Source organism: Centropristis striata, chromosome 2, assembly GCF_030273125.1.
Source record: "Centropristis striata isolate RG_2023a ecotype Rhode Island chromosome 2, C.striata_1.0, whole genome shotgun sequence".
Taxonomy (NCBI): domain Eukaryota; kingdom Metazoa; phylum Chordata; class Actinopteri; order Perciformes; family Serranidae; genus Centropristis; species Centropristis striata.
The window spans coordinates 11,660,199-11,804,377 of record NC_081518.1 but is presented as its reverse complement, the minus strand read 5'-3'; the positions used below and the strand labels follow the sequence as shown (position 1 = coordinate 11,804,377).

General features: G+C 41.0%; 1 protein-coding gene across 1 annotated transcript; it reads right to left on the bottom strand.

Moving 5' to 3' along the window:
• Positions 1–60,914: 60,914 nt before the first annotated feature.
• mafa (MAF bZIP transcription factor a) lies at positions 60,915–134,224 on the bottom strand. The gene is made up of 3 exons (XM_059354676.1): positions 132,919–134,224; positions 125,052–125,117; positions 60,915–62,383 (listed from the first exon to the last, which is right to left on the bottom strand). Exons 1-2 carry the CDS (start codon positions 133,884–133,886, stop codon positions 125,090–125,092), a joined length of 996 nt encoding a protein of 331 aa, XP_059210659.1. The 5' UTR covers positions 133,887–134,224; the 3' UTR covers positions 60,915–62,383; positions 125,052–125,089.
• Between the last annotated feature and the right edge of the window lie 9,955 nt (positions 134,225–144,179).

Sequence of the window (144,179 nt, the reverse complement as noted above, 5' to 3'; positions counted from 1 at the left end):
TGGTTATTTTTGCTTTTAGGCAGTCTCTGTAATCTCCATCTTTCCTTCTTCCTCTGTCGCCTTCATAGCCACCAACAATCACTGAGATCCCCTTTTTCTTCTTTCTGATGAGCTCTTAATGCCGAATAAGTAGTTTATCTTTAAGGAGGGATTTGTCACTGGCTGTGATTCTCTGGACACTTTAAGAAAACATATAATTATCATGAATGTGAACGGCCCTTTTACAGTCCGTTTTACTGTCTGAGCCGGTAGCAGTGGTCAGTCAGAGAGACGGGAGGCCGTAAAAAGCCACAAAGATCACTGCAGCAATTTGATGAGACTATACATGATGAACACAATATGATCTTTGTGTGAAATGATGTGTGGAAATACTCTGAAACACACTGATGAATTCCTTCTATTAATAATCTTTATCCGTAATCACTGTAGGGTTTTTTTCTCAGTAACTAACCCCTTTTTTATGTCTCAGGAAGGATTGGCAAAGCCTGCTTTCTCCACACAGCCAGCCCCACCTGGCCTATCTAAAGGCCACTAATAAAGCAGAGTTTAAGAGGCTCAGAAGTATCCTGCTGTAATACCATTAATTATTATTGGCATTTAAGAGGATGAGCGGGGCTGGTAAGGTACACAGGGACATGCTTTTTACTGTACTGTGCACTCAAAGGTTTACAATGAGGCTCTCTGCTGCCCTGCTGGTGACTCACAATGATGAGTGTGGTGGAAACAATCAGAAGAGGCATAACCTGTAGATATTCTTTGGTGAGCCAATATACACATCTTTGCAGAGAAGGTTTCACAGTCAATAAATGAGTGGTGTGAAAGTCTCTACTTTTGAATTTTCAGCCATATTTACAGAGTGGTAGCATGAAAAAGTTGGATGTTAATAAAAGCACAGTCATTAGGTTAGATTTAATTAAAAAAGGCAGTGGTGTTGCTTCATATTCCCCCTTCTCTCTGTGTTTCCCAGGAAATGATAAAGATTTAATCCAATTAGCTCGGCACTGTTTCACCAGACTGCAGAGGGGAATAGACTCTAATTGGGCTGAAGACAATTAGCTGAATTAATTCCAACAGAAGTCGGAGAATATTGTCAGATTTAAACAATATTCCCTCCGCCTGCCTCGCCAGACGTTCCCTCATTTCATTTTATTCAAATAAGACAATGCAAGCTATGTTAAGCAGCAATGTAACTGTGGCTCATATCTTTGTAGAGCAACTGCTTAGAACATATTTATTCATGTTGGTGCGCGTTTCATTTGTACTGTAAATAATTATCTATGCAAACTAGTCAGTTCTCATAAAGCATATTCTTCAAGACCTATCACGAGTGATAGATCTCACTTCTTAAACTCCCCTTTTATTTCAGTCACAATTTAAGTTTTTGAAAATGGATTACTTCATTTTTCTAATTGATTTATTTTGTTCCTAATTGATTTCCAGCACAGTGGCACACTTTAGATGATGAAGCTGGAGAGTTGCTTAATGCTTAGCCTTAGAGAGAAGTTAAAACAGAGAGAGAGTAGGAATTAAATATTAAATTATTAAAGGCAGAGTGAGTGGGAATCAGGCGTTTGTCCTGGATGCCAGTGCTTATTCGTCGTTACAGGCTCAACCGTTGAAGCATAGTGTCACAGCTTCTTTGTACAGCAGAGGAAAGTAGATGGTGAAGGAAGAACACAGGACAAGGAGGAGAAAGGGGCATGGAAGGCCCTGGGTTGGATCAAAGATCAATAGAGATGGTGAAACGACGAGGTTCCCTGAGCGGTCAGGTTTACCTTCCCCCCCTTTTTCTCTTCTAAACAAATGCATTTCAAACAGGCTCAGGGAGCACCCCTGCTAACAATGACAAACGACAGCACATGGAGTTTTCTCTCTCTATTAACATAAAGTAATATAAACCGAAGGACACTAGTCTATAGAGAGAGTTAGGGGCTAATGTTCCATATCAGATGTGGACAATGTCAGGACTGAATACAGATTAGGCTGTGTCCTTCTCTCCCGGGGGGAATTAAGGGGTTGACACCATTCTAGCTGCCAAGTGTATTATTATAACATGCCGGTGCCAGGCCTGTCTTCCCTGGACTATTAACCCCACTGTCCCCAAAACACTTCCCTACTGTCCCTCAAAACCATAACACCAGATAGCCCTTTGCCAGCTCGAGCTCACTGCACTTTAGCCACTCTGTCCCGTTGTAAACATCACGATAAAACTCTCCGCGGGCCTCTGCACAATTATTGTATTATACTGGTCCATGTAACCTGTTTATTTAATATCTCTCACTATGATTAAACACCACAATGCCATCAGTGTATGAAGGGGTCAGAGTTTGATGGGTGTAAAGCAGAGTGACTGAACCTGTGCACTTTCAGAGCTCAGTAGGAGTGCAAAGCTGTCAGCTTGATCTGTTTGCTGATGATAGATTGTCCATTCTCACTATTGCTAAGGCTCATTGCTCATGAGGTATCAGGTGGGTGGAAGGATTATCGGAATAGCGACGCTTTGTAGAAAGCGGAAGTTCAACGTGTCCTGTCGCGGTTCCGTGGGTGTTTTTCTTATGCGATGTTGGTAGAAGTTGCTGGAAAACTTTTCTGCATGCTCATTTGTTTTGATCAAGGTGAACTATTTGACATCAGGCCTATACATAGTTCTGATTTTATGGAAATACATGGAGCATGTTCCATGAACTGTCTTAGAGGGATAATGAAAATGCTGTAAAACTGTCCCAATAATCATACAGAAAGTCAGGAAGAAGCAGAGAGAAAGAAGAAAGTTAGATGAGTGGAAAAACACTGGTTTCCTTATAGGAGCTTTTTCTTGAGCACTGATGGTCCAGAACTACAGCTACAATATAATGGGCAGGCAGGCAGGCCAGTTGAAGCAGAAAGGCACATGTGGATTCAGAAGCAAGTACTCTGACTGAAACAGCTCTAACTTAATTAAATACCAGATTCGCTGCTTTGGTATTATTTGAATTTATTTCAGTGTTTTGTTATTTTAATAGAGATAATTTACTTCGAAACTATGTGCTTCCGCATTTTTTTTTTATATTACGAACAGCAGGAAGATTTACTGTATTTATGTTATATTATTAACAGTGCTTTCTATCGATCTCCCGTCTCCATCAGTGTGTTATTATTAGGCAGTGTAGCTCTTCATGGGCGGTGTCTGCCCTGCGCTGTTGTTTTCACCGGAGTGGAGAGACACGGTGGCCTCTGCACACAGGAGCCAGTGTGGCTTCTGTTCCCACTTCTGTGTTTGGGCACTTTAATTGCCACCACACATGGAAACATATTACGCCGGGTGATGAGATGCTGGTACTGGAAAATTCCACGCAATAATGCCTGTGGGTGTCGGTGCCATGTGAGCGATAATGTGTGGGCAGAGGCTTATTTTCTCTTTAATACGGGCATGCCCACACTGGCACCCACAGAGCCCCCGTTTGAGCTCCATAATGAAAGAAACAAGCCGTCATGGAGGCTGGGGTTTGAGGTGTTGTTAAAGTCTTTGAGGTTTTCTCCCTGTGGGCCTCTGTCTGCTGCCCCGAATAAGAGGGGCTTTGTTAGATCAGCGACAGAGGCTTTGGTGAAGCTTGTTGGACAGGCCTTTCTCTGCTGGATTCTAGGCGGGCTCAATCCTGCCTATAACTAGCCCATTTCACCTCACATCTCCCACTGTCAGACACAGACACAGAAAGATCGCACACAGACACAGGCGTAGACACCCACTCACTTTTTGAGATACTATCTGATACAATTTAGCATCTCGCAACGTTGCTTTGATTAGCAGCGGTGATGTCACAGCCCATGATGGAACCCCACAAAATTTGAATGTTTTTTTTTTCCACTAACCTCTTTTTAATCTGTGTAGTGACCAAAAAAGCGAAGGTTGTTTAAAACACTCATAATCCTTGGTGAGATATTAGACAAAATGTTACTCTGTGTGGGTGTATTTTCTTGATCATGAAAACCGAAAGAGAAGAGGTGTCATTGAGTATTTTTTCAGCACACAAAAACACAGCTTTTCCCCTTTTAAATCATTTTGTTTCTTCTCTTCTTAACCCCCCTTCTTCCTTCCCTTACTCCATCAGAGTTTCTTTCTCTCTCATTTAAACCTTCACCTTAGACCTGACATTGACTGGACTCCATGCTGACCCCTCCACATTCCTCCTGTCCAATCAAAGCATGGCTTACTGACCCATCTGTATCCCCTCTTGACCAATCAAAAGCGCCTGCGAGCAGCCAACAGGAAGATGTCAGCATTCCTCTCCTCTCCTGGCAGGAAGTCAGTCTCCTTAAAGGCCTGCTGGGAAACGTTTTCCTTCTTCCCATCTTTTCCTTTTTCCCTCCCCCTGACAAACAGTGATAAACTGGTCATTAATATGGCTGCCACTCTGCCAAACAGAGCCTTCTTTGTCAACTCTGAGTCCCATGTGAGTGAGAGATCTTCCAGGGCATGTCATTCTTCATGTCCCCTCTGTCTGAATCTCCCCACCCTTGACCGCTCAGCGGTGCAACCCCGCACAGCAGGAGCATGTCAGCCATATGTCTCATTTTTTACTTTCTCTCATTTTTCTCTTGGCTGTCTGCAGTGCCCTCTGAGCTCTCGGGATAATCAGGATTTACCTTGCTTGTGTTAAAATCATCTATGCTGCTGAAAAGACAGAGGACAAGCATGTTTCCATGTAGCCTACATGAATAGTCTGGAGAGCAGCACTACTTGGCAGATTAATCTGAAACATGAACCACAGAGTGGTCCCTTCACACTCAGCCTAAGGATCTGCTCATTCAATTTTCTTTTCCCCTTTTACGTGAGACGTTTACTTTTTGTGGGGAGAGATTGGTTTGGGTTGGATAGCAGTTATCGCTGCATGGAATCAAAAATAATCTCGGCGTCTCCACTGTCAAAGTAGTCTGCCAATAGATGTCATCATCTGTGAATGGAGAGTACGAAGTGAGGTTGTTTATTACAGTATGACAGTGCTCCGTTCTGACTCTGGCCTATCAGAGTAAAGTTACAGTGTTACTCAGCTTTTTATAAACAGTGAATAGTGCTGTGTCAAACACAATGCTTTATGAGGAGCAATGGGGATCTCTCAGTGTTGCATCTGATGGTCAGCTATAAATGTTGAGAGGGTGTCTCTAGCCAATGGTGGGGGTTTGTGTGTGTGAGTGTGTGAGTGCTTAGCGGGCAGTAGAGGGGCTTGGGGCAGTGCCATGCCCCCTACAGTAGTTTATCTTGGGCTTGTACATGCCCCCCTTGGCGGGGTCGATCCTCAGGGCGCCCTGCCCCAGCACAGCTCCATTAGCGGGTGTGCTAACCTTGCAACAATGCTGTGACACCCTCGTTTTTCATCCGACCCTGCCTTCAGCCTTCTTTCTTCCCTCAGCCCAACCCCAGGGCTTCCCAGATGAGGCAGAGGTGAGAGGGGCTCTCTTGTCTGGCTGTGAGAGACAGTCCACTAAAAGACCCCTAGCTGAGGAAGTTAGAAAGGAAGCCTGGCATAGTTTGTTTATAAAAGAAGAGAGAAGGAATATACCTAACATATTTATTAGAGATTCTGTAATACGGGCTCTAACATGCAATGATAAATCCTCCCATTATGCTTATCTTTTACCAGATCATATACACACTCCATATTTGCCAAGATTTTCAAGAGATTCAAGTAAAACAACAACAACAACAACAACAACAACAACAACAACAAAAAAAGGCTGCATCGGTTTTGGATTTACATGCCTCTTATCTATATTCATGAGCAGTGAGTGTCATTGAATCTGGATGAAAGAGCGGTTCAACCTCCCCATGTATATTGGAAAAACTGACTGCTCCCTATGTCTTCATCCTCTCATGAAAGAAACATAAAAGGAGCTGTGCTCCCCTTTATCGAAAGTGTCTTTTCAAGTGTTACAAAATTGCCCCCTGCTTGCTTCCTCTTCCTTGTTCTGCTCTCTTTCTTCATCTTTAGCTACTGAGTCCTTCAAAATCCCAACTTAAGACAGGGAGCAGGTCGGTTGAAACTAGAGGATAAAAAACCCATTGCTGCTGAAGGCTCGACGTGTCATACAGCTCTCTTTGAATTAAGGACAAGAGACATGTTTACATTTTAGTACTGAGAGCAGCTACTCGTTCTGTAAATGAAATGCAGATGACATGTCCTGTAAAATCGATTTAAGACAAGATCTCTAATCATCATCAATCACATCATCACTGCGGAGACGGCAGCAGCAGCGCTGTCTCACGGCTCTTTTTTCCCCCCATTCATGCAGATCACACTTCATGAATACATTTATCCAGGATGACCTTAATGGCCCAGTTTCATGTGGGTGTAAAAGGCTGTGAGTATTTTAACTCCGAGGTTAAATAAGGCCTAGGGCATCGAGACGGAGACGTGCTCGGAAATGATGATGAGATTTTAAAGCCAGTGAACACCTTATCAGTTTTCCATGTTTTTGGTATTCTCTCCTAATGACCTGCTTCCTTTTACAGGATAGTAATTCAGGATCCTCTCACTCACAGCTGTGAAAACTGTGATATCCTCTGACATCTCACCTCAATTCTCTGATGAACTTTCGCCTTTGAAGGATTAACAAACTGTCACTGTGTCGAGGTTTTCCTGTCAACATTCCACAAGTGGCAAACAGATAGGAGAAAACAAATTTGGACTGCAGTGGTGCATTTTGCGTCGCTGTGCTTGGGAGCTAGATTTCCATCAGTACTCTTCATACTCACAGCTATTTATCTGGGTAGCTAAGCAGTCATCCATTCTTTCCTTTTCTCACTGTCTTCTTGCATGCTTTTTTGTGTATCAGTGAAAAAGCTTACTGCCTCCTCCTCTTGGCAGGTGTTTTGCAGCTATGCTCTCTGCTTCTCCGTACATAATCAATCTACGCAAAGCTTTTGAAGGCGGCAGGAATAGAGAAAGCAAGGCCCGCCTGCCTTCCTAACACGCGCCGATGATTAAATGGATGTAATGTATATTCCTGCCCGTTTTGGCTTCCCTGTATTTTTTGTTGCATGTCTATTCATCCCAGACACCACCATGATCCATCATATGAACTGCTGATGGATATCCATGCCCTTCCTAAGCTGCCCTGGACACATACTTATTGTATCCTTTTACTGAGGCGGAGTGATGAACTCATGTGGCCCTGGTACTACAGTGGCAGATACTCAATAGGTGAATGAGCGAGGGGGTTATAAAAAGCTGAATTACAGCACACGATACCCACCGCACTGTGGAGCCGAGTGCAGGAAGAAAGAAGGATGAAAAGACATGAATAACATGACAAATCAAAGTGCTCTGAAACGGCAAAATCTCAGAGGAATTACATGGTTGTTACAGTTCTTTACTTGAGCAGGATGAATGAATTAGTTTCTTTTTTTCCGCCACTCAGGATTGTCTGTGATAAAACATTCAATCAGAAGTAGCCCTGGGTGATACTATTTTAGTGCTGGGTGCAGTGTCCTCCTGCATTCTTCTTTCTAGGGAATTTAGCCTGATTTATGGTGAAGCCTGGGCTACATAGATGAGGGTTCTCCTGCTGCTATGATATATCCATGTATGGCTGTAATGAAATTCTCCAGCACACAATTCAAAATTTGTCATTGGAATGATAAAAGAACTAATTAGAGTTAGACACATATGGAGTTTTGTGATTTGTAAAAATGCACCTCCATCCATTAGTCTTCATCATACACATTAATCTTTTATCATTCTTTTTTTTTATTCGCTGCTGTAGTAAAAACTTAAAATAAATATGACCTGTGCTGAGAGGAAGGATTTGTACAAGGGAAATGAATCGGGGCTAAGCCTTTTATCTGAGGTCCTGCCACCCACTAGCTGTTATCAATAAAATAATCAGATTTAGATGAAACACTCAGTTATCTGTGCCTTTCACACACAAAAAAACCCTTTCAATCCTTCAGGCGCTGGATTTAGCACATATATCTGACTTTATATCATCCGCAACTATTGCAAATAGTGGAGAAGTGAGGGCCAAATCTAATATTAGTGTGCTGTCTCCATCTGGTTCGCACTGTTAAAATTTAAAAGAGGAGAAGCACCTTCATCTGCTGCAAATGTAGATGTAAGCCCTCTAATAAGGAGGCTTAGGGAGCGACGAGAAAGGGCCACACAATGAATTAGCTCCTGATTATTTGCTATCATGGCAGTATAATCTTTTATAAGCTGCCTTTTTGCCTAACCCTGGGCCGAATCTCGCTTTTACCCATACTGATGGGGCGACCTGACTCAATGCTCTCCTGCCTGCCTCGGGGCATTAGCTGAACTGATAAGGGGGATAGTATGGAAAGGTTGAGAGGGAATACTACTACTGTAAATGCAGAGGAATTAGAAATAGTCGAAAATCCCTTTCCTCTCACACTGACTTTGTGGGAAGAATGGTCTTTACATCGAGTGCCCTTAGCAGACTGGCCCATCATGCATGTTTCCTGTACAGTATGTTGCTCCATCTGGGGGGTTTCCACAAGGACCTATATGAGGGTGAGCGTATGAGGAGAAGGACAGGTGTGCCTGGCAAAGTACCCAGGTGACCTCGGCGTGCCCTGGAGAGTGTGGTGCCTATGTGGGCACAGGTGTGGTTGGCACCGAGCTGCTGTGTAACAGCGTGTCCCATGCAGTCTCACCAGCCGGTGTGCTCTGGCAAGGAGCCGCGTCCTTCCCCTCTTCTGCCCTCATGGCCACAGACATATATAGTGTGATGACTTAATTCTTGCAAGCTGTGTGTAATTAAATATGCACTGATAGTGGTATTGATCAAGATCGTACAAATTTGTCTTGTAATTGTCTACATAAGTAAAGGACGTATTGCATAGTGTTTAAAGTGGCGTATGACGTCCAAAAGTCCAAAAACATAAGTTATAAACTTTTATGACGTACATGACAAGGAAAAGCTGGAAACAGAGGATGTGTAGCATATATTCACTGAGGAGAGACACTGCCAAAATAAATTGATAAATAAATAAATAAATGTCTCAATAAATAAATGTTCTATCAAATGTGCCAAAATTAATATTATGAAAAATGTTGGCATTCATGAAACGATTAAATGTGATGACAAATTATATTATGTTTTTTTTTTTTTCACTTTTGTATTAATTCCTCAATTAAAATACATTTGGGAAAATAACAATAAATAAAGTGCAAAAATAAACAAATAAATACAAAAACAAACAGGATAAAATAAATTAACATTCACACATGAAATTCCTTTTTTTTCGTTTTGGCATCTTCAGTCCCCCATAAAATTCTTATTATTATCAAATTATTTTGTGATTGTTTTTCCATTTATTGATTAAGTGACTAATCATTTAGGCTCTAGCTTACATTTGAGTTAACAGCGACGACCACAGTTCTTGTTTCATGGACACTACTGCAACGTTTCTGCAGCACTGTGAGAGTCCAGCTCCCCTGCCAAACATCTTGTGCCCCACAGCTTTCCAGCAGTGTTAGTGTTTTCCATTTCCTGGACATGGGGATAACATTAATTATGACACAACAATTAATGACTTTTACGGGGACATGTGTGTGTTTTCTCTGTGTGAAAGACATTATCAAAGTGGGCCAGTCATTATACAATAGCAGTTCAAGTTTTGCACATCAGAGATTTAAAATGTCCACAGGGGATCGGCTCTTTGCTAAAGACACTCCTCACATCTAAAACTTCAAGGACACCCTTTAATTTAAAGATCTGCTATAAATGATTAATTTAATATTGATGAATATTTAACATTTCTTAATAAATTATTATGTATGCTATTAAGCACTACATGTATCTGCATAAGCACGATTGTGAGCTTCTCTGGATGGCTGACTCTTCTGAGCATGTGTATCTGCCGTTGTGTGTGTGTGTGTGTGTGTGTCCGTGTGTGTGTGTGTGTGTCCGTGTGTGTGTGTGTGTGTGTGTGTGTGTGTGTGTGTGTGTGTGTCCATGTGTATGTGTGTGTGTGTGTCCATGTGTGCACCACGGGAATTGTCTTGCTCCGGTTGTATTTTGACATTTGATTTATGTTAGTGTGAAACCATTTTCATGCAAGCCATTATGCAATCTATAAAAGCGAGCGTGTGGTTTTCACTGAGCATGGGGACCTGCTGCCGCATCGCTGGCATACCAAGTGGCTCTTCTTCGTAAATTTCATTATACTATAGACACCGCCGCAGCTCGGACCATAAGCTAAAGGTGCCATTGGCTAATGAAGGAGGAGGCTGCGGCTAAGTGTAGATGGATGCTGGCATCACTGTTGCGCGGTGTTATAAATATGTGTGCATATTTCTGAGAGATATTAGAGTAGACTGACACCATTGCTTTGTCCAAGATCCGACTGCACTTTACTGACTTGTAAATAAAACAATATCCATCTGCATACATAAAAAGGGTCAGGAGGAAAACCAGTGAGTGAAAGATGGAATAATCGTATGGATGGCGTGTCCAGTGGACCAAAAATAAAAATCCCAAGTGGACTCATCACGATTATGAATTTCAAAAAGTATTTACCGTAAACGGAAAGTGCTCTGGCTTTGTGAAGAGCTATACAATTTGACCTATCAATGTTATCAAGAAAATTAGGATATCATGAAATATTTAATTAATCTAGATGGCCTAACAAAGTCATCATGTTGAAATTAGCTTAAGGAATGTTCTTCTTTTCATATTTAATCATGGAGAGGGTTTAATATGTACCATGCTGAATAAGATTAAACTGCTCAGAAAAGAGATAAAGAGAGTGGCCAATCACCCGCTGCATTTAGAAACAGACAAAGAGAAGCTCAGCTGTAAAACAGCCCAAGGATAGGTAGAAAGAACAGAGACACAAAGAGAGAGAGAGAATCTCTTTCCCCAAATGACCTTGAATCATGACCTGAGATTAATTTAGATACTTTGGATGTTCTCTTTGTCTCTCACCTTCTCAGTCTTTCTTCCTTTGACTTTTTTTTCCTTTCACTACTCTGCTTTTTTACATGATACGTTATTTATCTACGTCACATAAGTAAAAGTTACTTTACAAGATTACTTGTCTATAATATACTGCTTTGTTGAATTCTCTATTCTGGATCAAATCTAATTGTGGCCAGATTTACAACCTTACTAGCCCGTAGGCTGATTTTGTTGAACTGGAAACAGGCAATCCCACCATCTTATACAATGTGGAGGAGGGATGTTTTACAACACCTTGCTTCAGAAAAGCTCAGATTTACCCTTCGAGGCTCGGAAGAGAGTTTCCACAAAACTTGGCGATCCTTTACAGAGTTAGTGGCTCGTTAGTCTTCACTCCCCTGGTCTTTTTTCTCTTTTTTTTCCCATTTCTTTTTCACCATGTAAACTGTATGGCCTTATCTGTACAAATGACTGACAGTAAATGAAAGATGTATATAAGTATGTAACACAGTGGTAATTTACTTTGTTTCATTTTATTTTAGTATTTTATTTTTTTATTTTATTTATTTATGGTGTATTCCTTGTCTATTTGTTTATTTTTCCCCTTTTCTGTGGTTTGTCATGTGAGTGCTTTATGTGGGAAATAAAATAAAAGTATAAATAAATAAATGAATAAATGAATCGTAAAACACACACACACACACACACACACACACACACACACACACACACAAAAGAATTCTCTATTCTGATTGATGAATCACAACATTCAACGGCCAATTTCTGAAGAGCAGATCTGTTGCTATCAATAAAGTTCAGTCACTCTGGAGGACCAGGATCAATCAATCTGTACATTTTAACGTCAGCTGTGACAGAAAATAGCTTAGGCAATCAGAAAATTTCATGGAAGCTTTTTTCTGATAACATTAAATATATACTGAATAACTTTAGATCCATGGCTAATTGCTGAACCTTCTGCAGTAAAGAAAAAGAAACAAAAAATCTCAAGAGAGTTTGACAGTAAGCCTTCAGGGGCAGAACACCTTAATCAGCTGCTGTGATCGTTTTATGCATCCGTTCAAAATGAGAAGGTATGTTGCTTTGGTTGCAGTTTGTTACAATGTGTTTTTATAAAACTCTGCTCTTTCTACTCACAGGTTTACAGCCTCTGTCTTTCACCATAAATAGATATTGCCTTATTAGGAAAGTGTAAGGTAAGCAGACTCTCTGTCTCAAGCTTAAATGCATATTCCTGTCATACCTGAGAAACCTCATGTGAGAAACTGACACATGTAAGCACAACCTACAATGAAACTACTCATTCATTCTGGTGCATGTGAGGTGAATCTGCAGCGATCTGTCCATAGCATTTAACTCTGTAACTCTGTACCATGTAGCTCCTGCCGTAACAGTAAAATGCATATGAGGACAACTCTCCGTTTGCATCAAACTACAAAAACAAAACACCTCATATCACAATTCCAACCATATAATCAAACAAACTATTAAAATGAAGCTCACTTTTAAAATCAATATTTTGTGTCAAATTATTGAATTATTTTCTAATAGCAGTGCAATAAGTGAGATTACTTTATCTCTATAAGATATATAAAGATAAAATAATCAGTGTGATTAAAAATCATATCAGTGCACCACTTTGTTAGGGTTCTTTTCGCAGTAATAACCCGCTCGCTGTACATTATGCCTAACTTAGTTTTCGCATTTTCTAATAGATACATTTTTGATTCAGACCTCTTCTCTTAAGCATATTCTTGGCATTGTGTCAATTTGTGTAACGATGCCGTCAAATTGTGATGAGATGGAGATGTTGGGCCTTGATTACTCTGGTGCATCGTTCCTACAGCGCCCTATTGTGAAGCCTGAATAACACCACTACTCCAAAGTGCATCTTAATACTATACGAGACTCCTTTAAATCAGTTTAAAGTCGCATACACAAGCCTCAGACCTATTCATCTACACTCCAATCCCTCCATGATACTGAAAAGAGATGCCTTTTACATTGGAAGGCAATACAATGACAATTAGATTATGGTGGCTGCACTTTGGTCATCCATGCGGCTGCTCTGACCCCAATGATTGGTTAAGCTCTGGCTGCGTGGCTCAGCTGGGAGACAGAGGTGGTGCTCATGGCAGCTCCATTGTTCAATGGAGAACTTCTTTATGTGCAGCTGGTGTTGCCTCTGATGTGATTTGGCCTTTCTCTCCTCCTCAATTTGGATGATAAAAAGCTTTCCTTTAGGGGCAGACTGGAGTGGCTCATAGGCCTGTTGAGAGATGAGAATTAGAGGAAAGACTGCAGTTGGAAAGGTTGGACGGATGGTTTCCTCCTGATGCTCTCCGTGAAGTCTGACTTCACTTGCTTTGTTGTTTTACCGACCATGAGTCATTTTTCCTACTGATTAATCTGGTCCGCGATTACTGAATGAAAAACTTATTAGGTTGTTGGAACTTTTTTTTAAACAGTTGGCACTCCTTTCTGAAAGCAGATGAAGATGCTGTGGTGTTAAGTAGGTTTTTTGTTTTGTGTCTTCTGTGAGTCAGTCCTTATCTACAGTCGTCGCTGCATCTCTAGCAAATATATCTGATGCCGAGAAATAAGGCCTCCTCTCCAATGCTCTACATTTGCATGCTCCTTCTTACACATACCTGCACTCCAGCAATACCACAAGATAGAGATAAGAGAGTGTTCTCCTAACCACCCCCTTCGGTTAGGTCACCATTTCCCCATTACTTACTCGGTGTCATATCACTGTGGTTGAGAAATGAAAAAAGCCCCGTAAACAGGCTCGAATAAACCACATATAACTGACTGTCCCTCTTCAGTTGTAGAATATTGTTTCTTACTCAACCCATGAGGCTTTCTTCAGATTGGCTAAGCATCCGCCTGTGGTGCTATTTTGTATCTGGTGCAGGCTGTTCTTCCTCTCCTGTCAGACATACAGCAGAACACATAGACCTGCTGTCAGAGAGTATTTTCCAGCAGCCAAAAGGTTTTAAGAAAGAGAGACAGAAGCCTCCCAGCATTCAGCCTGTTTTGCTCCACACCTCTCAGAGCTCCGCTGTACGTGGGAGAGAAGCTGTCTGACAAGACCACCTCTCCTGCCAGACTCGAAGAGAAGGTGGGGGAGGATGAAAGAAGAGGGGAGAGAGAGAGATGGAGAGAGGGAGAGAGAGGAGCCTAGAGACTGTTTCCCTAATCTTTATGTATTAACAAAAACAACATATTCACTCAAGCTTGCCAAAGCTTTCACAATCTCCTGAAGGAGGAGAGTCTTGGACAGGATTTGTTTACCTATCCGATAGAGATTGTGCATGTGTGTGTATCTCTGTGTGTGTGTGTCTGTGTGTGATGGAGAAAGAGTCTTTTTATTGGTTTGAGTGCGTCTAAGTGTACGTCTATCAACATGCATGTGTTTTGTCCAGACAGTTGAGTTTTAGACTGTAATTGGTTCATGTTTTTGAACTCTGTGCTCTCTGAATGGCGTCTAGGTAACAACGGCATATGAATTTTTCATCGCAGGGAGCAGCCGCGGCTCCTCGCTCCTCTCTGGGCAGGTCTGTGTTTGTCTAAACTAAACTTAGGGTGACATGGCATCTGCATCTGGGTGTCAGCAGGAGTGTGAGAGTGTGGGAATTCATTACCACCCCGATCCTTCAGCCTCAGCGTGTCAGCTTTGGGATACTTGATGCAGCTCATCCTTGTGTGTACAGCAGCTAGCACATTGAATTGCAGCTCCAAATCACTCATTCTTTCCCTAATGGGCAGGATAGTTTTACTAGCCACTGTATTCAAAATAGGTTGATTTTATATCCAATAAAAATATGTATTTGATTTATTCTGACACTCTCCTCCACATCTCTTGCTTTGATTTTTTTATCTCCGGTTCGGTCTGCCCAATTGCATTTATTTTTTTCTCTCTAACCTTTTTCTCCTGCGGTGCTGATTCTCTGGGGCTCCTCATGTTATCCAGTCAGTTGATAGTGTATGCCTCCATGCATCACAGCTCCTAAGCTGTGATTGAAACATCAGACAAGGAGGACGGGGCCCTAGAGATGCTCCCGGCCTGACACCAGCTCTCAGCGCCAAGTTTTATCATACTCTGTGCCTGGCTCCCACACACATCAGGTATGCTCCACGGCACCAATGTATATTAATCAATGACAATATGATTACCTCTGAATGGGCCGTATACATTATTTAAAGCAGTGTCCCTTGGCTTACAGTGCGTCTGACTTTCAAATTAAACTCAGAGTCAATAATTAATGTTGAGATTAACTGGGAGCACCTTCAGAGGGCAGGTGTTGAGAGCACATGTATGTTGTGTGTGTGCGTGAGAGAGTGGGAGAAAGACGGAAGGAAAGAGAGAGAGAGAAATTCAGTGTGTGTGTGCACCAGCGTGTGTGTACTATTGACATGGAACCAGTCATGTGGAGGAGTGATCATGATCTTGGCTGTGTTCCCTGAGGGATCATCTCTAACAGCCCCAGGCAGAGGCTGTAAACTCTCCTCACTTCTGTTTGGAGAGACAATCTTCTCCGCGTCTCTCAGACATGTGGATGACACTAACAGAAGCCGGGGAGATGGTGAGGTTTTGTTTTTCTCACGGTGACGTGGGCTGCAGAGTTATCTCCATCTCTCTGAGGCAGGGGTCATATTGTCTGAGTGGGAGCCTGGGCTTTCTCACACGTGGATGGACTCTCTGCACGGTTCAAGGCCCCTGAAATCTGTCTGGGTGATAAGCTGCCAGCGCAGGGGGTGGGGGGGGAACAACAGCAGATAGGGCTTTTAAAGCAGTTCAGCTGGACTGGAGGGCTTCTGTCTGCCTGCCAGCAGCCTGATTACTCAATCCAGTTTTTCTGTTGCTCACAATCTGCCCAAAGAGCTCTCGGGGGCTGGGCCTCTCGGCTACCTGTCAATACCTGGTACTGGCATAAATAGTGCTGCTCCACAAAGACGGTGCACGGAAGGTTACAGGAAGTGTAATCTCATGTAACAACACCGTCGGCTCTCAACAACCTCAAACCCAGCAGCTATATAGAAAAGTCATGAGGTCGAATGCTGTCTGCAGACAAACCAGTAAACTTAGTGTTGGCACTCAAAACTTACTGTTGTAGAATTAACAGGATAGTCAGTAACTTTATAGAGTAACTTTCACCAATTGCAGGCAAAAAATACTTAATAGACTAATAATAGATAGATGCCAGTCCAAAAAGAATGCATGCAAGATTCAAGCTTCAAGCTCAAACTTCCGCTAAAGAAAGTCTCTCTCTGCTTTGCTTAGTGATGAAACTTTCTCTGGATCTGTGTGGCTTTGAACAGAGGCGTGATTTCAGTGATTATGGTAAGTGCAACATCAAACTCACATCAGATGTACAGAAAAATGTGCCATTCTTGTATTTTTCTTGAACTGAAACAATATCCTCTGATGTAAGGTTATTTTGAAATACTTTATACTTTTCTTTTTTTTTAAGTGTATTGATTATTTTGAAACTTTTGTCTTAATTTTACCCTAAGCTCATTTGCAAGTGCATCTCCATAAACTGAGCAATATTTATGAAATGAAATCATTTAGCATGTCTAATTTCAATAATATCCAAACAACTGGATAACAGTTTATCCTCAGGCACGATCCAGCAAACCAACCTGTAATAAAAGGCTGAGCGTCTCAGTCAGAGGCGGCTGGTTAGATAGCAGCAGTCAGTCAAACATGAAACACATAAATCTTCTGAGAAAACATCTATCACGATTCACAGTTGTTCCATTACCTGCACAATTACAGTGCTCAGCGCAGTAATTTAAGTAAATCAATTTCAGCTCTCGGAAATATAGACTGGGTTTAACAAACAAGTACTCTCGACATGTGAATTACATAATTTTCCCACAAAACAGTTTGAGGCTCAAGGCCAAACCTCGGTTTGGGGTTTTGGTGGTTTAGATGCTTAGAAAAACCTTATGTATTTTACTTTCCACAATGTGGAAGGAAAAAAAATATCTTCACAAACATCCCCTCCCTGCTGCAACCACCTCCCAACTCCTCACACACCCAAATCCCACACACATACCGGACCAAACCACACCACACGCACACTTACTTGTGATCATCTCTCTGATGACCTCTGCTTTCAGTGTATGATGGATCATCCACAGTTCCAGGGCATCTATTTTCCTGCCCAGGAAAAGAGACACCAACTTTGAGCTAGGACAGTTAGGGCCAGATGTACGACTTTGTTTGGACTCAGAATCTTCTTGGATTTCACACTAAAGAACTGAGGAACACTTTTGCATATTAATGTCTTCAATTCAACCCATTCAGAATATTAAACAAAAGAAGCTAATGTTAGGGATCAAATGTAGACAACAATGTGTGAAGTTAAATTTAAGTAAGCCCTTAAAGAATAACTTGAAAGGAGGAAGATATCACCTCAAAAAATGTCAAAACAGTCATTATGCACCATTATGTATCATTACACACTGAACATAATGATTCATAATGAAAGTGATTTTAGTATTTCCACACAATCGTTTTATGTGTTTCTTTCTCTGATAGGCTGATTTATAGTTTGGATTTTAAACCAAACCAATCCGATAAGTAGCTTAACCCACAGCATTAAAAAAAAAACTCCTTTTATGTGGTCAAGTGAAGGGGCGAAGCGTCAGCCCACTCACGGTTCTAAAAACGTGCTGAGAAAAAAGTGTTGAACTTAATAAGATGAAAGAAGAGAAATCTTCCTTTACTCACCAGAAAGGTGACATAGAATGAGTTAAAGGGAAAACACCAGGCTCCTTTGAACATACAGTATTGAAGGGTAACATCCTCCCCTCCCATTAAAAAAAAATGTAAAGATGAATAATTACTATACCACGCTACTACTCATGCAGTACCATATCCCACACATGACTGACTTCAAAGTGTGCATGCACGCAATATGTAATGTGATTCAAAAGTCATGTTGTTATGAAGTTATGTGTCAGATCCCATGTACTATAAGAAAGTTATAGTTCACGTATCAGTTTCAAATGTGTGTTTAAAGTTGAACACCAGGCTGATTTCTAAATTGACTTGTTTGTAATATAACTAACTCTCTATGTCCATGCTGTAAAAGCACAAAACTCCTTATTTTACAGGTCTGAAAGGGAAAAAAAGGTAAATCTTGAATTGTGTACCAGATAAAACCATAAAAGAAGTGATTGCTTATGCCTACTATGATTTTGATTGATTTTCAAAAGAAATTAACCCAATGTTACATTTTTAAAAGGACTATAATTCTGTTTTCAGACATTTGATGTGATGTAAAGCACATTTTTAACCCAATTCTTGGTGACCTCTATAGTCAATCAGTGGAAATATGTTCTCCGCTTTTCTTCTGTGCAGCGAGCGTTGACGAGGCCAGGCGGAAGTCTGTAGTGGTTTGCAACAGTGTATAAAGCCACTCTACACAACATGCACAATTTTCCAGGTTTCTTCCCCGCCCTGCTAACCTATTTTTTCGATCGCAAAGGTATGCTTGTGGTAGCACAACAGACAAACGGCACATCTATTTTTGACTAATAGGACAACAATTGTCCCATTTATTTGTGGTGGCAGAATTTTCTGTGAAGGCTAGCATTTCTCAGCTGAGATCTTAGACAGTGTGGGGCCCTTATAATTGCATAACATGGTACACAGAGACTTGGAAGTGATGCCTCTTGGTAATTTTTAAATCTTTTATCTTCATCCTTTTCTACCTTTTTATTGTATTTGTCCTCAATTTGAATGCTTTGAAATCTGTACAATTAAGAGGTTTTATCTTCTCGCCTTGTTAATCTTCCAAGATATAAACAACTTGAGGCCCAGTTATTAAGTCATCTCTATGGCATAGACAGCATGTGCTGTTATTTTATTGCTGTGTATCAACATTGGGACTGGGCTGATCCCTAAGCACTTCAGACCCTTTCCCTGTAATTACCTGCCTCTCACATTGTTCTGGAAGAGTTGAGGTGAGCTTCCTCCTGCTCCTCCTGCACACTTTGGGGCATTATCATAAATACGGCACATTAACACTTGTTCCTGGCTTGTCAGGATATAAATTAAGTCTGCAGGTGTCCCACCGAGGTTTACCCCTGATACTAATTAAGGCATGATAATTAGGTTTGTTAAATTCGGTCCTTTCAGCCCTGATACCCCCCTTGGAATACAACAATCGCAGATTGCAGACAAGAGAAGGGCTTAGAGGATCCTCCCCTAGCTAACACACAAGAACAGACCAATGGGTGCCTGATAAAGTCGTTCCCCGGTGCTGGAGGGAATATGTGGGCTTGTAATTATGATTTTGCGCGTGACAATTCTCATTCATCTGACTTGAATGTGGTTTCGTTTTGTGAAGGGAAGAGACAACATTTTGATGAGGTTCTTCCTCTTCATCTAGAGAGAGATATAACTATTCATTTACACCAGAGAAATACCCCCAACCCCCCTTCTCCTCCTCTCTCCTGTCTCCATGACCTTGGCGGCTGGCATGCCTTATCAAGCAAGAGACAAGAACAAAGAACTAGAAGAATAACAGAAGGTTATGGCAGCTCTTTAAAGCATTGCAGAGGCTCAAGCATAAGTTCTGCCTCTCATAAGAGTGAAAACAAAGTCAGTGTAGCCAGTGATGCTGAGCTCATTAGGTGAAGCCAAGATGTAGACTGAGAACTGTGCACCTTTACAAAGAGGTCAATAAAGGACAAAGATCTGAATATCATTAATCACTTCTTTGCCTCCACAAAGAGCATCCAAGCTATGATATAGCACTATCGGAAGCTCATGTTTTAATATAAAAAGAGAGAAGTACTACTTATATTTACTTTATTACACCCCAAATAAGAAAAACATTAAATGTTATATTTCTGAGCAGGGTGGGTGGTATTTTTCATTCATGAAATTAACACAGTGTGACACCCAGCACTGATTAATGACCTGAAGGTTGTTGTGATGTGTCACCGTTCATCGTGACTCTCCTCTGAAGCTGCAGAGCGTCCCTCAGCTCCCTCACTCAGTGGCCCTGCCAGACGGAAATCAGGGAGTTGAACTGAGGAGATGCGAGGCAAAAAAAAAAAAAGAAGGTAGAAAGTGAGGAAAGGATGAAGGGAACAAGGGGACAGTCCCGCTGCTAAAGAGTCAGCTGGCTCAGTTGTAGAGCTGTTCATCATCCTTTCCCAAGTGACTGCGACCTGTGGTCCCTTCCATGGAAGGAGAGAGAGAAGAGAGGACAGAGGGAGGAGAGAGAGGGAGTTACAAACAGAGACAGAGATAGATGGAGCCAGATAGACAGAGAGGCAGTAAGATTTAAAAAAAAAAGAAGAAAAATCAGAATGGGAATGATCCCTCCCTCCTGTGTAGTCCAGATGTCAGACTGTGTGCAGGCCTCCCAGTGCAGGCCTTTGGGACAGGCCCAGCCTGGTGAAGCCCACTGACAGCACGGGGAGAACAGCTGTGCACAGGTCCTCAGCTCTGCCGCGCGCAGCTCAGATGTGGGACAAACAGATACCGCTCTTTGTTTACACATGGTCGTTGTGTACGTATTGTGCCTGTTTACTTGCTTTCTGTGTACGTGTTGTTTTTTCATGGTCTCCCATGACAGCCATTGTTCTGCATGGTCATCATTTTTTTAAGTTTTAGCGTCTGGCAGCTGATGGCTCTCCTGAGGTGTTGTGGGTGCACGCCACAATGAGCATTTTTAAGAGACTGTTACATTTTAGGCCTCTTATTGAGCAAGACTGCACCTGATGTCTGGGGCCTGTAATGATTGTACCTACTGCCATTATGTACAAATTAATTTGTTTTCTCTTCTGTTTTCTATTTTATTGTCTTATTTAGTTGCATTCAGTATTACAGCCAAACATGTAAGCTATAGTTAAAGTCAGAGGGCGACTATAACCTTAATTTGTTCATTACTTTTCTCTTATTTATTATCATAATATCAGAAGTGATTGTTGCTTCTTTTTTTTACTTTTTTTTTTTTTTTTTAACTTAATCTGCCCTCATAATCAACACATCAACAATGAGATTTAGTGTGTGTAAGTGACTACCACTGTCTCTGAGATCCATGGCTGGATTTTCAGTCATTGATAGACTCTTGGTGACAGCAACCGAAAGAGCTATCCATTATGAATGAAGCAGCAAGAAAGAAGACTGAATTGAGTGAAACTGAAGAAGGCCAGGCAGAGTGCCTCACATCAGGGCACACTTGACTGAGACCAGAGACAGGATTGCTTTAGTGATGTCGTACAAAGAACAATGAATGTCTACACTTTCCCCTTATGTCGTGGATCGCGATGGGGTCAGATGGTACTGGTTCCTGTTGCACTGCTGACTCCTGGGAGTCCTTTTCATGTTTTAATGATACAAGTGTGATTTGAGTATTAACCCTTAATAGGGCACTCATTGAAATACTTGCAAATTCCAAATTTCAACCCTAGATAATATTGGAGGATATTACATACTGCCAGAATGTGTAAAAAAAACATACGGACCCGGGGGAGGGGGGTAATATTTTGAGAAAAAAGTTTGAGATTAAAGTGGTAAATCTATGAGAAAAAATGCGCAGATTTATGAGATTTAAAGTGGTGAATCTGTGAGAAAAAAGTTGTCCCTACTCCCCTCCCCTTTTATCTTACTTGCGACTTATTGTACGCAGATTTGCCACTTTAAATCTCTCTTTTCTCGAAATATTACCCCCCCGTTTGTATTTTTTATTTTTATTCATACTTGGCCATAATATGCCGTCATAGTCAAGTTCTCCTGGTACAAGTCACTGAAGAATAACACAACTGTTTCTTGCAGATTTTTTTTCTAAATTTTTCATTTTTACATTGGAGGTCAAGGTCAATAAAGTTAATATTATTATATTATTATCATACTGATTGGTCAGATGTCATGGTGTCACCGTCTGTGATGAATCCTGATCTTTGCTGATTAGCTGGAAGAAATCCATGTGGTTCTACGACCTCACAGAGAGACATGGGGACCCCATTTTGATATCCACTGAAGTTACCAAATATAGTTCTTCGCCCGATAAAGGGTTAAAACCCAAATGCTTTTATGTAATTTTCGCTTCATGTGATAGTTTACAATAGAAAAAAGCCAATGTAACAATGCTAGTTTGGAGCAGGAAAAAGCTGATAGCCTTTTGGCCAATACCACTTGTCAGCCTTGCGGTAAAATCAGTTAATCAGCTGTCCGTTGTGCATTTATGCCAGTAAAACTGCCATTTTGTGGGATCTTTTTAGGCGTTAATCACTTGCACTTGGATATTTTCAACAAAAGTGGCCCAAAGATGATCAGATATTGCCCATAGTTGTGTTAGGCTTGAACCTACTGCAAATTATAGTAACCATGCTTACAAGCTAAATGGGGACAGTGTGTTTTGGTGGAGCAGCGCTTATTTTAGTGTGGTGAATTTATAATGCTGTAATATAACCTTATCAATAACAATAATAAAACTGTATTGTGCCTTATCTTAGGTGCACATCACTTTGACTTTGTGTATGGAGCCTCTGTGCAAAGTGCTGTCCCTGTACAACTGATGATAGAGCACTATCGGAGCCCAGTTCTACCAATAACAATAGTTTGCAAAACTTCCTACTGGTGCGGATTAATTGGTGTACCTTTACCTCCAACAAACACCCCTGTATGAACTTGAACAGATGTCAAAGTTAAATTTTTTTTGCACCAAAACAGTTGACGACACCTTGACAATTGGACAGGACTTACCTTTTATATTGGCATTTTTTGCAGTACTAGTATTTTTGATTCACTGAATAGTTGTGTCCCAGTTCTGTTTTTTTCCAATTTGATATGTGCACATATTGTCTGCATGTGTGTTTGTGTGCAAGTATTGTTGCATGTTGCACTGTTTATTAGGAGCTGTGTGTATATATCATGGCACACTTTACACAGTGCCCAAGCACGTACAGTTTGCAGCCACATAATAAGTGGCTGGAGGAGAGAGACCAAGAAGTGCATTGTTGCAGCTAAATACCCTCACTAACCATATTATCAGTGTGTGTGCAGGAACCCAGTGGTTCCTGGCTTTCTCCTCTTCAAATGGTGATAACCTGTCCCAACCCCCCTCTCGTGATAACTCCAAGGTCCAAGGGGGTCTGCCAGCACTGCATCCCCGCAAAAAGGAGGGGGAGCTGGGCCAGGCATCCTGAAGACTGTCTTTATGGAGGGGAAACACAAGCGAACAAACAAAGGGGTCTGTAGCCAGGAAGCCTTAATCACTGCCACTACCATTAGAGTAATGAGGCCTGATGGACGCACAGTCTAGTGAGAGACGAGGGAAGGGGGGAGCTTTCCTCACAGATGAGGGCTGATAACCCCCCTCTCATTCTTCTGCTACTGCCACCGTACTCTCAGGGGCATATTAATGAAACAACAGTGCCCCTCTCTCTTTCTTTCAAGGGTTTCGTTTTCTTCCCGAGATTAGCAGGGTATTGTTTGAAGGAGTGCTGTGTTGTTTTAAAGTAGACCCTAGTGAGATGTGTCAGTGTGGAGTTTGAGAGAGATGTATATATGAGAGAAAAGGGAGCACCTGTAACTTCCATCAGAAAAGTCAAGATGATCATAGCTGTGAAAGATGTCACGATTAAAGACTTAAACTTGAAAAAAGGCAGCAGTTCCCTTGATAAATTTACATTAGATAGAATGTCAACCCATAACTGTCAGAAGTGTACAGATATGTTAAAGACACTATTGATTTTAACAGTGAGCTTGAGAAATGATGCTTGCTGGTGGTTATATGTGACCATAGTGCTTTGTGAGCTGTGTTGTGACCATCACTATCCAGGGATTGCCTGTTGTGTACTCTCCTGTTTATGGATCTCATAGCTCTTTACAACACACTTCAAAAATTAATCACCCCAGAGTCCCATACAAGTCTCTAGCATGCATCTGCTGAACTGCTCTGGCCAAGCTTGCTCACACTGGAAACAGCCTCCAGCGAACAAACTGCTGCAACACTGCAGATCACTTCATCAGATAAAAAGGAAAGAATATAAATGTGGCTGTTTTTATACGAACATTGTAATAAGGTCGCCCTGGAGAAGAATTAATAAGTCAGTGGCGTGTGTCTGGTGTAACGTCACAAAGCAGAGCTGACACTGATGGCTTGTCACAACACCGCTGTGCTAATGCTGCATGCTGCCGGACCTCCTGTCTGCCTGTGTTGGCTAATATTTCCAGCAGGTTTCAGTTTTAAAGCTCTCAGGTGGGCCTTTAAACGGTTGCTCAGACGACGGTGAAGGCCTCCCTCCGATTTTCCATCTCTCTCTCCTCCTGTCCACTGTCCTTTTCAATGGCTGATTTATGGCCCACATAAGTGTGCAAGAGACGCTGAGATTTCAGAGGAAGTCATAAATAGAACAAAACCAAGGAAGAGAGGAGGGAAGAGGAAACAGACTGAAGAGGTGACAGGGACATGCAGAGTGAAAGCGAGAGCGTGAGAGAGACAGAGACAGAGAGAGATAAGTTGACTGATTATTTCAGTCACATTTACTGTAGAGAGAAGGCCTTCTCCACTGCTGCATTTACTGTACTTGCTGTCTGTCTCGCTGCCTTTTTTTCTTTCCTTCCTGTCAGCTGACCTTTGAACTCCTGATGGCGGGTATGCCTCCCTGTGGTTTGTTCTCCTAATTGGAGTCAGGATGCAGATGCTCTGGCAGCTTGAGAGCAGTATATATACGCACCTTCTTTCTGAGACTGAACCAACACAGAGGAGGGAGGATGAACTGAGGGAAGTCAGTGTAGGAGGGAAGGTAAAGGAAGATGTGAAGTGTGGGGTCTGTTGTTTTTTCTTTTTTTTTTTTTTTTTACATTTTTTCTCCTGCATTAAACAAAGGTAAATGCACTTGGCTTTCCAAGAAAGGGTGCTAAAGATCCTTTCTCATAAAAATATATAATAGCCAGTGGCACAATGAAATCTCTTGCAAATCAGTTAAGTAAATGTGAGTTCAGATTTTTCATGTGGGTTCAAGAGGAAACCGGTTCACCTTGAACAACCCTTCAAAACGGGCTGAGCTCAGTAATGATCCCCTGTCTCCGGGCTTACATCTCATAGAGACAGTTGGCTCCTTAACACCACACTGAAAAGGGGGTTTCACCATCAGATAACCTCTTTATCATAATGATGAGGAGGCTACTGCCCCTATGTGTCCAATAAAGCCATAACTAGCCTACCTATCATCTGTCCCACTCAGGCCCTAATCCAGGCTGCTCTTTAACAGAATGGCTGGTAATCACACACACAAACTCAATTTAGGTGCATGTTTTTGCAGATTTCTGGAGCTAATGGTTTGTCCAACCAAACACATGCAGGTCTGTGCTAAAATTAATAATGTTCTGCATATCCTATACATAAGCAATTATTACAAACTAAATTTTACATATAGTATTTCAGCCATTTCTAGATGCCCTATATGTGCAAAATTAAGGAATGGGATGTTCATTAGTGTAATCTTGTAATTTCCAGTGCAGTAAAAACCTCACCCCCTTTTTTAATACAAACTTTTTTGTGCTTTGAAAGCAAGACAGAGGGATACCTCTGGCACAACAGCACCTTGCTTATGAATGCGGAAGCCTGTAGGTCACAGTGACCTTTTAATGACCTTTTTGGAATACACAGCCCTATTCTGCACAAGTGAAAACAGCTTTTTCTCTCTTCTTGTCTTGTTCATTTGCAAGTATATTTGTTAAGCCTGTAGCTTGGTCAAAACTGGTGCAGAGATCTGCTCCTGTTTCTCTCATGTATGAGATTCTCACTTGTATTATACAGTGAACTGCTTGCCGAATATGTGCATGGATTTGTATGTGCATTGCGTGAATGTCTGTAGCATTTAGATTTATTGTTTCACACTCCAATCAACTGAATTCCCTGCAGATAACTTTTTCAATGGGAAATATAAGTTACACAAGCAATGATATTGTCACAGCGATTATTGTGAGATTAAGCAAAAATTCATGGACAGCACCATCTAATATCTTTTACAGTATCAAACATCAGGTAATGTATTTCATTTATATTGGTAATTATATGGGGGTAGAGGAAAACTTCTTCTCTAGGTTGTTCTGCAAGGTACTTTTTCTTTGTTGTTTGTGTGTTTCTGTTTTTGTGTGTGTGTGTGTGTGTATGTGTATGTGTATGTGTGTGTGTGTGTGTGTTTGTGGTGCACAGACGGCCCATACATCACATCCTCTTTACAGTGTTTCCCTGTGAGTCATTTGCATGTCATTACAGCTTTGTTTTATAAGTGAGTGGCTATTAAGGAAGCTGCTCCATAAAACGCCTGTTAAAATGGAGGAAGGCAGCAATACGGATCTTAAAAAACCAAGAGCATTCTCCATTCTCTCACCTTACGTAGTTGATGAAAAGTGTATGCGCGTGTGTGTCTGTGTGTGTGAGAGAGGAGGAGAGGGAGAAAGAGAGAGAGAGAACCAGATGTCTTTCCTTTGGGACTTGCACATCTGTTGGGTTTTTTTAATGACAGCCAAATTCATGCAATCCCATTTCTCTTCCCACTTTCTCTACCCCTCCTGCTGCAGTCCCTCTGTTCTTCCTCTTTTCTCACATCTGGGCTTAGCTGTGTGAGCCCTGGTGTGGTCCCCATCTGTGAAGGACGACACAACTGTTGGCAGGACTCTTACTAGCTGGGCCCAGGATTGGACAGGGCATCCAGGGAGTCTGTGCAATTGAACGGTTCCTCCTTGACAATTTATTTGCATGTCTGCATCAATCTGCTCGTCTCTCCACCCTGTATTGAGTATTTCGAAATTCTTTGTGAAAGAAACTGGAAAATAAACAAAATAAACCTAACATATTCGTTTTCATCCTTTTTTTAAAAATCGTTTTAAGGATAAAAGTTTTATGTACAGTATCATTATTCTGCAGTCTACACAATACTTGCAATGTTGTCGTGCAAGGACTGGGTCTCGTCTTAAATCATTCAAAAACCCAAGCCAATTTCAGTAGCAAAGTGAGTCAAGTAACAAACCAAAAGTCAGAAAAAGCAGAATTACTACATATTTACATGTTTGTTTTCTTGTAAAAGGTGAAACCCTTTTGCTAATGAAACACCACAGACTGAGTGTGAGACCTGACTCCAATTGTTAAAGGTTCGGTGGTTTTGGGGTGTAGTAGGTAAGCCTCAACTTGGGATTGGAAGCATGTGGCTCACATCTGGATCTGCTTAGTGTCAAGGAGGGCGCTTTCGTGACAGCCAGGCACGTGGCAACAAAATAAACCCTTCGCAGAGAAAATGTCCCTGTAACTCATTCGTGAAAGAAATGTTAGTGTGGCAAGCAATTCTGACAAGCTTAGCATTGTATTTATAACAGACAGAGGAGGAGAGGTTGTGCAAAGTTAAACAACTTCTGGCATTAGAAGGAGCTCTCCACTGCCAATATAAAGGTTTGAGGTGTCATTTTCTACACTTTTTCCACTGAGCACACTAATTAAAACAGTCTTATTCCACAACTCCATATAAACCTTTGGGTATATCTTTTGAAATTAATTGCAGCAGTGATGTTGTGTAACAAAATTACATTGCACGTCTATTAATAATTATGTGCAACTAGTTGCCTGCTGCTCCTTTATACGTGTTGTAAATGCATAACTACAAATCTTGTGAGCTATAGTTTCCATGTTAATACATAAATTAGTGAGTGTAAATTGGTGTCTTGAATGTCACACAGTTGTTTTTGCAATAATGGACCAGTAGACTTTCCTAATTCCTGTCTTGTCAAACAGTTAGTAGGAGAGCTGTGGTTAGAACAACTGGTTCTCATTTGTAGAACAAAGACTGGTCTGTTTGCAAGCCGTGTATTTGCAAGATTACATTCCTTTCCATCGTTACATGCATGTGGCGTATTAAAAGAGCGATTTAAAAAAAAAAAAAGTGAGTACCCCCACAGTCCTTTTTCCTTCTTTATCATATGTGAATAATCTTTTTTGGTATACCGCTGTATGTTCTGTACACTATTCATACATCTAGTTTACACTTTGTCCTTTCATGACTGTTCTTCACCAGCACTTTCTCTTTCTCCTTCCTTTCCTTCTAACTCCTCTGTCCTTCTCTCAGTCCACTCTCTCCGAACAGTGTTTCTCACAGCTATTTCTCTCCCTCCCCCTCTGCCCCACTCGCTCTCATGGACATGACAGTGCGGGGGGATAAGGGAAGAGTAATTATGGTTCAGTGAGGCTGCCAGGTGTGATAAATGACTAATAAGGGGAGCGGAGCCCTGGGTCCTCTAAGGAGGACTATTACAGTCTTATCAGCACAGGGCTGCAGCTCACAGCCTGGCCTGGGACAGAGGCCCTTGTAGCTGTGCTCGCTCCTCTCCTAACCCCTTCACCTCAGTCATCCTCCACAGCCAGCATCAGACCGGCCCACCCCAGAGACAAGCTCCAGCTTTAACACCTTAGCTGCTGGTTCTGAAAGTGCACATTTGTTCTTTGTCAATTAATTTTCTTTCCATATACATTTAGCACATTTAAAACCCCCAAGAAAAGGCCGTTAGATCATGTCAACAAAAAAAGGCCAGATTATAGTCAGCAATAAAATGTAAGGCCAACTATTTGTTTCTCAACTGTCAGAAGAATTAGGCTGTATATGGTGTTAAAAAAAGAAAAAGATAACCTTCAAGCATTTCAAGCTGTGTGTGAGTGCATGTCTGATTGTGGTAGTAGTCATAGTTTTTCCAGAAAACTGTGATAGTAGTTCTGATAAATAGTGAGACCACCCTCTGTGACATAAGCACCTCCAACGAAGCATCACTAATATTTTTATTGGCCTTTTTAAAGCTCAGTTTCCTTGCAAATATATAAAATGTAATCTGCAGTACCAATGACTGTTGCTTATAAGTGACCTATTTTTTTCCACTGGGTGGTTATCATGCATCTCTGGCAATTACTACACGGAATAGCATTCATTTTCCCTCACTTTGGTAAATTAAATTACATCTCTATTTATAGCTGTTGAGCGCTTTGCAACTTCTTATAGCCCTTAAAGGGGATTCATAGGACTCTGTAGCATAACAATTGAGTAGACAACACAACCAACTGAGGCTATGGAAAATATCCTCACAATGACCATGCAGCCAATGCATGGAATACCTTCACATTCGGCCAAATTGCATAAGCTGATACATTTAAATCACACTTTTCCTGTTCATGCCAGTCAAATTTTAATCTCATTTTATGGTAAACAGCAGGAAGGAATTTTGTTTTCTCTTATACCTCTGATACAACTAAGCCACACAAGTTCCCTATGCAAAATGTTCATGAAGGAACGACTTCTCAGGGCACACAATGTGGACATTCTTAGGCAGCTGAATGATATCACGTCTGGTTTAAATTGCCTTGCAGTCAGTTTTATCTGATGGTAGTATGGCTTTCACTATGCATTACAATAAATATATGGTGTTAAAACATGATAAGGCCTCACTAAAAAAAACTTCAATGTGACCAATTCTGCTCATCTATTCCTTTACAATAGGGAAATTCAGATTTTGATCAGTATGTTCTATTACCAACCAAAAACAGCAGAAGCATTCTTTAATGGTGCAACCTAATATTGTCATTAGCCTTGTACAACCCCCCCAAAAATTGTGTTATTATACTGCATCCCAAGGCTCTACTCTATACATCTTCGTACAGCCTAAATGTCCTCGAGTGGAGTTGTTGCATCAAGATGCAAACCCTACACTCAAGACCTGAAGATTCTTCTACTTCTTCACTTGAGGTAGCAACTCACTCCAAACCAACAAAGGAAATCCACTGCTCTTTAGAGTAGTACAGAGTATGGCTTCAGATTAGAAGTGCTGCCCCTCATCCTAACAATTCGAAACATGGCTACAAACTGCCTCACTGCAAAGTTAAAAGCTTGATAAAGAGCAAGACCACATCATCAGTAAAGAAAAAAGATTCAATCCAAAGGCTACCATAGTGGACATTTCCTTACTTAAACTTGACCTACAAACAAAAAACTGAATCCGAACAAAGCACAGCCTTTGCAATACCCAAGACCCACTAAGAACAAGTCTGAATTATTGTTGAGAATGTGGGTTCAAGTACAAGCAGCATACCTCACAGGACACAGACAAGGACACGGTGTCTTCCACCAAATCCACAAATACAGGTCAACTGGATGGGAAACATTACATGATGCCTCCAGTTTAAAAAAAAAATGGTTGTAAAATCTCAGTGGGCAGCTGTATCTGGTCTTGTCCTAAAATTCAAGCATATTGGATGGATGTTCTGTAAGACCTGGAAAATAAAATCAGTGTTGTGTTGCACATGGACCCTCTTTCTTTAATCCTGGGCTACCCCAGTGAAGATACTATCGTGGATGCTCACTACGAGATTGTATAATATCCGGATAGCAAGGAAAAACATCTTTTTGTCTTGGATAAGTGACAAACCTCCCACTAAATCAAACTGGCATAATATAATCATTGAATGTTTTCCCCTTGAGTACCTGACCTGTCTGTTCACTCTTCAGAGGGACAGTTTATGAACATTTGGACTCCATATCTTCACTTTTCCAACTCTACAGTGGCTTCAGTGCTCTCAGGTGTTATCCTTGGCTAGCCGTTGGCTCTTTACTTGTGTCATGTAGTCATTGCACTGATACGGTGCATGTGAGATGTAAATGTGTATTGACTGTCTAGACCAATGTTGCACTAAGTGTTGTTGTTGTCTTATTGTTGTTGTTATATTAATACATAAAAAGCTCAATGAAGGAGCTGGTCCATCAAGAACAACCTCTGCTTTTCTGGACCCTGTGAATTCCCCATCAGCCAGAGTCTTCTTTCCAGCACCGTGGCTCGAGCTTTCCAAAGGGAATGAGCAGTGTTTCATAACAACACACCTTTCCATTCACTTCTTTTGAAATGGGAGCTACCACCACTGCCTGACATTGCATGCAGAAGCACATTTCATGCCAAGACACCAGGCATTCAGGTGTTGTGCCCCCTTTTCTGGGCAAGGGTCTTAAAACTGTTCATTTTCTGAACCCCTGCTTAGAATCAATTTACCGCAGGGGATCCTACCAGGAGCAGATGCACTTAACATCACAGCTTCCAAGGTGATGTCATTCGGAAGAGAAAAGGATGTATTACAAAATAAAGTCACCAATATCGACTCTAGAAGAGAGGATGCAAGGAATTCCCTCAGCCATGTGGTCTCTTGAAGCTCCTGGCCAAAGAAAAGACAGAAAGAAGCTAAACATGTTCACACATGAAGAGAATAATGTTTAAAGGTGCAATATGTACTGTAAGATGTGGCCATGTTTTTAGTTTTAAACATGGGCAGTCTCACTGTCTGTCTCTTCCTCATATTTTTGTCTGTCCATAAGTGACCTTATTACTCATTCATGTGTTTTACATGTGTCTTGGCCTTGTTTTTTGTGAGCTCCTGACATCAAAACCATTGACACTTTAACCTTTTGATTTTTGACCAAACAATCATTATTTCTGTGGGGTAGAGGCATGAATTATCCTATCACACTTTATTTTTATGAGTCACACATGACAGTGGTTTTGGTGGTAGAAAGAGGGATTATTTGATTTGGTGTTGGTGTACAGAGTGGTTACAATCATGATAGTGGTGGTAAGTAAAGAGTTTGATAAAGCTGGTGGTGTGGCCCAGCCAGTGTAAGACTGTTGTTGATTTAAACTCTATGCATAAACATTATTTTTCTTTTTAAATGAGATCTAGCACAGATTGAAGAACATTTAGCTGTGCACCAGATGTGGGTTAGTGCTGACTTTAGCGAAGAGCACTATTGGTTGTTTTTGGAGCAAGTGGATGATTGCGGCTCTAGTGGAGGCCATCATTTTATGAACAAACCAAATTACCTTAACATTTACCAAAAGAAACAGTGTGCATTCTAATCTGTGTAAACGGTGCATAAACACCCTGGGGAAGTGTACAATGAATTTTAGACGAGAGTAAATGGTGTTTATGTGCATTTCTCTGGTTTTAAGTGCCATCAAGTGCCAATGCATACTTCTTCAACCATAGGTTGGAGAGCATAAAGTTGCTTATAGCATCCTCTTTGGACTGGTGTTTTCAGACGCAATGGACAACAAATGAGTTAAACATGCACCCAATCCTTTAACCCCCCTCCCCATCTAAAACTCACGGCTAATTCATAGCCCCGTTGATTACCCAGGGGAATTCTTTTATCTCCCCCATTTCAATCCTGAAGCGCTCGGCGGACATTTTAATGGCTGCACTTTCATCGTCTGTCAGATATTTAAATGGAGAAGTGCGTGCGTGTGGTGAGGAGCGAGGCAGCGTGGGGGCCTTCTCAGATTCTGCATGTCAATCTTTAATGCCTAGAGATATGGGCGAGCTCTGACCTCTCACTTTGTCATTCCGCCTCTCCCTTGCATAAATTGACCTCCTGATAATCATTTCCTGCTCCTATCTGCTGTAACGAGTGTTCCAGAGCACTTGGCGGTCACATGACCCAAAGAGAGCCATTAGGGTTGAGAGATTGACCCCTTCTGCAATGGCTGGGCCATAGAGCCTCACTCTGACATATGGACTACAGTAAGACTGTTATGGCAAGTGAATTTCACTCCGCCTGTTATGACCATGAACATCACAGAACGACACATAATAGAAGCTGGAACCATTGGTATAATGGAACTGCCAGAGCGAGTCATTCGCCATTACTGCTATCTGTTAGTAGTTAGAACTGAAGGAATGTGTGAGAGGAAGGATGAAGGGTAAATGTCTGCGTAGGTCAATAAATGTTAAGTTCTTTGTCAAAATTGAGGACATATTGCTTGTATTGGGTTGCCCCTGGTATTATTCAATATTTTGGCTTGAAACTGTCCCCTGATGGTGCTGCCTTTTTAGCACTGCTGCTTACCTGCTTTAACACCAGTTTAATGAGGCCCCAGTTTCCTGTCTTTCTCCCTCCCAGGCCACACTTCTGCAGCCGTGTGCATATGGTTACACACCTGCTCCACAGCAGTGGCTGTTCACAGATGACCACACACTTCCAACAAGGGCTACAGCCAATAGAGCTGCTATTAACATTGTTTTTTTTCCCCCAAACTTTCTAATCAGAGTATTTTCTTTATAGTGATGCCCCTTATTTCTTGCATATCCTCATCATAAGGGTTTCTATGTGCTGTTTGTTTTCAGGTTCCAGCAATGATCCTTTATTTTCATCTGATTCGGATGTCATATACCCATCATCTGTCTCACTACATGGGACCACAGTTTAAAAGAAGACAATTTTACTCCATTTAAATGGTTTAAAAAAAGAAAACTCTGACCTTCTGGATCCCTCCAATTCTCTAAATGTATACACCTAATTAGCTCCAGATGCAAATTCTTCTTAATTAGTTTACTTAATCCTTTCAAGAGTAATGGCCACACGCCAGTGGCCCTCAAATGAACATTTAATCCTTTTGGGGACACCTCTAATCTTTTCATATTAAAAGCTAAATAGTCAAATGTGAGTATCGATCTAATTACACATGGATTGCTCTGGAGAGTGCTGAAAATGAAATGTGTTCGCCACGTAGCACCCAGCCCATGTTTATATGTCAAGCTGTCGTGTAGTGTGTGTGTAGTAATGTGTACTTCTGAGCCACACCGCATGCTTAGTATTTATTTAGATTTTGATGCTGTTTGTTGCTTATGAGTTAAAATATAACTACAGTTTAAATCATATTAGAGTTGCCAGATTGTAACCGGCTTATTCCCGAGCTTCATATACCTTGTACCTACATTTTTAAAATGGTACGTGCAGTACTGGTACAGTTAGTAGGAAATAAAATGACACCGTAAATTGGGAAGAATTACATTGTATGTTGCAGCCTGTGATAAAAACGTAACCTTTTCATTCTAGTTCCTTAGATCTGATTTGGCATGCAGTATGCAGCAACAGCCTACAATAAGTGTTTCCCTTTTGACAATAAACATGACAAATTAAAGGCTGATTTTGTTTTTTTTCCAGATAGCGCCTGCCAAGCAATCTGATTGCATGCATTCCAACAATGGCTAGTTAAGTATCTTATCAATGTACCATGGTACTGGGTGTCAGTGTGCCAGTGATTTGCTTTTGTTTTTTTCCTTTTAATTTTTTAATGTGGGAACCTTTCAGTCGGTTCAGGCCCTGCTTTATTTTTCTTGTTTATTGACTCAATATGATAGGATTAGAGGCCACACTTTAAAATGGTGTTGTATGTATATATTTATATTTATATATATATATATATATATATATATATATATAATACTGAATGGCTGCTGATGGTTTGCCCATCTTATTTACATACACAAAATATAATAATAATAAAATATTAGAAAAATCCCCAAATCATGAACTACATTAAAAAAATTTAATTCAAAAGTTGCATTTCCACAACAAATTTCAGAGTGGTTTTTATTTATTTTTCTAGTATATATGTGTGTGAATGTATAGTTCCTGTCCTAGAGTTCATAGTCAAAGTGATGTCATTGGATCAGTGGCAAATCTTCTGTCAAATGCTTCTCTTTTTGTAAAATGTGTTCATATAGGCATGAACACCTGGATTGTAATGTCCAAGGACATACAAATAACATGGGGGATTTTTTTTTGTCCTGTAAAACATTTCGTGCATTGCTAAAGGACATTTTTTGTGCCCTTGGTAGTAGGCGGTGCACTGGACTGGAAATGTAATTGGTTTTGTTTATTTTGTTAGGAAATGCAGTTTTGTGCTTATGTAAGTGAATAATTTTTAGACAAATATGTACCCCAACTTGGCTGGCTCATAGGAATACCACAGCTGTGGTGTTGAAAAATAGATGGTTGATATAATCGCTGAGCAAGAATAATGCGTAGAGGCAAAGCTCAAAATCTTTTTAAACAGCACTGTTTGTTCTGAGCAAGAAGACCAAACATATCTATAGATCTAGTGAATGATGGCAGTATTCTGAAGAACAGTTAGGTTTCTAATTCAGTTTCAGACGATGTTGATAGGTGTTTCTTGTTATGTGATCATGCGTGGATATGTTTTTACCAGTGATTATCTCAGTGGTGAAATTATATGCTACCTAGACTCACTGTACATACACTTCACAATCTACAGTCATGGAAAAAATATTAGACCATTGTTTCCTTTAATTTCTAGTTAATTTTAATGCCTGGTAAAACTAAAGGTACATTTGTTTGTACAAATATAATGATAACAACAAAAATAGCTGATAAAGTTTAATTTATGAGCTGATATCTAGCCATTTTCCATGGTTTTCTTGATAATTACCTAAATCATTATCAAGAAAACCATGGAAAAATCTGTGACTGTATATCATGAAGGAAGAACCTAAGGCTGAGGCAGATGAGAAAAGCTCTCCACAAAGGTACAACCCAGTTTACAAAAAGTTGTCTAAAATGTAAATAAAACAGAATGTGATAATTCTCTATTATTTTGTGACATATATTCAATCAAAAACTCTACAAAGACAATGCATTTAACCTCTTGAAACCCACCTATTCACCAGCCAATAGGGGTAGACCAAAAAAAAGTAATTACTGGTTGCCAAATGCTAAATAAGCACAACTGAGACTAGATATTTCCTTTTAAATAAAGCCCCATACATGCATTTTGGCTTGATATTTCTTTTTGTTATATTTTTTGGGTCTACCCTTAAACCTACCCTGTCAGGTGGGTTTTAAGAGGCTAATGTTCAAACTACTAAACTTTTGGTTTGTAAATATAAACCCTGAATACACAGCGCATCAACTACTTTGGAATCGAGGTTCATATAAAATGACTGAAAAAGTAAAAAAAAAAGTAAAGATTATGTTTTTATTCAAAGCAATAAATATCATTCTTACCACTTGAATCAAGCCATGCTGAACTGATTATATATCCCTACTATATGTCACTGAACTACTCTATATCACTCATCGCCCTAATGAAAGTAAAGCAAAGCCTGTGTTCATCACCAACAGGTCTATAGTAAAATAAGATATCTTTTTTCTTTTTTCCGCTGCAGATTGATTTAAAAAATCAACAAAAAGTAAAACAGTATTGATGTTTCATGTGATGAAATACACAACTCAAGAAATCCTGGTAATTATTTTTCATACAATACGGAAATGTATGATGACCAGTAGTCACTTGGAATGGTATACAAAATACATTCACATTTAGAAAACACACAGAATGGTTTCCAAAAGGATTTTCTGTGAAGTAGAGTCTATAGGAAATGTAGTAAATGGGCAAAGACATGAAACCACTGGTATGGTCCTTTTAAAGAGAGCGACTGTGGGATGCTGATGAGGTCTGATGGGAGTTCTGAGAAGTCTGGAGCACTAAACTGTTGATTCCTCCAGTCTATGAGAGCTCCCAGACTGTCAGTGTTATCTCCTTCTCCCTGGTGGGAGGAGACATGCTCCATGGGAAGGGCTATCACCATGGGCTGGTGTGGAATCAGATTCTCCTATCAAAGCCCCTGACCTCACTGTTATATGATAGAAAGTGAAAGTTAACCTGGATCAGTGCCTGGGGACAGTGTCTGCCTTTGTCGAGGGAATATGATGTTTCACCGCATTCTAAGACTTTCTCTGCTTTCTCTCTCTCACACACACACACACACACACACACACACACACACACACACACACACACACACACACACACAGGAGAGTAGGTTTCTGAGCCGTTGCAAGCCACATACACTTTTCTGTGCACTTTTGTTTGTTTGCCATGTCATATTTCTTCTTTCATCTTCTTCCGTTTTTACTCACTAAAGGACATACTTCTTTCACAAAATGCTTTTTGCACAACGGTTTTATGAGAGATAAAAAGGAAGGGTAGTGACCACTCATCCCTATTAATAATTATTTCCTTACACTGGTGATTCATATTTGATGCTCTGAACTAGGGCTGGGCGATATATCAATATAAAAAATATCATGATATATTTTTAAATGTGATATGGAATTAGACCATATTGCATGTATCGATATAGTTCTTTTTTTTTGTTTTTTTATATAAAAATTCTGCCCTTACTAGGGTTTGTCATATTTAGTTATTTTGTAATGTTCCTTATTCTTTTCTCATATGAATATATTATTTCCGAAAAAGATTGGACTATTTTATTTCATAGGCTATTTTTATTTAAGATATGTTTTATTTAAATGTGCACTCTATGGAGCTTTGATTTAAAAAAATGGGTACTCCTGTTGTTATACAGTATTTATGTTCGCTTCAATAAACGGTTTCAATAGAACTACTTGTTACATATATTCCTAAATATATCAGGATATGACTTTTTGGTCCATGTCGCCCAGCCCTACTATGAACACAGAGTACACAGTAAGAGAGGCACCTCTTTATTAGGAGCAAATCTCTCCTCTACAAATGAAGACACTAAATGGTGATGCAGCTCATCTTACTTAGTACTGTTGGCTTCAGCTTTTGTTTAGCAGTTGCAGTCTTTGCTGACTATCGCTATTTATGTTGGGCAAGTGCCAGCACTGAATGCAGAACACTAAAGCAATGAAGGTTATCACCAAAGCTGCTCCTAAATTCGAGGCAAAAAACAAGAATTTTCCATTGTATCTCTTTAAACTTTTCCACAGTACAGCTGTAACTTTCACTAGATGTGTGGGAGGACTCGCTGCGTATAATTGGCTGGGGAGGATCTGTACATGCACTGTTCTGTATAAAGGTTAATGAAATTACGCAGAGGGCTGGTACCACAGCTGCAGGTGTGCGCTCTCACACACAGGCACACTTAACAGAGACGGTTGAAAACAGGACAAGCTGAGTTCTTTGGTTGCTAAATAAATTGCATACAACTGCATTGGCAGATTAGCAAAATCTGCACATCTAATGGTTTATACTCGCAGCACAGGTCCAGACCAGATTTAGAGATGTTAAAACGCAGAACCGGTTTCACTGGACTTGATGATTTGATCTTGGAACATTCTCATAATTAGGGATGTGCACTATTAGTCAACTAATCAATTACTCACGTGAGGTGGGACCAGAAATATTAGTCTGTTAAATGTATTATTTAAATTATATTGTTTTAATAATTAAACTTGCAAGCAGAACATTGTATTGAGAACAGCAAAGTAGCTATTTTACGATGCAGGCCATATGTTTCATGACAAGTTTCTTAATGTTTTGCTTTGCTGCAGCAGGTCAAAGGCCACATAGTGATGCCTATATCTGCACCCTAGTGGGCAAGAGTGAACTAAGGATTAGAAGGAGCCAAAATACGAAAATGACAGCAGGACAAAGATATTAAGTTTCACTGTCTTCAGTCTGTTCTCTATTCTTAAAGCTGTTTACAACTATGTCTGATCCCAGGGAACAGATGGTAGTCTCCCCCTTACTGTTTTTTTATTCTTCACTGTGTATCACCATTTACTCATGCATGTTCAAACCTTCATATGTGCCTGTGTTTTGAGTTATATTTGAAATCGACATCGTATTCCGCTGCCTTTTATAGCTTTACTTCTGTTAAGCAACAGACTTTTGAGCTATTTAATGCTATTCTTATTATCAGCCACTTTAGAAAACATTATTTTTGGTGTTGTTGGTTTAGAGTTAATTCCATGTATAGTTTATTAGAAGAACAAACCAACCAGCTTTTTGCTTCCCTGTAGACAGTTTACTGTGTCCACTCTTAGCAGGTGAAGAAAATATAGAGAGAACGGTAAGGTGACGTCCTCTTAGAGAAAACAAGGTTCTGACAGCAAAGGATGGCATAGCCAATGATGAAATGACGGACGAAACTGATCGTCATGGCATCACATGAAAAAGACATTGCAGAAAGCAAAAAAAAAAAAGGACTAGATGGAAGGGGAGGGTAGTGATACTGAAAACAAATGAGATAGAGTTGTATAGAGAGATCGAGTTAGAGACAGGGAGGGCTAGAGGGATACAGGCAGTGTTCTAATGACTTCACACCCCATTAGCCACTTAGTCTGATGCGTCACACCTCATTATGCTGCTGGAGCAGCAGTGCATGAACGCGTGAAACCGTCCACTCAGCCAGACCTGTCCACCCGCTCCAAACGCTCACTCACTTACAGCAATTAGAGTGTGTGTTTGTGTTTTTGTGTTGCTTGCATGCGTGCATGTGTGCGTAAAGGTAAAATCCAACCGGCCTGCCTGCTTCTGAAAACAAATGGTTAAAATCGATTGTTTAAAGCCCAATGAAGACCTTCTCAACAGAGATATAGCGGCTCCCACTATGTGGCATTTCAACACAAGTTCACCATGGCTACCCCGCAGCTCAAGCTGGAAATGCTGTGAACAGGCCAGAGCAGCGCTTTCTTTGTCAGCCTACATAGGGGAGGAGGACCGAGTAGCGTGCTCCAGAAGACTCTCCTTAATCACTCTCCCTTAAACACGCGAGTACACATGCACACACTCTCGCACCACAATGAACATGCACGCACACACACACAAGGATAAGGAGATGGGAGAAAAGAGAGGTCTCCCCATGCCATTCCCTGCACGGGCAGCCCCAGTTGGCAGAGTGTGAAGTGTTCCTCTCCAGGACAAGGCCTGCTAACTCAAATCCCTGGCCAGCAGCCACACTCCTCTCCATTACAAACACTGGGCCCATTTATCCCAGTGCCCCCCTCCCCTTCCCTCTCCTCTCCAGTCACACTGCCACCCCAGGGGGAATGCCACATAATGGCTCTGTAGCCACTGTAACTGACATCTCTATTCAGCTAATGTTTATTGTTTTGCTCTGCTTGGTTTGTTGATATTCAACAAAAAAATGAACAGCACACAAGAAAAACCAAAATGAGTAGATAATTGTTTCATTGCGCCAAGCTTTGTATAATTCATGGATCCCAGACAAATATTTCATATTTAATCTGAGTACTCTTCTGTCTTCAGCCAACTTAGACTGTGTTAATACCAAGGAGATAAAGGAGCTACTTTATTATGCAATTTACGTCTGACTGGCATTTCACTATGAGGTTGAACACTTGGATTATTTTTTTTTTATCTCTGCAGCTGACCTTAAATGATCTGTTCTTACTGCTTTTCATAATCCACACCGGAGATTTTTTATGCCGCATGTCAAATCTGAACTGTGCTCTCACATGTTTTACTCTTTGTATTTCAATCATGTGCCAATTTGATCATATTTAAGCATTGTTTGCCCAATCTCAGCAGCCTCTGCTTGCATAGAACATGCTGGGTACTGAATCTTTCTCTGTGAGGCTCCTCCCAAGGTCACTTTCATTTTTTTTTGCAGATGAGGTTTTTTGTGAGTCTTTGCCTCATTCAGTCCTTTGTTCTAATTGAAGGTTCAGATGTTTAGGTGTTTTATGCCATTTCCATATGTACAGCTACACTTTGCTTGATGCATGTTGTCATCAATTGCCCTAAAGAGCAGGCTGGAATGCAGTTCACTTCATCACAATAGAAGGAAACATATACAGTATAAATTCACTTCTGCCACGTAAGCTGGAACAGTATATTATCCTTGTGAAGTGCACGTTAGTCGAGAAAACATAATAGCCGGCTAATTTTGGCAAATGCGATTAGCCTAAAAGATTCATGTTGTGTCCGAAGAGTGACACCACATTAAGTCAACTTTCTTTATAAAGTGCACATTAAGCTTAGCATATAGCAGCAATAGCACTTACCCTCTGCAGTGCATCAGTACACGTGGTAGCAGACTAAATGATTTCTAAGTGCAAATGTCACATATTGATCATCATCCTTAAAAGCTTCCGTCTGTGTCCGAAACCACTAAATGTAACATTTGTACACAAGATGGTTTTGCTGTGTATGTCAATCAAAACTAAAAGGACTTTTTTATCATTTTAAGTCTGCCTTTTGCTACCGCTGTCTCACAAGTGTTTGGTTTTGCTCTCTAGCTGGGGCTCTCCCCTGACCTTCAGCAGCACACCAAGAGATAATGTAATCATGGTCAGGGAGTCGCTGCTGTCAAACACGTCTCCTCCCTGTGATGAACGCATGCTGTGTGAGCATGTCAAACATCACACACCTGAACACCTGTCTGTTTCTGTCTCCAACCCCAGCTCGCCCCCATCATACAGGACAAGCGGGGGAAAGGACAAAAACCGGGGGAGGGGTTGTTCAAAATTACAATGAAAATGGAGGAAATCCTCAAACATTTAGAGTCAAAAGTATCTTGTCACACGGAAGATAACAACTAACAATAATTGCTTTGTTAATTTGCTGAAATGGAGGTTTAATTACAGAGTCTTTATCAGTGTGTGGTTCACATGGCGGGGTACATAAGTAACATAATTTGTCAGTTATCAAACCTGGCTGACTGGCAGCTGTGACAGTGGGCACAGCTTGCAGTGTGTTGGCCCCTGTGGTGTCCTGTTACTGGGTCACTGAGGCCTTGCTGCGACGCTGTGCGCTGCAGACAGGGGGTGGCCTTTAGTGTCACATTCTTCTGTGACCTCCCTCTTGCATCCTCCCCTCTCCTCACCCTCCTCATCTTTGCCTCCTGTCCTCCGGGATAAAACGGGGGTAACTCGCATCAGCTGGAAGACCTGGCATGCAAAACATGTCTCACATTTCATGCTGGGATAAGAGTTTAGAGGGAGTGGATTGATTGCATAGCACGCGCATGGATGCATGTCTATTGTTGTGCATGTGTGTGTGTGTTGTATTGTGTGTGTGTAAAAGGATAACAGGGTGAATAAGTGGAATCGCGCTCTGTCATCTTCAAAAATTCTTTACATGAGCAGGCTGTGACTGCTCGACCTTTGACCTTAACCCTCGCTGCTGGGAGGAACCCGCGTAAACAGACATGTGATGCCCTTGCCCCATCCAGATGTACAAAGAATAAATATTACACTTTATTTTGAAGGCACAGACGCATGGGGGAGGGGTGATAAAATGTACTATGGTCAAATATTCTCATTATCCCTCTCAGTTCATTATTCCCTCCACTGCCTCCATTCGCCGACCCCAAGCCAGCTCTCTCTCTCTCTCTCTCTCCCCACCTCCCCTCCTCTCTCTCTCATTCACTCTCTCTTACTCTTTCTCTCTCACACTCCCTCTTCTGTTTTGGACAGAGGTATGGGTGAGATCATAATTATGTTTTGACACATGGCGTTAGCCCCTAGAGCGCTCGGATTTTAACTCAAAGTGGGAGTTGTCAGTGCGACAGCCCTTACTGCTCTTAATTGGAGGGGAGGACCAGGAGGCCCGCCCACAGACCACGGTGGCAGTTTTAATGAGGTTATGTTTGTACAGGAAGTCAGAGTTGTGACAGGAGGAAACTGTCATTGGCCTGTTAAAGAGAGCGGCTGACATCTCAAAGCCTACTGTGTTCGTCAGTGAGAGGGGAAAACCTCTCCACTCCTCTCTCTACAGGTGGAAGCAGGCAATTAAAACAGAAATGAGTAAGTAAAAACACCCAGGGCAGCCACACCAACTTGAGTACATCACCAATAAACCCCAATCAGGAGAGGAAAAGCTGCTGATAGAATAATAATTGCTAAATGAAATACTTATTAACCCCCTTGGCCTCACTTCTACAGGACTCTGTTGAAAAGGAGCAATGATTACCCCAAACTAAATGGCAATTAACACAAATCAGCAAGAAACTGTGTGTGTTTTTGTTTTTACCTGCTTGTGCACAGTTATATATATATATTGTTGCATGCGCTTGCATCCTGTATTTTATTGCATGTCTATATGTTTATACATTTTGTGTGCAGTTTAGTGACTTCATGGTAATGTTTTGCAGCCTTTGCTTCAGTCTCAGAAAAAGGGGGAGCGAAGGTGTTGAAAGCAAAGCTACAGACTTCTCTAGCCAAAACACTGGCCCCAGTTTTCTCCAGGTGCACCCTGTTGAGAAAGGGTACTGTTGCCAAAGTTATGTGGCTGTTGGTAGTCTGCCCTAACAAACAGGCAGTGCATAACCTTTGATCTGCACCACCCTCAAAGTGAGAATCCCCTGAGCTCCCACTTCTACGAAAAGTCCATTTACAAAATGTTTTCCATTCTTTCTGTAGGTTACAACCAAAGCCAAAATATTGGTCCAACATTTCATTTCAAACAGACATTTATTTGGAATGGGAGCTGAGTTTATTTTCCTAAGTAGTTTTTGAACAGGTTTGAGTTTCACCGATGCTTTTAAGCACACACACGATGTGTGCCGGCGTCCAACCCAAATCATCACAGAGATCATAGCCATTTCCTCTCTGCATGTCCCTCCACAGACCTCTGCATGTTTTATACACACCCGTTTGTTTTGAAGACAAGACTAACTTTGCAGGCCAGGAATTTTGTGGGATGTTGAAAAGGGTTTTTACAAGAAAGAGAAAGAAAAAAAATAGATTATCCAAGTTTCACACTGTTGGTGTTTTGTTGGGCGTAGCTCAATCTGTGAGTCTTTTAAGAGAGAGATGGTTTCCTTCATGCTTCCTTCTAAGCCCTATAAGAAAACAATTGTGGTATTGGTGGAGAAATTTGACGACACTGTTTATGTTACATTAATTTATGTGATAGAGAAGTGACGCACACCATGGGTTGTAGTGAGACTTCTTACTGGTAGTGAGTTTCCTGACTTGAAAGTGGGGAGAAATACAAAATCTGTTGCACATTGTGGCTCCATTTGCTTTTCGAATTTTTTTCGTGACATTTCAGGCCTTAGCCCTTCTTCAGATTAACCATCATAGTAAAACACAGGCACTGCTATCTATAAGCCACACCTTTTTATGTTTCTCTACCATGGATGTATTATAGATCTGGATACATCACCACTAATGTGCCTTGTTGCCGATTTTCCCCCAGTGGCCACTCACAATATTGCAGCAAAGAAATCCCCTTGTGGATCAAACAGCATTTTCCTCACAGACCACAATAGTAAAAGAGATGTCTGTAAAACTATTGACAGGACAGCAAAAAAGTCTCAGTTGTGACTCTTTCGATTATGTATTTTTGATCCATGAAGGGCCAGCAGCAGAAACTCTACTGCAGTATCCAGTTCATAATACTTATTACTTACTTACTGGGTTTAAAGATAAAGTTGATTATTATCTAACTTGTATATACATAAATAATATATACTATAAATATATGAGAGTTGTATTTGTTGTGTGTGTTTCTTTTACATTAAAACCTGTTAGAAAAAAACAGCATAACCAAAACGTTGTAAACTGTAAATCTCAACACATGGCATGAGGAATAGTGGCTCTTGTCTTGCTTTACTTTTGTTTTTTAAATGCTTTGATTGGCTGAAGCTCACCGTCTCTCAAGCCTCTTGTTTTTTCTCACCAAAATGGTGTGACAAAATTATCTAATCACCATCAGATGTGTGACTCGGGCGTGGCCCATGTATAACAGTGCTTGTGTCCTACTTTGATGGTTGAAATGTCTTTTAAAAAAGGAAAGAGAAATGTATTTGTAGCCAGAGTGCTCAAAACTTTTTTCAACATAAATGCGTGTGGCACGTGTGTCTAAGGCGCACACACACACTCACACTCACACGCGCACACACACACACACACAAACACACACACACACACACACACTCAATCTCGGACCGTTGATGGCTGCTGGCTTGATTTTGACACATGTCACAGTCTTTGGGTTTGCTTCACCTGGACCTTATATCATGAACTTAATAGACTCTTTTTGTCCACCATGACAATATGTGGCTTCACACAATTAGAGAGCACTCCTTCCTGCCATACGAGAGATAAGCATCACCTGCTGGCTCTATAGATTGGAACAGGCCCCTTCAAGGTTGTCTGGAGGTCTCTCTGTGTTTAGCTCTGCATTCACACAAACACCACAGAGCTAGCTTCTCTGAGGAGACAGAAGGGAACGTGGGAGTATCTGTCATGACCTCGTGTGGCATGGGTCATGAGGAGTAAGATGGGGATGAGGTATAGAGCGAAGTCCTAAGCAGAGCGGGACAAGGTCACTGTGATTTTCAATGGGCAGAAGGAGGCTGTTTAGTTAGTTGACATGGACCCCAGCAAATGGGCTTATCAGTAGATGTAGACACCAAGGTGAGAGGGGGCAAAGTCCCATTTAAATCCAATCTGAATTTAATGCTATGGTGAACATGATTCTTTCTCATGTTGCACATCAAAGCGTTCTGTGAGTGTTTTCTTGTGATCCGATCTGAAAAAACAAGAGAGCAAGGTGCCTTTTAATAGCTACTCCGTCAGGATGCAGGATTTCTAAGATCTAACAAATATATTGAGTGGCTGCTCCCCTCAGGCACGCAGGCTCCAGTAATATCGTTTGGTTTCAGCTTGTGACCATTGTTCTGCTGTCGGCCCAGTCTGTGAGAACTGAGAAATGTGGAGATGTGACTTTTGAGGTGAAACTGCAACAGGAGCAAGAGACGTGCGATACTTGAGCTGGATTCTTCGTGTGTGTATAAAATAAATGTATGTGTGCATTTGGCTCAGAGCTGAAGTCATCCCACCTACAAGGTATCTGTGATCAGGTCTGACTGTTATCTCACCACAACTCTGCTCACTAAAGCTCGCACTCACTCCCCGGAACGTTGTCATGAGTTTCAGAGGAGAGCACTATTACCCAACTGAGAGAAAATACTAATGCTCTTTGTGAGAGCTGCTAGATCGTGAGAACTGACATGCTAATGCCGTTACAGAGTACTTCCGTGGTTTGTCAACGGTGGAAAATAATGTGCTAGAAAATGAACACGCACATATGGCTGTAAATTGTAAAGTCCTGAGCATATCTTTTTTAAAATAGGCTTTTTCTCATGTATTTTAATGTTGTTTGACATGATCAGGAAACCGTTAACAAGGTCATAACTCAGAAAGAAATAAGACATCATCAAATTGAACTAAATGTCAAGGTTTTTCTTTCTTTTTCTTCTCACCGGGACTTAAGGATGAATTATTGCAGATTCATTAGTCCAAAGGTTTCCACTAAATCCTTCTGTCACACTGTTGTCGAATCATGTTGTACGGTGTAGACTTTGTGAGTCTCTACAGTGATCACCTCTGGTTAAACCAAGAATCCGTAATGCTCTAAGGTCCACTTAGCCCGGCTTCACTAACATTAATAATGCAGAACATTTTCCTAATGAAGGAACATATTTTTCCTTTTCCATTTTTCTTTCAACATGTTGGATAACTGTGTTAATCAAGGCTTTACTTTCAGATTTCCTCTCTAATGGCATATCCAGCGGAGGGAAAAGGTCATGGTGGTAATAGACTGATGTGTAGTCCTCAGGGAGATTCTCTCTCTCTCTCTCTCTCTCTCTCTCTCTCTCTTTTTCTCTCTCTCCTTCTGCTCAACCCCAGACAGACAGTCTCAGTCCCAGACATCCTCATCTGCCTCCCACTGCGCTCAGCCCAGCTCGCCAGGATTTCAATCACAGGGCCAAATGAAATTATTAAGAGGTGTTAAACTTATTAATCATTAAATTAGCTAAATGATCCTCCAGGTACGGCCCAGATGAATGACATGTCATTCTCTAATGCAATTTGCCTCTCTGGCAGGTGAAGGTCAGGAGAGGGCCCAGTGCATGGCAGTTGATGGCTTCCTTTTCTTTTTTTAATTCTCATTTCAAGTCTTTCTCTCTTTGTGTCCACTCCTACGTTTTCTCTGAGCTGTGAAAGAAGAATATTAACACTACACACACATGCTTTGAAAATACAATACATGCAGTGACCGATACAAAAACCGCCAAAAATGTACTTCATTTTATGTGTACCTGACACTTCCTGCCGTCATTTCCGTTTTGATAAAAGGCACGTACCAAACCAGCTTTCAAGTTTCGCTTCCTTCTTATCTTGATTTGGTAGGTAGGAAAATAGGCAAGCAAATGTGAAACACTCCTCCTACACAAAACCTATGTCCTCTGTGTTTGGTATGCGGTGACACTCTGGTGATATCATAACATCCCATGAGAACTAGAATACAGAAACTTCTGAGTTATGTCTGCTACCCTCCGGGTTGCTGAATCACCTTTCAGGAACTCCAAGTGCCACCGTGCACTTTTGGTGACAGAGCAGCAATAGAATGACTCTGATTTGAATCATGCAAAATGTTAACCCTTGCCTGCCAATATTTATTTTTGCTCTTATTTTGATAGCATCTCCGTGTTCAGCACTTATTTGGCATCTTGTCATTTAGTCATTTTTCCACAGGGATATTATGAGGCCATTTCTACTCTAACCTTCCTGATTTATCTTCAGTGTAACATCAGCAGAGCCATTCAAAATACGACAGTGCCAGGCAATCAGTGAAGTTATTACAGAATTTACAGAAGGCTAACAAAGCGTACCTCCGGTCCACCAATCACAGCTGCAGTTAAGGTCGGTGCTGTGGATGAGCAGGCTGAGTGGATGAAGGGGGGTTTGAGGAGGGAAGCACAAGGTCAAATCAGCTAACATAAAAGGCTTTACACTGAAAAAGCTCCTCACAATTAAACATTTTAATTTCAGTTCAAAGTGTGATTTTCTCACTTTGTCTCTCACAATAATATGGAGATGTGGTCAGAAGTCAGGTAGCTCTTAAGATGTCCTTGTGCATACAGGTCACATAAATGTTTCTGCTTACCTGCAAATTATACATCTTGCCACCGCCACCCAGTCCTATGCAATGTTTGTGAGTGTGTGTGTGTGTGTGTGTGTGTGTGTGTGTGTGTGTGTGTGTGACATACACGCCAGTAGTGCAGATTACAGTCCTGAGGGATTTAAATATCATTTTAATTAATCTGCTCACCTGAATTTAATGAGACATGTCCAAGGGGCTGTATGCATGTGTGAATATCTGTGTGTGTGTGTGTGTGTGTGTGTGTGTGTCCATATATGAGCGAAGGTGTGTATGCTGCATGTGCATCTATGTTCAAGTGTGCATGCCTGTGACTAATGAAGTTCATTGCCGGACTTCAAATTGCCTCCTTCATTTGGTCTTTTCAAAATTTGCATACATCACCTGCACGTTAGCCAGAGAGATGAAAGCGGGGATCAATGACAAGACTTCCTGTGTGTTTACACATGAATCAAAGCCCCTCCACAACTGCAGTTCTTTTATATACCAAATGAGTATCTAAAAATCAATCTCATCTGATATTATTACTGGTATGATTATATAATTAGTCCGTGATCAATATGACATCGATTCCAATGCAAACAAGGGATTAGAGCTCTCTGTGTTCTCTGGACAGTTCAGCAGACATGATCTGGACATGTTCGACAGGCTGACCAGCTGGCCCGCACAACCTTGACCAAGTTTACATCAATACATGATTGAACAGAACACAGAGGTTATGGGAAAATATAGAGTTAGAAGTTACCAACGGGAAACGTCTTTTAACATCGTGTCAATACACATTCTGAGTTTGGGATAATTCTGCGATTTTTACTGATTGGATGGTTCACAATAGCACAAACTAACTGAAATTGTGAAGTTAGGAAGGAATACATCACCTCTACATTTTTTATATAAATGACTCACCCTGTGTTACCTTGAATTCTCGAAGAAACGTTTTCCCCTAATGCCTCCACTGTGAACGGATAATTCAAAAATGTAGAAAATCCATAATGCATGAAAGTAAATGGGGGCTACGCTTAACAACATCAAAACATCAGTTTACAAACTGATTTGTACAACTTGTACAGTATAATCTAAGTCTCATTTATCCAGTTGTAGGCTTACTACTTCCTAAACACGTACATTTTTTGTTAAAACTTAAACAGTGACGAAACATCAGACAGCTGATGCATGTATTGTTTTGCTGTTGTTAATTGTTGCCCCCAACTCAATTCATCTCTGTTTTTGGATTCTTCGTTCACCAGGGAGAAAAGCATTTCCTCTACAAAATTCAAGGTAAAATGCATTGAGTAACTGATATACAAATGATCATTTTGGGGTTGAAATATTATTTACAGAGCAAAAGTCACAATAGAGATTATTGTCCTGCACTGTCACTTGATTTCAGCCTCCATGGGCTACTTTATAGTCAAGTCAGGTCAAGTCAAACTTTATTTATAGAGCACATTTAAAACAACTGGGGTTGACCAAAGTGCTGTACAGATATCACAGTTGCAGGAAATATGATAAAAACTAAGATACTAAAATACATAAACACAGTGCAACCATAGAATAAAATAAATTAAAAATATAATAAAATAAATAAAAAATTTAAATACAATTTTGTTTTTGCAAGATGTCCACTTAAACTTGATTAAAATCCAGGGAGAAAAAGTGTGTTTTTAAGGAGGATTTAAAAACTTCAAAAGATCCTGCAGATCGGATGTGCCAAAGCAGATTATTCCAGAGCCTTGGGGCCGCTGCCACAAAGGCACGGTCCCCTTTGGTTTTGAGTCTGGTTTTAGGGGCGGCCAGTAGCAGCTGACTGGAGGATCTCAATGTTCTGGCAGGGGCGTGGATTTTAAGGAGCTCGGTCAAATATTGAGGGGCTAGGCCATTAAGAGCTTTAAAAACAAACAATAAAATTTTAAAATCTATTCTAAAAGCAACCGGGAGCCAGTGTAGCGAAGCAAGGACGGGTGTAATGTGGTCACGTTTGCGTATAGCACTTTACAAAAGTATTTTTACCATATCAACAAATCAGCTGTATTCTAGTAATAACTTTATTTGATACTCCCACAATAAACTTTATTTTTGCATTCATGCTGACCACTTTTTAGATGTTTATTTTGCTTAAGCACTCTTGAACAAAAAGGAAGGAAGGAAGGAAGTGAGGGAGAAAAGAAAGATTTTGAAAAACTAGTAAAAGATGAGTAATGATAATTTAAAATATGCATTCAGTATGAAAATATAATACGGGTTATGCATGGATATGACTTTTACCTTCAGACATTTTTGCACTGTGTGTGTATTTATCCGTATTTGTTTGTGTATATTGTGTAGAATTTCCAGTCTCATTGTGTGTGTGTGTGTGTGTGTGTGTGTGTGTGTGTGTGTGTTGCCGTTCGTGTCGAGTGTGACTGTTTACAGAACGTGTGGTTGTCAGTGTGAAAGACGACAACAAACATGCGAACACATTGCCAGATATTACACAATAGGCGTGCACAAAACCCTCCCTCCCTCTGTCACAATTGCTGTTTCTCTCTGTTGTGCCTTTGTTTTGTCCAGCCTCATTTGTGATGGTATTTATCTCAGTAAAGGATACAAAACCCTCGCTCTTGTCTGAAAGAAGAGTCATTTACAATCATTTACATTAACAAAAACTGTATTTTACCATTACAATAACCTCAGACAATGGCATATATCCGCCTCGTTCATTTTGAGCAACAAATGAACAGAGGTACACACGCTCCCATTGTTCTGGGTAAAATGTGCCACAAACGTAATCATCTCCCCCTGCACTCCGCGTATTAGATAATGAGAAGATGCTGATAAATTCCTCAATACAATCTGCTCCCCGTTGGCTAATCCACATCATTCAGTATTGTGAGGATCACAATGATGGTTTATTATTGCTCATTCAGAGCTCAACAATGATTTAAACATTCGCGATATAGGAACAAACACACTGTCTCAGATCACTCATCCATTTAAGAGGATGCCAGTTCTGCTTAGCAGCAGCTGTGTGCAGCTTGGAGGGTGTAGATCATTGTTAGTCTCAAAGCTCCATAGCAGATACCTACCTTTGAAAGGCTGCATGATGGACCGAGAGAATGTTTTGAAAAAAAAGAAGAAAATACGCCGAGGATGCCCGTGGCTGTGAAATGAGATGCAAGTGAGCTTAATTATACACTTGAATACATATAGGTTTACAGTGAAACGCAGAAAATGAATCGAGAATGGAACTTGGACATGATGTGGCCGCAGTAAATGTTCCCATTTCCCCAGGATCTTATAAAGAGAGAACATCTTCTGTTTAGCTCATCTATCCCTCCTCTGTCTGGCACCTGGGGTATTGAATTTCACTGACACTCAGGCCCTTAATGAGAAGCAGAACGACACCTTCATATTATAGCTTGTGCCCTACCTCTCTCCATTTCTATGACTTGCTTTAATAAATTACTGTCCAATAAGAACTTTTATGATCTTGGCATATGTTGCCTTTTATAGGTGAAAATAATTGCGTTCCCAGATCACCCTGCCCATTCTGAACATGAGAATGAGACTAGCGGAGCCTACAAAATGAGATAGTTTCACAGTGTCTGCACAAGTCCTTCTCATTTGGGTCGTTACGCCTCCCCCTCCTTCTTTCTCAGTTTCCTGGTATACCTTCACAAGCACCATCCCCCCCTCTTTGCCACTCTCGACTCCACTCATGCCTAGAGAGGCCTGTGCTTGCATGCCAACAGGCACTCTTAAACCCACAAAACCATCCCCCAATCGACTTCACATGCACATGCACACACACACACACACACACACACGGTCTTGTTTTTGAGTTCCCACTGAAGTGTGACAGAAGCCACTTGACAGGTGACACACACACTTGATGTTATCGGGTCAGGGCCAGAGATTCAGCCTCTTGAGTGATGAGAGACTGTCACTCGCATTGTTTATCTATGCTACAGGAGGGGAGAGAGGCGAATGACTGAGAGAAAGCGAGTGCTTCTCTCTTTCCTTCTTTCTTTCTTTGCCATATATCACTCAAGGGGAAGGGTGGGGAGAGTTACAGAACCTCACTCCCCCTTTCAAACAGACTACATGTGGAATTTCTTGGCTATGACCAGTCACTAAAGCAACTTTTGAACACTGAAGGCAGAAAAGATTTTCATGGTTTGCATGCTTATACAGTTCACAGGGTCTCTAAAAAAGTCTTAAAAGTTTAAAACATGCTTTAGTTTTTTCCATTTTCTTTAGAAAGTTTGAAACATGCTTTAGTTATTTTTGATTATCTTAAGAAAGTTAGATATATGCTTGGGTTTTAACATACCCTCTGAGAAATGCTTAGTTATTCTCTTTGGGGTTTTTTTTTTTCGTTTTTTTTTTTTACGCTTTTATCCAAAGCGACTTACAGGGAGAAGAAAAGAAAACAATCAAGGTATAGTGCAATAAGAGCTATTAGTGCACCAATAAGTGCTAGTGAGAATTCTTTACTTATGCCACAAATGTACTTACTTTGTTGTTTCCGGGCAAGCTAAGCTAGGTAAAAGCTAGAAAAGTCCTTTGTTGTACTATGTCGAAATTTGCTACAGTTAAAAAATCATCAAAACTACCTGGTTGGCTCCATGAATTGCTTTGGGTACAAATGTATTTACTTCATGGTGAAGTCAGATGTAAGATGTGGCTTTCAGAGTCTCACAATTTTTAGTCTATTTACCATGAAAGTGCTTAAAAAGTGCTTGAATTTGACACTTAAAAACTGCTTTCTGCTGAAATGCCAGAGCAGACCAGAACTCTTGAGGGCCGAAAATAGAAGTGCTCTTCAATCATTTAGAGAAATGTGCTGGAGTCGGCTCACAAATTGATGTGGCTTTGTTATCGGCATTGTCAATTGATTACACCTAGGGCGATAATGAAATAACTAATTGAATGTGTCCTCTTGTAAACAATTTGTTGAAACGTACAAAACACAAACGGCCCCGTCTTGCCTCCCTCTGTACGTGTGTGAGCTCCTTTTAATTAATTGAAGACTGAGTCTGATAACCTTCACAAAACTCTTTTTTTTTCTTGCAGATAATCCTTCCACAAATATCACAGAAATTGCTATTGTTGTCAGATAATTTAGTGTGTAATCTAGTGTGGTGGTATATTTGATGGATGACAGTTTGTTTTGCCAAGGCCAAGGTGAAAGGAAACCTAAACTCTCTGCTCCATATTTCACAGCTGGGAGCCAGGGGTCAAAGGTCATTGTTTCTGAGACTGTGGTTTCTTTGTATTTCATCATGGATATAATGAGTGAGAAGACACTTAAATTCCCCTATAGAAGAGAGCACTTTAGCAGGACACAATTGCCCCTGAAGGCTCTTTATAACTCTTTCATTCTCTTCAGTTTTCTCTTTGTCTCTCTTCATTAATTTTATCCTTCACATCTGTAGAATAGCATCATGGGAAATATACACAAGTTATAGGAGGAAATAGTTCAGAGCACAACACATGTTTTCTTGTTACAATAATTATTTATTAAATTTAAAATATCTTTAGCACAGGTTAAAAATTAGACACTTCCATCTACCATGAGCGCCTTGGGATTTAACATGGTTCTTACATGGTTGAAAATAAACACTCTTAGAAACCAAAAAGATTTCTCCCCACTTTCTTCATCACTGTCTTCATAAAATGCCACATTAGAGTTGCTAGGGCAGAGGCAAATTTGGCATATAGATAACCATTATTTTCACTTGACATAGTATTAGAAACAAGAAAAAAACAACTGTCAAAGTTTTCAAAATGTCTTTCCCTTGAAAATCATCTTTTGGAGAATTTGGAATGAGTCAAAATTGCTTGTTGTACCAGCTTTCTAGTTTGTTTATTGGTTTTGCATTCTTTTATCAGAAACAAATGTGTGCCATTTTTAAAATAACAGCACACTTTAAAGCTGGTGATACGTCTTTTTGGTGAGATTAAATGGCAGCCCATTCTCTACTGCTTTTAAGCAACGGTTTTGCCATGGCATTTTATTGGCTGTGTTAGACACTAAGGATATGGAATTAATTATTAAGTGTATGCATGTGAACGTGCAGTGGCAATGAAAAAACTACAAAGAGTATGGTCAGACTGCCATCCTTCTCCTCACCTTCTTATTCCACAAACCAGTGATTTATGGTCCTTTTTGCCTCAGCCCTACCTTATGAAACATAAAAAAGATAACAAGTAACATGAGCAGAGCACTGTAGTAAATGGCAGGCCAATGCATTAGTTATCAGTAAGAAAACATTAACAGCAAAGACATATATTTTCCACTTTTGAAGTTGTTTACAAACCATATTCGTGTTCACAATTTATTATGTTTTTCCTTGTTTGATTTTTTTTTTTTTTTTCGTTATTACATGCCATATGAGAAGTCTGGATTACAAAAGTACCTGAACAAATTGCTTGTATATTAGCATGCATAGCTGTTTGGTATTTACATCCTATTTACAGACTTGAACTAAGAACAGAAGGATCTACAATACATTTTCTTTCATGTGTTTCATTTACATTTCTAGGATGGAGAACAAAAAGCAGCCTCATACCGATTTGCAGAGTACACAGGACATGCACATAAAATAGAATGTTTGCTTGACTGAACAAAGTGTGTTGTTTTTATTCCCTATCACTGAAAAAGGAATAGCTCAATTCTGTAACAGACTATGTCTCTGACCAGTGCTACTGCATTGCATAACACAGATCTATTTTTTTCCTTTGTCTGTATTGCGCACCAGTCTCTGAGCACAGGGGGCTTGGAAAGGTTAATTTACGATGTTAACCGTGCCGTGAAGGGAAAAGCAAATAGGAAAGAGCATGCACAGCACCAGAGAAGGACATTAAGCTGCGGCTACATCTTTCTCTTTCTCGCTCCCTCTATCTGTCCAGTGACAACAGTAGGGCCCCCTGATGTGTACAAAGACACAGGGCTATCACCATCCATCATTGCAGTCGCACTGAAAGGATCTTTCAGCAGTGATCAGGCTGTAAGCAGGCGCACACTACTGACACCTCAGTGTTTTTAATTCAGTTTTTGATCCCAGCGTCGTTCATATAGCCGCAGGACAATGTCCATCTCGACGTAACACATGTGCAAGAAACAAAACAAACAAGACATCCATTGGACAACTTGGTTAACAGGATCGGTGTAACACAACGAGGAAGACAGTATTTCTGTAACCTACAGTATACAGTAGAGCTAACAGGATAAATAACTCCAAAATACAATGCTACATCATATCTATATGCACATTTTATGTCTCGTATTTTCTGGTAGTGTCAGCTTTCGTAGAAAGAATGGAAGACATGGATATATTTAGACTGCAGACAGTATTTGTAATCCAGCTCATGGGGTGTTGCAGTCATTAAAGATATTGCTCATTTAGTGAGAATAACGTCAGTATCACATCCTCGTTTCTCCCCACTACTACAGGTCCTTTGTCCACCTCCAGCTCATTTACACTCAACCTCTAATATAGGCAATCAGCAGCACTATACCCTCACTGGGGGTCCATAAACACTTGATTTCACAGAACTGCCTTTGATAAAGGAGGGAGGTGACTGCAGGAGCATGTTAATGTGCTTTCCCATAAAGCTTATCTCTGACTGGGGTCACGGAGGCCAAGTGGCAAGGGGCTGATCGCCATAGCAATAAGACCCTAGAAGCCGTTACCGCAGCTTACGACCCCTCTGACGATAAGGGAGCCGACCAAGGCCTACCTTTTGGGTAATCAAACCCCTCATCCAGGCCCATGTGGGAAATAATGTGGACATTTACTACAGTACAATTGAAATGAGGGGCTAGCACAAATTTACCTCTGAGAACCGAGAAACAGAGAAGGGGTTCATTGTGATAGGAATCATAAATTTTTAATTGTCCACCAGCAGCAGTATTTTAAAAGCATGTAAATACAAAATCATGAGCTGACCCACACCGTTGGCTACTGTTTGAACAAAGTTTAAACAAAGTAATAATAAGTTAAGGGCTAACAAATTTCTTAAAAACATATTTTTAAGGAATGTATTGTTTTTTTTCTGTTAGTGTGTTGAGCTGCATAATTATTTTTCTTCTATTTTTGTCAGGTATATGTGATGATACTGTATAATTTAGTGGACTAAAGACGGGAGCTTTGAAGAACACTTTGATAGCATATGGTTGTCCCCTGCTGTCTCACACTCTCTGCTCTGTAGGGGGCCCAGAAGGGATGTTATGCGTAACTTTCTGGACTCTGCAAACTTTTCACTTCTCTGAAACTGAAGGATTACACCCTGTTCACAGCAGGGGGAACAGCATGCATCCTAGCATCTCCCCTTGAGCCACTTTAATCTCCATTTTACACCCTAAAGACAAACGCTAATGTTCCCCCAAAGCATAGCCAGGCTCAGATGGCAGAGAGTAAGGGTAAATAAAATCAATGCTATTGCCTTTTTAACTTCCCAGTGTACCTGACCCTGAAGGAGAGTCTTTGCACACTCACAATGAGCTTGCTATACCTACCAGAAAGTCCAGTCTGTGTTTTCCATATACATTAGCTTCATCAATAGTGTTTCAAAGCAGGCAAATTGGAATCTAGTTAAGCTGTTTTTCCTGCCGTTAATTTTCTCTCTTTTCTGGCTCAGGTGCAGGAGACTAAATCAAGCTGTCAGAAACCAGACTGCACAGCTAAACGGTGCACAGGCTGAAATGCCACCTGTCCACAGCTTCTGGCGATTTATTATTTTCCTATTTATTTATTTGTATAATGGCAACTTGAGTAGTCCCTACTCTCTTTTGACAAACTTATTCTGTTTGTTGTGATATATTCACATAAAACCCTTAAGTGAAGCTTTGAGCTATTTCACCACAGCTAATAGTTGCTAAAAGGATGTGTTTTCGTCCATTACCTAATCAGATGCTAAAGATTTGGTTTACAGCATTTATCAATGGTATTACACTAAGGCCAGCCCAGAGCATAGACTCCAATTGAGGCATTTTGGTTAATCCGATTCTCTCCGACCCCCCACAAATCTTCTTGGGAGCCCATCTCATCTCAGTGAGGGGCTTGATGGCTAACTGCTCACCCAGAGCAAAAGCTTATGCGCAGGCCAGAATGAGGTGGGAGTAAGGGCTTTAAAGGCTGTATTATTCATCCCTGTCATTAGCTATGTGACATAAGGAGGTCTGCTCAGTCTTTTCGGCTGTCTGGCTATTAGAACAACCCTCATCCACCCTATCTCTACATCCAAATTTATGCTCATTTAAATGCTACATTTCAAGCATTTTTACAAGTTATTTTTAAGTCAAAACACCAACACGAGCCAGTAATTCTGTAAGTACACGCTATATGTCAAGCTCATACATGTGAATCATTTTCAAGAGTCTCGGGTCGGCTTGGAGGTCAGGATTAAAGCAAAGCAGTTGACATGGGTTGCCTCACTGTAATCCTTTCCCCTTTGACCCCACTCCCACTACCCCAACCATGTCTGGCTTGAGGTCACTGTTAATCATGACACCCCACTAGACACAGACACACTCAGAAACAGGAGTGTGTTTTTGTGTGTGGGCATGTGTGTGTGTGTGTGAGAGAGAGAGAAAAAGAGAATGGATGTGTGTGTGCAGCTGCATGTTTGGTAAATTTGAGAAGCTGCAGTGTCTTTTTTTCGATTATTAACCACCATTTTTTTATTTTCCTTTTAAAAATAACCTTAATATTACTTAACATAGAACCACATGTTTGTCTTATGGCCACTACTTTTAATTATTTCAACTTTGATTATGAGAAATCATCTTTTGTCTTCCAGTTTGGCACAACAGATGGCTCTAAATACCATAATACTAAAGGGCCTCGACCCCTTTTTTCTGCCAGACCTACGAATCGGAGCAGTAGCATTTCAAAACCCTTTTACTTATATAGCAATTGGAAAACAAATCATGGTGCAAGGGTTGCTGAAATCATCCAACATTGAACCAGAATCCAAAAATGAATTAATTTTAGCTGTAGATTGTAATTTCAGTCTTCTCAACACTGTAAACATTTTAACAGTGCATAGAACAGAATTTGAAGCTTGGTGAAGGGTTGTCTCTTGCTGAAAGGCACATTGGGAGTCGTAGTTAACGTCTCCCTTTAAGTTTTTATGTACACAGGCTTCTACTTTCTACCTTTTTATCGAATGAGCAGATATTGTTGAATGCAGTTGTTAATCTTTTGTGGTGTTGATTCAAGTGGGAGAGGTTTACATCCATTGGGACTCCAACATAACAATGTCTGTAGGAAGTAATAACACTTAATAACAGCTCCGTCCCCTTTGCAACTCACTGGAAGGCCTCACTAAAATTGAATAACTATTTGTTTAAAATATTTCAACACTGTATATTTGCGTTCATCCTGGCTAATCTCGATGACTGTATTGTATTTTATATAAAGGTTGCCCATACAAAAGCCTTACACCAAATCATTAGCCGTGTTTTCATTTAATCGTCATGCAATTTAATCAAGCTTTTGAAATCTTCTTTCATGATTTTATTGTTAAATTTTCATACCCTATTTAGATCATCAACTCTTTTTCAACCAAGGCAAAAGCCACCTCAAGCATAAAAAACATTTTGCACTGTTGAAAAAAGTTTTAGCAAATTTTTCATTTTCATGCAGCTTTTGTAAAGCGATACTACACTGCTAATGAGGCAGATGGTCTTGACTGTTACTGTCATTATCAGACTGGCCACCTTTGTACCTATTGTCTGTCTTACAGGTTGTTTTTCTACACAGTGTTCTTCCTCTGTGTTTACTCACTTGGCCCCAATGTGTATCTGCCTCAGTGATCCACAGACTCACACAGAACACACAAGCTAGCCAGTGATGACACTAATGGGGTGTTTAGTCAGGAGGACATAGACTTATTAACCAGTTGAGAGATTGGGCTAGATGGTAATCAAATAAAGCGGATATAAGTTAATAAGCTGTATGTGAAATGGAGGACTTATCTTGACTGACATGGCACTTTTATGCTGCTACTCATTGAGACACATGAGACTGGTACTTTCAGCATGGTTAAGCGGAGATAATGGGGTGTGGATTCATCTCTATCAACTACTTAAGGAGCTATTCTATTTATCACATTGTTCGGTATCCTTGCTCTTCGGCTCACTCAGAACGTCCTTCGCTATCCAAAAACAAGCTTGTGGTGCTGCTTTATCCTGCTCTCATACTGACCACAGAGATGGATGGACCGCTTTGCTGGAACAGATTATATCTATCCAGAAAAAGAGGGAAATGGGTGAAGGAAGGTGGGAATGAAGATATAGCAGGACAGGGTTGAAGCATTAGAGCAGAGAAATGGTAAAGAAAGGTAGGAACCAAAGTAGATGGGTGAATGGGGGAAGGAGCAAGAAGAGAATGAGGAAGGCTGATTAAGTGGGGCCCATACGAGGGAGATGGAGGAGAGAAAGGCAGCGGACGGGGCCCAATAGGGGGTAAATCTGAGTCAGTAGTGCTCTATATCTTTCGTATCCCTGCCCCCCTCCTCTCTCCCACATATCCATCATGTTAATATACCTACAGCGTGGCCCTCTGGGTAATATATCTTTGACCTGTGATTACGCTAACAGCTTATTGTTTGCACACTGAACAATCCCATTATGTCGACGATCTGTTTACATACAGCCTTGCTGTTTAGATTAGCATGGTGTGTGTGTGAGAGAGAGAGAAAGAGAGAGAGAAAAAGAGAAAGGATGTGCATCTGTGCATGTGTGCACTTTCACACATTCTGTCTATGAGCATGTACATCTCTGCATGTTTATGTACATGTGCTGACCGCGGTCAGGGTCACTGCCAGATAAAAAGCACACATGCTGCCTGTCTATGAACAACGCAGCGCTCGCATTGAAAAGCAGAGAAGACAAATCAACCTGTCACACACTGCCTGCAGCTGCGCAGAAATGGAGCTTTGTTTGACTTCTGAGAAAGTGGAAAGCCTCGAGGCTCAGAGAAGATCAGCACTTGCTCAATGTCTTGTTTCCTACCACATACAACGTCTCGAGTTTGAGTGACACCTTCATCCTTCCTGTATTTTAAATCTTCTTTAACTAATCACTGCCAAGTCATAAGTCCTAATTTCAAGTTTGTTTACATGTTGACTGTAAATACCTTCATGTGATTCAGTGTGTTCTGACAGTATTTGAATCAAGAAGATTTCTTCATATAAATTGGCTGCACAAGCAGACATACAAATGAAGTAGTCTTCAGCACCTATATTCTTCTGAAATATCATATTTTTTTTATTCATACAGGGTGCATTGAACATTTTTAATTAGTTTGATTATTTTCAGTAAAAAAGGAAGCCTGTGATACAGAGTTTTAATCTAATTGCCTATTTAACATGATCTTTCACACGTGAAGTTGTTAGTGGAGCTGCGTCTGTGAAAAAGTACAGCTGTTGTGGGCCGGCATTGAAGAACCACTGGGATAGAAGGGTAACAAGTATTTAACCACAGGGCTGAACATCTGGTTGAGCTGAGGGCCATGCTCATTAACACAAAGTTAACCTCAGACGGGACATGAGGTCATGACAGCCCAGAGAGCCGCATGGCGGCGTAACAGTTTGAGGTTAAGAGGTTATTGAACTCTCCGAGGTGGCTGCCGGTCAGAAAAGAATATTCTATAGGTGGAGAGACCAGGAGAATACTTGAACATAAGCTCAGCACAGCCTTAAATTTCCATCTCTTTTGCTCTCCTCTCCTTTCTCCCAAGCCTCGCTTCCATTCTCGGCTCAGCTCTCGGACTTCTCTGGCAGTGCGTAGACTCATTGAGATGTGCAAATCCCTTTGACATAGGATGAATAGACAGTTGCTGGCAGGATGCCCCATGCCACTTTGTGCGCTGCCACTTAATTGGAGCGCCCCAGTTTGCCTTCCCTCCTCTCTTCTCCTACCCACGGTCACTGTGGCCAGGTTCTGTCTGACATCAAAGGCGAGGTTATGTTTCCCTTCAAAGAGTTTAAAATCTATCAGCGCTGCTGTTTGGCTGACGAGGACCTTTCACAATAGGAACGTGGGGCGGTGAAACAATTTCTGTCATGTTACTATACATTTTCTCAAATCATAGTAAGAAGATGTAAAGCTGACAAAGAGCTTGCATTGGCACAGAGAGCCAATCCAGCAACTAGGCCTATACCTGCACAACCTGGGCTATGAGTAATGGTCACGTTCCATCTACAGGTCAACATGCAAAGTACAGCATCTGAGACTATACATAGTGGATATACTGTACATATATACAGCAACGTATCTGAGTGGCGCTGTGTATGATTGTGCATCTGTATGCATGCGCTCATATGTGTGAGTGTGTTTGTGTCAACCAGTGTTTGTTTCTCCCATTGCCATGTGCGTCCATCAGTACAAATGGACACTTTCCTCGTGAGGCTCTGGGGACATGCAGTGGAGACTATGGGGACAGTAGTGGGCTCACTGATAAGTTACGCTTTTCTAGATTCACAGCACACACTGAGAGGTAGAGGATGCACGATGGTGGAGATGAGGCGTTCAACAACCTAGTGTTTTTTTCCCTGTTGTCCATGCAAAGGTTTTCTGTCTTTACCAGTGACGGGGTAACCTTTGAAGTTGTCTCTTCATCGGCTTGGCATATTATCTGTCAGTCCATTTGGTTATCTTCGTAGTCCATAGAAGACGGAGGTCAGAGTCCTCATGTCTACATTGCAATCAATGAGGTGTTCTCATGTGTAGGCTCAGGATCACCGGAGAGCACCGTTTCAAACAATGCAAGGAAAGAAGTGGCCCTCTCAGGATGACTACAGCTTTGCTACAGAGGTTACAACCCACACACAGGGAGGGAGAGGGCAATTATTGCAATGGGAAAGAATAAATAGGTAGATATTTGGGGGAAAAAAATAATAAACAATATAATATAAAATGTTAAAAAATAATATTTAGTAGTGCCAAGGTAGACTTGTGGTTTTGGTGAATTGCCTTTTCCTCTTTAATTTGACTGTTTGTTTCCTGATGGAACAGTTTGATGATACCAAAGGAATTGCTGCCTTATAATCTTTGTGTAATGTAGTCAAATAATAACATTACCTATAGCTAATGCCTTTATGCATCTATTTAAATACATAGTAAAAATGTCCAGATACCCGGGACTATGTCTTTAACTATCAGAAAACAAGTTCAAGTATTTTACATTTTTAAAAAGGTTGTCTGAAATATCCACGTATTGAGATTTGTGACCTACTAGGGGAGTGGTAAATATACACTATAGTCTGTTCCATGCTGTTGTCTTCATTCATCTCTATTTACATGTACTAGTGTGGATATTGGAGAGGAAGACTAGGCCTTTAGGTAAAGAGAATAAGAAGAATAGGAAGTACAATTTTTACAGTCCCGAAAACTCCAAAGAGTCGAGAAATTATATTGGAAATGATAATTACATGGTCTCTGAGGAGGTAAGAAGAATACTGACTTTATATGGAAAATATTGAACCATGAGTACTCTATCCACAGTTGTGAAGGTTTATGAAGTTGTTGAGAGCGACTCGGTATGTTTCCTATATTAGGAATAACAATAGGGTTTTATTATGATCTATTTACAGAGGCATGCATCAATGATCTTTCCACCAAAAAGAAAATAATCCTTCCAATGTATCAATCTGACATTGTCAACCATCTCATGAGTATGAGTCAGTCTGTCTTTTTTTTTCTTTTTTCATGTTTCGTAGAAAAAAGCTGGAGGTAAAATATTAGGGAGGGAATCAGGAGTAGTAAGAGGCGTTCAAGAATTTCACTGTAGGGATTTCGAGGGATTTCAGCAGGTCTTGTCTTTTGTTCTTCAGTGAAGTCATTTTTGAATGTTGTGCTTTGTAGGTGTCTTCGTGCAATTGGTCAGCCCCTCTGATGTCATCACTGCTATGTCGTTGGGTTATCTGTTAACAGAGAAAGAGGGAGGCGGAGAAGAGAGGGAGAAGAAAAGAAAAAGAAGTCATTAAAGTGTGACTCACACCACAATTCTCTCAAACCCTTTAGTGCTTCCATGCATGCACACACACACACACACACACACACACACACACATACATAAGTGTTCCATGAGGCAGTGAGTGAAGTCCACATTGTGAGTTATACATGACCCTTGTCTAAACTCGGTCCCCCAGTCTAGGGTTTATGGTGACACACAGTGAGTCACAGTCACTGTATTCGGGGGGCGGGGTGGGCTCTGCTGTCACTGGTGCCAGTGTAAAAACAAAGGCAGAGTGACCACCCTGTGAGTGTACATGGCAAACACACTTGGCTGAGATTCAGAGTGACAGTGGTGTCAACATGGGGGGTGACTCTTTAATCAGCTTCAATTAAGGCCAAGGAGAGACGAGAGTCTACTCCATGTCTGCATCCTTCCACACGATTCATTCTATTTATGTTCGCTGACAAAAATCCTCTCCTGTATTTGGTTTTTTTGTGTCTTGAAATACACAAAGTTTGGTGAGACCCCCTCAGCAGCTTGTGCACTGTGTAAGGATGATTCATGTAGCCAGAAGGAGCGCTTTGTGGGTGGGCCATTAGACACAGAGACTACAGTGGAATTCAGCTACTATCTACTAGAGATCCAATTACATGACCCTACTGTAAAGGTGCCTAGCCTGCACCCATTATAAATCACCATAAACAAAGCAAGTATTGACATTGCAGTGCATACCGTTACAGCTCCACACAGGCCTGTAAAATCTGAAGTTATTATCTTTGCCGTATACACCCAATTTGACCAAAGATGGTGTTATTTATTAGCCATAATATGTTTAATTTTTATTTTCACTGACACCTTTAAGTATTCAAAAAGATGAAGATAGATTGGTGCTGGGTGATTATTAATCAATCTGATAATTTATCATATATTAATGGAATTGTATCATAATGAAATCATTGATCAAGAAATTTCACAGAAAATCTGAAGTGAATTATTTTTCAGTACATCAGTTGAAGATTGGAGTTTTGCTTTTATATCACACTGTGTTACATAGTTGGTGTATTGCTAGAAATATTTTTTTCTCTGTAATTTAACTTTAAGCTGTTCTGTCCATTTTGTATTAAGTATTTAATTCATACGGGAGTATACTAAAATAGGCTTTACCTTGCGGTTATTTCATATCGACTTTTTAGATTTTAAATAAATCCTATATTGTAATTTATATGTCAATAACAAAATAAATCACCTATATTGGGATAAAATATCTTGACCCTATTGCCCAGCCCTAGAATAGAGCTGGAAACAACTTTATCAATGTGTTGATAAACGATACAGTCAAGCCTATAATTGCATTCCAGTATTACGAACATTTGTTTCCAATATAAAAGTTATTTGTGGCATCATCCTCACATACACAGATGTATACACACACCCTTTCTCAGTGGCCTCTCTCCATGTGGCATCGTCTCTGTTTGCTTTTCACCACTTACAGCACAAATCACTGCAAGCTATATGTCTCTGCTTTGTCCACCTTTCGCGCAGCAGTGAACCATGTTCTATGAGCTAATATCCTCACAACTGAGATCACAGCCATTGCCCCGGGGCATGCTACATCCACTCTCAGAGAACAGCAACAGTCAAGACTCGAGCCCTTCAAGACTGAATGTGGTCCCTGGGTGTGTGATAACTGAGTATGTGATGGGAATGCAGGGCCATTTGGCCCTCCAAAGCCAGGTGTTAGCACTTCAGCTCACTGCCTCATCAATAATTGACAGAGGCAAACCAATCAGAACAATTTGCTCCCCACAGCGAAGTGCTAGAGCCGCCTAACACCAGTGAATCATTAATGAGGCAATTAGCTGAAATGGTTAGACAGTTAGCCCTCACTGGCAGCGCTCCTGTGACGCTACTGCGACGGGTCTCCTTATACAGGAGCCTCGCATGATGGAGTGATGTGCGGGCCAACACAGGCCGAGAGAGAGAGAGAAAGAGTGGAATCACACAACAGTGCTTGGAGACAGAACTGAGCCTCTTTAAGGTTGGAGTGTAACTTGTGTCAGTGATGCCAGCTCTCCATCTGTTGACCACGGATCAGAGGGCCAATAATGGGAACAAACCCAATTGGCCATTACCATGGGAGATTGACCTTTATTGGTTGTTGTTACCATTGCACAGACCAACAGAAGCCGTCTCCCGGGTGATTCAAGTGTGGGAGAGCCTTTATGGACATGGATAAAATCGACCTCAGTGACATCACTCAAACATGGGGGAAGGAACAACAACAATAACAGCAAAGATGGAGTTTGCCTTTGAAGAGCAGAGATCCTGGATTGTTGTTTGAGAGGAAAATCAAAGCCCCAAGGGAGCTGCTCACAAAGCTTCATCGATTGGCCATATTGGAACCATTTCATAGTTTATCGATGCTCCTCTGCCTGCTCTCTCAGCCCCGGGTCCAGTACATGCTCAATTAAACCAGCAACCTTGATGTCAGGAACAAACCATACAAACACTACACCCTGCATGGATTATTCCCAAACACACACCCCTGCACACTCCTATCTAAAGTAAATATTTCACACACTATTCAGGCAGATAGGGTTGAAATTATGGTGTTTACTGTTACGCATATACAGCTTTTGCCTGCAAAAAGAGACAGTATTTCCTTTTAATTTCCAGCTTCCCAATCATTCAATATATCTTTGTGATGGAAGTATTTGGAGAGAGGGTGAAAGCAGGAGCAATAGAAAAGGAGGGAGCAGTGCTGAAAGAGAGGAGGGAGAGGAATGCATACTAAATTTTTCAGGTTAATGCTAAAGTATAGCAATCGTGTGCAATCATGGTCCAAGGGTCTGCAGGTTTTCATTCTAAATACTATAGAATTAGTTTCCAATAAGGTATATGCTATGTTACGCTTTTACTGATAGTATACAAGAAATCACTTGTGCAGATAGGTTGAATATTTAAAAGTTTTTGTTTTTTAAATTTATTCTAAGCAATCACAGGATCTGTTACACCTCGGCCCACACTCCAAACATGAGCAATTTTAATGTACACAATGGTTGTTAAAGGCATGCTATGCAAGATTTGTTGCTTACTGTCAAGACAACAGTCAAGCTTGGCCCCGCCTCCCCAGCTCAGCGAAAGTGATTTTCATTCTTGTAATTAAACAAGCTTTGTCTGTTGACGTTTCACGTCACTACATTTTCATTTTAGTATTTTGGGGCAAAGGATAATGATGAAAACTTCAAGCCAACTGGTAGAATAACCAGTAAAATCTCCTCATGTAGTCTGTTGATGGTTCAAAACCCTCCGACCTCCATGACATAGAAGTCGGCTATAAAGAGATCACAAAGAACTCTTCTGGCTTTCTACATTTTATTCTACAGATTACATGTAAAGCCTCATGTGTGCTGAACAGAAAAAAACAAACTTTCCCCAGTCACCTATTGTAGCAACTAACCAGATTCAACAGTAAGTCTATGATCCTTCATTAATACACTGTTATCAAATTACTTATGATGACATATTTCAATGCAAGTGGGAGATAAAGCAATTTGCAGAAAGAAGAAAATAGCTCCAGTGATCTGCTCCATTATTTGCCCCCATTTTAACACACTTGGGCCCGATTTACTGCAAAGTCTGAAAAATTCCCTCCGGTTTATTGGTAAGTTACGCTTCACAAAGCAATCAGTTTGGGAAATAATTAAGTATGGCCATAGTAAGCACTTCACAAGAACTGCACAAGTAGATAAAGGTTGTTATCTAAATTTGTTTGATAATCATAAATTTAGATGTTAGTTTTATCCCCCCAAAAAATGTGTAATTTAAGAGTCCAAGTGCTCGATTTAACCTGAGATTGCAGCTTATAAAAGGCAGTTATAATATTTTCACATAACCTTTCGGCCCCAACCTTGTGGAGAACAATTTAGGCTGCACTGAGAATGAGAGAGTAGTAGATTCACATAGCCATAGTAACAGGTCTTTAGCCTCGGTAACTAATGTGTCATAAATAATGGAAAGTGAAAATGATTTCAGTAAGAAGAGGCCTGGTAAGACTGCAAATATTCCAACCTTCTGCCTGGCTTTTTCCATTTAATCTTTGATTTAAGAAGCATTTGATCATGAGTCATACGATATTAATTGTAGTTCTTTCCAACGTCTCTGTTTTTAAACACCATTTTTCTCATGCAAATGAATCATTCCTCAGTTTCTAATTGGATGAATGGATTGGGATAAAGCAGGCCATCTGGAAAGTTAAACAGCTAGTCAAACAAAATTTAAAATGATTTTGTTCTTCTCAGTTAAATTGACATAAGAGATGAATGAAATAGAGCCCCTTTTGTCAAGAAAACCTTTTGTTGTTGATGCAAATGAAAGATTACAAGTAATTGATTACTCGCTGGGTCGACCCGTGTTGCTGATATTGACACTTGTGCAGATATTGTAGACAGCTAGTCTCTGTTTAATGATTGCTATTCACTTTTATAGCCCTCTCAGGGTGCCATCCTCAATAAATATTTGCAAACAGGAAATTTGCAGTATGACTTGAGAGAGTCATAACCCTGGCACCTATGTGTTTTGAGATTAACGTGTAATTAAAATAGTAAATCAATATTTATTAAGCAGTAGTACAAAGCAAATAAGAAAATATAATCAGGTCATATAATGAGTCAGTGGACAGAGGATGGTCCTTTAAAGTAATATTCTGCATTGCAAGGATATATATATGCATAGGGAAGTGAGATATCTACAAAATTACTAATAAAAATCAATCAGGGATACTGTAAATCACTTGGCACAAACACACACACAAACACACACACACACACACACACACACACACACACACGTGCTGTTCACACATAGGTATATTGACAAAAGCAGGTAGAGAAACCTCACCTCACCCTGAAGACCCCCTTCCTTTCCAAACCGCACTTTTTAAATGTGGAGTCTACACTTTTTCACTTACTCACCACAGCTTTCCCGCAGTTATCGTTTAAAGACTTTCATGCTTACAGTAGCTGCGACTGCAGAGAGAGAGAAAACACCTGAAAGCAACCCCCTTCCTCTCACATTACTGAGCGCAAAGAGACTGAAACAGGCCTCACTGTCCCTACTTTCCAGCCATCTCCTGGAGTATGGAAAAGAGATGTTAAAAGCTTAATGGACCGGTCCGCTTATTGTTTAAAAATTGCCCGACATATAAATGGCTGAAGAAAACATTGGTTGGCCTCAATTATGCATTGAAAATAAAGTTATGAGCTAGTGGCTGAATTATTGATGCTGGCACCGGGAACAAGAGCATGTTGGCAATGTGTCACCGCTTTTTTGCTGATGCTTCATCTTGTATTGATAATTTTTCATCTAAAAAGCCCATGAAGTCTTGATCTGTGAAAGATGGAAAAACACACCATGAGTATTGGAAATCTAATGCAATATTACTGGAAGAGGAAACAGATAACATAACATCGAGTAACATAATGGAAAAATAAAAAAGAAATATGTAGCTTTGAGACAGGACTTAGATGCTGTCTGAGGTTTGAGCAATATACTGTAAGATCCCGAAGATGTTATATATTCTCTATTTACAGACTTGAGACAATACATTTTATAAGCACCTCATTCCATGCTTCATAGAGGTGTTACATTTATGCCAATATTTCTCAACAGCGTGTCTGTATGCTCAGTGTGTGTGTGTGTGTATATATAAAATAGGGCATAAAAGCACAAAGGCTCTGGGTCTTGGGACTGTCCCGTGTGGCTGACGCACTTCCTGACATGCAAATGCTTGTGGTTCATCTACCGATAGCCTCTCTGTCCTATTTGTCTCACTGACTCAGTTCAGTTAACTATAGACACACGCGCACACATGCACACAAGCATCAGCATGTGCAGAGCAAGAAAAAAATACTGCAAATGCATGTTGTGATATTAATATTTGCAGAGATAACAGCATGAATTAGAATAGAAATAATTGTGATTTACTTTGATTCTGGCAGTTGCTTCATAATATTTGGACAGAAATTAACTTCTGCTTATTTTCCATTTTATAGTAGCTGTGACCAACATCACCAGACACAATGATGTAGAAAAGTGAGAAAGCAGAAAGTACTATAAAAATATTTTTTTTTCTGCAAAGTGAACAAAACGCTGGTCTCCAGCAAAGTTAGCTGATGTGTGGAAAATTCCAAATGACCTTCTGCTGATCCTTTCACTGAATAAAACACTATCGGTGTTAAAGTTCAGTATCTCATGCCAAATACACAGCCTGTATTAGTCCACAGGTATGTAGGATTTTCTTTTTCCGTTTAAATTGACCTTTTTACAAACTTAGTCTTCTACTGACAAACATTTCACAGTTTTCCTTTTTCACACAGCTCTTTATTTCTCTCTCTTTCTCTTTCACCACCATGACTGCACTTCAGAGTACACAAATAAATATACAAACATTCACATACAATCACATTGCACAGTTTTGTAGTAAGCTGTAGCTTGCCTGACTGACTCTCTGTTAGTCATCAGATCTTCATCCCTCTTTCCACCTCAGAGTAAAACTCTAATCAAACACGCTCACACTCTTCGCACGCATGACCCAAAATGAGCACCTACCAGTGGAGATAATTATTACTTATCATGATGTACTTTAGCGCTCCACCTATACTGTGGAAATTCTCTATTAGTATTAGCAGTGAGTCAAGAAGTGCTCAGCCCTTATCTCAGTGGATATTTTGAGAGTAATACTGGAGCATTCCCTCTAGTTCACCGGGGTAAATTTACTGTTAAAGAGACCATAGTGGAGATGCCGATTACCCAATCAGATCCTGTGTTTATAGACTAAGCCACAATGAGAGCGGCACCGCACTCATTTAGTGTTTCACAATCTGCGGCCGTTTAGCAGTCTCTGCACAGCCAAACACTGTGAAGTGAGCGTCTTTCAGCAATTGTTGAAGAGCTCGAACGAGACGAATGTTTTTCCTCTCTTTGTCCTTTTTCGGTTGTGTTTTAATCTTTTATATGAGTTCAAACTGAGCTCATTCTCATAGAGATTTTTTTTATGTAGTACCATAAAAGCATGTATAATTAAATTTCACACATATACAGACTTCAAACAAGTTATGCAAAAAAAAGAGAGAAAACTTCTTCTCCTTCTCTTTATATCTTTAAACAAGTATTCAGTATGATTATGGAGATGGATATGCTGTTAAAACATTTACAATGCAGTTAAAAGAAAAAAAACTTCTATTTCTTTGTATATTATAGAATGTCTATATTTTGTATTGTTTTATTGTATCTCATCTGCCAGAATGGCAATTCATTTACAGTTTTCTAGTTATATTTTTTAAACAGATGCTTTAAATTTGAAAGAAAATAATTGCTCTGTTCTAACTTTCTTTAGAATGGAAATCATTTTTAATTAATTTATTAATAGTCTCATATATAATAGTAAAACATTTAAATGCAAATATCTTCCTAAAACACTTTGGAGTTGTATAAATACATAGAAGTTTCCTATTTGTTTTGGCAATACTCTTTTTTTAAAGTGCTATTTAAAAGAAAAGAGAGAGATAACTGTCTATAGGCTCAGCAGCTGACATTTCCAACAGGCATTAAAAAAAGCTCATTGAATCATCCGTCAACTTTGAACACAGAAAAGCTGAGAGTTTGACAAAGACGAGGAGATCAAAAGAAAAATACACAAGTGAAACAGAGCTGAAAAACGAGGTCCTGTGATATTTCTCACGAAGCATTATGACTGGCCTCAGCCCGCGGCCCAGTTCAGACCACTCACAGTTAAACAGCCAGAATATCTCCTCGCATGATTCACCCAGCAGCTCACGGTTGACGTGCTGCTAGGGGGTAGAGGATGTTATAGTGAGTGTTTGAGTCAAACAACCACAGGTCACAGCTCAGTTTTACATGCCCATGCCTCTCCAGCCTACTCATGTGCGCCTTTGGATGTGCAGCATGGCCTTAAAAAAAAAACAACAAACAAAAAAACCCAGCATGTGGATATATTTTCTGCCCTGTGTCAGTTTTGTGCTGCCTGTGACTCAACTCCTGTCATGCTTTGGTCTTTCATCTCTGTAACGGTCACTGCTGAGATGCCCTTACTTTTATTTCCGATAAATGACTGATTTAATGTTTAACTGGCAGTCAGAGGCCACTGTTAACCTTTCCACACCTCCGCAACAGTGTGTTTTTCACCTCATTTGTGAGGTGTGAGATGTGTGCGAGTAAGAGAGCCGCCCACTCTCTTCCCTTCCAGGGTCCCATAATGTTAGCCTGTGGAGGAGCCGCTGAGGAGATCAATATCCATCAGACTGCTAAAATAAATACATTTATCACACCCTGATACTGGCTACAGCACGCCACTACAGCATGTTACATGTGATTGGAGGCAGAGATACCACCATCAAACTCCTCTACCGTTTCTGTAAAAATAAAAAATAAAGGACCACAAAACACACGGGCTGCCATTCTCAGTGATGTTGAGCGAGAAGATGACAGACTTATGGCTCTCTCCAGCTCAAAAAAGAACAATACTTTTAACTGTCTGCTTCATCTTTTGCACGCTCTCTGTGTTTTAAAATCTCATCTGAGGAAAATGTTCCTTCTGTCCTCCCTCTGCTGCAGATAAAGAACAGGCGTTTGAGTAATTATGGTGCATTATCGCCAAGGAACGTTTCATTGCTACATTTTAAGCTGTGTAGTGAGCGGTGACAAACGAACGACCATTTTAATTTCTGTCAGGAGGAAAAACACATGGCTGGAGCCAATGAAGTCAGCTCTCTCATTCTGCCACTGACTGAGACCATCTGGACCAAATAAAGTTTTTCCCTTTGAATCAACAGCTGTTGGAAATTACACGGGAACACTCTCTTCTCTATATATCAGTCTTTTTTTGCCCTTCTTTTAAAACCAACTATGTTTGTTTTATGGTTTTAGTTTAGTGCCAGATTTGATCAGTGTTCACAAAACAAAATAAAATATAACATGACTCTCTGAATGCACCTGCTTCACCTCATTTTCTCTCTGAATGTCTTTCGCTCTGTATCTTTCTCTCTCTAAACCTTGCCTTGTCCGCGGTGGTGATCGAAGGGTTGACCATGTCAGTCAATCTGTCAGCGGCTGACAGTTTTACAACACATGCACTACACTGATGGGTACCATCACTCACGTAACGATTGCCCTCCACGCTGAAATCAAAAGACAAGACGGAGTGAGAGGGTTGGAGAGCCTTGAAGAAACGGAAGTAAAGGCAGTAAAAATAACGGTTGTGTGTCTAACAGAGACTTGCACTGAGAGGAAAAAGACCCAATTTTATCTCAGTTTCATCTCTGAAACTGGATAGTCTTTTTTTTTTTTTTTAGGTTTTCATAAGGTTTTGAACTCAGAGGTAGATTTTCCCCTCTGTGCTGCAGAGATGGAATCACCGTGGTTTTTCCTTTTCCACTGGCCAGAGAAGAATTTGTTCCACTCTGTTGGCAGATATGGTTTTTAACACTTCATTTTGTCCCGGATTATTATCATGAAGCCAAGACTTTTTAAATGTTCTTGACAAGGATTTTTTTTTTCAGAAAAAAATGAATCAGCTGTGTTTGAAGCAGTATTATCTTTGTCAAGAATCACGTGAACTTTTCACAGTTCCAGATTCAGAAACCAAAGCGTGCAAACAGCTCTTTCTGTTATATGTGCCACTAAGGTGCCACATATACTGTAGTCACTCTGCCCACATTAAAAAGTTTATTTCAATGGCCTTTTTTCCACCTGCAGGTTAACAGCAGACAGTGACGGGAAACTGTCGGACCTGACGGCACATGTCCTAGACGGCTGGGGCAGAGGGAAGCCACAACTATGCACATGTGAGGCTGGAGTTTTACTTACATTTGATCCAGTTTGAGGATATAAATGACCTGATGGGTTTTAGGAAAATGCAGTTTGAATTGCCAGAAAACTTTTTTAATTTAATAGAATTAAAGAAAAAAAAAATCTACATTCAGAGTGCATGCACCATGAAGACATAGCAATGTTTTTACTGTTTCCAAAACATGGCCTCATGCCAACGTATTCATGTAGCATAACAAAAAAATATCTAGTACATCATTCATACTCACTGGCTGTCACGATATCAGTAACCAAAACTGTACTCAACTCTTTTTGCACAAGACACAGGGTAGGTTTCAATCTAAAAAAAATGCTGCATACTTTGAGGAAACAGGAAAATAAGGTAAAGAAGCAACAAACATATACATAATATGTGTATGTTTGTTGCTTCTTTACCTTATTTTCCTGTTTTGTTTCCTGAAATATTTCCTTCACTTCAACATTTTTTTTTTAAAATAATTTACAACATTTAGATGTGTGAATATTTTAATTAAATCAGTTAAATTTGGAATCAAAGCCACTTACAGATTAAATGGGTTGAGATGTGCTTTCAACATGAGTTTGACACTTGACAGTTGTGTGGATTAATTAAAAGAAGCCATGCTACAAATTGAAATTACAGCACCAGCAGCAGTCTCTTCCGAGACCCAGGGGAGGAAAGTCCTAAGCGCTCCCCGGAAAGCAGGAGGCAAAAGCTGCCCAGAGGAGAGGCAAACGAGCCAATCTGTTTGTCTGTTTATGGGGGGAACGGCAGCAGAAGCATTCTGCCACCCCGCACCGTCATATGGGAGCCAAACACATGCTTAATGACTCGATTTATTCACCCCGTCACTATATCTTCATCTTTGCCTCTCTGTTTTCTCTAATGGTCTTGCACATATGCACTTCCAGTTTTCCGTCGGTACATTCAAGTTATGTGCACAATGTTAATAACTTGCCGAGCTTCTGTGGAGAGCAGAGGAGCATGCATGTGGATGGTGACATATAACAGAGAACTGTGGCCTTTGAAAAGTGTGCCGTGTCCCATTACAAACTCAGGGCGGGGGTCTCTGGTAGTTTCCAGTCATGTGGTCACAGTGGGGTTGTGTTTTGAGCGGCCGTGTGATGCGTGTCAGTGACATCTGGGCCAACGTTGGCGGAGCATCGATCAGACTGTAGCTCTGGAAGGTCTCTCAAAAGCTTTATTCTTAAATCTATGCTGACAGGCGATGACATGATGGAGACGGGGATGCTGAATTGATTGTGTCCTCCCTCTCCTTTCACTCTCCAGCTCACACTCCCACTTCCACTCGGCCTCTCTCTTCTCCCTCGCCTCTTTGTCCCATCACTCTCTTTCCCTTCTATCTCTTCTCCTCCCCCCCCCTTCCTTCCTTGCCTCCTTCTCTACTCATCGCCTGGATGTGTCGAGCACAAGATGTCAGATTATTTCCCAGCAGACACTGCGCTGTGTGACAGAGGACTGGAGCTGTATATCACTGGATGACACTTCCTCTGCCCCCCCCCCCTCTCTCTCTCTCCGCAGACAACATCAAATATCGCCAGGCCTTTTTGATCACTTAAAAGGCTTGTATTAGGAGAGGAGCCGGTGCTTAAACAAAAGCAAACAAAGTGTTTCATCTGTCATGTTTGTCAGTGGGCCATATGTGCAGCGTAACAGCTTTTCTATCGGAGAGGTGGTAAACCACATGATATTGCACGTTACGAGACTCTGAAAACAACTCCCTAAGTTGTCAAAACAGGCAACATGGACGCTCTTCAGTAACTTATATGTCACTTTTTTTTTACCCCCATATATGCTATATATAAAAATTAAATTTAGCCTTAAATTGTAATGACGAAACATAAAAATTCCCTTCAGCTTTCATATTTTTTATGTTCACTTAAACTGGGCTTCAGTCCATTCCTTGTAATTGTAATTGAATGCACTGAGGGCTTTGGCACGGGCGGGGTCGGCCCCGCATCCAGGCCAACCGCTCAGCATATTGTTTCTATGGCACTTGTCCCCCCAGATTAATAACTCTGAGGTCTGCGCTGGCAAAGCATGCATGGATACCAGAAATTACAATACTAATTCAGGACTAGGGATTTATACACAGCCTCCCTCAGGATTTATGACGAAGTGAGCAAGAGAGCAAGCAGAGAGAGAGAGGGAGAGAGGAAGAGAGACTAATAATGCTAGCAAAAGTGATTAGCTCAATGGGAGAAATTGTGCGTTTGTAGTCCTGCGATTATTATTGTGTTTCTCATCGCATAATGAGTTTGAACAATGCAGTTAATGGTATTATTGGCGGGCCACCAGAAACGGGGTGTATATAAGCTTGATAGCACTTTTTCATCAATAAATCACTCCAGTGCACATGGCAATATTTAAATCTATGTTATTAAAATTGTTGGAACAACACTATCAGATTTATGTTGTGTTATTTTATTATGGATTGATTATCATCATCACAGGCATATCTGATTTGCGTGGAGGCAGCTGGAGCGTGGTTGGTTTAATCCATTTTGATTGCTCTGCAGAGGAATGCCACTGCTTTGCTTGAATGGACAGCCGTGTACCTCTGATGATTGGCTTAGAGAGAAAATAAACCCGAGCGGTTTTCCTTCTCTCTTTTGTTCCCGCATGTTTGTTAGTATTTGTTCCTTCCAATATTTGTATCCTCAAATATCTCCACACTCTTTCCTGTTATCATTTCAAAAGAAAGTGCATTACAATGAACATGATAGTGAAAACATTACATCTTATCACCTCCTCTCTTACTGTACTGTAGGTCATTTATCTTGGTGAGACTTGAGACATGGGGAGTCTTTATAATCATTATCAGTTTGATGAAAGCATTATGAATCATTTAAAAAAATCCAATTGCTTTCAGTGGAAGAAGACAGATGAAAAAGAGTTGCATAAAAGGCACGCTGGATTGTCCGAGTAATTTCAGAGACAGTGGAAAGAAAATGTGCTAAAGCAGAGAAACACAGCGATGAAATAAAAGGAGCAGGAGTGTGACCACCAATACAGACACATACTTTGCTCTCTGTTTACAAAGTAGCCTGATGTGAATCTGATTATAATCACTTTGTTTATTCTGTTTCGTGATGAATGTATGAATTTAGGTAGTCTGGAAAACGAGGGAAGAGATCAGTCTCAGCACGCAGAGGCATTCGAGTACGTCCGCTCACCGATACGGCAGCAGAATTACCGGCTCTCAGAACTGTGACAGCCCTGAAATTACAATTGAGTTTCACTCTTTCCCGCTTTCACACCTACCTCCTTCTCCCTTCCTTGTTCTCCCTCGCTCTCCTACACTCTCTTTCTCTCCCTTCTCTCTCTCTCTCTCTCTGACGGCTCAATAACAGGTGCCATGCTAAGAGAGCTGTTACAGCCGTCCCTGAGTGGTTGTGTCAGCAGCAATGTTAGGGTTGAGCTTTCCAACCTGCTCACCATGCAGGAAAAAGGAAAGAGAGAAGGAGGAAAAAAAATCTCTCTGGTCCCCAAATGATGCCCGCTGGGAGCCATCGTGCGCTAAATTTCGCCGGGTGGTTCTCCCCTGTTTTCTGTTTTGTGGCCCCCGGACTCCGATTTACAGACAGAGCCATATTGGGCCTTTCTGCATGGTGGGGCTCAAGCAGCTGTGTTCAGCAGAAAAAAAATGACAACAACAAAATAAAGAAATAAATAAACAAATCAACGCACACATAAGAAAAGCTTATTTCTTTGCAAATGCTTGAATAAGGACTTTTTGTGTGCCATCTGCAGAAAATGAACCGTGGAGTCGGACGTTGATTGCAGCTAGGGCTTTTTCAGGCCAAACCTGTCTAACTGTTGTGGAAAATCTACGAAAGGTGTGGAAATCCTTCCATCAACATCAAAACAAATTCATAAAGTTTCTGCGTGGCGTCTTTAACTTGAAGAGCCAATTTATTGCCGCGTGCGCCTCAGCTGATACTGATATTGCCCGGCTTTAACACAAACAAGGCGATCTGTCGTCATGATTGCTCATCTTTAACTCGTCTTTAAGCACACTCCTTAAGATTTGAGAGGTTCTTGGCAAAATCTATGCAAATGAAGCTGCTTTGTGAAAAGACGCATCACTGTGCATGAAGCCTGGAGCAGGCAATAATCACAGACGGATTGTGTGCAAACAAGAGATGCTAAGCACCTCAAACCTCTGCGAGCGACAGAAACACACAGAGACAAACACACCACAGGGTGAAAGAGATAAGTCAAACAGTCAGGTGATTGCTCAGTTTTTTTGCTGATGAGCAACAAAACAACAGTATGTTTACCTTTTTAGAACTTTCTGTTTATTTGCCTTTACTCTTGAAGAATTGTGCTTAAATCTATGACAACATTTAGATACGAAAAGGAGAGTGAGGCTTTTGATAAAACATGTCACAAGCACACTAACATATGGACTCAGCATCTCAGCATAATTCATAAGCCTTTTTCCCCCTTTCTTTTTGAGGGGAGGAGGGGTAGAGATATGTTAGCATATAGGTAATCTAAATTTAGCTTCCATACCATCATGGGGCGTTTCATTTTACGCACACAAAAAAATGATAAATTTCAAAGGTGACCTGATGGGTTTCATTACAGCTGATTGATCGGCTTCTGTGAGGGTGTCATGAAATGGACAGAGCTGACATAGTACACCTTCAGCATCCTATATAGGACATATAGGCCATCCAACCACAGCACCTATATACAGTAGGAAACGGCTGTATATTATATATATGCATATTAATCAGGCATTTTTAAAATGATCTGGCTTTGCCACCTTAAAATTTGATTTTATAGTTGAATCAATATCACAAAAATGTATTTCCCAAAGGCAGCTTGTCTTTAATGTTGCTCAATCACACATTACACACAGAGTAAAAACATTCAGACAAAAGCTATTCAAACATCTTACTGTTACTCAACTGCATACATTTTACTTTAATGCTAACAAGTATTATTATTTCAGTCTCTTCAAAAACAAACAAAGCATCTAAATGACATAACAGCTTTAGACATAATTATTTCGAAATATTACATTTAAAAGTGACATGCACATGCAAAATGAATGTTTTGAAGAAGTTTTTAATTCAAACATTTAAAAAATATATATTAATTGTGTAAAAGTGAAACGTATTAGGTAGTTTAACACTTTGAGGTATTCCATCTTACCTAGTTGATGGAATAAATGAACTCATAGAAAAAAACGTTTCTACTTTTACAATTAGGAATGACGGTGAAAGTTCCAGGGCAGCTATTTTTATGGATGTTTCTGCATTCTTCGCAAGTGTTTGGGAACAAGGGGGGGATCTGTGAATCCCTCTTATGAACTAGTAAATAACCCCTGCAATTCATCATAAGAACAAGAAGGAAATGTCAAGGGCACAGGAGTCCCTTTTTTGTCGAGGTCACACACAAAACATAAACAGTAACACGCATGCAAAAACATACACATACACACACACACACACACACACACACACACATTTGCATGCTGCATTGTGACCACACTGCGCTACATAGAAGTTGAGGCATTGACAAATCACTGAGACCTGAAAGTGGGGCTGAGGTGGGACTAATTGAAATGAACTTTAGAAAAGGGGGGACACCTAATTAAACATGAACTTTCTATCCTGTGTTTGTGTTGACATCATGGGGCCTAAATTTAAGCTCATCTTTGTTTGGCCAAACCTGGCGATGCAGCTAAAACAATACTGTATATGAACACGGAGAAGGAATAAGGTCATTGCTTTTCCTCAGTGAAAACATATTTTTCCTTGTCTCAAGTCACTCGCGACACTTTTCTGGAGTGTGAGGGGCCCATTCATTATCTACCGCTTTCCCTCAGAGAGACTGGAGCGCATATGGTATCTTGTGGTACATGTTTTCATGTTTATCTGTGCGGGTTCGAGACAGCCATCGTGAGCGATACGCCTTTTGGCACACATGCAGCGTGTCCTTATGCACCTGTGTAAGTGTGAGTGAGTGTGGGTGGGGGGTAGGTGGGTGCGCGCATACGTGCATTTGTTTGTTGCCGTTTATTGCCTGTTCTATTTTCTGTATTACTTAGTCGGGGACACGGCCCTGTGCAGGAGCTGTGAAGTTTCCCAGTAACAGGCTAATTCCTCAGTGGCTGTTTAGAGTGTCTCCAGCAGTGCTAAGTGTTCTCCTCTCTGTGCCTGATCAGAAAACAGGACCACTTTAGTCAGTTTGTTTAAGGTCCCCCGAGAAGGCTCTCATATCCTCCCTCTACTCACCTCTTCCTTTTCCCTGCTCTGTCTCTCTCGCGCTCTCACACACAAACACACACTCACGGTGCCACCTTTACCTTTCATACCTTACATGGCATATTAAACAGATGAACTTGACATATATAAATGACTCGGTTTCATTTTGTTTAATCTTTTTTTTTTTTTTAAGTTTTTGCATATTCTATCATTATTTTTATTTTTTTAATTAGTTTTATTTTATATTGTGTTCATTTAAAATACATAGGGTAGTGAAGAAGAGGATTCTATGATTTTTGTCTGTGGAATTCATGGTGCAGCCATGTTTACGACAAATCTTACTATTATTACATTTAACACAGTGTCCAAACTTTTTTGGAATTGGTGCCAGACATATTCGGCCGATACTGATTACCAATTAATTAATTAATAACATGGGTGCCTCACAGTTTATGGATGGGACTGGGATCACTCTTTTTACGTTTAGGTTTTAAACATTGCTTTCCCAACTTTATAAAACTATAAATTTACTGAATTAATTTATTTAATATTAAAATAAGAAGTCATGTACTAGCAATTCAATAAAAATAATCTCACAAGAATTACAATTCAAGTGTAAACACAGTGGTCAAAACTTACACTCTGAATTGAATAGATCTCCCCCATTTGTTACCCGATCCAGCTATTTGGGTCAACATCTCCCCAGTATCCGATATCAGTATCTGTCTTCCTTCAATAAGAAGCACACATTCTATAAGCAGCTACACACATGGAGCTGCATCAACACAGAACGATTCAGATGTCTAATGTGCATCCTCAAAAAGCTACTCTTTGGCTCTACATTTGATTTAAAGCTTTGAGTAAGCAGTTTGTTCTTGTGAATATAGGAAATCTAAGGATTAGGTTAGCTTTTGTATAGACTGCAATGAAAATGCATGCTGGGGAAGATGCATACTTTTTTTACTCAGTAAATTATACTCAACAGGTGTTATTTTTTCCATAAATTAACAATCAAATCCTATTACTGAACAAATTATGTTCATATTCTGTCTGTTTTCCTGGTTTTGCTGTAAATTGTAGCCCAATTTCTATTTAAAAAAAGTCATCAAGAAACTGTTACATTAAGCTGGAGAAATTCAGATGTATGCTCCTGACTGGCATGATAGCAGCTTTTCATTTTGTGTGTGTGTGTGTTCATTACAGCTCCCCAACACTGCTCCCTTACACGTTCACATTCTTGCACATATTCACACAAACATATTCACTTGTATAAGAAATGCAGGTGATAGACACACTGTAGAAATACTAAAATTGTATTTTTTTTCATAGATTTATGATACTTTTAATGCATTGTGCATGAATCAAAATACACTTTAACGATTGGCAAGTAAACTGCACTAAATTCTGCACCCTTTTAGTCGAATTGAGAATAGGACATATTTGCAAGGGAAATTCTTTGCATAGAGAATTTATCCCACAACATCAAGACATATTCTCTGTGTTTTCTATGGCCTGGCCTGTTCTGCTATCCTTGTGTAAAGGTGAAGTTTCCTCACAAGAGCTGACAAGTGTGAAATTACGATAGGAAGTGCTTCATACCCTGCCATTTACCTTCATTCATTACTACGCCGTACGCACACGCACACACACATACCTACACTCTCTCCAGTCCACAGCTGACTGGCTGATATGGCAGTCATTTCTTTAACCAGGAGTGTAGGAAAATAACACATATTATGCATGACAGTTTTGCCTTCTCTCAAACTTTTTGTAAAGTCCTCAAAGGCATCAGCTTGCCTTTGGAGAGGTATTGAATGTAGAGGTACAAAGGTATTAGAAAAGGAGGTTGGAAGTAGAGATAGACCTGCATGGATTATAGCTCATCTATACCACTAGTCTCCAGCCCAGGAACTAGATCCATATGACGTTCAAAGGAGCGCTGGACCACAGAGATTTTCTTCCAAGAGGTGAGACAGGTCACAGCTCATATGGTCCTCCGAGGGAACTCTGATCTCTCTCATTCTCTCTCTTTCACTTCAATTATTTAATTGCAAAAAAGGCATGACATTAGGTACACAAAGCTAACAGAGTATGCAACCAAATTTAAAATAAATGACACTGTATATGTTATAATAATGCCATGACAATATCTCAAATTGAGATATACAGTAAATATTTACAAGCTATAAATATGTCATTTTGCTCTCCAACTATGGAAGCAAGTTTCTCAGAATTAGAGAGAAAATTTGGTGTTCTGTATCTTTCTCCTCTCTAGTTAGTGTGTGTTGTCTGAAGGTTATCCAGCTGACTCTGTGGCCAAAGGAACTGAGGAGACGCTGGGCGGTCATAAGTCTTTGTCTTTGAAGACTGCACGCTGTGTTCGTATCGCTGTTGCAGCGTAATTGATACAGGCTCACGCTGTTGAGCTTAACGGAGCCCCATCATGGCCTTACACTCAGATCTCTCACAGCTGTAGGGCTCAGGGTACTGAGCTCTCACAAAATCACACAAGCGTGTGCAGGCACACACACACACATAACACCCAGCTGGCTTCTGGCGAGATCACAGCTAAAGAGATCCAGAGCGGAGCTGGTTAGACTAACACTAATGGAGATGAGCTGCCTGGTTAGCTCAATGGAAAATTGAGCAGAGTTGATGCTTATTTCATCACAGCAGTAGTCCGTTCCCTAAGGAATACACAGTCAACTTACACTGATTTTAAATCTTTCTGAAACGACGAAAAAAATAAAACATTGTGGTGTTTGTGAGGGAGCTTGTTGGCCCACTACAGAGAATGCTTTATAATCTGATGTGTTATAGTGTATGAAACCGCATGTGATGGATGATTTTCTTCTAAATAGCATGCAGAAAGGATACATTTGTAAGGGCATGCTGTGCTCAATCAGAGCTCTTCCACTGACAAGGAGCTCTTCTCACTTGGCTCCTTAGAAGCAAGTGCATTAAATCATGTCACCAGTCGGTCCGGTGAAATCTGGGCCACACCTGAGTGCCTATGTCCTGCCCGGCAGCACTGTAGCGTAGTAAAAACTACAGAGGATCACTGGCAAGCAGGAGGAGGTCCTCTGCTTTTATCCCTCTGCCTGACATTCTGTGACATTTAAGAAGTCGTTAAAGGTGTGAGCATGTGGAGTGGGAGAGCGTAGCTCCTCAGGCAGAGAAAGACCCTCAGCGCTGTCACCGAATAAAACCTTGTTGGATGAACTGATTATGCTGTCAGGAAAATCTTAGCATTACATTACACTTTCTTGGAAAGATTTATTTAATGTGTTGACAAATCATGTACGGTGGCGTGCGCGGAGAAGATGCCTGTGGCAGTGTAATATTAAAATTCAGCCCTGTGGACCAAGCAGACAGGAGGACGCACTGCAATTATCAGATGGAGTGCAGTCCATCTCTGGCCTGGACTGTCCTGGTTGTGTTTCTCTGTGGTCAGTGTTGGCTGTGACACAAACACACAGAGTCCACAGAAGATAAGAGTCTCCTTTTTTATGAGCCTCTTCCTCTCCACCAACAAACAGCTATTAAAGTGCGGCCAGATCTGGCTCCTGCTGGTGCTGCTGACAGCTAATGTCCTGCTATTTGTCCATCTCTGGCATCCGTCTCCATAAAGGCCCTGCTGTAAAAAGCCCCGCTGACCTACATCGTTAGGGGCCGACCCTGTCTTTACAGCAGTAAATGTTTGTTTAGGGGCAGTCCCCTGTTCTGAAGTAGCGATTAGCCTTTGGTAGAGAGAGGAGCCCTCAGGTTCAAAGCCCTTCCTCCACTGACAGGCTGTCAGCTCCAATACTAACAGAAAACACAGACTGAGAAATGCAGAGGCAGAGACAGGACAGTGATTACAAAGCCTCAGCTCTCTGCTCTGGGCCCTGTACTGCTCCTCTGGAGGAAAAAAACAAAAAAAACACTACCCTTCTCAACCCAATGAACTGACAACTAGATGTGTACAGGCACTGTAGTGGGGAAGTGGAAAGAATTCCTCTACCAGAGAAGGTAGGTTTACATGGTTTACCCAGGCAGTACACCAGAATACACAAACTCTTAGTAGAGATGATGATGAATATTCATCAGCACACCCATCACACACAAGACCTGCTAACAGTCCAGAAGTCTGACATATCACTATTTTTTTTGTCCCTGATTAAGTCCACTAACATTCCATTTTGCAAGTTAAAAACAAACTACAATGCTGATAAATGATGTTCCTTCTAAAAGGCTACTACCTACTGTCAATTTAAGGATAATTAGTTTAGTAATGGGCACCTCAAGGCAAATTTAAGATAGACTTGTAAAGACTAGCAGGGATGACAAGAGAACTGATACTTTGGTACCAAGTCGATACTAAAATTTTGTGGCTACAATTTTTCATAGTGATTGTAGTAAATGCAATTATCCCAGACCTAAAGGGGGCAACTACAAATATAGTGTTGCAGTCTGCTATTAAATAAAGAAGAACACCTATCTGGAATTGAAGAACAACAGCTCTAAGGTTGACATGTGCGGCTGCAGCGACAGCTTGTTGAAAGACAGAGCTATACTTTGCATACTGGTTTTTGCAAATGTAGTGTTCATCCCTGATGATCTGTCTCATACAGTGCCTAATGTTAACGTAAAATTGACACTGAATCCAAATTGTTTGCAGTTCTTATTCTGAAATACACATTACCTCATATTTGTTTGAGAAAGCTGGCATTACTAAAAATCTTCCACATGTAGTTTGCATTGGCTAATGGTTTAAATATGTTGGAAGGTTGGCATGAAATCAAACCGCTTTACGCTTTCAACTCAGCTCCAGTTGAATATTTTGTTTGTATTGATCTTGTGGTCTACATTTTCACCATACTACACTGTAACCTCACTCAAAAAGTGGATAGTGAGTTGAAACTTTAGATCAGAAGTCATCAGTGCAACAATGCTGCTCTGCCATAAAACATATTGGCTCATTCATGTTGAGGCATGTGTACAATCACCCACAACCTTCTTACTTTCTATCACACTATTTCATGTCAAACCAAGCAGTTTTGCATCTCCTTCAAGCATTATCATAAACATCATCTCATGGTGGGAAATCTTCATCTCTCACCTTTTGGGCACTAATGTGTATTTCAAGGCATTTTCAGAAATTTCTGGAGCCCAGGCTTCTAAATCAGTCATTTAAGCTTTCCCCTTTTTACAGCTTTTATCCAGAGACCTCACAATCCTCTCCCATAATGCACAAAAGCCTCATGCCTGTACCATGTAAATCTGTCTATAAGAGCTAGAGTGAAAGTCAGCCAGGTCACAGTTAGACCTCTGCCCATCAATCTCAGGCACACGCTCTCCACACAGGGAGGTCCTGACATTCCCACAATACACGCAGGGGTAATGGAGTCCCAAAGATGCCTGAGGGGACATAAGTCACAGAGAAAAGAGATGGTGACAGGGCGACAAAAGCTTGCTACAGTTGGGTGCCTCCAGCCTCAGGTACAGGCCTGAAGAGGTAGCTCTACTCCCAAATCCTTTGTGGTAACCAGCTCAGGTCTGTCCTCAGCCACATCCCTCGTCACATGGAGAGGACAGGAGGGCTTTATGATGGATGTTACAAAGTTGACGGCTGGAGGTTTGGGGGTTTAAATAGAGAGCACATCTGTAATATCCTGTGTGGGCTCTCAACTGCTACAGTATATATTTAAAATCTCTCTCTCTGTCTTTCCCATGTCTCCACTATGACAGCCACAGGCATACATGCTGCTGTGTGAGCAGGTACAGATCAATCTTAGCCACTCTGTCCCAAAAGACAGATACATAAGACAGAAACAAGAGGAGGTTGTTCATCTGAACATGAACATCCTCCACTAGCCGTCCCCAAAACAAGTGCAGATTTTTATCTAACATTGGGCTGTCAAAAATGGCATTTAAATATGACTTCTAAAAAAAATCACATAGGTTTAAACTATTCAATTTCGTTTTTTGCATATTGTTCCATAACAGGTAAACCAATATGAGATAAATAGTGCTTGTATATATATTTATATCAACATAATCATGTATTTTAACCCCATGCCATTCCGCCGTCTTTTGTAGAGAATTTGATGTGGGAGGCAGTGGATTTTTAGTGGGAGATGGAGGTCAATAATAAAGTAAAAAGTTTCAGCTGCTAAAATGTGAGTAAAATTTAGCATATTAATGCTTCATTCACATTTGTCATTTGCTCATTTGTCTTGCGTAAGAAAACACATTGCTATCGTCAGATGAGTGAAAACTAAGAGCTCCAGAGCTCCCAACCACAGGTTGCGCTAGTGAGCTAATCCTTATCTAAATTGTGGTCTGATGAAAAGTACATTCATCAACACAGCTGTCTACACACTAGGCAGATAGCCGTAGTAGTGCTGCAACTTTTTTTTTTTGACTATTTGAATATATATAATTAATATAAAATACTTGTTGATAGTCTGTTTATAATAACATCTTTCAAGCACCTTGTGCAACCAAAACATATAGACACAGTGGCAACACTATGAGCCCTTATCTTCATGCATAAGACTATACGTTCATGATGCATTTAGGTTGACATCCAAACAAACAATAAATATATTTAGTCACAACAATAAAGAACACTGAAAATGGAATATGACCATAATGAGAGCTCCCTTTGCTTCATAGCCACATTTGATGAATAATTCAAGTCCCTCTTTAAATTATTTACATAAACGTTTTGTGTAATGTTATGCAAAAAATAGCTTCCCTGTTAGTGTAGCACTGTCTTGAAGTTATGAGGTGATTTTTCTCACCCTCCATGATAACATAACATATAGCTGTTGTTATGATAAAGTTTACTATCAGCACCTGGGGACACTGAGGCTTCCAATGGAATGAGATGCACAATTTTCAGCAACATCATTTCTATTTGTTTGTTGTATTTTTTGTTTGTTTTTTAAAGCACTCCACCTGTCTGGGCTAAAACCAAAACTAAACAGACAGACATCTGGTCCCTGTAATCCTCTTACAACTGCCCCCCTATAGTCCTCAATGGCGAGTCTGTGGTGTCTGTGACATTGTGACATGGCAATTAACTTTAACTTATGTCCATTGATTATCCAAAAGCAGCTTAGCCTAGCAAGGGTCAAGGAACAGACTTAAACTCTAAGCATTGAACAAGACAAGAGAAGAGCGGTCAAGGGGTCACACCCATCAGACCATTAGTGTGGGGTCTGTGTATACAGCACATATGCACTGACACACATATGCACTGACACAATGTATTTGTTTTCCACTGATATATTTATATTAATTTCAGATTACCATGAGTGTTTCAGAGTGACAGATTAGAAAATATTAAAATATTAGAAAGATTGTTGAATCCAAACAAAATAATATGGTTTGTTTGTTTATAACTGCACAAATATAATAATATCCAAACTATGATTATACTACTTACATGGATTGATGCTATCGTGAATTATGACAGAACTTTATAACAAGAGATAATGTAGATTTTTGGTTATTTTAGTGAGAAAAGGAGTGGTATGCTTCTTTTTCTTTTTTACTTTCTCTGTCTTTATGTATATGAATAAAATATTACAATTTTGAAACAAAACTTTAAAACGCATCGTGATGGAAACACACAAACGTTCAATCATTTTTTTTTTGTCTAATGTATCAATTACATCAACAAGATTTATTTTGCGCACTCTCAACCTGTGTATTTGAGTTGCTGACAAACACATACAATATGCACAATAATTCAGGCTTCTGGACTTCAGTGCTTTTTTTCTAATATTAAAATGATATGTTGATACAACTCTTGGCTTCAAAATCTGTGTTTTACTTAATGGCTCAAATTTGAAGAATCTTTTCTTAAGATGTGTTTAATGCTTAGTAGATTGTCTTCATTGTTTTATAGTCGTTTCTTTTTATAATAGTAGTGTATACTGAATTGTCTTACTGGGCTTTGGCCAATAAGCTGCTTAGCGCAGCAGTGTTTCTGTTGTTTTGGCAAGTGATTTGTAGCAAGCAATGGCTAAGTAAAGCCATTTATTGCACATTTTGTTCATAGATTGTGTTACTTATAACAACACTGTGCTACATATACCCCCCCCCCCATTAATTCATTTTTATCCACCCCAGTATCTACAAAGCAAAAGCACAGTTGTTTCCAATAAAGAGAAGAAAGACAAGGGAGAAGTTTGAGAGCAACAGGAAAGCTTGAGTGAAGGGCCCTGAGATAACAAAGAGGAAACTGCAGTGTCCCTGCCACGGTACACGACCCTGCTGTCATCACTCACAGGAACATCCTCCATCATCCAAGTTTGCATCTCGTTGTTCTTAATTTATTACATGTTCCACATGTTAAGTGTGCGAACCTCCAGGGTGCAATTTTAGCAGCGGCGAACTATCAACAAATCTTTGTTTCTCCCCTGGCAGAGCGCTTAGTAGAAGCGATAAAAGCTTTTTGAGAGAAACAGACTGGAACAATGGTGGGGACTATACTCTAAACGGCTTCCTGTTGCGCTGCAGCGCAAGATTGAGCACTGCTTCAGAAGAGCAGAGAGAGAGAGAGAGAGCGAGAGAGAGAGGCGTTTCATATCATGGGTATAGAGAGCAAAGCAAAGGGATACACAGAGTAAATGAAAGTGAGAGAGACACTTAAAACAAACAGTTTATTGACTGTGCCACGGAGAGCTTGTGTGTGAAGTGAGAGCAGTGCAAAGATGCATGCGTGTTTACAGAGGCATGTCTTTAGTCTTCTACACAAGCCTCTCCCAGTCCTTTCAGCCACTTAGCACCCTGCCCGAGGGAGCTCAAGTGGTTATTGTTGCAACGTCTCAGGGGTAAAAACACAAAAGTGTCACACGCTTTGAAAATTGTGTTTTAGATGTATCTGTATCTTTTAATTGCAGAGGACAATAGATATTTCACAGTAGTGCTTCATTAATGAAACACTAATCAGTGGAGAGTCATTTCACGTATTCATAGAGGTAAAGACTTGCTTTTCTCAGATGAAATGATGAGGAGAAGAAGTAGCTGTAAATAATTATTTCAAAGATATGCAAACACAGTTTCCAAGAACCCCAGCAACTTTCTGCTCCTGGCACATGTTTTAGTCAGGTTTTAGAGTTTCCTCTTTATATTCAGATTTCCATCCCTGTCTCCTAAAACTTCTCTTCATATTCAAGAGATTTTATTCTAGCAAGTACATTTTGTAAGAAATTTTGTATTTATCAATACAACAAAGTGTCACTGTTTTGTAAAAGTTGGTGAATCGATAAAAACAAAGTTCCTGAAAGGAAATCACTGCCACTGAACCAAGCATATATTATTTTTGCTCCCAAATTGTTGAAATAATTATAGTGTACAGATGTGTTTGGTAAGAGACATGGTTGACATTTGACATGTTTAGTTTGAAGATAATATGTCACTAAGCTCCCATGTAGCTACACACTACCCGACCTAATTATAGGTAGCACGGTTAATGACTGAAGGAGTGATATATTCTAACCCCCATCACTTTTCCCAAACTGGCAGAGTGCCCCCAAGTATGCACCCATAGCCTTGAACCAGAATCCTTGACAGGACCTCACCCAGCTTAAATACAGGGTGTTCCTTATTAGCGCAGTGCCCAAGATAGGACCGTGAAGGCTGGATAGGTGAGAACTGCCTCAGGGGAAATAGGAAGGATAGATGACACTTTGGCTTTGACTCAGACCTATTTGGATTTAGTAGCACTTTGTCACTGTCTTGACTTGCAGACATAGAAATGGAGCTGCCACGAAGGCTCTGCAGCACACATTTGGTTAAGGGGAAAAGAGCATGCACACACTCAGACTCAAAAGAGAAGCAAAGAAAATATCAATGTAACTTTAATCACATCCAGACCTATAAATGTAACTCTGAGCTGTAGTAATGGTAATCAGAAACAGAGAGGTCCCGTCAGGAGCCAATCCGCTCTCTGTTTTTCATTAAAATGCTGGCCACTACTTCTCACATCTCTGTGTGCATTTAAATAGTTAATGGACTGCCCATCCGCTTGGCTACTGTAAGTTGGGGGGCTGGAGGAGGCTGGGTGGAGCTCTTCAAAAGTTTTTCTTTCAGATCAGAAAGAGTGACTTTACAATTTTGCAATATTCATGATGTGTTTAGGAACCCTATACCCTTTCTTTGCTTTGAAGTTAAAGCAGTACCAGATTTCACTCATCTCTCAAAAATCCGTAGTCCATTTGACAGGTCAGTAATTGGCTCCAACATAAATACATACAGTATATATATATATATATATATATATATATATATATATATATATATATATATATTTGTGCATTACTTCTTCTTGAACCTTCATGTACACATGCCGGTATATGAGATGCAAAAAACCTGCATATGCTGACGAATTATTTTTAATTTCTTTCCATCTGTATAACGCAGCTGAAAACATGTCTGGTCAAACGTTCACTGACTATGTTTAGAATGAATACTGCTCATGGGTTCAGGTGAAGAGTGCAGTCACCGTTGTGTGGAGATAAAATGTGTGAGGAAGGAGATCAGTAATGGGTAACTCTATACAGGTGGAGGATACCAGGTAGGAAGTCAGAATTCTTCCACTGAACCCGTACGGCGGCTTTAGTACGGGCAGCGGGACCTCTTTGAAGGAAACTATAAAATATTAAGGAGAAGTGGATACCTCACTTGGCTTAATGCAGACATGAGTCAGGCCACACATTGGTTCATAAGATCAATCCTCATTTTCCCCCTTTTTTCTCTCTTTATCTCACTCTCTCTCCGGGTCTATCGCTGTGTGGAGCTTTGAGCGGCATAGACTTCAAATGTGTCTGCTGTTGGCTGCTTTCCCACAGGCAGGGGTCAAGTTCTTCAGCTCCTCCACCTAGCAAACACCAGCTCCACCTCTAGTTAAAGTCATGTTTACATTTCAGTAGTCACAAATCAAGTCATATTACTGATTTTCAGCCTTTACTGCTTCAGTAAATGCCAAGAAAACTGTTAATTGTCCCGAAGATGTTGCTAATTCTACACAATGAAGTGATAACAGTGATTAGAGCTGAACTAATATTTAAAACAATGAACAGAAAATTAATCTAACTTTTGAAAAAATCTGTCGGTGGTCCAAACAAGCAATATGAAGACGTCACCTTCGGCCCTGGAAAAGTGTGATTGCCATTTTTCACTCTTATCTGATATTTTATAGATCATGGATTCATCGAGAAAATCAGAAGCTTAATCAATCATAATAATAATCCTGGTTGCAGCCCTGGTAATGTAAAGAGCACTCATAGAAATGTATTTCATTTCCAGAAACGGACTGAGTTTACTGTCTCGACATAGAGAGCAAAAGAGAAAGATTGAATGAGAGAGAGAGAGAGAGAGAGAGCTATACAGAATACATCAATCAAATTGGTGCCACTAAGCTCTGGCTGCTTTTAACCCTACAGCTATCTACCCCTCTGTCTCCATCCATCCATCTCCCCTCCTCCTCTCTCTTACAGGACTGCTCAAAGTTACTGGTACGCAGTATGCCAAGCCAGATGGTCAGCCACACGGTCGAAGCATGTACCACTCGGTTTCAACACCCCTCTAACAAACCCTCCTCCCAACTCCAGATGGCATGCCGTGCCTGGTTCTAGTGCCACAGGGGGACTACGACGGTATCAGTGTGACTTAAGTCCCTTGGGCCATGGTCCACGTGCGTTTGTGTGTGTGTGTGTGTGTGTTCGTGCGCGCGCACGTGTGTTCACGTGTGTTCGGGTATGCCTTAGTGAACGCATGTGCTTGTCCCTTAAGTGCTTGTTTGGCTGTGTGTTTTAAAGAGTCCCAACAATCAAATGCCCGTGTCTCAGGGGCTGCTGATTTCTCCCCTTTGGCCAAATGTGGCTGCTGTGGTTCAATATGGAGTCCCTTCTCTAATAATCCTCCCCGCTGAGCCTCACTGTTTAAGTAAGTGATTCCAAAGAGAAAGATACAGACTGTGAAAACTTCACTGCTGGAGGTATCGTACACAGTAGAGAAGAGAGAAGATTTTCCTTTTCTCTCTCACACTAGCCTGGCTTACAAAGAAATGAGAAAACTGGCAACTTTTGCAAATAGCATCGATGGCTGAAAAGGTCTGTTTTCATTGTTATAGTTGCAGAATTGGTGTGAGTATAACATAATTTGAAATTTTCTTGAACAGAATGGTGCATGAGCTGATTTTAATCACTGTCCCATTGCATCGGTCACATTATTGTCCATGATTCTGTTTTTTGCCTCATGCAGAATTATTTGGGAAGATGTGTGATTTAACAAAAATAAAGTAAAATCGTGTTTTGCCTTATCGGGCCCTGCAGCATTTTCAGTTACTATGCAAAAGGTCCATGTGACAAAATCTAGTGAAGAGACCTTCCTTCTTAATTTTTATCTTTTTTTTAATGGAAATAAACAATCATATCTTTTTAACATACTGCAAACTAATTCACAAAGGGTGATATTAGAGTACAGTCCAGCATATGCTTTAGGTTGATTCTGGGGCCTTGGGTAAAATCTAAATTTCGGGCACATGATAGATTTTTGTTCCGTGTCACCTAATGTGTGATTTGGCTCTGTGTGCAGCACGCATTTTGCAGAAACATTAAAATTTAATTACTTGAAAAGGAAACACACCAAAGGTGCTGCAATGTAATGTTTGTGTTTTTAAAATAACAGGGACGGCCCTCTCCTTCTGTGCACATCCTCTTGCTTCACCCTGCAAATGTCAAGGGGCTTTGAAAAGCAGTGAAAGGAAAACCAGTGGAGGGACTTTCCTTCTGATCTGGGGAATATTTCTGCTGATCACCCTTCTAAATTAAAAAGCAGTTATGAATAATCCTCACTGGAGACTCTACTTAAATTAATGCCTCAATTAGATTGGGAACATTAAAGGTAGTAATGATTCCACTCCTCTGTATTGTAATTTAAGGCGTGCTTGCTCTTCCCCGGGAAAGCAGCTCTTTGCAGTGAATGTATTAGAGTAGATTAATGAGGGGAGGATATGGAGGTGGCTAGCAGTGAGAGCCAGGCCACTCTGCATCCTCTTTTCTCACACACCCTTAATGGCGTGGAAAGAGGAGGTTTATCAATCATGCCGTCTTTGTCAATCAGAGATTGCAGGATACTTTTGCCAAAAGTTCTGTACATAACTCTTAAATGTAACTTAACATAAACTGCCCCTATTGCCAACTGGACCAAAGAAAAGTACATAATAAAAATTGTTTTTAGCTGCCATAGTGAGCAAGGGCACAATTCAGTCAGTACCATCACCTCTCTGTGCCGCTTTGAATCACTCCATGGCTCCACCTGAGCGCTGGGGTGGGGTTGTAACGATCGCTGCGTGTAAGTGATCCATCCCTAATCGATCCAGACTGTCAGCATGGACTAGACATTCACCTCTGCCTGTTATCTCTATCTGTAAGGAAGCCTGCCTCAGTCACGACAGTGACCACAGCCTAACCTAGCTGGTCAGCTCCAATCACAACCGACTGTAGCGGAGATGAGTCACTTTTGACTTCCAGCCAAGTTCTTGTGGGTTCGGGCCTGGGTCTGTAGTCAGGTTTAACTTAGGTGAAATGAATGGCAGAAGGATGTTGGCTGGCTTAGATTGTATTAATAGGTTAAATCTATCGTGCCCTTACTTTTGGTGAAGCGGCATGATAATTGGAAGTCCTGCACAACATTGGGGATTACCATGTTTATCCTTGCATAATCCCCATAAACATTAAGACACAACAAGCTACATGCTGATTAGCTTCAGGCAGTAGCGATCAATCAGCAAGAGATAAATAGCCCCCCGGCTTTCTATCCACATGAAAGAAGGGCAAGTAAATAGCTAATATCTGGCTGCTCAGGACTTTCTGTGGCTTTACCACCTCTACAGGCACCATGTAAAATGGCTGAATGCCTCTTCACTAGTAAACATCGACAACACAGCCAAATCACACTTATAACAATTAATCTTTATAATGTTGCATTTATCAGTAATATTTTGGATGAAGTCTGTAACTTTAAATTAAAGTGGATTTTTGTGTGAGTATTTCAAATAAATGGTCAATTCTTTCCATAACTCCTAGTTGACAATCAAACGTGTAAACATTTATCACATGCCCCAGGCCTGTGGGTAGGATGGGCCATTTTGCCATGCTGCATATTTGCCTATTCAGACGGGGAATGGGCAGAACCCCTCAAGCAGAACATATTCAGGGGGTGCGTTTTGAGGACTTCATGTTTGCAAATGACTTGCAGGTACACACATAAAACCCCCTACCTGCTCTTGATAAAGAGACTTGTTGAAACCCAGACAAGCGCGGCTGCTCAGCGACTCTAACCAGATGCAGGATGGAGGAGACAGGTTGTGTGGTGAGATGGAAGGAGGAAGGAGGGGGGCAGGCATACGCTCTTTCCTTGTCCGTGCGACGCCATGATAAGGAGACACTAGAGCTTGTTTACATGCGGCAATGGGAAAACAAATTGAAAATTCCTGCCGGGACGCAGATGCATATCAAAACAGGATTATTTTAGAAATAATCGCCCATGCCACAAACTGTCACCAGCTAATCTCCACTTTGTTAGAATTCAAATTACTTTCCCATGTTTACATTGCCATTACTGCAAGGGCAGGGACTAGGGACTCTATGGGGGCCTATTTGCACAAGAGTAGCAATAAAAAACAGATAAAATAAACTTTCCATAAATATTCCAGACCAGAGAGAATGCTCAGGTCCTGTTGGTGCAATAGGAATATTGAATAGGAGAAGCTTTTGGAATAATGGAGACTGAAAGACACAACCATAAAGCAGAGGCAGCAGACAGATTGAAATTGTGATGGTCTGTCAGACTGCGGATGAGATAGACTGGCAAAGGGAAGAGCCAATCACAAATGGTCAAAAAACTGCCGGAATAGCCTCTGCTGACCTCCACCTGGCCGGGCCATGTCAGGCTCAGCAGGGTTGAGCCAAGCAGATCTGGACTTGGCGAAGAAGAATAGAAGTGCATTAAGTTTGAACTCTGTCGGAGGCAGAGGCGTCTCTTGTCTCTGGATCAGGTTGCCTGTGTTTATCACTTCTAGCTGTGCTGGCACTGAGGGCAGACACACTATCCCTTATCCAGGGCTGTCAGTCAGCAGGCCGCGCCGTCTCACACATATAGCAGCCTGGAGCATCAGCCTGCTTCAGCACTGGAGGGAGCCATGGAAAAACACACAAGGCTTATTGCCCCATATCCAACCGATCAATGGGGCTTGTCCTTAAGTGAGAACGGAAGTGCAAACCTGTGCGAAACAGTTCTCATGTATCAGAAACACTGCCAAGTCATTATGGTGTTAATTCTGAATATACAGGTTAAGAAAATACAAATTTACACTCAAACTTAAAAAAAAAACAAACACTCAAATGAAATGTCAAAGCGCCAGCTAAAACTGAAACTGTGTGACTGCTATAAATCTGATTTAAAGAGACAAGCTTCTGTGCATGAAGAGACAAGTAGTCCCTCCTTAGGCATCGTTGGAGATACAATCAGTCTGCAGGCTTCTCTAAAACTCCTTTCTCGCGGTCAGAGTCTCTGCACTAGTCTATTTGTTGCTTTGCCGTGCTGTCATAGAGGTTGGCCTTATGGTTCCCAGAAGGATAGGGGATGTGTCTTGTGGTGAAAACCACACTGTGTGACAGACACAGAGGAGACATGAGGAAGGCAGTTCTCATCCATGTTCGCTGCAGCAGTGGTCACATCAAAGACTATTAACTTGTTTTCCTTTTGTTCTCAAACATTCTTATTCTTAAAATTTGCGACAAAATTCGCAAACAAATTAATTTACAATTTAGGTTTTCAGAATGTGCTCGGAAAAGAAAAATAGTGTTGTTTTTGCGGCCTAAATATTGCGCCGGGTGACCAAACACACATTGATGGAGTTAACCCCGAGTGTTTGGTTCACAATGTGGGCATTTTCCTGTGAAGCGAAGCATGCAGTCTGAGAGGAGACACTGTGGTGGTGACTCGAATCCACGGCTCTGCTGTGACTTTGCTCTTATGTTCCCAGCCCTTGCCTGAGGCGGCAAACGGCTTTGCTCACTAAGGGAGAGAGGAGAGGGGGTGCGGTGCGGTGTGGGATGGGAGGGGAGAGCAGACAGAGGTAGGTTAGATTAGGTTTGACAGGGTAATGCTTTGAAAAGGGGCCTGTTAGATGATTTATTCTCAAACACCTCTCCATAATGGGCTGGTGCGTGTTTCTATTAAGGTTGATGGAGACTGTGCTACACTCACTTTCTTAGACACTCAGTGGTCTGCTGTGCTGTCTGTCCCTCCTTCATATCTTCAGTCTCTTCATCTTTTTTTCATATCTCAACTACTCTCCCTTATGCACTCCCACAGAGATGCACACATGCGAGTTCTCACCACTCCTCCTCCTCCTCCTCTTTACTTTCTTTCTTCTTTAACATTACTCACTCATCAAAGGTTCCCAACAGATATTTTGTCAGCTCATTCAACTTTGGATCAGTAACAGCAGAACAGACACGCAACATAATAACTCAGGAGACGGAGCTTTATCTGGTGCTCACGTCTCCTGTCCTCACACTCAGAGTGAGACTTAGCGCCTACTAGCTGTGTGTAACTGCTCCTCGTCTCACCCCTTTTCTGGGCTACGGTGCTCTGTGTGGGAGTGTAGCGGTTTAGAGTATACCAGAAATGCAGGAGGATGGAGGAGACAGTCAAATAGAAAACATCTCTGAAAGGGTGAATGAAAGATGATGGACTCCAGAAGCGATCGAAACCATAAGCTGTTTGTTTAATCTTAATAGGAAGAGGACAACAACACAATACATAGAAACCCATACTGCACAACATCAATTATATATAGCCCAGTGAAACCAACATCAATTTGTCTTCTAATATCACTACCTTTTATTTGTCTGTTATTATTTTTACTTTATATGCAAGTCTGCTCCACTGAAAGCATTTACAAAGTGGCTGTGTTACACCACATGTCCCTGCTCAGTGCATTTTTTGCTTTTCACTCTTATTACCTGTTTTCGTAACCATCTCTGAGGCCTTGAGTTCAGAGCATGACTTCCTGTGACTGGGGGCGAACCAGGCTGATAGCAGTGGTTTCAGTTAAGTAGGGTCAAAGTTGACATAGGAACATTAGAGCAGCCGGTAAGACGCACTGGTTGGACAAACCAAACAGGAAGCAGCGTTTCACTCTTTGAGGCTGACAGAGATATGGGTCTTGAGAGAACTACGATGGGGTTATGGTAAGATATGGATGCCTGCTCGAAGCCATGGCAGGAAGGAACAGAAATAGATACCATTCTTTCCGCAATGCTGGGAAGGTGCAGCTCATATCGGACAATCACGTTACCGAAGAAAACAAACACAACTGTAAGACAAGAAATTAGACATTTGAGTGTACAGTGAGTAAGTAATTCTAATACTCCCTTAAATAAAAACTGGATATAAATACACTTCTGTTAAAGGTGATCACAGATTTCCCTTTCTCTGCAACCTGTGACAGATCAAGTCCACCAGCAGAGACTGCAGTCAATATTGACCATCTCCTGTAATCTGAGGATTAAAGAAACAGGGTAGAGCAAATCCTGTAGTCATACTTTATTTGGGTAATAAAGGTGGTGATTATCCTTTGTTTTTCTTCTGGGTGAGTCGATGTTTTATTTTGCAGCCTCTTGGTCAATCTTTAATGTATTGATTATTTTGTCCACACTTCTGCTTTTAGTTACACAAACCTGTGCATCCCCTCATTTTATATCTAGAACTCCTCCAAACCATACAACCAAATATGTCTCTTGTTCCTATTCTTTCTAATGCATCCCATAAGATTAAATGCACAGTAGGGGCACATTAAATTTGCGCCCCTACTGTGACATCATCACATACTCATACCTAAACATAGCAGTTGCACTTTTAAAGACATGTTGTCAAACTGTCGCAGCTTGGTTAGGTTTAGGCACCAAAATGACTTGGTTAAGTTTAGAAAAAAACCTCCTTGGTTCGGTTTAAGAAAAGATAGTTTGCTATGAAATAACTACGGCCGGATGTTAGGTATTTACGGTAGTTACATAGGTGATGTATAAAGTGATGTTGCTACATGTGGAAGTTAACTTAACAGCAGTCTCTAGGTGAAATCCCTGTATTTTTTGATCTACCCTTTGTACTCTGTGTCTTTATTGCCATTATAATTATTATGGTCACTAGAGGGCGCTGCTTTATTAACGTAAATATGGGCCGTAGTAAGCTGCTGTACAAATGGCATATGGGGTCAGTTTTGAGGCGATTACGATATACTTATTTCACAAACTTACAAATGCTGACTTAACTGCACATGATACTATGAAGAGGATGTTTTATTGTCATGTGTACAAAAGGCAGAAGGAGTCGTTTGTTTCATAACAGCCTCTGATGTTTAGCCCTCAAATACTACACTCCATCCTCATTCTCATGTATTTACATTCGTTCATGAGCCTGAAAACAGCACCTCCACAGTAATTCAGTGCACCCATTTTACAAATAATACATTTTTAGAAATGTCAAACAGTATGACTTTAAATATAACACATTCCCACAACACGCACAACTGTACACGACAACAAAGGCAGCACACCTACATAACTGGATGCATTAGTGTTTTGTCTCTAACAGCAGAAAGCCTGGGTCACTATGTACTATTGCAATAAATCCAGTTAATTCATTGTCAAGACAGTTTGCTGAAAACCAACATTCATTATGTAAGCTCGCTCAGCGGAACATGTCAGCGGGCATTTTAGATGTTCGGAGTCTGTTAGTGTTTTTCGTTTGCACAGCAGCAGTAGCTGCAGTCTCACATTTCGGTGACTTTTCAGGTGGTGAGAAATGATACGGTATCTGTGGCAACAGAAACTTTCCTGCCTACCTCTCTCTCCCTTTTCTTGGCCCCCCCACGGATGTAGGTTTGCGTCTGCAGGTGTGCACACACACGAACACAATCCAGCACTCGCACACGTCTGTGAACCTCAGTGTGACCACCTTTACCACAGGTTTTCTTTGGAACCCCCTGCCTCCCTGCCCTAAGGAGCTGTGGTTGCTCTTTTTAAGTGTAATATATAGATGAACATTTCAAACCATGCATTAAATACAATGCTATTGTGTTTGAAAAGGAGACCATCTGTATAAATTCTAATCTGCAGAAAAGCCTGCTGTAAATTTTAAGATCAGCTTTGAATTTGTAACAATGCAAACTAAATACTACTGAACAATGAGAATAAACTGATTTAAACGCACTTAAAGATAAAGCTGCACTACATTACTTTTCCCCCTCAATCTTGCTGACCAGAGAACGTGAGGAGCGTGACAGAGACAGAGAAGTGGAGGGAGTTAAGAAAGCAGGGAGAAAGGAGGATAAAGCGTGTGTATAGGCTGGCTCACACATTACTAGAAAACAAGGCTGGAGTGGTCACAACCCCCATACTGAGTTCCTGAGGGAGGCAGAGTGTGATGATGATGAAACAACTGATGATTCACACTTTACTGTCAGGGGTTGTAAAGGGAACGCTCACTCACACGCCTTGAAAAACAGCGTGCGATTGCACCATCGTGGCTGGCATTGACTCACATCTCTTCCACCGTGTCGCTCAGCTAGTTGCTTTTAGTCATGACAACAGGGATACACAGCATTGTTGTTTTTATATGAACATTGCTGCAGGAAAATGTCTTTCAACACCCGTTACTATTGTTTTGTTTGTTTTAATATGCATTTAAGCTGTGGCTTTATACTAAATCTCCTGTTTGTGTAAGTGTGTGTGTGTGTGTGTGTGTGTGTGTGTGTGTGTCTGTGTGTGTGTTTCTCTGTGCACCTGCGAGTTGCAGATGGTGAAGTCTCTGTTCTCCATCAGTGGGATCTCAGTAGAAACAGATGCCCATGCAGGCCCGCGTGTGTGTTCCCATTGTGTCTAAACCTGCCTGTGCTCCTCGCCTTGTCTCTGTCTCCTCCTCAACCTGGTCCCATTAACTCCTTACCATGAGGAGGTTGGGACAATGAGGATTACTCTATAAAACACTGTTAAACTTCCTGCCAAGTGGGCCACCTCCAGTCACAATGAAAGCTTGGAAAACAAGGGCAAACACACACAGTAAAAAATCATTGGCCATGTTATAACAGTCCTCTGCCTAATGGTATTTGTTAGCGATTAAATGGGCAGGGTTTACCACCAGCCCATTCAGTGAGTCTTAATAAGCTGCATAGGAAATTACAGACTTATTTAAAAGCAAATTTGGTACTTACACTAACTGAAATGGTCCGACACAGTAAAACTACCCCACTGGTACATCAGGCATGGTAAATATACCCAAACCATTTGGCATTATTAATAGAATATGCTTCATTTAAGCATAACATTTGATATTTTCCTGGCCTTTGCCTCGCTCTTAGAGCAGTGTCATGAAGAGCTGAGATTAGTGTGTGTCTTTCAGGCCCAGTAGTATCTGTCTAAACACTGATACAGCTCTCCCAGAACTTCCTCCTGTCATCCAAAGACCTGGCTGCTAAAACAAACACTGACCCATCCATCTGTCAGCAAAATGCCACAGGTATGTGAAAAGAAGGAAATCATTTCTTCTCGTGTGTTCATGTGTGTGTTCGTGCCTCGGTATGACTACTTGTTTGTAGTACATTTCAGCTGCCTATTTATGTGACTTTGTACAGGCACAGTTTAAATTTTGTCTGTTCCAAAGGAAGATTTCTGGCAGTGTGGCTGTGATTGCACGAGTGCAGTGACTTTAGTTGGTTCAAGAAGTAAACCACTTTGACTTTAGCGACTGTGAATGGGAAGACACTTCTCAGATAAGAATGAACTCTGACCAAACAGGCATCCTGTCCCTGTCCCCCCTTTGCTTTTCTAACCCTAACACAGGGAGCAGCTGAGGGCCTGGAAGCCTGTGTCTTTATGGTTCCCCCTGGGCTCATAAAGCTGCCAGGCCCAGGATGCAGCGTACTCTCACTCCACCAACCATGTCACTGCCAGCTCCCTCCACATCAGCCGAGCCTGCTCGTGTCAAGAGAAGAGCTGGATGTTTGATGGTTGTCTCTCGCATGCCGCTGGGTGTTAAGATAACAAAAGCAGGTAGTTTCTCACCCCCCTCACTCTGCAGCACCCCTCTCGAAAGCCATTTACTATTAGTCATTGCTGCGACAGAGAGGGAGGAGTGAAAAGGGTGAGGAGGCAGAGTAAACAGCATCATAAAAAGTATTAAAAGTAGGCAGTCAACAAAAGGGTAATGCCCTTCTTAAATGTCTTTCACTTTCTTATATACGAGTCCTCTGGTGCACACCTTCCACTTGCAATGACTCCCATTTCCCTTAGGGCTGTCTTGGTGACCCGACGTTTGATTATTTGTGTTTCTCAAGGGGGAAACGGGAGAAGCTTTGGCCTTCTTAGGGAACTATCTCGGTTAGAAAGGAGTGTGTTGGCCATGCAAAGCACTCAAAAACCCCTCACTAACTCCTCCTCAGATGAAGTGCTGAATGCTTGAAGGCCACGAGAGCAGAGCCAAGAGCCCAGAACAGACTCCCATGGACCAGGTTAGGTTACAGCACAACTGGGGACAGGCCTATACGCTTTCATCACACACACACACACACACACACACACACACACACACACACACACACACAAACGCATTCAGTGATGAATCGCACGCAAGCCTCGTGACCGCGAAACAAATACTTGGGTTTGGTTTTAATGAGTGTACCAGCTTCAAGCTTAAGCTGGAATGCTGTTGACTGACCAACTGAGTGGATGAGCCTATTGATAGAGACCTGGGTTGGGTTGCTCTCTAATTAGCAAGCAGTCGGAAATTATCTTATACAGGTACTGTGTGTGTCCTGACTTTTGCCAGGTTATCTAATGTATGCATTTGACATTTTGTGTCCAAGGCACAGAAAAGTTGATCAAAATCTCACCTCACATATTTCACCGGTGTGCATTTATCTGCATGTCTGTGTGACTCATAGAGTGAAACAAAGAGACCACATAAAACAGTTTGTCAGAGCACACTCGAGCCAGAGGGTCATGTGAGGGTCAGTGCTTCGTACATATATATTATCTATAGTGGGAATCACATTAGCGTGATTGTAATTAAACAAGGCACAGATTCAGCACATGGGAAATGTGTGTGCACTGAAAACAGTCTACAGCCTGACCTATATGGGAGTTTTAATACCAATTCTAGAGATAAAAAAAATTCACAGATTACTGTTTTGGCGGCCGATAAAGTGAAGTTTTGGGCTGGAATTAAAATAAACCTTTTTATGTGGATTGTGTTTTAATGTTGCACCCCTGTGACTATGGAAAGGTAGTCAGACTGCTTTCTTGTACTAATAACTTTATTAAAGAATATTTAACATTTTTAGACATTATCATATGTTCAACGTATAAAACTATCAAACTATTCTTGAAAGGACAACTGAGAAAATCATAATTAAATAAAAACTAAATAAATGGCTTAATAAACATCAGCAATTTATATTAGTATCAATGAATTGCTGACCATTTAAATAAAGAAAACACATGAATAAAATAAGTAGCTAACATAATTTCACCCCACGCATTGATTCTGCATTAAATGTTCCATCATAAACATTTTTCATCAACACATCAGACAACATGTCTATCTGCGATAGGCCAGTATCAGCTGCTCTAAAAATCGGTCAGGCTCGACTGAAAACATAGTATACATCACTGTAATAGCCTGTTTGAAAAGCTTGCACACCCATAACTATATGATATATGTATTTTCATTTTCAAAAGCAACATTTAACCATATACCACAGTGAAAAAATAGTATATGAAAGGGATTCAGTATCAATGTAAAAACATGACGGAAGTCAAGCTGTTGAAAGGAAAGCAGATGAAGGGAGAGAAAGAGTTCAATTCAGGAAAAGCCTGTATTCTGAGCCTGTGCTTGGCAGCCTGTGTGATCAATATAAATAGCACCAAATGGTCTGTTATAAAATTGTCGAGAGTTGTAAATGATCCCCAAAGACAAAACTGGAACATAAAAGAGCACCAACTCGTATGCACAAGCACAGACATGCAGCCAAACATATATTTCCAGTATGTGCATGCACCCACCACCACCACTTTCACACTCCAACACACACAGGCAGCTGATTTCTGATTGGCTGAGCAATCAAAAATACTATTACTGTGTGGAAAAAAAGAGAGTCAACTCAACAAAATATGCTTTTCTTAAGCAAATTACTTTTTTTTTTTTTCAAGCAAAAAATACTTGGCAAGCACACACTCAAGCGAACATGTATTTTTAAGAATGCGTGCATGCACGTACACACCACAGCTTAAAGCTGACCCAAGGCAATACTTTTCCTTCAATAATGCAAACAAACATCTTTATTGCTTTGTTTGGTGGATGGCATGATTTATGAGAAAAACTTCCGATCAGCAGTATTTCAGTTGCCGTATTCCAGGGGACAGTGAAAGGGCTGACTGCAGGGGAGAAGAGAAGGAGACTCTGCAGCCTGCTGGTACCTGAAACAGACGTCCTGCAGATGCTGCCCCTTGTGGTCACAAGTAGCACATTATATTTAAAACTCATTAGACAATTACATTTTACCATTGTTTATTTTAAAAACAATGGTAAAATATTTTTCCCTTTTTCCTCTACCTTCCTGTTTCAACCCATTCATTTATCCCAGGTAAGTCGAGAGAAAGAGATCCAATGATTATAGGGACTTATTGTATTATAACTCAGCCAAAGATTAAAGGGAGAAACGGGGGTGGGAAGGATGAGGGAAGGCTAAAGTGCTGCGTTTGCATTTTATACACACAAAGACTTTTTAATGCATATGCATCCCCCAATTCTTCTTCACAAATGGGTGCACCTTGAGCGAATTTATTCCAAGATATCTTTCCAACTAACTTTTGAGGTAAAACAAAAAAGGAATAAAAAAAATGTCTGAGTTGGATTCCGGCTGACAACAGAGGAGCGTGTGCGTAACCACTGGATGCACTCACTTCACCAGAGTGCTCCCGGTGACGGTCGCTAACAGTAGCCGTGATTCGGCGGATATCACACAGACTGGCTAATGAGCATTAGCATTATAGCTAAGAGACGCGCAGGTAAAAAACACAGAGGAAGGAACCTCCTGAGGATATGTCTAACTTTTTAAATCCCCCTTTTTTCCTCTCCTTTATTTTCCCCCTACGGACCATTAGCCAGTAGATCCCTCCCATCTCCCACCTCCCCACTCCACCTCCCTTCCTTTTTTCTTTCTTTCAGCATGGTGCAATTAGCGCTCTCATTGAATATTGAAGGTATGAAGAAGAATGGGGCTTTTTAGCCGTTTCTCTTCCGCTAAGACCATAGCTCCGCTGAGGGATGGCTGAAGGCTTCGACTAAATCAGGATGCTGAGCTACAGCAACAGCACTTAGAGCCAAACAATCACTGATCATTTATTTAGTCAGCCTTATTTATTCATCCCCGTTTGCTGTTGCTCAGAGCTGTGATTATTTCACTTAGGATTATTCTCATGTGATTCTCTCTTCTTGAAGCATACAACTGGTTTGAGCTCCTCAAATTAATGAGAAATCTTAAGCTTTGGTTTGCCAAATCAGATGATTTTATCACACCTGTGTGTTCTGTGCAGAAAAATCTGAAACATCAGCTGAAGGAAATTGTATTGCAGTCATGACCTTTTCTTTTTATCTGCTTTGTATTTGCACCATATCAGTCTGATCTTATTTTCTAAAGTGTGTGTCTTGTGTTAGACAGAGCGTGCAGGATGTATCATATCTCTGCTTTGTGTGATTCAGAACAGAGAGAATAGCCCTACTGTACTCAGTCGTGCTGCATGGAAGTTTGCCTGAGGGCTGTAAGGCAGGTTACTGGCAGAGGGGTCGGTGCAGATCTGCCAGTAGACTTTCTCAGGACCCAACACACCAGTCTGCCAGCACAAAACACAAGCATTGTCTATAAACCCTCCATGCCCTATGGCCACATAATCAGACATGATCCTGATTAACGCAAGCCTGCCCCAGACATGTATAAACATACACACATACAAACACACTGCATGAACACACACACACACAAATGAAAACACAAACGTGCTTTCTCCGAGATCTCACACATTCGCTTGCGCAAACACCAGACATCGATTCTCACAAATGCTAGATTACAATGTCTCACTCTCTTGCAGTCTAATACCCATACCCGGCTCACATTGCACACTATAAATACATTTACAGTCTTAACAGGACTCAGTATTCGGTCTGGTATGCTGCTGAACTCCACCACTTGTTGGTTGTGGGGCAGATCTCCTAGGGCAAGACTACGTGGGGTAAGGAGGATGGGTGAGGGCGGGTGGAGGCAACTGAATCCCTCTTGGATGTGTAAGTGTTTGGACTTGTCACTATGAGCTGTTCTGCTGGCCCTGTGGATTTTTATGGTATCAAGAGAACATATTTAACATATCATCATTAATACTGATTTGGCATGTACACTTGTTTTGATACTAGTTTCAAACCAATTATTTAGTGAAGGTGTTATTTAAGCCGACAGGTCTTTAAGAATATGAAGTGATGGCAAGGTGCGAAGATCATGCTCGGATGTTATGCAGCCATACTGGAACACGCACGCACACACACACTCACACAACGGAAGGAAAGTATTGCCGTCTCATACCACTTCCTTTCATATAGCCGTGCTGTGGTAAGAGTCATAATGCATAACATAAATGCACCACACATAGACACAAGAGATGCAAATACAGGAATCAAATACACACACAGAGTCATTTCCAGGAAGTCACGTCTCACTGCTGTGCAAGTGGCCACAGGCAGCAGCAGACACTTATCACTCTCATTTCTTGAGATTTGATGTGTCTCTTATACTGAGCAGCACTCACTGCAGACACATTCAATAACCACAGCGGTAGCAGAGATATAAATCGTAAAGGGAGGGAAAGAAATTGAAAGGAGACCGGTTGAAGCCAGAGAAGAGACCTGCTATAGGCAAGGGCCAGACCAGAGTAGGAGACAGGCTCCAGCCTTCCCTTACAGCTCCATCAATGTTTAATGCAGTGGGGCAGAGAAGGGGCCGAGCCCGGGCTGCCACCCTCATAGAGGAGGTCAGCAGGGGAGTTGTCAGGCTGGAGGGAGTCTACAGCGATGTTAGAGGAGTGTGACAGGAGACAAAGATCTGCCACACAAGGCATCTGTTTGGACACAATCCATTTAGAGGTCACAGCAAGTCAACCCTGTCTCCTAAGACTGATGTTCATAACTACTTTGCATTAAGAAAATTCTGCTTTGTAAGTAATTTAACGATGCCACAAGTAATCATTTATATGGAACATATCTGCAAATTGTTAATGCCCATGCAAAAACATCTGCAAAACATTAGTTGTCAACATAGTTTTCCTACGATATGGCCTCTGGCAACTAACACAATTGATGTAGATCAATGAAATTTGATAATAAGAATGAAAAAACATGGGATATCATTGAATTTGCAAAAATGTGGATACATTTTTTTAAAATGTAGGGGTTTTCCTACTATTATTAGCCTTTTTTCACAGTGCATGTGCTATGTTCACACTATTCTATTTAAAATGTTTAAAAACAAAAACAATTTCCATTCACATGAGCTTTTTAGCGCTGTTACAGAATAATTGCCGTCCATATTACAACCTCAATTCCCAAAAAGTTGGGATGCTGTAAAAAAAAAAACATCATTAAAACACATGCGACCAGTATTCAATTAAATACAGTACAAACATAACGTATGGATTGATAAAACTGTGAAACTTTAGTTTTTTATAAAAAATATACATTCATCCTGAGTGTATCTTTACGTTTTGTTAAATTTTGAAGCATCTTGCACAGTTCTGATGCTATCATGTTGTGGATGTCTGTCCACACTCAGACAAAAATATAAACACCTGGCAAAATAGGCAAAACTGCTACAGTAGGTGTCTCCAGGACCATATTTTGCCATGACACACACACACACACACACACACACACACACGGACTAAGAAGGTGAAAACGGCCGAGCCACACACTGTTGCAGCTGGTAATCACATGCGACTGCAGGAGTGTATATGAAATTGTTTCCCATCAACCTAAACTGCCATGAAATACGGCACAGAGGTACAGTATTTACCCTTTGGCAGGAACACTAGAACGTAGAAGATAACACTTTATGAGTGAGAGTTAACGCTGGGCTCACAAAGTTTGTGTTCGTTTGTGAGAGGACATCCTGCAATGATAAACACACAGCTCCAGGCTGTGGCCGACCAGACACATACTCTGTGATCAGAGCAGGAAAAGGCCTGCTTTCTTCAGGTCCACTCCAACTCAGTGGGATACACTTCATACTCATGTCCTCCCGCACACTCATACACAGAGTAAGTATCCCTGCACCATTTTTTAGAGCACAGACACCTATAAGCTGTGATTACCTGGACTAGAGTCTACCTTCCCTGTCATTGGGGCCATCAGCCGAGGAGAGCCGCTGTGTGTTTGGGGGAGGAGGGGCAACATAAACACAGTTACATAGTGACCTTCATCTGCTCTGCCCATGGAGTGGGCTGTGGCTGTGGGTTGAGACATACAAAGGACAGGAGAAGACAATGACGGACAAGATTGCAGGTATAGATGGATGGATAAAAGCAATGAATAAAGGCGATTTTCTAGAAGAAGAACACTGTGTTGTATGTTCATTTAGCCATTTTCTCTGCGTCTTAAAAACATTTTTAATTTTACTAGATTTATAAAAAAAATTAAAAGAAATTCAGCAGTTTGTATTTATTCGTCAAACTAGCAGCGGCAGCGACACGCCCAAATCCTCTGTCAACACCCAAACATCCTGCAGTGTACATATTAGCTCAAGCGTGTGTCCTGAAGGGATGTCAAACCCGCGGCATCTGTGGTTGTCAGGCAGGCAGGGAGGGATGGAGAAAGGGAAAAAGGAGAGGGAACGTGGGAAGAGGGAGGGAAAGTGCTGACTCTGACACCGTCTCTGTGTGCCGCTAACACAGGAACCAATTAGCTAGGAGCCAGCTTCCGTTGCCTGCGCTGTTATAGGACCTCCTCTCTGAGTCCCCAGGGCTGACTGCAGCTTCAGGGGCTATGGTGGCACATATACTGTATACAGTAGACGAGCTATAGGAGAGACACAGATACTCTGCAGACATGCTACGGACAGGGACGTGGTGTGGCCTTCCAGACAGGAAGGGACAAACAGGAGAGCAGACAGCTGTGGCAGGTCAAAAACATAAAGGGCAATGTGTGAAGTAGCAGAACTGGAATTGTAACAAATTATGCAGGCTGTAGTTGAATTAAACAATTCACTGTGATTGACCCATCTAATCTGTCTTATATCTCTAACATGTCTAAAAACACCTCATAACCTCATACACTGCGCGGTCTGCAACTCATTTCCTTTCACGTAACAAACCCAGTTCACATTTTCCACAGACTCTGACACTGTCTTTAAAATAAACCACCAGCACTTCATGTGAACTAACACCTCTTCTACCTCTATAGAGCAACACAAATACAATGTCATGCACACTCTCACAAATTCCGCTTTGATATTGCACACATGCACACAAAAACTTAAATATATCTACTCGTGCTCACACGGCTAAATACAGACACTTGCATATATACACATACACATGCCTTCCTAACCTACACACACCACCTCACTGTCCTGCTCAAAGAGGGCACCGGGTGACGCAGTCTTTTTATGACAATTATTGATCCTCTGGAGCGCAGTAAAAACTATCCCCAGACAGACAACAAAAATAACTGTAACCATATAACAGCTTCCTGCCAGGGGAACAGATCCCACAGAGCGACCACGTGACTGCACTATTCCTGGAGCATACTGTAGACCCCTAGCAGGGCCCAGGGCACTGACCAGGCATACACTCACATACAGGACGAGGAAAGGAGAGGAGAGGAGAAGGTTATAGAAAAGTGTACGTTTAGACTTTGTCACTTCTTCTGGTTGAAAAATGAGCATTTCATGTATTTCTGTTCACTGAGAGGCTTTCAATCTGATTGTTTTTGCGCAGCTCCTCTCCCTCACCATATGGTGCTGCTCACTTTTAATTATGATAATATCAAAGTCTTTGTCTTGCATAGTCCATTTATGTAATAACATTTTCTCAATGCAGTACTCAAGACATACACCCCCCTTCATGCCCACACACTCTGCACATTTCCTCCAGCAGAGATGTAACTTATCAAATCTATCCTCTTTGAAAACCTAAATAACTTTGGAGTATTACACTGACAAAAGCAGAGGAAGCAGAATACAAGCCTTATTTCAAGTGTAAAAATGTGCTATTGTATTCGTGGCTCTGTGGGTAAATTTGTACCACAGGGACAATGGACAAGATAAGTCAATATTTCTTTCTCAGAACAATTTGGTTGTCGGTAGGGAGAAATTACTGTTATAAAGCTGTCTTTGATTCTGTCACACTGTCATTAATAGAGCCAGCTACAACACCGCTCCTGGACTGACGGAGACTACCTGAGATGAATGAGACAATGACAGAGAGAGACAGTTAGAGAAAATGAAAGCCCAAGAGTGGGATGTTAAACTAAGTACTGTACACTGTAGGTTAAAGCAGTGGTTCCCAACCTTTTCTCTTTTTAACGTATTCCCTGAGCCCTATCAGAGGGGCTCGAGTACCCCTTCAAGATGTAGTGATCCTGAAATTCTTAATGTTTAAATCTGGCTTCCTGTATCTTATTTTCTTAAGGTGTTTAGATGTCACTCAGGTTGTTGGGAAACCAGAGCATTTATATGCACCCCATCCAGCCCCCCATCCAGTAGACTTAGTTGTTCTTTATATTGCATATCTTTGCTCTGGCCTTTGCTTTTATACTTCATAACATCCACCTTGGCATCCTTCTTTATTACTGAGACCACTAGGGAGCATTGCTAACTATGAACATACATATGGGGTGTTCCAGGCTACTGTACAAAGGACACATGGGGTCATTTTTGCAGGGAGGACAGTCTTGGGGCCCCTGGTTGGACAATGGGATGTAAGGGAGAAGGTAGAGAGAGAGAGACAAGAAAGGGATTATGAATCTGAGGGACATATATTAAAGTAAACTGCCTTTTTACACTTTTAAAAGTCTGGCTAAATAGAAGAGGGAGAAGGGAGAAAAGAAAAGAAACTCAAGTTGCATTTAAAAAAAAACGGGAAAAGAGACGTGGACGCAGAAGGGGTCTGGTTATGATCTGGTCTCAGATACAGAGCAGTAAGCTGGCTGTCAGACAAACAGCGGTCAGTCTTGTCAAACTCTAACACTCCACAGTCCACATTAGGTTCTGGCTCCCAGCCAGCTCAGTGACAGAAACCTCTCATCAATGCCATTCTTCATCTGTCCTCAGAGTCCCATTGTCTGCTGTGTTCTGACCACTTCAGCTCTGATCTCAGTTCAGACTAACATATAATATAGCCACTGAAATCATGTTTTCTTTTTACATACTGTACATGTAGAAACGATGATGAAAGATGCCATTAAATACTAAACAGCATCAGAAAAACAGAGAGAACAAAAATAAATATCTGATCTTTTTTCTCTTCTTAACTTATCGTCTGTCTGTGTTATCACCTTGTTAGCGGTTGCCGCGCTGTTGCCACTAAATGAGATGTACACTGAGCAGTGCTCTGCAGCCTGCAGCCCCTCTAGGGGAGCTTTCGAATAGGGAAGGTCTGTTTGATCTCAACGCTTATGTGCTTCATTTCTGTTCTCTTATGTGGTACTCACCAGCCATCACTTTGATTTGTGGTCAGGCTCAAGTCAAGTGCATTTACCACGTAGTGCACAGATGTGTACATTTAGCTGCGTAAACACACAAACACGAATGCACACACGATCAAAAAGGAATAGTCCCTTTGCAAACCTGAGGGGGAGTGGAATGAATGTGGCTGCTCGCAGCATGTTTGATAGCATTTCAGAAACTGTTTGTTTAGACTGTATTCATGTACTACTAGAGAAAATACCAGCATGCTGCTCGCGACGTGTTACGTTTTTCAACAGGTCCAGATCTGTGCAGTTTCTTTCTGCCAGAGTGACTCATTTGTTCTGTATTTACTCTGAGACAAATCTCTAAATTGCACCCAAATCACCAATCCCATAATTATTCCAAATTAGACCAGTTTTATTCTGAAACAAAGTGATTCACAAGTCTTTTAACTATTTTGAAGATTTTATGAAATGAATCACTTTTACCCAATGAGAGAACAGAAGCTGTGCATCAAAAGCAACGGTTAAAATAAGTGTTGCTCCTTTTACAGTTTACTGGACAGACTTTTTTGTGTCACACTGTACAACGTTTATTCTTTCATGTTCAAATTAGCCTTGTGCTTACAAATTGCATCCATGGCCTTGCACATTTATGATAATTACAGACTATGTCACTATTTGTCCCGCTATGAAGAAGGATTTTGTCTTAAGCTGCATTCACGCAATGTCGACTGAATGGGTTTCTGAGTCTGGATTGTTCACAATTATTTCCAAGATGATTCCCACTACTGCTAGCCTTTTAGCTACACAATGTAAACAACCTGAAGTAGCTTGATGCCTTATGGTGGTTTGTTAGCCAGATTCAAAAAAACAGTTGAGCTATTTTTAAATATGCTGAATCAGTTCTTTTAGTGTTAATTACCTCCACTAAGGAGGTTATGTTTTTGTTTGCAAGCAGCATTGCAGAAGAAACTACTGACCCAATTTTCATGAAGCTTGTTGGAAATAAATTCAAAATTTAAATCACGGGGCGGATCTCATAGACTGTATATAAAGATGGATGACATGGCAGCACCCCAAAAGTAAAGCCAAATTTTCTCAACTGCCTATTGTTGGCTGGCTGCAGTATAATTAAAAAACCCCACGTTAGTAGGTGGGACGTGGGCCAAAATAAAATATCAAAGTATGAGTGAAATAAATATTTCTCAAAGATTTCTGTCATTTTAGATCATTCTTATCACACTGATATATGTTCAAGTCTTAATTTTGCTGAGGAGTTTTAATTTCTTATTGATGCTATAAAACAATTTGCTGTTTTAGAACACATTTCATAATTCAGCTGATCTGTTTCCTTTGCTCTTAGTGGAAATACTCTCTGTTGCTTCAATGTTCTGCATTATGACTTAAAGCTCATGAACACACCAACATTGGACTTCCCAACTCAGGACCATCCAAGGAGCATGTGAATGCACCATTGGCTTTGGCAGATGTGTTCTCAGAGTGCAATTCTAGTTTTGGATTGCATTTAGATTTGCATTTACTGCCAGTGATTTGGGCTGATGTTGATTCTTCCATTGTTCTTTTGACCAAGTGGGAGATATGGCAGCTGAATTGGAATTATAACTTTAGGTGACATGAACAGTGATTGTGGCATTGTTTGTTTAAGGAAGGATTATCTTATTTATAAATCAAAGTTGAGCAAGCAAGAAAAACAATGTGTTGTATCACTGGTCTCTAAATCAGACCGTGAAGGAACTCTGAAATAAATAGAATTAGACAGCGAATAACCATGGCACAATACAAAAGAGGGTCAGTGAAATTGAAAACACACTATTTTCTCTGCTCTCTATCCTATTCCTGTATGCTACCTCTGTGCATCTATATGTGAAATAGATTCCTATGCCATCCAGAGTCCTTCACGCTGCTTGGTAGCGACATCCCTAAATATAAGGAAGGTAAGTATGCATGTAGATCAGGTCGAGCGCGGGAGACGCACCCCTAGAAGGAGTTGGCCTGTTTTAGTGGAGAAAAGTATATTCTGTTGGAGAAAGAGAAGCACTGCAGGGTAGGCTTTTCTGCAGTGTCTGCAATAAGAGTGTTCGTTTCTGGAGGTGTCTCCTTTCCATGGGGTTTGTTGTGAAAGACTGGGAGGCAAGAGGGGGAGTTAGGAGGTTTTTGGGGATGCTGGGGGCTTCTGGTAGCAGGTTATCTGTTTAAATAAAGCCCTGCAAAGCGGTGTGATACGGGAGGAAAAACACACATGCACAATTCTTTTTTTAAAGCTCTCTGAGCAGACACACTTGTGTGCATAAACTGCAACACATTTCAGAAGTTAACATGCAAGCAAACCGAAACAGTATGCCGCTTTTTTCCCTAAAGCATTATGACTTATTGTTTCCAGCCTTTAGAGGTGCTTTGCTTTGTGTAAAACATGTTTTATAGAGAGTTGAAGAATAGCAAACGACTGAATTTCTGTGAGAGCAGATTTCTTTTTGTGGTTTTGCTTCTGGATTATTTAGGTTTTTTACCCTTACAGCGAATTTAGGGCAATAAGCGTGGATTTACCATCACAAATAAAACACAGCCATACAAGGCAAAATGTTCATTTCATAGGCTGCAAAAAAAAGAAGAAATCATGAGAAGTTCCACTGCTTTTTGGATTTCTGTGTGTGTGGCCATGAAATAAATGTGTTTGTGTTCGTCTCTGCTGCTTATTATCCACTCACTTATCTTTATGTCTGCAAGGAACCCAGCAAGAGGAAGAAAGAAAGATAGGGAGAGGAGAAAAGAGAGGAGCTGACAGACACAGAGAATGAATATGAAAGTACTGTAGATAAAGAGTGGAGATTTCAGATATAGCCGTTAGCAGTTCAGCCATGATGGTGGCTGAACACAGCTGTCAGACCCAGATGGTGAGGTGCTAATAACATTCAGAGTTTTGCAGCGCACCGTTTATTTTCTAATAATAAAACTGTTAGCGCTTGCTAATAGCATAGCCGATGCCTGCCAAGCACACGTTCCGGCTGACACTCACACCACTCCGCTGCCATTTACGTGCCATACTGCCTAGCCCAATGGGCCTATGGTAGGCCCTAACGCGGTAAGACAGACAGACGCATACACACATGCACTGACCAGCGAGCTACTGTGTGTAACCACACAGAGCAGGATGACCTTAGGTAGTGAACAAGTGGATGTTAATGTTGTAAACATGAAGAAATAAAATCACATGAGGAGGTAAATGTAAACACACACACACACACACACACACACACATAGGAATGCTTATGTCCACATCTCAGAAACTTATGATGTAAATGACTTGTTTCAAATGCAACTCTGTATTATGAACACAGCTTCTGTCTTAGGGAATACATCAAATTTGAAGAAATAGCCTCAGCATATTACTTTAAAAGTAATACATGAAACCTCAATTCATATCAACATCATCCAGCTTTAACAAAATGTCTTTACATCTTAGGTGGCTTCTCAGATCACAAAACCATGGGATAAATGCGAATATGTTGTCATTTTCTTTGAAAAGTGACAAAGTTCACTTTCAAATCAGTACCAGCTGCTACTGAGAAACCCTTGAGCAAATCAGCCAATTCTACTGCAACAGACATTGTATCAATTACGATCTCTGAGTAAATATAGTCTTTCTCAGAAGCATGACAGCATGCTTATCTAGGTACTTGACGCTTTTAATTTTAGTGGAATCTCAGGAAGTGTAAACTGAATAAGAAATGTTTAACCTATTCAGAATAACACAATGAAGAGTAGTAAATGAAAAGGGAAAATTTAAAGAAAAATCAAATTCATGAATGGGTTGTGTCTGGGCAGTAGATCTGGGCAGAACACCCACACTCCCAGGGACAAAAACAAAAGGTGCTATTCTGCGAAAAATGCTGAGTCATCAGAGTGTGTCCTACAATAGAGAGCTACTGTGGTGTGACACAGTATGTCACTGACCCTAAAAGACTGCTGTTTCCTTTTATAGACTTATAGACCCATTTTATGTTGGATCGGTAGTGAGCACCCATACTAGTTCAAAATGAATGTGATCTGCCAATTTTTTCTTCTTTTAAATGGTCTGTCATTTTTACTTACTTTTAATTCAATAACTGATAGAGGGCAGTGTGACAGAAAATGTGGGGGAAGAAACATGGAGCTGACTCCACAGCTGGAATTGAACCTGTGACATCATAATTACATACCACCTTCTTTTTTCTAAGTCCTTATATTTTAGTGTGAGTGCGTGTGTGAGTGTGTGCGCGTGTGTGCACGTGTGTGTGCGTGCGTGTGTAAAAAACAGAAAGAACAAGCTGCGTTTGTCAGTTTCACACAAGGTTGTTTCACCTCGCAACTTATTTAATAAATATTTCAACAGGAGCCAATTTCCTGTTAAGTGTCATTACAGTGTTTCTGCACACACGTACGCCTCCAAAGTGCCACAATTAATTGGACTTCATTTCCAGGAGATAATTTCCGACTGTTAGGCAGGCTGTAAAAGCACATCACCATGCACATAATTACATAGGAAGGCAGGAGCAAGCCTGCAGAATTTATCTTCCACCCCAAATATGAGAGGCTGGTGAGTGGGAATTGGCTATAGCCTTTGAAGAGGCATTTATGTCTGTATGCAAACAGTCTCTAAATGAGCTAGCTCTGTCATGTCATTGAGATGCAGCTTCATTTAGGTATAAACTCACTGAGTCCTTCAAAAATATTTAGTGAATGAATAAATGACAAAGATGCTGAATTAAATGACAAATGAAACACACAATGCAGAACGGTACAGAAACAATAAACCAGAATAGCAAAGAACAACCAACATGAATTAACTCTAAATTAACTCTGTATACTGCGCCAGATCTCCAGCTGTCTCATGTAGCTGAAAGCAGAAACCTGTGTCTTGGGTAATTGAGCTCCCCTCTGCCACAGTTATCATTTTGGTTATTATGCGGGGGTATGTAACACAGCAAAACAGCTAGATTCTCTCTAGTTGGCTCAGAAGTGAAATCATCCCTGCACTGCAAGGTTTGAAATGTACAATAGTAAAGACAAGATGAGGGACATGGGACAGGGGGGCTGCCAAGCGACACAGCAGGGGGCTTTTGTGAAAGGTCTTTCCAGTCAGAGATTGTGGAAATCTGGAATAGAACAGAGGGATGAGAGAAGGAGTGTTGACTTAAAAAGGAAATTAAATGATTCGTGGAAGTCTATGAGGTGGATAAAGCGCTGGTTGGTTGTTAACATGGAAAAATCTGGTCTGTCTGTGTGTGTGCCTCCATGTCTGAGTGTGTGCGCACATGCACGTGTATGTATATGTGTGTGTGACAGAAGGTTCCGGGGCTGCTGTGTGCAGTACCGGCTGGCAGGGTGGCTGTCAGAATGGCCCTGTTTCCTGTGTCAGCTCTAAAATAGGTCCAAACACAGCAGAGATGCACGACACACTCTGGCTATTTACAGCACTCACACAGTGTGTGCGCAGGATGCTGCCAAGTGTAAGGAACCAAACGCATTCTGCGTTGCACTGTATCTGCTCACAGACTAAAAAAAAATGGATTCGCTTTGAAAAACATACAATATGACAGACAAAGAAAGAAGTACAGTGTTAAAATGAAAGGCACAAACAGTTAATATCCTTTTGTGAAATGTTTTGCGCATCACAACAAAATGTGTGTGTGTGAGTCAGTGTGTGCACGCCCTTGACCCCTCCATATGTAGGTGTTGTGAGAGTCTCGTGTATGCTAAGGGCACGGCGCCCTGCTTATGTCACTGCACCCACCTCCTGTTCACTGGAACGTTGCCCTCTGTGTGTCCGTGACAACCAGCAAACCTCCCAGATGACGCAGACATACTGCCACCTTGCCGCCGCGCTTTGGGCATGCTCAGTAAAGCCTTTCATGTGTGCACACAGGTAAACAGATTCACAAGCGTTTACGGTTCATAGGAGCAGTTTATTCCATAAATTTGAGATCATAATTTCTATCATTGGTCTCAGCTTTATGTTGGTTTTTAACAACATAAACCTATCATCTCATTTAAGCACATCTTGGAAAGCCGTGTCTGTAAAACTTGCATCCACTGATGGTGGCAGTTTGGAAGACTGTTTGAAAAACAGAATCAGATGACTGGTTCATACTTTATCCAACAGTCCACTTCTACACTATCCAAACCAAGCTGAAAATAGTGTAAGAGGACGTTAAAATCATGACACCACCTACTGGTTTGTGGACTACTAAGCCACAAGTTTGTTTTTTTGGTCATCACCATCTTAGTCTTTCCCTTCACTATCCCTATAAGAAGCCAGAAGTGACCATATTTGGACAAGAGGTTGAAGCAAGTTAGCAGCTAGCACTAGCTAGCTAGCTTGCTTAACATGGTGCTTAAATGTACAGCCAGCTGACTCCTTAGTGTCTTTAGGTAAGTCCGAACAAAACATTTTTAGAGGACCAAAATGAAAAGGAATCCATTCTTTATGACGATTAATGAAGTGAGGGGGAAAAAAGTATTTTTCCTCATCGACCTCTATACAATCTGACATCTTTTTGCAATCAGTAGAGTTGCCCCCTGCTGGCCATTTGAAAGAATGCCGGTTTCAGGCACTTCTGCATTAGCTTAACTTTTCAGACCAAGAAGTTGCTGCTTGTACCTGACACACTGTCATTTCCCAACACAAACACTGATCCATTACTGCCACTGACAAATTCCTGCCATGGTTGATTTTGTTAAGTAGCACAAAGTCTGTCAGCCATTACATCACATTAACTAATAAAAGGATCGTCCGTTGTTTTACCTCAACAACTCCGCCTTTGGCTGTAATGTGGAATCAAGCAATTATCTCGTGGGACATTCTTGTATCTCAAGGGAGATACTCAGCTTATCTGTACCTGTGTAAACCATCTCTATAATGTTGGAGTTCTTAGCTGCTGGCGCTTCACAGACCTACCTTGTTAAGGAAAGCACCTACGTACAAACAAGACTGACTCAAGCCAGGTTTGACGTAGGCTCAAGTCAACTAGTCAGGACATACTTAAGAGTCTTGTTACCGCTTCTTTGAGAAGGTCCGCCCCCGCTGTTCCCAAACCACATATGACTTCATCAAGTCGCATTCGTCCCAAGAAGGTTTATATAATATTTGCAAGATGCCTCACCTATCATATCACTCTGACCAGTGAAAGTTTAGCAGCATGTTACTGCATGCCCCCATGTTGTTTTATCTGCTGCTATTTTTAGTTTAGCAAGTAACCCCCATAAATAGTGACAACATAACATGAAGTTTCAGTACCTATTAAGTTTTGCTTTGCTGCTCGCCCACACTTTCTCTAGTACGCACTCCTGCTCCTCTTTTTAGTTTAAAATTTCCATCCGTGGTTTCAATTTCGGAAGCCAATCATTTAATGATTATCTATCGGATGATGAAAAAACGGTGAGAAATAACAGGAGAGAAGACTCCTGTATATATGGCTTTTGAAGAAGCATGTTATGCTATATAGTAAAAACTGCATGCAAACACAGACCTGCACAAATAGCAAGTATATATTTCTGAAATACATGCTGAAGTGTGTGTGCAAGCACATGCATCAGTATGTGTTTGTGCAGGAGCAAGTGAAAGGTATTTAGTGGAGAGGAGGCGGCCATATGGCAGCAGCTATCAGTGTACAGTGTGTCAGTTTTCAGTCATGAAGACCCCTCATGCATTCTGGTTGAAGAAGAGGAGGAGGAGAAGGAGGAGTGGAGGAGACTTATCTGGAAACTGATAAGACAGCTCAGGCCTTTCTCAAATTATACCGAAATTATTTTAATTGCAAGTGAGAGCAGCAGAGCTTTGAATTTTATCTTGCTGTTTTTTTCTTTGCTGGCATCAATTCCTCTGTCTCTCACTACCCCGCCCCATATGGCTCCCCTCCTCTTCCCTACTGACTCGCTTCACCTCATTGTCTATCAAGTTTTCCCCAAAATATATTTTTATACACATGCAACTGTCAGCCTCCATCTGGGTCTGCTGGAAAGTGAGTGTGAGCTTCTCATTCCTGTCTGTGTTTTATGTGTGTGTGACTGGTGTGCGCATGGAGCGTGTTAATATACAGGGGTCATAGGGTCGATGTTTAACACCCAGGCACTATATGACCAAGCTTTGAACCAGAAAAGTGAACCAAGAAATCTTGTCTTAGTTGATTTGTGTGTGTGTGTGTGTGTGTGTGTGTGTGTGTGTGTGTGTGTGTGTGTGCACTTGTGCTCCATGAACCAGAGAGCTTGGGTCAGATGCCTCCAGTGTTGGGCTTAAAGCTGCTTTGAATGGGCCAGGCTGTGCTCATCTTCTGTCTAATCTTCCTGCTCTGGTGAGTGTATGGAGGAGGAGAAAAAATCCATAGTCTTTTCATCCTCCTGTGACCACTGTGCCTGTGAGACAGCAGCCGTGGGAATGGAGATGGATACAGGCAGCCCTGCCTCTGACCTCCCTCTACTCCAACACAAGGGTGGAGATAAACAGGGCCACAAGGATCGCTAACATCTTTCTTTCTCAGGCACACACAGGCGCACGCACACACACTCATACCGACACATACACACAGTGGCACAGACATCTCATTAAAGCAATAGTAGGTGAATGTTGCAACAGCAGTGTGCCACTGGGAGAGAGGTCTATTAGGGATACTATCAAGAGACGGGGGAAGGAAATGAGAGTCGGTGTGCTCGTCCTGTGTGCATCTAATTCTGGTATGGCACATGTGTTTGACGTATGTCTAATTTTGACCCAGGGATCCAGCCGAGCAGCCAGCATTCATACTTATTGGCTGAATCATTATGATAATGTAGTGACTAGAGACTTAATAAAATAAATACCTATTACCCAAGGCGTGAGTGTGTGTCAGCCAGAAAGAGACTTGTTCACATGTGATTCTGTGTGTATGTCCAAAAGTGAGAGAGACAGCAGAAACAGACGGTCTGAGCGAGAGTACGGCAGGCGTTTCATCCTAAATTACTCTTCCCTCCTCTCCGTTTCCTGGGGATTTTGGAGTGATACTCCCCTCTTGCTCCCTTGCTCCCTCAGCTGTCACAACCCGTCACCACAACTATTCCACTTCAGCCGCAGGGATGGAGGGAAAGCTTTGTCCCTCTCCATCACCCTCCTTTCACATCCTTCTCTCTAATGGTAGTTGTGGCATACAGGGTTGTATATTAAGAATGGATTCACTTGCACCCGGTTTTTTTTCTTTTCTACAATGACCTATTGGTTTAAGGACAAAAAGAGTAACTAATGAGGTTTTAGTTTTTGCTAACAAGAGTCTTTTACTGCAGAATGTCAAATTTGGAAAATAAACACAGAGCCATTCCTTTGGTCATGGCTAGTATCCATAGAGATGCATGTGTCTTATTATGGTTTGTCAGGGGTCATTAGTGTAATCCAAGCAGACAGAAGTTTATACCGAGAGAAGTGCGCCATAGTATTCTCTTTCTGTTTGTGTCTTTTCTTTTCTTTTTTTTTTTTAGTATCTATATGCAGCCGCTTCCGATAATGTCATCCTACACTGCTCTCCGCTCATCGCAACCAGAGACTATCAGCTGTGAACTCATCGCTCTCCTTTAATGGCCGGGTCGCAGAGAGGGGAAAAAAACTAAGAGCATTGCATAGCAGTGAAGATGTTGTGTTCAAAAGAGAGGCTGTGAGAGAGAAAAGACTTAGTTCTGAGAGAGAGTGAGCAAACCGGGACTGTGGGTCTCTTGATTTCTGTTTTTGTCTCTGCCACGACATTCTTTCCCAGGGGTCACACACCCTTCCAGGCAAAAAAAAAGACAGAGAGCGAGGTGACCAACTGAGTTCCCAGCTTGCTCTGACCTGGTGTACTTCAGAAAGTAACCTCCCGACACTTGGCTATTAGCTTGACATGCCTCCTCAATACAGTAGTGACATGCAGAAGTGTGCCGCTCCTCAGCCTCCACACTTTCAGCCCCAGTCACTACATTGTGTTTACAGAAAGCCCTCCTCTGCCAGATCTCTGAGGCCATGTACTCTCCAAGGGTGACACTACCCAAACTCTGTAATTATAAAACGCAAAGAGCATTCCTCAGCCTGGTTAGCCAGAACTATGAGAGAGAGGGACAAATATTTACCCCCTCCACCCGTTCCCTCTGTTCCTCCTCCTTTAACGCGCCCCCACCCCAATAATTTAACAGTAAGAGCAACTCAGCCTTGTAAACACAATAGTTATGTCTGCGCTCACAGAGCCATGAAGCAGACATACAGGCTCCACTACCCCAGCAGCTACTACTAATACAGTCTCCTCTCCTCTCCTCTCCTCTCCTCTCCTCTCCTCTGCCACTCCATAAAGCCAAAGTTTAAATGTCTTGACATTCAGCTATCAGAATATTTAATTTATTAATAGATTAAATGAGGAACGACAGAAACTCAATGGGATATTTACAGCAGTGTACATTTTGTACCAGTGTTGGATTTAATTTTTTCGTCGTCACTGGACAAAATGTCTTTCACAAAGTCTTGAAAAGCATAAAATCCTGGATAACTTTGTATTCTTCTTTCCTATCAATATTTATTCTAACATGCTGCATATTCTGTCTACTGAGCCTGCAGCAGACCTTCTGGGAATCTATTACCTGCCAATGTTGTCAGACCAAAACACTTGGCACAAATAAAACTCGGGATACTGAAATAAAGTGCAGTGCAGTCCTTACAAAATAAAACTACAACACGCAAAAATTCAGGCACACATTCTCTCTATGAAGTTGTGCTTTCATGTCTGCATAATAATTTTCTAACTTAAAGGTCAACCAGCAGTACTTTTACTTTCACCCTGCACCTCTTGTGCTATACGTATATGCAAATCATGTACATTGAATTTCTTCTATCATAACTGTTTTACTAAAACATATTTGTGCTGTACACTGATTCAGTACGACAGTCCAACAAGCTGAAATCAATAAATTAGCGAGGTGTCAGGCACATACTAGAGAATTAAGGAAGAGTTGGCCTTAATAAAATCTGTATGTCTATTAATGTGATACCAAATATTGTTTTAATTGTCTGAGCCAGGGGAAACATAAGCCTTGTCGCTGCAGAGCGCAGACCACACAACTGAGGACATGTGTATGTGTCTCCGACATGTATTAATAGGATACTCTACCAGACTGTTTGTCTTAACACTTTGTAAACAGCGTGATGATATCTCAGGCTTTAATTCCTGTGTCTGCGCATGCATTATGGTGATCCTGTTTTGATTAGATGTCCTAACTCATTTTAATTAAATACATAAAACAGAATAACAACTTTTGGTGCAAGCGTTTTTGTCTGACAGCAAAAAAGTGAAAGAATCGTACCATCTCTGAGGCTATTTGTGTTTGATGTTAACGGGCAAGCACAATGCATTAAGCCTGGAATGTAAGTAATGTGCACTTAGACATAGAGCCCCAGCCACACCGTGTGGACAGCATCGTTTAATGTGCAGCAATAACTCTGTTAGGCTGCTGCTTCTCATTGCCTCTCTTTAACCCTGCTTCTTCTCTATATCTCTTCCCATTGTCACTCTGTGTATACATTTCTTAAATGGTGCACCGGTGTGAAAGATGAAAGATGAGAGAGGACACTGCAGGTCTCTTCGGAGCTATTTACTTTGTAGCATTCTGTCTCCCTCTGGTCCTGTTTGTCTGAGTGAAGCAAGATACTGAAAATACTACAGAAACATTTGATATGATGCAGCCGATTTTATTCTTGCTGTAAAAAAAAAATCCTGAAACATGTTGTGATTCAAGACTGGAGCTGAACTCTATCAGTATAAATGCAGGCCTGGCCTCCACAGAGGACCCGCATCCTGGGTGAATGACTGTGAGAGCCGCTGTATGGCAGGATGAAGTGTGTTCATTTCCTTATTTATTGACTCACTTGCTTTTCTCTGAGTGTTTGAAATTAATAACAGCCAGCAGAAATCAGACAGAGGGATGAAAATCAGCACTTTCCCTGCAGTGAAGCCATTCATCAAGCTAACGAGGGGGAGAATAGGAGTGGAGGAGGAGAGGAGGGGAAAAGTGACGTTTGGAGAGGGAGCAGAGAGCGGGAGGGAAGCAGGTGCAGTGTGAGGCAGAGGGGGGTGGGGGAGGGAAAGTGACGTTGGGTACAGAGGCGAGGGGAAGGAAGCTAAGTTTGTTTTGGGAGGAGGAGGAGGAGAGTCATTTGGAGGATAGCAGGGCAGACAGAAGAGGAGGAGCTGTGTGTCACTCTAAAAAGAGGGGTAGAGATAGAAAGAAAGACAAGTTTGACATTGGAGTATAAATAGAGAGGGAGGAGAGAAACAGAGCGTTTCTTTTGGACTGAATGACGGAGGGATTGGCAATGAGATCAAGGCTGTGTAGAAACTAATGATCATGTGTTTATACATTTATAATAAGTATATGTTTGTGCAAATTGTTAATGAGTGGATCCTGCAGGTTTAGAGACTTTTACAACAGCCATGTCCAAAATGACTGCAGGCTTCTGCAAGTGGCTTCTGATCCCCACAAACAATCATCACACTAACAGCTCTAACAGCGATATTGCCACATGATGATCAGGATTGAGGCGGATTCAACACAGTCTCTGTCTCCAACAGTAGTATTTTACTCCCCTTCCTTTCAGTGATGGGTGATGATGGGCCTGCCCTCTCCTCAAAGCCTTCGCCCTTGCGATGGCTCGGTCCCATGCAGCTCCGCCTCCCCGACAGTCCACCAGAGACCCAACAGTATCTCACACCCAGAGCAGGGCTGACTAAGCACTTACCGCTGAGCCTCTCTTCTCAGAGCGAGAAAGGAGCGCCATGCTGAGAACTCTGCCACGGGAAAATAATTAGCAAAGTGGAGCTCTGCCCAAACACACTGGGCTAAATCTAGTACCACTTCACATACAAACGCAGACATAAATCTTCCCCTGTCTCCCCTTCTTTCTTTCTTTGCTCGGAAGGCATCATTCTCACTATCAGGAGTAAAATGTGAGTTCACTGTTTAGGTTTTACGTTCATGTTCGCACATTTGAATTTAATCATTTCTAATGATAATGATAACTCTAATGAATGTGGCTACCAGTAAGCACAGACTGCAGCTACAAGCTGCTTGGCAGTCTTTCTTCGAATCATTTCAAGCTTAGAAACTTGTGCTTGGTGCCATGTTGTGACGCTTACCATGCCCATCACACTGTACATGGATATCTGTATTTTTAACTTTAAAGTTACACCACAGTGTCTTTGGTCACCAAGGCTAAATATAGTCACCTCCTCCTGAGCAGTCTCCAGTTTCCCACTCCTTTCTGAGAGGCAGGTGGAGCAGAGAGGAGGAGAGGGGGGAGACACCCAGGCTTGAATAAATCAACTCTCGACTTTTGACCCATATGGAGCAGGAGGTTGTTTTTACTTCTGCGCTGCCCCCCTCCCCCTTCTCTCCATGGCCTCTGCACCCCTCCTCTATCTCATTCATTTTCTCCTCCACATGACAGGTCAATCTGGATCGATTTCATCTGCCCTCGATGACTGAGACCAACATCCTGGCACCCAGAAATAGAGCTCTCTGCGATAGAAGAGCCTCCGACCAAGTGTTAGCGTTAGCACGCGGCTCTGACAAGAGCTGAGCGAGAGAGGATGGGGGAACAAAACCATTTAGAAAACATTTGCGGGATGTAATTTGCTGCACTGATGCACTATGCTGATATAAGAAAGCAGGAGACATGGGACAGTGGACAGTTGTGACTAGATGTTTCTGCAAGTATCACCTAAACCACCCTGACATACACCGGCCACATGGTTGGTGGCCTTGCCTACCTGTTACAGTATGCTTACAGTATGTGATCACACACACAAACACACACACACACACACAAGCCTGCTTCTCCAATCTATATTTACACTCAGCTCTGTTTCTCACAGCCTCTTTCACACACTTACTGTGCAGATACACACACCTGGTGTTTTATCTTTGTCAGCATATTCTGGGTCCTTCAACTCCCTGCTGGGCTCTGAACTCCAGTGTCTCTTCACATGGCAAACCCCTGAGGTGTGCCTGCCTTCACCACACACACACACACACACACACACACACACACACACCAGTCGCAGGTGAGACACACTGGCAGCCTCACACCAACGTTAACCTCTCTTTATCTCCTTTCCATCGCAACATCTCACAGTGCAAATACATTCTGGAAAATTATTTTCCTCTTGCATTGGTGGGATAGAGGCGCAGTGACACGGTGTCCTGGTGGTGTCTCGGCAGTCCAGGCCGGAGTCAGGACACTCTTTCCCCAGGCAAGGACACGGAGACCTGGCTCTCCGTCTCCATCACTCAGCCTGTCCTCCTGGAGCTACGTGGCCAGACTGCTCATCGCCCTCCCCCCCCCCTCCTCATATGCATGGATTTGCATAAAACAAAGACATGGCTCTGCCTGCAACGTCTGCCTTGGTTGAAACTGCTAAGAACAGGATCGACCAGACCACACGGCACGCAGCCCCTCTAAACTCGGCTGGCAGGTTGTCAGAGCGCACATCAGTATAGCGCAGAGGCGCAGCGAGGGAACTGAGATTTACGAGGCTGACTAAGATAGACACCCTCATGGTTTTCCACTTTCATTCGTTTAACATCCGTTCCCTTGGCATTGTTTATATTCTACACCCCTTAGCAGTGAGCAGAGGGCACCTAATTCACAGTGATGACGTGGGAGGAGAATCAGAGCACTTAAAACACTTCATCTAAAGATGATTTGTCCTTGTCTTCCCTGATGGCTTTTGTCCTGCTTCCCCTCCTGAAGTTAAGTGGAGCTGGAGAAAGGCCAGCTACTGATCCCACGCCCCACTTAGACACAATCAAGTAAATAACTGGATACAAGTACCTGTACGCAAACACACCCATGTGCATATTCGTACATTCTACTCCGCCGAGGTGCAAAGTCATGAATTCAAGCTCAAACCTTCTCTCATCCTTATGTGTCATGACCAAGCACATCACGGCGTTTACTACGGACGAATCAGTGAAGCCATTACAGGAACAATTGGGTTTGCAATATACATTTGCCCAGTTTCCTCTCTGTCTCTGTGAATTGATTTCAGGACTAGAAGCTTATTCTTCACTCTGCCTCTCTCCTGCTGTCCGACACTCTCTGCTTTTTTCACACACACAATCTGAACATGTGATTTACATTTGAATGAGTGGCTGTAATGTGCCGGTTGTGCTGTTGATCCACAGTGACTGGAAATAGTCATATCTGTGTTGTGTGTGTGTGTGTGTGTGTGTGTGTGTGTGTGTGTGGATTTAAATAAGGCGCATACAGAGCTCAGTAAAGTTATGGAGAGAGATGTGATGGAGATATTGGCAATATAAAGAAGGTGTGTGCTCTTTTGCATATGAATAGGAATTCACAAACTATGGTGCATTATGTATCCATTATGGAAGCCTTACAGACATGTGCAATATGCTTTAAAACACTCAGCATTATATGTGGTGACTGTATCCTCTCTCTATTTAATGAGAGTCTAATATTAATGAATTATTAATATGGACTTCATTGTGTAGGTGTATAATAGGAAACAACACGACCAGTAATAATTCTGTATATTATAATTATGTTTGATATCATTTGTAGAGTTGTGGGTTTTTTTTAAAGACTGTTTTACAAATTGGACTTCACTCACTGTTGTGAAGTTGAAAAGAAAAACAGAAAAAGCTTACAGAGATCAAGCAAAAAGTGTTTTTACCTCAGAGAGCCAAGGGCACGGAGGGTTGGGGCTTGAAATCACAGATGGAGGAATTTTCTCGATGACCTATAGGAGTATATAAAAAAATGGACAGACATATAAGAATGCATGAATTATTATTACATCCTTTCTTTTTCTCTACCTCCTCAGTTTCTTCTACTGTGTGTGTTGCTCTCTGCCACCCTGTCAGACACACACACGCACACACACACACACACACACACACACACACACACAGACACAGACATGCACAAACAATCACAGCGAAACAAGTAGATCCGTTCCGAGTGAGATTCACTCTCACCTTGTCTGTCTGGTGAAACACAGTACATGTATCATAGTAAGCGTTTGATGCGGAGGGAAATGTAAAAATTTGCATGCAAATAGATTCTACAGGCAGTACCCATGCATCAAAACACTGTAACCACAAGAGACAAAACTAAAATATCTAAGCATACAGTATGCCGTCGCACAGAAAAGGCAAAAGAGTTCCATGCCAAGGCCTTTACTTTCATTAAATTACATAATTAATTGTTCTGAAAGGCAGGGAATTTATCATGCAGACAAATAAAAAGTGGAGGATATTAATGTCTGACTCCCCTATACTACCTCATGATGGACGCTTTCATAAGCAGCTCCCTCAAACCACACACAAGTAAGCACATTGCTACAGGCAGGTCCAAATACACTTATTCACATTTCCTATAAATGTTGCTACACAAGTAAAAACATTAGCTTAGCGCTTAGCTTTCTGTGCATCGATGCCAAGCAAAGTCCCTTTAAAAGTCTTTGGAAAATGACAGTTGTGGAAATACTTTGCCCATAGACTGCAGTGAAGGAAATTTTAAATCATTGGATTTTCAAATAAATGCCACATAACTCAGTTCGATGGAGTGCAGAGAATGTGCAGGGAAAAAAGCAAAGCATGGTGATATTAGTACTGCAGAACATTGTATCTAAATCATAAAGTGTGAGCTTTCATTAGACTGACAGATCAGAAATGTGCTGAAAAGGATATAACTTATGTTGGGTAAAAAGGCAAATAGGTGTCTGCACAAAAATATTACAAAGCTGAATCAAGAATACTCTGCATGTAAAAACAATAAGCTGAAAAGTGATCATTGTCCTCCTCTGTAATAATTACCAGTTACCTTTATGAATTTAAATTCTGATTTGGTCATATATGTGATTTATTTAAAGAAATTTGAAATGTGAAGAATATATTTCCTCTTACTTTTTTTCTTTTTTTTTTAATGCTGTCACCTTATGTGCAAAGGGACTACTGAGAGATGGTGCTGCATTTATTTAAGTCACAGGCTCTTGGTTTGGGTCCATTTACAGACATATAAAATTACCCCAGCAAGTCCCGACCACCTCATTACCAACATAACCTGCAGCCAGTCTTTCAAGGACAACTCTCTAATGACACCGCACGTATCCGCTTAATGTCTATTTGAAGCACACTGAGACTTTCTGCCACAAAGAAAGAAAGAAATGTATAGAAAGAGCAAAGTGTACTCTGATCAAATAAGCAGCTTAATTGATCCCTGATGTCTGTTTAATTCTGAGGGAGTGAGTCTTTCTGTACTCTACCTCTCATATGCACTGTAAAGTAAGAGGAGGTTTTTTTTGGCTCTTTTTTCTATCTGGTCACATTTGCAGATGTGTCTGCCACCTGGTTCTGCTGAGACACCTGACTACTGTTACTGGTAACTACCTGCACATCCAGTATGTCCTCTACCTGCACTGCTGTCTAAAAAAAATAGTTTTAAGAAATTCTAACTTCATGAAAAACACACTAAATTTCAAGTGTATGATGATTTCAATATTTTCAATTTTTCAAAAAGACAATGTGGCCTTGTGATGGACTGCAGCATATGTAAGAATATGACATGTGTATGTATGTTTGGAAAGGCTTCCACCCAGGCAACCATTTAAGGGATAAAATTGAAATAAGAAAGAAAGTAAATGTCATGTAAAAGTTAAATTTTGATCAGAAATACACACTGCCCTGACTGTCACAAAGTTGTACTGAACAGGATCTGAACTTAAATATTTTCAGATGTTTCAAATGACATCATGTTAGATTTTTACTTTGCCAACTTTTTTTTCAAGTTGAAAAACAAGGAAATGAAAAAAATGGGATGAAAAAATTAATAAAAGAAAAATGTTTTTTTTCTTTCTTTCGAATTACTGCATTACGAGAGAAAGGATTTATAAATATTTTCTTCCAAAACAACACTTTATTTTAACTTAAGTGTAAGCTCAAGACAGACACTGAGATTGCCTTTGTAGCACGCCCAGTCTGAGTGACAGGATATAAATAGGAGGAACAATGAGTTTTGTACCACTGGTTGTTTTGTTGTGTCATTGCAACACCCACAATGCAATGTTTGAATGATGTGGGTGTGAGAATAAAATGATCTGCTGTCGGTGATCATCTCAACTACCACAAACACTACCGGACAATGCTCATTATACTACTGTGATTAGTTAAACCACTACAAAGGCTGCCTTACTTTTATCATCCCTATTTCCACTCGACAGTGACTCAGTGGCTTTTTCTGTTCGGCTGCATGGGATGAAAAAAGAAAACTGTGTAGCAGCAGGAAACTAAACCTGCCAGGCTTCAGCCAAGCGCTATGTCTGCCCTGTTCTGCATATTTTTAGGTAACACTTGTGCCGCATACATGTAAGTACATAAACACCTTTTGTGTATTTAAACCTACCGTATATGAGTCATCAACCAGGAGCTAAGTTATTTTAACACATTACCTAATTACATAGTTTTAACACACAAAATAAACAAAGAACACTTTTATGAAAAGTTGGTTTGTGTAAAAGTAATTAGATTTTGTTCCAATTCTCAGAAACACACAGCAATAAAAAAAAGAGAAAGAAAAAAAGAAAAGTGTGCTGCAAGAGTGTAACTTTCGAAGACAGTGGCGAAATACAGGAAATGGGTTATTTAAAAAAAGTCAGTGAGTAGTCTTGAATTTACTGTGTACTGTAGCATGTCGGATGTGCATGTACATCTTATTCAGTGGGTTCTGGGCAGAGGAAATGAGCTTGAGCTCCCCAGGGCAGGGATTACTCTAATGACTTTGAGAGCAGCCTTGTGCGCTGTAACTTTTGACCTCTGCTCATCCTCTTCTCCAAAAGACGACAAGAGACACATTCACAGACACACACTCACACGTACGAGCACACACATTGTCCACACAGGACCCACTAATCGACCCGGCACACGGGGCCCAGCGTGAGTTAAGAGATGCAAAATCACACACAAACAGCAACACAACAGATCCTCTCTGGCCCCTTCCTCTGGCTCCATCTAAAGCCTGGAAAAATTCCGACCCACAACCAGCTCTTATTTTTGGGTCTGTCAACTGGCGTACTGCTACTTGACTGAACATTGTGCTGCATCTTCTGCTGTCAGCCCGCATCGCACCAACGTTCCATATGAGTGCATCATTGGAAAATCGATAGATTTATCACTTACATAACCATTGCACACTGGTGCCACAGATATAACGGGAAACATCTTTTGCAAATCAGATCTGTCTTCACGCAAATGTCATTTAGCTTGTAGACCGAAGTATTTGAATCTTATAAATGCCAGAATACAAAGAAGGAACATCATGCTGTGAAACAAAAGGCTGGGGCAAATATATGCAGGGCCATTTATTGTTTGTCTGTGTATTTGTGTTTGTGCGGGTGCGTGTAGGCTGCTGAGTGTGTTTTCAGTTCTACTGCATGGACATTAGAGGTCTTACTGGTCTATCCCAATAAGGAAACAATCAAAATAAACAAGCTAAAGAGTCTAACGGAGCTGCCTTAAACAGAAACCAAATTTTCATTTTTTACATGCCACTCTGAACACATCAAAAACCCCACCACACAAATGCACAGCCTTTAGAGAAGCAAAGCCGAAATCCTAAATAAAGAAGAAAAAAATTCCCTTTTTGAAATGGCAAGTACCGAGACATGTTCTTTAAAGGCAAACAATTATCCTCCCTGAAGTCAGTCAATACATTTTTGTGGTTAATATGAAATATCAAAATATAGCAGCACTGCTGCTTTGATCAAATAGATGTAATTAGATAAATTGAGGAAGAAGGAGAACGGCTTGGCTGTAAATTGCATGGTGTGTGCATGCTAAGACCCAACACTGGCACAGCTGCACGGAGCTGCACTCACGATTTATCATCTCTACATCGCAGGAGCCAGTGGCCCACACCACTATTAATCATCAGCAAAATCATTTAATTCAGCCCAAGCCCGACTATTGTCTCAGTCTCTCCCCTCACTCTGGGCAAATCAGCCACCACAGCAGCAACACGCACCTCAGAGGAAATCACACACAACAGAGTGGGATACAAGTGTTGGGTTAAAACTGGCTTTTGTCTATTCTTTTTTTTTTTTTACAAGCTGTGCAGCACATCATCCCTGGCAGATGGTGCAGTAGATGGCTTTTGTAAATATAACAAGAATGAAATGTATAAGTGCAAAGTTGATCACTCAGTGGTTTAGCACACTGGCAGTGTGGTTAATTTTTGTGAAAGGTGCCCTTTGTGTGTATCCCTTACCCGTAGCTGTGCACACTCACACACTGTGGCTAAGTTGCAAAAAGCTGACAAATCCAGGCCGAGGCTGTCCTCAGAAACCTTAGTGTTTCTTCAAAGTGGATTTTGGCACGTGGGTCTTCCTGTTTCAACAAACAAATTGTTCTGGAACAGTGAAACAAGATGCCCACAAGGCTATTCCTTGTCCCAGAACTTACAAAAGAACTTTTCCTCTTGTGTTTCAGAAAAAGTGGCCTTTTCACTTGGAGCACCAGTGTCTAAACTGTAACACACGGTGGGTGCAGCAGCAGCAGCGCTGAGCCTCTCTCTGCCCACCGCAGCGGCTGACTTACATTGGCACCTTCTCCAGCGCCCCCTCACATGCCTGACATGGCTGTGCCCTCCCTGCAACCCCCCTGTTCCAGAGCATGTCTGCTCCAGGCCCACTGACAAACAGGATAAAGCGGGGTGAAATTGGGGAAAGCCAAACGATGACAGGCTAATGACAGTGAGCACACAGTGTCCGAAAAACACAGACAGCGGGCACTTTACACACACACACACACACACACACACACACAGATCAGAACAGCAAATGATGGTAGTTGCAAATACAGAACATGGAGCGCCACAAGAAAGTCATCCTCACACACTGTCCTTTAAGAAACACACAGTCACATTCACACCTTTTAAGTTCAGACATGATGCATACACCCACACACAGAAACACACACATAGAGTGAAAGAGAGCAACTCTCTCTCTCTCTCTCTCTCTCTGTCTCTATCTCTATCTCTATCTCTCTCTCTCTCTCTCACACACACACACACACACACACACACTAACCACAGGTCACAGTCTGTAATAAAATTAACATAATGTAATTATATGATAAAACAACCATATTGGGCTTCCATAATCACAGATGAGGATGTCATTCATGGACCAAAATATTTTAAATAAGATAATATATCCTTATACATAATAATTTAATTATAAAGATGATTTAGAATGGAAATAGAGTTAAAAACAAAAATGGCAACAAATGAGATTTCAGCCTGCGTTTTTGGGCTCATTATATTGTAAAAAATATTTTTTAATTGTTTTTATTTACAGTTAATTTGGGGATTTTGAAGAGAGAGAAAAAATGTCATCTCTATCAGACAATTGCGTGCCAAAACAAAAGTAGAGTGAAATGCAGGCCACTATGTGTCTTAATCTTTGTTTCTAATCATCTTATCTGTCACACCGGAGCTGTTCAATGCAGCACTCGGGTCAAAAGTTTCTCGACACCAATTGCTTTCCTTTTTTAAATCAATTTGAATAAATGTATAATTAACTAAAAATGATGTTTCTGATTCATTCAGAGTGGCCCGTAATTTAAATTAGCGTTGGAGAAAAGCACATTGAAAAGGGCGACAGCAGCAAATCTTAACAGTGTTATTAATATGTAATGCAGTAATCTCCATCACGTTTTAATTCTACTTTCATTCTGTTTCAAACACAAAAGCAAAACGTCTCAGGACACGTGAAAAGAAAAGTGAGAAACTTATTGAAGACAATTACATACCTTTATTGCATATCATTTAATTGTATGAAATGAAAAAAACGAGCACATATGAACATCACATATGGTTAGTGAGTGAAATAATTTTGCACAGCAAAATATATATATACTATATATATAAGATGAAAGATTAATTAACATATTTCTTGGCGAATGGTTCTCCCTCATTTTGTACATGCAGGGTGTCAATCCCTGACGATCTAAACAATGTCCAGACATTATTGATTATAATAATTGTTATTGCTTTGCAAATATTGAGTTCGTTTAAGACAAAACAACAGTCTCTCCTGAACTGATAATAAAAGTATCAAAATTGTTACGATGGAGTCGTAACAGAATGGCAAGCGAACTTTTTTCATTAACTTCCACATGATGACATGATGAATTTATAGTGCATTTCAGTCCACATTTTCAATAAAAAAGCATGGCGGTTTACTCTGACTTCTGCAGCAATACTTTTTGAAATATAATAATGAAATGTGTGGCGGTGACCAATAGAGCTCTCACACTTGTGTTTGAAGCACATGCTGCAAAAGCGCTGTTAATGCACTGCACAATACTGCTCATTGTATCAACTGGAGCCGAGCCAATTTCTCTAAACCCATTGTTCAAATACTTTTGTGCAGCAATCTCCTTATTAATTAATCTATATGCTTCAACCTGTGGCTTTTACAACTTATAAAACTTAAATTAAAAATGATTCAAATGCAGAGTGGAATATCTTTAAATAACAATATAGGCTTTAAGCAGGAGACTAAACTTCCAGGAAAGTCTTTTCTCCCCCCACCCCTTCTCACCAGGATCCCGCCGATCACCTTCCAGCAGGAATGCATATATATACGCATTCACTGCAGCCTAATGACAGCCGCTGGTGGTGCACTCCAACACAGCTGAAATGCACTTGTATAGGAGGGGGGTGGGTGGGAAGTCCTGTCACTTTTTTGTTGCTGTCCCAAAAAAGTGAGGAGGCCATAAATGAAGTATGAATGCCATGCTGGAGTCATCCGACAAGTAGGACATCTTCAAGCACAGAAAGAAAAAACCATACATGTCCAGCATGCAGGGAAGTTCAATAAGACATCTCTTTTAAAAACAATGAATAGTTTGTAATGAATATAGTCTTTTTGTTTTGCTTAACACACAAGCAAGCAAATGCATGAGATGAGGTGGCGTCAAACGGCAGGCTCGCAATCCTCCAAGTTTGGCAGACAAAAAAAGTAAAAAAAAAAAAAAAAAAAAAACATATTGTCGATGGATGCACTTTTGACAGGAATCTGTACACTGAATTCAAAGTAAAATGATGAAAAAGGCCAAGTTGATGAACTTCAGGGGAGTATATTCAGTGCTCACATGCACACTTTGTATACTGCAGCGTAAAGTTGGATCAACTTTAAAAAATCATATTTTACTCAAACACTGCAAATCTAATGAACAACGATGAAAAAAATCTCGACAAACAGGCTATGCGTAATATACTGAGTATTATAGATGAAAGTTTTGTGAATATGCCTTTTCCAAAATTAAAAGATGACAAAGATCTCCAAATCTAAAAACAGTCGCAGACGTTTTCAAAAAATGTATAAAATTAAAAATAAAAAAAGTTGACAAATTAGTTCTTGGTCTAGTAGGCTTTTTGCGCCAAATGAAAAAAAAAGTTTCATAATGACAACTTTTGTAAGCGGGGTGAGTTACCCATCTTATATTCTTTTCTTTTTTCACGATAATGTCGAGACTCACATGAAAAACTCCGGGGATGAGGGGTTGTTGTCACTGCTGGATCCATTTTCTCTGAAGCCGTTGCTGATGAGCTTCTCATACTTTTCTTTGTACGCGTCCCTCTCCCGGACCAGCCTGGAGATCTCCGCCTTTAGGTGATCGACCTGCTGGATGAGTTGCGTCTTCTCTCCCTCCAGGACGTGCCGCTGCTGGACCCGCTTGAACCGGCAGGACTGAGCGTAGCCTCTGTTCTTTAGGGTCCTCCTCTTCTGTTTCAATCTGATCACTTCTTCCTTGCTGACCCCCCGTAGCTGCCGGTTGAGCTCCCGCACTGACATGGTGACCAGCTGGTCGTCCGAAAACCGGTCGTCCAAGCGCATGTGTGGGTGAATTGTCCCAGAAGTGCCGTTGGACTGGCCGCCAGCTGCTTGGTGGTGGCCGTTGCTGTGGTGGTGATGGTGGTGGTGGTGGTGCTGCCCTCCGTTCTGAGCGGCTGCCGCAGCGATGACTGCCGACACCACTGCCGCGGCGGAGCCCATCTCTTCCCCGGCCATGGTGCCTGCTGCTCCGGCTGCGCCAGCAAACTGCTGGCCCCTGGCGTAGCCATCAAACGACTGGAGCTGGTGACTGCTGTTGATCAGCGCCTCGACTGCGTCTTCGGGGCTGAAGCCCAGCGCCTCTGGATTCAACTGCTGTTGATAACCGGACATCCAGTAGAAATCCTCTATGTGTGTCTTCTGCTCGCTCCCCGAGCCCGGACTGGGCGCCGAGAAGCTTGGGGAAGGGGGCACCGAGCTGCACGGCGTGCTCATCGGGGTGGAAGACAAGGATCCCCCGGCGATAAGGCGACTGCACTGGCTGATGTTGCGATCGGGCTCCACCGGCTCCTTTTTCACTTCAAACTTCATCAGATCGAAGTCATTAACATATTCCATGGCCAGGGGACTGGTGGGCAGGTCGGAGTTGCTCATTGCCAGCTCTGATGCCATCCTCTTGCTGCTGACAGTCCTCCAAGTGGGGTGAAGAGCAGCTGTCAAACTGGGTTGGTTGGGAAGAACGTGAGCCAGTTTGATTTTTAAGCGTTTGTCTTGAAAGTGAAAAATGAGCTTTTTCAGCGTCCTTTTTGCAGCCGCGGACTTGCAGGCGTGTGAGAGTAGTTTTTCTTTGCAGAGTCTAGTGCACAGACACACCAGTGCCGCGCGCACGAGTAGCGGAGTCCTTTTTCAGCATGTGCAATTCGGCGGTTTTGTATTTCAAACATTTAACACTTTACGGGTTTCTTCATTAATACATTCCGCAAGCGGAGAGGGAGCACGAGCCGAAGGTAGGGGAGTGAATGCAGCCTCGCACGTTACAAAGCGCTGACTGCTGGGGCGATTTTTTAGAGGGATCACACAGCAGATGAGTTTAAGAACATAGCTGCCTGACGTCAGGCTGGAAAAGGAAATTGACTCGGACGAAGAGCCAATAGGGTCGCACACTCCGAGAGCTAATTAACATATTAGTAGCCTAGAGAAACAAAACTTTTAGCAACTGTCAAAGGCTGTCAGCTGACTGTCAGCTGGGACACTACTCTTCACTTTTTCACCACTATTACCGTCATTTTAACCGCTTCTTTTATATGGAGCAACAATTCATGCTCGATGAAAATCAGTGAAGTTCAGTGAGATTTGTATGCTGTAAAGTCATTAACATAAGAGCCCTGATGCAGAAATTAAAGAGAAGATAGATAGATAGATAGATAGATAGACAGATAGACAGATAGATAGACAGATAGACAGATAGATAGATAGATAGATAGATTTTTTTATTTATTCATTTATTTATTTTTGGGGGGATTTTTCCCCCAAATCCACAGCGTATCATCGAAAGTGAATGTCTGTTCACTTTCATTGATTAGAGAGCATTTCACCTTTTCCTTCTGCATTCTATTTTATTTATATAATTTTTTATATTTTTATCTTTGTATATGAATTAACTTTATTTTTGTTGTTTTTAATTCAGCACATTACATTTGTTTGTCTTTCCTAGAAAACTCAACTGAACTTATTAATGGAAACATCTAATATTTCAGTTATTTTAAAGCATAAATAACTACATAAATCACAAGTACCATAAGGACGACGATGAATGGTAACTTCAGAGACAATTGACCAAAAATAGGAAAGGTGGATTGAAGAGATTTGTCATGCCACTGCGCAGCATTATAAAACTCAACACTGCCACCTTTTGGACATGCCAGTGCATGGGATTCCCCTTTCAATCACTGTAATAGTTAACATAAATATCAAATAAACCATAAATGCTGTTATAAAGGCAAAAAAAACATGTTGTTTGAAAAAGAAAAACACACAAACAAATTAAATATATATTTCTAATCTGTATTTGGTTAAGGGAAAGGACACTAACACTCCCTGTGAGTTACGTAAAAAGTCAAACCAGTGTGGCAGAAGTCATGCCAGTGGAAGTGAATGCCAGTGAACCCAGTGTTCCATCCAAACTGATATTATGTCCCACAGCCATAAAAATCACTTTATCTAAGCACGGGCCCAGGCGTTGCTGTGGAGTCATATAAAGCACTCTCGTACATTGCACTTTATCTCAGTTCAGAGGTCTCCTACTTTTAATTGACTCATGCACAACAGCAACATGAGGCAGGCTGGGTATTGCTAGTTTCTATATCACCATGTGTCCTGTATAGTTAGAGGGTCATACTGGGCTAGAAACAAAATTCCATTTCAAAAAACAGAAAAACTATGAATATAAGGTGTCTTTTTCTTGTTATAAGTAAAATAAATATGCTAATGGAACAAGTGCCCTTTAAGATTTCTTGAAATGTCTATTAAGTGTAATAAGATATTTTGAGTAGAAAATAGACAAATATAGTTGAACAGGGTTTAACTTTTGTCCACACTGTGAAGAATGTTTTATTTTAGCTGGAGGATACAGATACCCTTGTGATGCTTTTTCTATATTTTACTGTCATACATTTATAGAACAGACAGTTCACTGCTGGTGTGAAGTGACACTGACGCATACAGTGAGTTGTGAGTGTGACTTCTGATTAATTTCCTAATGTAGAAGCACTTAATGCTAATTTATTTCATCATGATTCTCCTGCATTAGCCTGGATTCATCAACAAAGATGGTATTACTTTAGTTTGGGATTTAGCCCACAAAGTTTAAGTTCCCTGTTGTATCTGCAATCAAAATGCAATTAACTTATGACACATGGCAGTTTCCTTATTCAATAATAATGCAATTTATTTGGGGGAAAAGAGTGATGTAAGCTATACTAAGGCCCGGTTTCACTGGCCAGTCGGAGTGTTGATTTCTTTTGTGGCCTCTTTTGACATGGTGCTGACAAATAACCATTTCTTTCCTGTGACAAAAGCCTATAATCATAGTCTGTCTCTCTCTCTCTTTCTCTCTCCCTCTCTCTCCAAGTGTATGATCTCATCGTTATGACGATGTGTATTTTTAGATTCCTGGGTGCACACAATTTAATGATAGGCCAAATCAGTCACGTCTCCGCTGCCAAAAAGCTATGGAAGATGATCCTGCCAATCAGCCAGATATTTTCATAACCATAAGGAGTTCAACACTTTCACTATGTCTGTCCAAAACTGGAGCTAAGATAGTGTCTTTCAGTTTCCTCTGTTATAAATTAAGTGGAAACACTCACTCTTTCTGTGCGCGTCTCTGTTTTGTGTGGTTATGTGACATCATAGCTGCTATAGTGAGTGCACAAACATACTGACACATGCCTTATATGAGTATTGACTGTTTATGAAATACACAAAAATGAAGTGAACCAAACCCACCAGTATCACTGCCAGGTGCTGAATGTTCCACTAAAGGGGTAAATGGATGCTTCTGCTTGCAAGTTAATACAACGCTGTGCGTGTGGCTCAAACAAAACTCAAATAGAACCCTATTGTTTCTATTTCTATTCTGTTGCCTTGTCATCTGTTTGGGCTTACCTGTTCATGGGAAGGCACAGCAGTGGCCCGTCCCCTGGGGTACGGCCACAGCAGAGCGAGACTAATACACAAACGAAGGGAGAGCTCATTAGTCATGACAGAAGAAAGTGGCGGACCTAATTTAGCTGCTTTTGTGCTTTTGAAGTTATTGATGATGCAGAGCTGAGAGAGATCTACATGGAGAGGAATCGGGCCGCTGTGAGGAGAACGTATCAAACCAGGAAGGAAGAAGTGATGAGATTGAAGATGTGAAATCTGACAATATAATTAATAGGGCCCGTCCCATTTTTCAGACTTTTTACTAATTTGTAAAATTGGAGGATTTGTGAAAGCATTAACAACAGCGTGAAATAGAAGTGTTTGTAAGAGGACTGCAAATATGGCGTTGTCATTATTAGTGCTGAGTCCAAGTTGAGATAAGCTTTTAACAATGTCATACACATTTCCTGTGCATTTAAAATCACTGTCTCATCTCAGGACCAAGTTGTATTGTCCCCCTTTACGCACTTACAAACTCTGACACACACTCCTGATTAGTTTGTGAGGGCTCAGGACTGTCCCACTGTGAAATTGGTAAATGCTTTTTTTTTTACTCTTTTGCACACTTTCCACAAGTCTGCATACTTTGCTTTGTGGAACAACCCACAGTGCACATATGTTCTGCTGTGGCTGAATGCACTTTTGATAAAAGCGTCAGCTAAACACATTTAATGTATTGTAAAATAGCAAAGAACAGTGGAATAAAAAGAAAAAGCAGCAGTGCAGCAAGATGATATTTCTTTTTAACTACAAACACATGTTGTTAACCAGCTCTTGGACTCCACTTGTTTGTGTTATGACAACAGGATGGTGACTTCCATATACTTGGTTTGGTTACTTGTGGTTAGGCTCACAAACAGGAAGTAAACTCTTGTTCATTAAGCGACATCCATCCATATCAGCTTCACCCATTACTGTCGTCCTTTGTTCATGTGATTTCACATTTTGAGCAAATTAACATATTATTAGCTAAAACTTTGAAGTCTTGTCAAAGTGTTGGATAATGTCACAAGTGTCATAGGTGACGGTTCAGTGGGTTCAGTCTACAATGATTTTCCAATACTCAGTCATAATGATTCAATCAACAGGCCAGGAAAAAAGTTTTTTTTTTTAAAAGAGAGATTCAGCCACACATGTTTTAGCCTCCAGACTCCAGACAGATTAGGAGTCTGCTTTGCACCAAAATCAGAATTTCAGACGTATTGAAATGATAAGTGTATTTTATTTCATTTGTTTATGTTTCTTAGTTGGCTAGCTTGTTACTGGCAGTGTGAGTTGTTGTAAGACATACAATAATACCTGACATCCCAAATCAAGCTTGACTGGGGTACGTTTGAATCGTTTTGAAGTGCAAAAACATCTCCTTTTCAGAGAAGGAGTATCAAACATCTCTCTTGTGACAAACCTTTCATAGATTCAAGTCAGGTTAGAGGAGGTTAGAAGAAAGAGTGGAGATTTCCAGAAGTTTCTAGAGATATGCAAGACATCTGTCAATAGCTTGCAATCGTCTCCTCTGAAAATACTTTGAAATGCAAACAAATTGAATCATTTAAGCCAAACTCAGCAATAACATGAAGAGTGTCATTTAGATTAGACTATTTGTGAACTCGTCTCATGCTGGTGAGCGATAGAGGCGACTGAGTGGAAAGAGCAGAGGTCAGTGAGTTGTTTGCTGTATGTCTGTTAGACCGTGTGTGTGTGTGTGTGTGTGTGTGTGTGTGTGGTGGGTTGGTTGGTTGTGGGGGTTGCTCAGTTCCAGTCAGGGCTCGATAAGGCCATCTAATCAGCCTCTTCGCATTCCAACACTTTTGTAAGCCTGTATGTTACTGTATCCATGTCGGCATTGGTGAATAACTGAAAGCTGATAGCACCTGCAAACACACAGCCAACGCAGGTGAAAGAATAGAGTCACATGGCTTTTAATATGACAAAAACACTTTTAACAATAGGATGAAGAAGGCAGAAACTCTACCCGTGCTTTACATCTCTGCTAACGCGACAAGCTGGTATTGCTCTGGGGCAATGCAATTTCATCAACAGTTTAGTGAGAACAACAAAGCTGAAATATCAATTTTCACCCCACCAACAGAATGTGGGCACAGCCATGTCATAATTACCTTAATCCATTAGTCAGAAGGAGGGTGAGGCTGTGAAGGGTGTGACAGAGGACAGAGCAGACAAAACAAGGTCAGGAAGAGAGCAGATCTGTAGTCGGAGGTGGATTTTGGATGGCCTCTCTGACACTGGTGGAAAGTATTTGGTAGCCTACAGCTAGTGGGCTCTGTGCGGCTGGAGAAAACGACCCCGAGCTAGTATCAGATTTGTGGCTTGAGGGCGAGGGACCGGCAGTAAACCAGTGAATGTGTTACAGTGCTGTGAACAGCACAGTCACACAAGTGTTTTCTAGACCTGTCTCAGAGTCACATGACCAGGGGTGACATAGAGTTTTGAGGTTTAAACTCTCATATTTATTCCACTTTCCCTTCCAACTGAATATTTGTCAAGCTAAATAACATGGTTGCTAATTAATACTGTGTGGCCTGTAAATGTAGGCTTCTCTGTTTACCACATGTAGAGTAATCGAAGAAGACTGGTCAATATTGCACAAGAGTTGGCAGAGTGGCTTGCATATTAGCCATAATTACATTCACAAGAACATAATGTATTGGTTTGCTGTCATGTGTAAGGTTAATGTGTATGGCAATTTAATGGTATATTAGCTGTTGTATAGCTCTCCAGCCTTATCTCCTTTGGATGCCCTCGATGCTTTCATGCGACTTAGACTTTCATCTCTGACTGTGTGCGTGTGTGTGTGTGTGTGTGTGTGTTTACATTTTGTGCATGAACATGCCTGTTAACCAGTGTTTCTATCATTTGTATGTGTGTGCTTGTTATTTGATTTATGATATGACTTAATGTTAAGGTAAATAATTGCAGTACAATGACACAGATTTCTACTAGACTAAACAAAGTCGGAGAGACATATTTTGGAGGAGAGAAAAGATTTTATTGCATCATTTTTTGCACTGTTTTATAATTGAGTGGTTTACAGAAAGGAACAAAAGTTTTATTCAATAATTCAAATCAACATAAATTCTATTTAATATGGCCTCTGCATTATCATAAAGATATAGTAAATGCATTGATTATATTGTGTCCGCCTCCTTGAAGTTAGGGCCAATAGGAATTGCAGCAATGTATGCAGGAGTTGTCGCCTCCTACACAGGTCTTTGGCAAGTCTCAAGCCTCCACCCCCCAGCTGCTGCTGTGCCCTTGAGCTGGAACTGACACTCACAATAAAGTATAATTTTCACAATTACAGAGAGTCAGCCAGCTAATTACAGCAGAGATCTAATAGAACTATCAGAGAGCAAGACTTTTTAGCCTTCCTAGAAGTGCCTTGTAAAACCCTTTGCCCTGCTGTGTATTGTTGAGCACATGCAAAGGTGTAGAAAAATAAATGTTTGAGTTTGTGCATGTACGGGGCGTGGTAGTGGTGGAAGATAACACACTAATCACATGTCCTCATGTATAGGAAGTACACAGACAACCCCACTGAGATTTTGTTTTTGTGTCATATAACACACAGATATTACCTTGTCAGTGATGATGTCCAATTCATTTCTCCTCTCACAGGGTCATTACATTGAACTTAATGACATCATCCCTTCATTGCATTCCACACAGTGTTTGTCAAATGTGCCAATACAGGCCAGTGAGGCAGTGATTGTTTACAGGAGCAATGGCCCTCTGTCTAAATCACAATTTGATAAAAGCTGCAAAATTTCACAACAAGTCTTAAAGCATATGTTTTGCGGGAATATGGAAAATACACACAGAAATTTTCCATGTACCAACAATGCAAACCTGGTCCAGTGCAATGATCTGTGTTGCCATGTTGCATTTCCGCTCCACACAACGAAAACCTGTTCAGACAAAAAAGCTATATTATATAGCTTGACACCTAGCAGCTGGGATATGATGTTTAAGTAGCTAATATACACTTGTTATTGGTATATGTTGCTTACCGAATGGGGTTGTTGCGATAGTTGGCGCATTTTTTGTCATACATTATGAGGTGTTGAGAAACCAAATTAATAAGATTTCCCCCCGGTTTGGCAGCAAGCTAGATATGACCTTTGACCTGGTTAAATGACATCAGTTCGAACAAAGGTTTTCATTGGTCAACCATATATATATATATATATATATATATATATATACACCATCAAAAATCCACTGGAATCAAGATCTGGACGGAAAACAAATTCCCCCACATAAATGTTCTGCAGAGATGTGCAAGCATTTATAACCCAAAAGTCAGTTTTTATGAATTTCTTATTTTTTTATCTTGTTTTTTTATAATCTGTCCTTGGTGTGAAATGGCTTGGCAAAGAGGGAATGCAGATGTAGAAAATGAAGGACTTTTTATTGATATGACATACAGTTCAGATCACTGATGAAAGATGCATATTTGTGTATGGATGATCAGGTTAATGCCTCTCTTTCTGTTGTCCTGTGTTCTTCTGATATCATAGACATCTCCAATGACAACACACTTTGTACACTAACAAGTAAATAAGAACAACCAAGCAGACACAATCACACAAACCAACTCCCAAATGGATGCATGGCTACACATATACACATAGGGGGACACACATGCGCATGCTCATAGCCTAATGAGAGATTTTCTGACCTTTCTTCATGTACCCCTGGAGAATATTGATGAATCCCCTTTTAAAAATAACTCTTGCCTTGTAGGGTCATTAAATGATTTACAGTTATTTCAACAACACATAATTATTACATTTATTATGTTGGACTGTACAGGGTTGGGCCATTGTGGTAGGAGGTGGACCTTTTAGCACACAATAAAGGCGATTAAAAGTTTATTTTTCGTGAACACTTTACCTATACCTATACCTATTTATCCGCTCAGAAGTTACTATTACAAGAAAAGAGTTTACAGCTTTTAGAGTGGTGCATTAGCTGCTATAAAACTAAACCTGTAGCATTTATGGTGTGTTGTCTGATTCGTGAAAGAAAACCTATTAGAGGAGAAGGAAAGAACACAAAGTTTTAGTGCGGGCTCTGGCCGATCACATTTAACTTTCCCATACTATACTGCAACTTTAAAACTCTGCTCCTGGTTTTCAGCCATTTCTAATTGTAGGATTTGCAATGACATTTAAGTCTTTTATTGTCATACAATCTAAACCTTTATGAGGAAAACCTTTGTCACGATGAAACGTGAGCGGATGAATTTTGTCCCCTCTCAGATCATTCCTATTACCCGTGTCAAATCAGACATAATCTAACATAGTGAGCTAAGTAATCATGGGTAGTGTCACATTTGGTCCTATGGCAAAAAGACTAATCGTCACATTCAAATTGCAAGGTTATGGAATTATCTTAATCAGAGCTATTTCTGACCTGCAAATGTGCATCACTTGCTTCACTGTGCTACCAATACCATTACCAGTATTATCAAGGTCTTTGTGTGTTTGATTCCCGCAGTCTGTATCTCTTCCTAATAATAATATCTTCTCAATTGTTACGCTCCTAAGCTGGTTAAAATGTCATCTGACTGTGATTGTGAGCAAGCCCTTCAAACACTCCCAGTGGGTGAGGCGCTTAATGTTCATTTGAGCCCTGTGTTGAGCACTCGGCATTAAAAACCCAACTGAAGCCCAAATGAAGATGATTTAAATGAACTCATTTGAGGAACATTTAATTACCATTGGAGCGTAATTGAATGTTTCTCTGAAGTGCTGAGTGATTCCTAATGAAATGAGAAAGACTGGGGAGATACTGACGAGGCTGAGCACAGATGCTGATAGTCAGGCCCATTCTCAGCCTACAGGACCAATAAAAAAAGATCACAGAGGCATCTACTGGATAAATAAATCCATCACTGCTAAATTATCCTCAAAAGTGCAAGAAATAAAGCTCAGTGAAAGGTATTAGTTCATTTCTAAGTTGTTGGTAAGTGTGACTCAATGTAAAGTTAAAGGAGACATCTTATGCTCATTTTATCTTCATATTTTGGGTTTCTACTTGAACAAAAGCTACACAATCAAACATGTTTCAGCAGATTTGTGATCTGAAATTGAGGAGACGTGCACAACATTACCAACTAAGATTAAAGCTTTTCCTAATATTAGCACATAGCCACATGTAGCAGTGTAACTAATGTAAACACTGAAGTAACGTGTCTTCAGAAACCTGAGATTTGTACTCACAGTAATTAGTTTTAGTTTTAGTTAGTTTTTGAACATCCTACATTGTAACCTTACAAAAATGTAAGAAATCAAGGGAAAGCATGCTGAATCATTATAATTTCTAAAATGTAAGTAGCTTTTTAGTATAAACAAATGTGTTAGGTTAGAGGTGGATGAGTTGGGTGGAGTCGCGTATAACAGAGAATTAGGTGAGGCAATATTTATTGGGCAGGTGTGCTGCTTGTCCAGTAAAAACCCCTTCCTCTGGACACATGTTGTTAAGCGGAGACTACTATTGGCCCTACCATTATAGCCTGCATATTTCATGGCTTTTGGAAATTCCCACATGGCAACATCCTCACACCTGCACCATCCATTACACAGGATCTCATCCTCCCTCTGTTCTCTAAGTGTATATTTGTGCATGTGCATGAGAGGAAGAGAGAGACAGTGAGTGCCTCCACATGTGCAAGTAAATATGTGTCAGTCTTTACGAGTGGCAGAAGGTGCAGCTGCTCCCCCCGTGGCCCTCTCAGTGTCTGGAAGCCCAAAGGCATTAGATGCCAAAAAAATGCACCTTTAAGGTTGTTGTCGGCTTGAAGCAAACTGTCAAAATTGGGTTACAGATAGAAAATTAAAAAAAGGTAACTGTTCTGTTGCTTCTCCTCTTTCTGTCTCTTCTTCTGTCTCTGTTGAGCTTCTCTGAGAGAGCCTTGCTAGCCGTAGTTTGTCAATGTCTATTTTGTATTTGCAACGGGGCTTCAACATAAAGCAAGCGGAAGCTGGTTGGTTAAATGCTGGTAACGCTATTATAAGGTTAAATCTAGAGTATACAAGCCTGCAGTCTGTATGGTGAGAGCATTTCCTGCAGAACAATGAGTCTCCAAACTTGTCTGACAGGGACACAGACACAGAGAGAGATAGGGTGAGAGAGTGAGTGAGAATGAGAGAGAGAGAAAGAAAAAGAGAGAGAGAGAGAGATCATCATTGCACAATGTGCGCATTTGCATCTTAACTGCTCTGCAACTAACCTGAT

Excerpts from the sequence above, each read along its gene's own strand:
- mafa (XM_059354676.1), bottom strand. The coding sequence starts at position 133,886 with ATGGCATCAGAGCTGGCAATGAGCAACTCCGACCTGCCCACCAGTCCC. Across the intron at positions 125,118-132,918 it reads TCATCCCCGGAGTTTTTCAT|GTCATCGAGAAAATTCCTCC; the intron begins GTGAGTCTCGAC and ends ATACTCCTATAG.